Source organism: Thunnus thynnus, chromosome 1, assembly GCF_963924715.1.
Source record: "Thunnus thynnus chromosome 1, fThuThy2.1, whole genome shotgun sequence".
Taxonomy (NCBI): domain Eukaryota; kingdom Metazoa; phylum Chordata; class Actinopteri; order Scombriformes; family Scombridae; genus Thunnus; species Thunnus thynnus.
The window spans coordinates 21,727,257-21,864,406 of record NC_089517.1 but is presented as its reverse complement, the minus strand read 5'-3'; the positions used below and the strand labels follow the sequence as shown (position 1 = coordinate 21,864,406).

The window sequence follows — 137,150 nt, the reverse complement described above, 5'->3', positions numbered from 1 at the left end:
GAGAAGGCAGACCGTGCTCTGTGTGCTGCAAGCTGTTGATACAGAGCTTCACTTCCTCACTGAATCCACCAATTATACTGAATTAAGAGAGTGGTTCTTACACAAAGCCAGCATCATATAGCCAGAAATCCCCTGTCAGACAAATGAGGGAAAATTCTGAAGATTTTGGGAAAGATCAACAAAACAGCTGTCCTGGCTGCAAACATGTGTATCTGCATGCCACAACCGAAGAGAAAATCCATGAGGTTATTCCTGTGTTCCATTTTTTCTACTGTTTTCTGGTACTGATATTTTTTCACCTTGTGATAATTAATATATATATATATTTTTTTTATCATGGAAAATGTATTGCATTTGGTAATATGTAATTTAGCTTTGGCAATAATTGTAAAATTAACATTCATGCCAATACATCGTATTTAATTTTGGAAGAAAGAAGGAGGCTGACACTACTTCACCAATCCAGGAATGAGAAAGTTACAAAGAAACAGAGGGAGCGACAAACACAAATACTGAGAGACAGAGAAAGCAATGGGAAGAGAGAGAGAGAGAGCTCCACTGTTCTTCTGGGTGGTCCCAGTTAGGAGGAGTATAGAGGACAGGCAAACAGGCAGATGTAAACTGTAAACCAGCTCTACTCTACAATGGGCCAAAATGCCGCTGGCACTGGCCACAGAAACAACATTAGACTACTGCATCCACATTTAGGGAAAGACACAGTGGCAGTGACGGACAGAAAATCAAATGCCGAGCCGAGGAACATGAACAACACAAATGTGATGAGTCACTAGAGTATAGAAAGAGGGGGGAGGTAGGGGTATATTTTCATGAAAAGTAAAATAGTTGCTCTTGTAGTAAATTTACCTCAGGTACACAGGTCATATAGCCTGCAAGCTGTTGGCTGACTAAGGGGATCAGACAGCCACACACATGCACACACACATGCATACTGAGAGCTACAACAAGTAGGAAATGACACAATTTGCTTGTGATTCCAACTGTCAAACATGAGGACGTTGACCCCGGCTGAAAGGGAGCAGTGTAATCTCATAGCAATCAACTGTATGTTTAAATGGAGCCATGGCCCAGCAGTTTACCTTGTCCACAGCAGCACAGAGCGATGTGAAGGTAGGGGAGCCGGCGAGTTGAGGTCGGGCCAGTGGAGGGACTTTAAAGGACCGTGTTTAGTGACGAATCCTCTCCTGTGGATGACCTATTAGGAAACATGCGTGTCTGGCTTTCTTGCTGCCTTCTTTGGTACACTGAGAAGGAGGCCTGTTGAACTGGCTGGGAGAGACAGGAGAGCAGAGTTGGCTGGCAGGCACTCATCATCCCTCACCACAGGAAATTAAAGCAAACAATCAAGACTTTACATCCTGTCTGTGAGACCACACTATACTCTGATCAGAAAAGTTGTGTTTGCGTGTGTGTGTGAGTGTGTGTGTGCGTGTGCACCAGTGTGTTTGTCTGTATGGACAAGATTAGAGTTAACCTGTTCAAATGGGTCAATGAGCTCCTGTCTTCCAGGTCTTTAGAAGATCTGTGTACTTTCTATAGCTCAGCACAAATTGTTTTTAGTGTTCTTCAGGGGTTTCTCATCTCTTGAACTACATGCAATAATTACGGATAGAGATTGTGCATTGGTGTATTTATTCTTTATCTTAATTATATCATTTTAATGATGTTAGTATTATTGTGAAAAGTCACAACAGCATTTTATTACCTCCGTTACATATTCTACTCCCACCCCTCCACCCCTCCTTTACCCCTTTTCATTGGAAATGACCTGGTGCTGCTATCTTATTCTAAAAAATTTCTCACTTATAATATTTTGTATAGCATTGGAATGTAACAAAAAAATTCATCAGAAGAGAATACATTTTTGAAATTCACTGAGCCAAGTTACAAAGTGCTGTCATGTAGTCTCTGTGGTATGACACAGTATAAAATATTTTAAGACCCTTTTTGTATTGGCACTTAAATTTCAATGCCTCAGTTTTCTGATATTTCTGAAATCAAGATCGGTTAGTGGGTGATTTTGAATGTTGCAGTATCATTCTCCATGAAAATGGGGAGTTATTGAATTTAGGAGGAGAACCATTCTCAAAAAAGTGTAAGTGTAAGATGGTTTTAAAGGGTTGGGTCAATTTTTTTTTTTGCTTTCCTTTAGTGGTATATCCATTCAGATAGTTTTAGTTTGGGTGCTGAGAGATCCATCTCTGATACTGATAACCTTTGGTTATGATGGAGATGAATTAAATTTTGTTTGTAGTACTCACAGCAATGACAATGACATTTAAAAAATTTAACTGCAACATGCCTTTCCATATACAGCCTGCCCTTAACTCTGGGTAATCCCTGTCAACAGTTTTCACTGGAACTACTTTCTACGGAACAAACTGGTGTTTGTTTTTTTACATAATTTGTCAAAGCCATGAGCACCACAAACAAAATTTGAGGCGAAGGCAGAAGTCTTAAAGGCAGATATTGTACATACAGAGAGAATAAAATTGAAATTTACTGGTATAAACAGTTATTTGTCCGTAATGAAATACTTAAATGACTCTAAACAACTTAGATTTCACCTGTGTGTGTGTGTGACCGCTGATATTTGTCCACCCTGACTTGTTCAACTTTGTCCTCTCCTCATCTCCTCATCCTCACCTTCATGTCCTGCCCTCTTAATCCACCTACTTCCCCTGGCTCTCTCTGTCCACCCCCTTCCTCCACTCTTCCTCCCCTGCCTCCCCCTCAGGGGTTCTCAGGTTACCGCGCGTCACTGGTCCAGACAAGCTAGGGATTCTTTCAACGAGCAAATTACAGGCAATTAGGAGCCCAAAGGATAACATTTAGTGTGCAGGGGAAGGCTGAAGCAGGAGGAGAGTAGTCTTGTGCTGTGGAACACCCAGATCCTGGACAGAGTGTATGCGTTTGTTTGCGTGTTTGTGTTGTATTAGGTGTACATGTGTAGACTAAGTCCTGATAACCGCCACTCCAGTCCTGAAGACATAGTAATCCAACTACCTCGCCTGCTACTCCACTTCTGGAACACAGTCACACAAACACTACAGAAGTAAAGAGTAAATCCTAACTGAAGAGCACCAAAAGAACAGATGCAGTCACAATGGGAGTGCCACACACAAGAGTGTTTAGAGAAGCAGAATGGTTAAGTGAACCACAACCTTATAAACTGTAACATTTTTCAGGACCTCTGCAACTTCAAACCAATATGTCTCTCAGTTCTGTGTGTGTGAAAGGGAGAGAAAGAGAGAGTGAGTGTTAGTATGTGCTGCCATCATGCATTTACCATTCTGAACCAAATGTGAGAGAAGACTGAGGAGATTAGATCTGAATTGGATGAATAAGGAGGAATGGAAAAATGTATCTCAGCATCTCCATGATGGGGTTTGATTTCTCTGAGTATCTCAAATGAGTCCAATTTATGCTGGGGGGGAGCTTTGCGCTAAATTCACATTTGGTTTGTGTTCTGTGTGAGCGGAGTTCAGAAGGTCAACCTCATCTCACTGATCACTGCTAATAAGATGAGGTTTCACCAAACAATGAGGAAAATATTAGAAAGCAACTCCAGATGGTTATTTTACCATTTATCACTCAGGGAAACTGGAACATCTATTTATTAAATCCTCAACAAATCCTCAAAGAAACTTAATTCTCTCATTCAAAACAGCTCTATGACACCTATATACCCTGTACTCTCCGAGCAATCACTTGACAACACTTTTTTGGCAAGTCTGGTACATGTTCAACCTGTTCATTTTTTAAACTGCTGTGGAATTAGCAAACTATTACAGCAAATTACCCCTTGCTGTAATTAGGTGAGAAAGGAAGAGAGCGAGCAAGAGAGGATGAGTACACAAAGGATGGTGCACTCTACAGCTGTGAACAAACGGGGCCTGGAAGAGCCAACATCATAATTCCAGGCCTATCATTGTAATCACTGCTCCATCACAAAATGGATTTTGTCAGGGCACGCCAAGTCCACTAAGAGCTGCTCCAGTTAAACATTAAGCAGCTGGTCTCTCCCTCTTTTGCTCTCTCTCTCCCTCATACACACACACACAAAGACACATACATAAAACACACGCAAATATATTACATGGCTTTGTTTGTGTATTTGTGAAGGATAAGAATCTTTTGCAGAGTGTGAGTGTACCTGTGTGTATGCACGCGTGTGTGTGTCTGAGAGTGTGTGTTCCAAGTAAAGCCTGGAGCTGGTTTGGATTAGCTCTGTGTCTTGTTCAATCTGACAACAGTGACGTGTGCCCCGGTGGCCTGCACTATTGCAGCAGTGTGTGTTTGTGCAGTGTTGTGTGTGTGTGTGCGTGAACTTGTGTTTGTGCGTGTACCTGCCGCCTCACTGCTGGCTGGGAATGCAGGGAATGCTTCTGACTCTGACTGACCCCACCCCTGTCCTGCTTGCCCAGCCCACTCCAGAGGGACATTGATGGGGAGTGATGGGGGGCGCTCGTGGAGGGGCTGGGGTGAGGTGAGGGGGGGGGATGGAGGGATGGGGGGGGTAGTGACAGTTCAGTAACACTCACCAGAGCCCACCGTCCCTTGTCGCGGAGTGGCATCGCCCACCCTCAGTGCCAGAAGAGAGAGTTTATTTTTTTAGCTCCTGCTCTCCCTAGCGCAGGCTACAGAGGACCACCGAGTGCGGGGTCTCTCTCCCTCTGCCCTAAGCCTCTTCACCGCTGGCCGGAAAGAGATTTATTGGGAAGGGGGAGATTGAAAGAAAAAAAAATGCTTGTGACCTCCACTTAACTAGAAGTAAACACAGGGCTGTGATAGTTTAATCAAAAGTGCACGCTCTTCTCTCACTGTCAGAGCAGTGGGTTTATGGGAGTGCTGTAAACAGGTTGTGCTTTTTTGGAGTAATGGATGAGAATGTGGGGATGTCAGGGCTGAGGCCTTTGTGATTTCCTCAAAATGTGGTGAAAGAAGAAAAAATGAACGATTCTAAAATGCTCAAATTGTAATATGTTTTAAAATTATAAAGCAATATTGAAAAATTTTATTCAGTGAGGACTGCATGTGGCTGTGAATAAGATCCACATTTGCAGCATCTGTTTTTTGTGGCTAAATTCTGTTTCAAGATTGAATCAAATGTTAAGGATGAGATATACCATATCAGTCCTTTTTTTTATTATTCACTCGCTGTTTACAGTTGTGTATGGAAGTACAACTTGTCTTTGAGAATATCTCCATATGAAATCAGATCCAATCCTCCTCCCCAGCAATTAAAACACACACCACTAATAACCCACATCTGTTTGACATCATATTTATTTTACAAGGAGGAAGTCTCTACCACTTGTTTGGCTTGTTCAGTCTTGTGCTTTTAAAGGCAAGCTGTCGGTAAAAAAGTCTACTGACCTCTAGGGTTTTGATCAATACATTCAGCTAATGAACTTACATTGTATTTGTGGAATAGAGTTTGCCTGCCTCAGCTCATATAAATCTATATACTATATACCTAGTAAGTGCATATGCATTTAATAATAAGCTGAATCAGGGTGATGGAAATTAGATGAAAAGCTGTTCTTATTTTGCTGTATTTCCTGACAACAATTCATGGTTTTATTCAGTTTTCAGTCAGTGCTTTGTATTAAATGTATTCATGTTTGTAGGCTTCTCTTTCATAATTAGCCAGCTTATTGCAACAGTGGTTTAGTGACACTTAGTTTGTCACTAAACCACTATTTATAAGTATATTATTAATGTATCTGTCAATAACTATAACCAACCTCCTTTTAAGCATCCATAATTGGTGTATAATCTCCATAATTAATGCTTGATAATAGATGTAATTACAAAAAATGATATGTTCATGAGTTTTAAGCACATTTATACAACAGTTTTAAACATGGCTGTGACTTATTTTGTACAAGTTATGCATCAGTTATGTATGTTTTATTGACAAATACAACAGTAAACACTTAACAGTTGTGTACAATTGATCTATTCAGTTTCTTGTCACAAATGTATGCGATTGACAATCTGAACTAATATCATATAAATAAAAATATCACTAAAACCTGAGTAATAGCTCAGAGTAGATTGATGTTCCAGTAAAATGTCTAAAACACAGGTGCATAATCCTGCTGATACAGAGTGGGAGGGAGACATTAATGTTAAATGCCAGTGATTACACCACTGTTCTTTGCGCGGCCAACAGTTACACAATGTTCTTCACATATCTGTGACTATACTCCAAACTTTTCTATCCTTTTCCCTCAAAAACATAGTGACTAACCCTATCCCATCCAGCACCCTGCGGCTCACAGACGAAATGTAATCTTTTTTTCTCAGCTTCACCTATCTGGTGTGTTTTACACTACACTGGCCTTGTGTTGACCTCATCCTGTCTCCCTGTTTCTCCTCACTTCCTGACATTTTCAGTCAGTGCAGCAAGTGATGTAGACACAGAGAAATGTCCATTTTAAAGAGCAGAGTGTGGATACATCCAGCTCTGTACACTACCTATGCTAAAAAATAACAGACTCCTGCTCCTCTGGGGAGACGGTGAGCACAGATCCAGCTCTCCTCACAGGGCAGTGGTTGTGTGCAGCCTGAGTCTGGCCTTCCTGTCTAGACCAGCGGAGATAGGGTTAATGAAATGCTGAACGCTGTCTGAACGTTGGATGAGGCATCCATCTTCAACTCGTTCCTCCTGAAGGACACCATCACACCTCTGCATACACCTTCATTTCTTCTGTCCCACCCCTTTGCTCCTTCTGCCTAACAGTATATCCTCCATTGCCTGCCTCCTCTTCCTCTACTCGCCATTCTTGACCACTAACTTACACTCACTGTCACTCAGGAATTCTTCCTCCCCCCACCCACATCTCTTTTGTTCTTGCGCATGCGCTCTCTTTTTCTATGGAGAAGCACCATTTATGAGACTGTCTTAGAATAAATGGTGGTCAGCAGTTCAGCATGTTGGCTCGTCCAGCTCTGTAAATATGGATGACTGACCCAGCCAGAGGGAAAATGTGTGAGTGTCTTAAACAGCGGCTGGAGGGTTCTGCCAACAGAGCACCTGGATGGTGTTAATCACAGCTTAACATAAACACCGCTTCAAAATGACGGCACACGTGCACATGACCGCGTGCATGTGCAAAGAAACAGTCTTCTTTATGCGCAGGGACACATGCATGCTAGCACAGTGCCACACAGACACTTGCTGATGTAATACACATTGCACCCACGCAGAAGCATCCATTATTGTGCTTTCCATAAGAGAGCCAAAAGCGAATACAGGAGAGCACATCCCACCAGCTTGATATTCAGACCGAAAGGCCATTTCTTTACCACTTCATTAATCAGTCTGATTTTGCTTTCTAGTTAGCCATTTTTCTGTGAGGGGAGGATTTGATTTTGCCCTAACCAGTCACTAGTGACTGATGTATCCTGCTGCTCTGACATCATTTTCCAACAACACTGAGGCTGCCTTCGCCAGGTCAGTTAGCAGAAGTTAAGCACATTTACAGAGAGCAACAGGTGGTTGATACTGAGAATAAATATAATTCATTCACCAACAGCTTGCTATTGCAATGTGTGCTGATAACAAACTGAGCAAAACTGGAGAAAATAAGAGTTCCCTCCACCATATTCATTTTCTTTATCAGAACACCTTGAGTGCATTATCACTATTATAACATGAACACCAAGGCATCAGATAAGTCATTGTAATAAACTTTTTAAAGAGTTTTAAAAAGTTAAAAATATCTTGTTAAAATCATTACAAAAATCTAAATGTATACAATGCCCACAATTAAATGAGTTTTATACAGTAATATGTCACTGTCACATAAATGAACAAAATGAATTCAAATCAAACCATGAAACAAACATAGATAGTCAGTAGCCATGAGATCTCACTACAGATCACAATTTAACACATTTTGGAAATATCACAATGCCTAAAGAGTCACACTTTGTCAGTGAACAATTACAATTTAAAATATTGTTTTCTACTCTATAGATGAACTACTGGATAAACTTTCTGTTTAGTGTAGTGGCCACAGATCAATTTTTTTGTCTTTAGTGCGTCTATCTTTGTTGAATCAACACAAGACAGACAGAAGATGAAATACAATACTATGACATCTTTATTCTTAAAAAACACACACTTAGACACATACAATCCTATGTAGACCTGCAGCCACACACAGAGACACAGAAAAAAAGGGGACACATTTCACCATCCACATTTCACTACAAACTGATTTGTTCACCAAAGCATTTTAAATCGGTCTTATGGCACTTGGCCATCCCAGTATTTATCTCTCTGGGACTCAGACTCAGCCATAATGGATCATCCTCACTGTCACTTAAGATGCAGTCAGCTCAATAGTAAGTAAACACATGCTGTCACACATCAGCCCATCAAACAAAGCTCTCCAGGCTCTCCAGTGGAGGGGGCCCTTGGTCCAGCATCTCTATCGGGGCTATGTCAGTGTTTGTAGGGCAAACAGGAGTACAGGGCTGGCCTGGGCGCTGAGAATGAGCATGCTTTATGGCCTAGTCTCTGGGCTGAGATAAACACAGTCAGCATGCCATGACAAGATTGTGTGTGAGTTTGTGTATGTGTGTGTGTGTGTTCATCAGTCAAAAAAGAAAGACGTATTATCTGTTTAAACTGCCTCAGTGCAGCCAGGCCACACAGCAGGCCTGCTGCCTATTTCATTTCAACTTACACGATCTGGCTTTCCTCTCGTATCTGCAATACTTTTTTAAAAATCTTGAAATTCCTATATCAAGTGTCCAAATTGTAGCACTATTACAGTGTGATTGCTGTAGACAAATCAAACTTCTATTTGACAAAATTATAAACAGTTTTTCAGAGTGGGTCTGTTGTATTTACATCATACCGATACTGATGATTGATAAATGTCATTTGAGGATCATATAACATTAGCATGTAATAAAACTGTTCATATATGTTTCTTTTTCTTGCCTGTCAAGTTGATCTATACTGCATACAATATGACATCTCTGAACTGTTTGCTTACCCTCTCATACAATAAGCCCACAATCTGGAAACCGCAGTGTCCAAACTTTAACCACAACAGACCAGGTCTCGGTTTTCAGGCCAGGGTCTGGTTTTACTGGAGATGCACAGGATGATGGTGTGTGATGTAAAACCAATGTTGCAGATATACACTGCTGGATCATGTTCAACTTTCTATATCCCTGTGAGCATTTTATTGTTTTTTGTAAGTGGTAACATCTGTCCCAAATCTGGCATTATGATAGAGAAAATAATAAAAGATAATAAAAAAAAGTTATAATTATAATGTACATTAATAAACACATAAACTGTGCTTATATTTGCCCACAAAAAAAGTTTAAAGTAAAGTGCTACCACTCTAGAGGTTTTTTTTTGTTTTTTTTGCATGTCTTTTTCTTGCATTGTGCTCACTTTGTTGTATGCTCTTTAACTGAAAAACTTGAACCTTTGACCTTTACTTTATGAGAAGCACAGTAGTGGTGTCACTTCTCCTGTGGAGCCAGCTGGAGTCTCTTCACTCCCAGCCCATTAGCACTTGGTACATCCAGCTGTGTCTCTGTCAGACAACAGGCCTATCCACAGCACATTACCAGCTCCTCCTGCTTCACTTCTCACAAAAAGATCAACCACAACAGAAGAGAAGTAGTAAACTAGGATCAACAATTTAGTTTCAGTGCGTCCCTTCACTTCTTTACCTTAGCAAACACACACACACACACACACAGACGCACGAACATACACATACACACACACACTTGGCGACCTGTGTGGTTGTGAGGCCCGGCCCGACCCCGTCTACTCACACATTGATTAACCCTGAGAGTGTTTGGCCATTAGAGCCCGATCTACAGAAATCAAACCAATATGTGAACTCTGTGATTAGTGTCAAAAGTATTACAACGCCTTTCACTCAGAAACCAGAGCTCGGTGCATTCCAGTCCTGCTCCCCATATCTCTGGTATGAAATACAAATACTCTACGATGAGGGAGAGAAGCACAGGAGAGATGCAGGGTGGGGGTTATCGAGCAGCTCCATTTTTTCCACACATTTTTTTGCCATGTCAATTTGGAGAACATGTCACCCATGTGCTCCTTCTCCCCCACCTTCTCGCTCTCTCTCTCTAACACACACGCACGCACACACTCACAAACCCACAATCAGTTATAAAAATATTTCTCCAACGTCAAATGTCCAGGGGCTTCTGAGGCAACGCAATTCTCCCCAGTGGGAGGCAGATCAGAGGAGAAGTCTGCACTCTACCTGCTTTACTAACAGACCTCCCTGAAATCCACTGCCTGCCTTTCACCTGTAAAGGCAGCCGCACCGCATGAATACAAGCCAATAACCCCAGAGGGCGAAGGGCAACAATACAACAGAGGCTTTCTCCGAGTGCAGACAGAGCCCCCCGACTCTGAACACCAGCCAGAGACATAAATGCCTCCTGTATCATTTATGGCGTCCAAAAAACCCGAAAGCCAAGGACAGGAAAGAAGGAGAGACAGTAGGGTTACAGTACAATGGCAGGAGTGATGGAAGGATGGGGAGGTAACAGGAAGGACTTTTACCACACTGCGTGGGTGATGAGAACACAGAGGTGGTACAATGGCGTAGTGGGGATGTGTATTTACACTAGGGGTGATTTCTCTGCCCCATCCCCACCTCTGACTCAGTGGCACTGTGCTGACTGGAAACTGCAAGAAAGTCATTTTCCATTTCATCTTGACCAGAGATGTCTTTTTAGCTGTTCAATGCACATCAATTTGGAGCAGCTTCTGACCTCGAGTTGAATATTTGACATGGCCGTTCCCCCTAGAGACAGAACTTTCTTGTGTAGCATAATAATCTAAATTGCAGAGTCATAATTGAGATATGATATCATGTATCTCTCACAGGGCTGGCTGGCATGAAGGCAGAGTCTGAGCAGGAAGTTAGCGATAGGAACAAATTGTTAAGAGGAAGGAAATGTTTAAGTCCAGAGGGATGATAGCTGCTGATTGCCGTAACACATCTCTTAGGACATTTTAAGACACTATCAGGTTAAAGCTGTGCATATTTTGCTACCACTCTGTATTCTGGGATTTTTGAGGGAAAAAACATTAGCTGACATATGACACTTACATGACAGTTCCATCTAAACCAATCCTTATTCCTTTTTGAGGAATCATCACGTAGAATTGTGGGACATTCTGGTGTTTGCCTCAATGCTTAACTTACAGTCTCATTCAGGTAGAGGACCAGGACACTTTATTGGAGGTTTATTTAGAGGTTAGATGACTGCACCAAAACACTTCACATGTGACTGAAGTACACACCCAAATGTATTTGTTCATGGTATTCCTACAGTTAACACCTAAAGCCCTGGCAGCCTTCGCCCTCTACTCACTACACTTTATTCTTTGTTGTCAGGTTGTGATTTTCCATAACCCAAACAGGATAAGTGTTTTAGAAAATTGATTAAAATGATGAGATTTGCCATATAGAAAAATACAATGAGTACCAGAAATTGCAGTAAACAGATGCAGGTTTGACGACTTATCTGACACTCTCTTACAGCCATTTACATAATTACCACTACGTCTTAAAGATAAAAAGCCATTCATGATGATTCATGATTCATGATTGAATGATTCTGATACTATTTTCTTTGCTCCACCTTCTGATATTCCAAAAACATTTGAACATGTCGATAAATCATTAGTGTGCACTGTCTTTCTGAGCTCAACACACAGGCATACAGGCGTACAGGCATACGCAGGCAGTGTCATGCTCAGTACTATTTCTGATCCATACATAAGGGGACTCACTCCATCAAACAGAGGTGGCATTAACTGGAGTCTACCAGCCTCAGCCTGTTGATTCTCATTCTTCCTTTCATATGTGATATAACATACCAGCCTTATTGACAAGTTTTTGTTGCAAATGGAGTGTGTAACACAGTGTGGCCGCCCAGGCTGAAAGGTGCACATGTGGACCGCAGCCCTGCAGTGGAGGGCTGAGCCTACGGAGGTCTGGAGCTCCTCTCTCCACAGGTTTAGTCTACATGACTAGAGCACTACAGGCCCCACATGTGGATCTGACCACCATCAACGCCATCAGCACCAACACAGTGCTGAAGCATGCGTGCCCCTGTACCCAACATGTTTTACAGGCCACAGTGGCAACATGGAGAGAGGAAATGACTCTGTTCATTGATTTCAGAACAAAGACACACAGTGAACACACCTAGTATTCAGATAATGCACTTCTAAAAGATGTTCTGCTCTGCGTAGTTCAATACGTGCAGTACCAGTAAAAAGTTTGGACACACCTTCCCATTCCCATGAATGAGAATGGGTGTCCAAACTTTTGGCTGGTACTGTATATAGCTTCAGTTTTCACAGTTCAGATATGAGTAAAATCATGTATGTGTGCATATATGTGTGTGTTTTTTCTGTGTGTTAATGGTTGCAGCTACGATGTGAGGAGGCTCCCTGAGGTGTTAGGGGGCAGTAAACAGATATGGAGCAGAGCGGACTCTCATGGTCTACCTACCAGCAGGCCACTCACAGTTCACTACACACAGCACACTTGAATGCTCTTTCTCTGTATGTCTGTCTGTTTTTCTGTCTGTCTGTCTCTCTCTCTTATTCTTTACCTCACACTTTACCTCTTCTGTCTGTCTGCTCAACTACAGGATAGGAGGACACATATGACAGATAAGTCATAATATGTAAGTTCACAAGAATGTGTGCACAGCCTTTGAAGTCCTAGTTATCAGATGATACTATTTTTTCTGAACTCAATAAGCACCTACCCATGCAACACCCATCTGGCATCAACCTTTCTCACCCTAGTCACTTCATCCAAAAGGACAGGTTATTTTCCACTACCTTTCTTTTCTTTTTCATTCACTCTGTCCTTCTGTGACACAATGGGAGAACAGGAGCATCCAAAGTCTCATGTAGTGGCAAAATCCCAGCAGCCTCACTCGGATGTCCCCCTCTTCCTGCTATTCTATATATGTCACCAGGCCTTTTGGAGGGGGCTCTTATGGGAGCCTTGCTGGCGAGAGATTTGCCTTCGCACACTCACGCACACTTGGCATGCACATACATGCATATACACAAGTCACACAGATGCCTGACACACATACACATCCAAAGAGGGATAAATGTGAGGGATCAGTTACTGAGTCTGGGTATAAGCATGAGGAATGCCAGTCGAGGGTTGTGGTCTGACACCTCTCCCTGTCTGTGTCGCTGTCAGCCATGGGAAACACTGTAGCCCAGGAGAGCTCCGGCCAGAGGGTGACGTGATGGGGCAGGATGTGTTTCCAGTGGTGAGGTTTAACCATGCATGTGGACATGCTCAGAGACCTGTAGAGGAAATTCTCAGCACCCCTTGGCCTCTCCGTCTCGTGGGTCTAAAGAGCAGTGTGCCCCAGCTGCCCACACACACACATCTTACCCAGATATCAGATCCATGACCATAACAGAATATACCTGGTATTTCATCTTCAGTTTCACCTGTTAACAGGAGATCTTTACTTGGAATCTCACTCACTTGTCGGCATTTATTGTTTGTTTTTGACTTTCTGACAACCCAGAGGAGCAGTGAAGGACCCCTTGGCGACCATATTATAGCTTAACGACACAAGCTGAAGTGATTCATCCAGTTCTGCAGTGGAAGTTATGACTTCTCCCAGTTGCTCTCCATAAACCCACGCCTGTGATAAAAGCATCATCAGAGTCATTTACATTCAAAAGCAATCTGGAATTTTGATTGTTCCCATTGCACTGAATGTTGATTTCCTCTGACAAGAGTATGAATGGCTTCTCTGCTTAATGGAGTGTGACAATCCTTCAGAGTCTCACAACACGGCCACACGTTTTCAATCAGAAATTGTAGCCCTCCATTCATTCTCTCCTTTCTTTCTCTGCCTCTCACACAGTGTTTATTTCTCTCACTCTCTCTCTGTAACCTAGTCTCTCTCCTCTCTTCCCCACCCCTGAAACCCTCTCTCTTGCCCTCTGATAGAATTAGGGAGTCCTTGAACCATGGTGATCACACTTCCTGAAGCAATTACTATTAAGCAGCAGTGGCCAGAGAGCTAAGCATGGAGTGCGCTAAAGAGGCGGGAGGCTGTTTACATGGAACCGAGTGAGGAGCCTGGTGACACCCACACCAGAAGCAGCCAGAGGTGCTTTCAGTGGGCTGGCAGAGAGGGGTTGGGGTCAGTGGGGGTGTGCGGGCTGAGGTGGTAGGGGGCACCAATCTGTTTTTACAGGATCCAAGCTGTCAGGAATTACCCACATGGTATGAAATGTTAGGAAACGTTACATTACAGACAGATGTACCTCAGCTTCACATGGAAACTCTGAGGTCTGGTTACTCACGCTGTATACAAAAAGACAAGGAATGAAGAAGAGAGGCGGGTTGAAAAATCATGGGCTTTATAGGTGTAATGAAAATTAGGGTTGCTAACATTCACAGTGATTTGGAAGTTAAAATGGTGAATTTTCTCTTTTCATCTCATGGCATGATAAGTATGTTATAGAAATTGCAGAATCTGAAAAACATCAGAGAAGGTAACAAAGCTTGTTTCTGAATCTTGACAGCTCCTTTTGATGTGTCAAAGGCCCACATGCAAGAAATAAGGAATTTGAGGCGTAGCTTTTACAGGTCAGCGGAAATTCATTTTCTGTTGCTGTATTGATCATTCCTGCAATGCAGACATACAGGACACACATTTATAGGGGCTTCCTGTGATTTTTTTCCAACATTAAAAAAAAACTATTATTCTCCTCTCCTCTCCCCTGACAATAAAGCCTCCTGCTCCACTCAACATCATTTTATTTTTATTCATGGTCTTCGGGAGAAATTCAAGCATAAACCAGCTGTTTATTTTGGGAACGGTCTGTGTTAAATCTAATTTGTGCAGGATGGGTGCTGGGAGACCCAGGAATCCCCTGCAGCCTTGGAGGAGGAAGAAGAGGAATTTGACCCCAAGAGGTCAGCGGTCCCCTCTCCTGGGTTATAGGGGCTCCTGCACAAGGGCTGGGCCAGGGTCACAGGTCAGTAGGCTCGCTCATTCTGCTCTGCCCTGGCGCCTGCCGGCACAGCCCTCAATTTGTAAAGCGGTAGAGGGTGACCCCAGAGGGCCTCTCCTGGCTTCCCTGGCCAAACACAGGTCTTAAACACTACCAGCCTCCCCCTGATTCCCTTGTCTCCCCTTGACTCCCCCGTTCCAAAACCGGGACCTATAGTCTAACACACGTACACACACATTCAACACCAATCCATCCTTAATAAGAGGAATTACCCCAGGCAGGGGCAGAAGAGAAGGGGAGGGGGGAAACAGGTATGCCGCCATCTCCGCCTCATAACTCAGTGGATTTATGTAGGATCATATGCCCTGTGTGTAGTGGCGCACTTGGGCGCTTAACTCCTTGACCTGCACTGTAAATAAGTAAATTAATAAATACAAAGCTATAGTGTCTGGGGATAGACAGAAACTCAGAAGGTTAATACAACAGACAGAGTGCAGAGCCCGTTATTAGCACCAGATATAAGCTACAAGTACATTTCTAACCATTTTAATATTTCATTGACTACGAAAAGTGGCATACATACAAAAACACAGAATTCTTTCTCCCCCCATGTTTGTCAGAAAAGCTACCAACTTCTGCAGCTTGTGCCTTGGAAAAAGCAAAGGTAACCTTCAACGTCTGTCTGCTTCAGAGTGAGTTGCCAGCCTGTCTCTTTCCCCTGATGAGAGAGACAGAACTGTTTCTGATACTGACTGTTACAGAGAGACCAATTATCTTGGCCAATGAGGACAGGCCTCTGACAGCATAATTACAGGCAGCCTTGCCTTGCAGCAACCATATGCCTGGGTATGGCCACCAGTCACCCAGCAGTTGGGAACAGGAGACGAGAGGGAGGCAGAGTCAGGACATGGGGGTGGGTCTGAAGGTGTCCTAATCCACCAGGACCCAATGTCCTGTCTTGTCCCAGACTCTGGGGCCTCTCCATGGGCTGCTGAGAGTCGGAGCTGGGGCCTGATTTGGCCCAGCTGGAGGAAGCGGGCGATCAGAGTTCAGTTGGTGCAGACAGAAGTAAAGTAAACAGCCGTGGTCATTGGGCAGGCCGTTAGCAGGCCTCGGACAGATGAGCAGGGGGCCGGGAAGACCACACACATACACATACAGCCAGACCACACAGGGGCCGGGGCTCAGGGGCCTACGCACGCAAGCACACGCCCCATCGGCAGGGTTCCCCTGTGGGCAAAAGCATGCTGCAGGTCAGGGCGGAGCAACATGGAGCACAGAGGAACAAGAGACTGGCACAGAGCTGGCCTGGGACCCTGTGAGTGCTGGTATGGACCTTTATGTCGAGAGAGAAACCGGCAGGTCTGACCAAATGACTGTAGACATAATCCTCAGAGTGTTCATATAGAGCAGAGCAGTAAGAGAGAGTAAACACAAACAGGAAGAGATTCATAAGTATGCTGCTGTTCCACTGCCAAATCTTAAAGTGCAATTTGGAGAGTGTGTCGGTCTCCATGTTGGAGGCACGCACTCTCTTCTAGGGAAAACCATACGTGCATTAGCTGGGAAATCACATCATGTTGATAAACCAAAAGTCACAGTTGTGGCAAATAAGCAGTTGTCAGGGAGATTTATTTTTGTGTGACGTATTTGCTTTGCAAAATGTCCCAATAGGGAAAATAGCCACATTGAAGGAGAGATTTTATTCCTTTATCAGTTATTGGTATTTAGAGTAAGGACCTATTATGGAGTGTATCACTTGATAGTTTGATAAATTTTTTTGTTTACATAGCTGTGGACAAATAACTGTGCTTAGTTAAAAAAATATGGGCAAGATAAGATAAGCCTGTGTTTGGGGGAATTAAACATTGACTGGAGTGGTATTTCAAGAAAAAAATAAGTGTGAGTGAATTTAAAAGATGAAATTGTGCTTGGTTGTTTTAAAACAGTAACATTAATGACATTCATTACATAACAATTACATATACAGTATATATATTGTATTAAAAACACAAGAAAAACCTTATCACACTCCTCAAAACTCTCACACACATCTCTCTCTAACTCACACACACAAACACACACACACACACACACACACACACACACACACACACATAAGTTAGGATTTTGGCAAACACATTAACACATGAAGGCTAAACAAAAATAAATATATACCACACAAACACACTCACACGCACTCACTCTCCCTTTCTCTCTCTCTCTTTCCACATGTCCACATAACCATCAGTCTCTTGCTTTATCTGGACAGTGTCAGAATGACCCATGGGAGAGGCTGTGAATGTGTGTGTGTGTGTATCACCCTGACATAGGGTGGAGTGAGGAGTAAAGCTCTCAATCACAATTACTCCCCACTGCCACCAGTCATGCCCCCTGCCTCGCATCACCTTACCATACGTGCATACACACATGTACGCACACACACACACACACACATACACACACACACACACACACACACACACACACTCACTGAAACACAAGGTCAGCATTTCCACTGGAAAGACATGATGTACTCTGAGTCCGGCAGTGAGTCCAACCTCACCTCCACCGAGGATCTAGTGCAGCTGTCAGAGGGATCAGGCAGAGCAGGACTGGACTGCACCATCTGCCTGCTTACAACACACACCCTTGTGTGTATCAGTAATCCTCAGCACCCTGCCTCCCTCTTCTTTCATCGCTTATCTCCACATTTAATACCACATTTATGATAACGAATGACAGGTAGCTGGGGCTGTGATCCCTCCTCATCTGGTCTTTATCTCATAATGGTACAAGCTGCATTCTTTCTTCTAGCACAGGGCCCTGCACGTCTTGATAAACCCTGATCACAGGGTGGGCAAACCACTCACTAAAAGTTTTTCTGGCTGTATAAGAGGGAAGAAGTTGAGAAATAAGTACAGGATTTGCAGCCAATGAAATATGCGGGTCATATGCTTGTCAGTAATGAATATGTATCAGTGCATTGTGCATGTAAATGAGAGGAGAGCAACCAGTCACATTGTTGAATTGTGTCAGGATGCGTTTTGATACACAAGATTCAAGGGCTGTTTGGTTGAAAGGAAGGCCCTTTAACAAAGTCTAATTAAATTCTGAAATTGATGCTGATGTTAGCTATTTTGTGGTTTTAGAAGCAGTTTTGAGTTAAGCAGAAGCTGACAGTTTGTGTCGGGGGTCAAGCTCGACAAGGACATGCATACGGCTCAGTGTCTGGACAGGAGGCAGGGGTCAGAAATGTCTGTGATTTGAGGTCATGGATGCATGGTTGATGGAAGGAATTGGCCACAAAAATAGATGTGTGGCAGGCGGATGATTGTAGGTGATGGTGAGGTTAGGTCAGGGTTATTGAGAGTCTGAGGTACTGGGGAGTGGAGGCAGTGAGTTTCAGGAGGAGCTGGACACTTGTCTGCTGGGTAAGGAGCTGGTGAAGGTCACAGAGCAGTGAAATATGGTTGTCAGGTAAAACGGGAAGAATAACACAGACTCTGTCCTTCCTGCCTTGCTACAAGAGCGTCTGGGTCCCTGCCGGGTGACACGATGGGGTCATGCCCTGTACATAGGCTGAGACGAGGTTCTCACACACATGTATGAAAAGGACATTTGCTGACCATTTTAATGCAGAAAATTATAGTCAAGAGGATTTTCTGAAGTGCCTCTGCAAACAGTAAAACTAGGGGAACATGGTAAACAAAATGATTACTATTATATTTGTATAATAGCCTAATAATAAAGTGTAAATTTTACAATGATTAACATTAGTAAACAATAATTATTTATTTATAAATGTGAATTAATTAAGTAAAGTAATTTTTTAAAAAGTGAGTAAAGCCTTTATAGTTTTTTTAGAACTTAATGTTTATTTCATTAAAGGTATATATTAATTTATACATGTGAATAATATTTCACAGGTCCCCCAGTATTTTCCATCAGGAAATCTTAAACTGAAAAGTAGAGGCTTTCTTAACATTTAATAGAGCATTTGTAGTGAAATGGACGAATCGATATTGCTATATTCTTGCCAAATACCTCAATAGACAAATATACATTCAGCCTGTTTTAAGACATCTAAGGCAGTGGTGAGCTGAGTCTGAGCCTGACAGAAAGTTGAAAGACTTTGGCTCTGATTCCTCCATTGTTTGATCGGACAGGAGAAGTCCTTAGCTCTCTAAATTAGACTTTAATGAGACTCGCACGTAGGCCACTTCCCTTTAACCCTCGACATCTCCAAGCTTGTCCTTGGATCCGCTTCGGAAAAGGAGGGCCAACTGGTGAGGAAACCTTGCTGAGGGAGTAGTGCTACAGCGCAGGAAGGCTCGAGAGAGTGGTGACTCATTTAAGATTTCAAAGGTGGGCATTTAGTCCTCAAATGCAACAACACACACTTCCCGTCTTGTTTGCAGCTAAATGCTGCGTCAGTTGCATATACTCTATGTATACTCTAAGAATTAGTGACAAACATTGTGTGTACATGCACCTTGACCTCTGAAAACCCCAAATCCAAAATGACGGTTATTTCTTAATATCACGTCGACAAAACAGTCCTGTTTGTTTTTTTGTTTTTTTTATTAACAATAACACGAGCCTATACAGCATGAAAAACAGTGGTGGTTTATGCTAATAATATTAATTATTATTAATTATTACTATTAATTTATTATATTGGTTGTATATATATATATATATATATATATATATATATATATATATATATATATATATATATATATATATATTTATATTGTTGTTCCTAGTAGCAGCAACAGAGTCATTTTCTCTACCTGGATAATCTCTTCTGATGTCATATAAATATAAAATGTGTGTGTGTGTCTGTATTGTGTTGCCTATTTATAGAGCAGCCATTTGCGAAAAAGAGGCTGTCTTCTTTAAAAAAAAAAAAAAGTTATTATTCTCAGTGGTAAAATCCGTATTCAGCATTATGGTTTAGGTTTGTCAGACGAAGTTGGACGGATAGACTCAAAGTGCACTCTCTGTCTGGGTTTGAGATGTGGAACATCATCCAACTTTCACTGCTTTCCAGATGATGGCTTCTTTTTTTCTGTTATTATTTCTGTCTAACATGTCCAGTAGCGACAACGCTTCGCACGGGTTATGACCAACACATTACGCATGAAACATTAAAGTCTGCTCTTAAAATAGCACATGCACCAGAGCTGAAACACAGACGGCGGTAAAGCTTTGTTTAAGAAGTGAACAAACCACCAGACCCTTGAACGTCACACCTGGAATGTATTTATTTATTCATTATTGAATAAAAATAATACAATTGCTAATTAAAAAATCAATGGCATCACGGAGCATTGAGGACTGGCGTTTGCCTGCATTATTTACAACTCCGACGTATAACCATAATAATATGACTGATGTGTCAATCATCAGTGACTGCTTCATGTGTGGCTGCAAGCTTGTAAATTAAGGTGGCACAAAATGAGTTACAGTATTTCTAAGTTGTTCAGATCAGTCTATTTTTAGAGATTTGTTTCTCCATTTGAAATTACTGCTTATCAAAAGAGACACAATCGTAGCTGGGATTTTGAGATTACAGATCCAACAGTTAAACAGGGGTAAACAGGTCAAAGCAGGGTTGACTTACTGTTAATTTTGAAAACAGAACATGGAGATGACAATATTCAAGCCTAAAATTTAAACAATAAAAACACTATTACATATTAAGAAGATGGGAAAGATTACATTTCCATTTTCTACTTTTGGGGAAATGGTTGGTTAAAGTACTTTTAGAAAATAAATAAAAATATGTTTTTGTCCACAGCTATTATAGCTATTTCTAACTAGCTACTTGGAGGTATTCACATTTGTATCCCCAGTAACCTGAAGAAATTATCACACAGAGCTCTATTTAATTGCTTCTTTTCAACTTAGTTTTCAAGTATAAACTCACATGACAGACAATGTTGGACAAATAAGTTTTCACAATATTGAACCTTTTCTAACATTCACTGTTTGTTCACAACAGCGCACGCACACATACACACAACGACAGCGAGTGTGCAACTGAGTGAGCAAAGTGCATGAGTGTAAGGTTTACTGATAGACCCCTCTAGGTGGCGTTAACATACTTTGAGGGTCTGTGGGTTATGGTCTGAAAACAGACACTTGACTAAAAAAGAAAATCATGAAAACTGGTGTGTGATTTGATAAATAAAAAAATCATATTATCTTTATTTCATTCTTTTGTGTCAGTGATGTGCACAGTTTGGCAGAGGCAGTGGCTGATAAATTGCTTGTTGACAAAAGTTATTTTGAGCGCACAAGTTCTGCATAGCATGGACCATATGATTAATCTATTGAAAAATTAACTAAAAGAATGATACTCATCAATGACAATTAAAATAAAAATAATCTGCAAAATGAGAGATTCTAAAGCATCTACATGTGTATTTCTGTCTATCTTTCTGTCTCTCTCTCGCTCTCTCTCTCTCTCTCTCTCACACACGCACACATTGACCGGGTCATCATTCAGAGACACTTTGGTGTGCCTGTTGCCCTTTCACATATTTTCACATATCTGCTGCACTAAATGCTCATAATTGATGCATCTGTCTGTCAGCTGGAAGCACATGATTGGGCTAAAACAGTCCTGCGAAATGAGGAGGCGGGGGTAGGGTGGGGTACATGAAGCAGAGTCTCACAGACCCCTTATAGGCTATCTAATGATTTGGGGTCCCAGGGTCCCAGGCTTCATGGCTGTGTGGTCCTGAGCAAACACAGCAGGCTCAGTGAAAAGCGCCCCCCCTCTGGGACAGAAACAACATTCATTCTCTGGATCAAATAGCAGCATAACACTCTAGTCCACATCAGATCTCGCTACGGCACAAAAGAACTGTTGTGTCACTCAATATCAAACATACACAAGCGTTTAGAAATTTACAAGGTCAGTGTCACCTTAATGTAGAAACACCTTCATCTAGTGAAGGGATTTCATCCAGTATATTTAGAAAAATGTAACTGCACTCAATAATTTCAATTTTAGATTTCCAATCTTGAGAAGGAAATAATTATCGGATATTCTTTACCTTTTTTTAAATAGGAAATTAATTTGTTAATTGCTGGAGTTTCTTGTGTGTTTAAGTTTTTCCCTCATCTATATATAGAAACAGTAATGGAATACAATCCTGAGGAATCCAGAGATGGAATAAAAGCCAAGGGGATCTGAGTGATTGCTTCTATAAAACGTCTCCCAGGCCTTGTAGAGCTGTAAAGAACGAAGAGAGATAGTCCTACAGGCCTGTTCTCAGGCTGCAAACAGGCATCTGGCTGCCTTCAATGCTAGTCTGTCTCTCCCACTTTTTCCTCTGGTCCCCTGGTCTCTCTCTTTTTCTCACTTTCTCTTTCTGTCCCTTTTTGTCTCTCCTTTTTTCTTTTACTCTTTCTTTCTCTTCCTCTAATCTCTCTTTTAGTGTTTCTTTTTTGTGTCTCTTTTGGTTTAAGTCTCTCCTTGCAGAGAGCATCCAGCATTGGTCTGACAGGGCTATTTAAGGGTATGTGTGTGTTAGTGTGTGTGTGTGTGTGTGTGTGTGTGTGTGTGTGTGTGTGTGTGTATTGACGGAGGTTCAGGCAGAAGTCTGGGGGAAACAGTAACCAGAGAGTGTCCCTGAAGTGTCGGATGGGGTCACAGAGAATTGGGGTTCTTCTATGACCCATCACGGAGCAGAGCGGCCGGCAGGGAGTTCTTATCACATAGCACTGTCATTCACAAATCAATTCCTCTACACACATATACATTGACACACACACACACACACACATGCATGCAAAGCCATGATGGACTGAATTTTTCTATAAGCAGCTGCAAGCACCACATATGTTATGTGCTTGAACAAAAGCTTCACTAATCAACTCTATTTGTTATTTGTCCAGTTTCCTTGCAGAAAGACACAAACACACGTGTAAACATGCGTTGGTGCAAACATGCACCAACAGAAGTACACAGTCATACAAACAAATACAAACATTGATGTCACAATCATAAAATATGGGGTGTTAAAATATAATTAAAACAAGGTTGAAAGCAAGTAAAATGTGGTATGTCACTTCAATATCAAGGTAAACAGATCCAATATCACTTTCCAAATCTGAGCTTTTCCTCACACGCAAAGGCTCTCGAAAGTAAGATAAATTATGAATCACAGCCATTAAATTTAAATTTACCTAAATTCCTTTGCACTCATTACGTGCAGAGAGTGGATTGGCACTTATGTGGGTGAGTATTCAAGTACTTTAATTCTAGACTTCTGTTTGTGTTGTGTGTCTCAGACTCTTGTGTGTGTGTAAGTGTGCAGTCAGTTGGGGGGAGCAGAACAGTATGAGGAGAATTCATGTTAGTCATCTCTCAGAGAGGTCTCAAATGTCTGTTTTCCTGACGTGTGATCCATAAATATTTGAAGTGGAAAGGGCTGCGCTGCGTTGTAGGACAAATCTAATTAACCCAGAACTTCCTAAGGGTTCCTCCGTCTGTGGGGCTGCGTGGGTGTCTCTTACATCGCCAATTCACCTCCCTAAAAGGGTCTGACTCCTCATTTAAGCAACTCAAACCTTGATACATCAATCAGTCACTTAATTTAAAGACCTGATTTTGGCAAACTATATGCAGGAGGTGTTGAGGGAGAATTACTGAGAAAAAGAAATGCTGATTTCTTCTTTTAATGTTGTAGCTTTTAAGAATGTGTTTTCATTAATAAATATTCATAACAAATTCTGAAGTTGGCTTTAAAGTTTTGCGGCTTCACTCTCCAATTCAGGAATTTGCTTGGACTAACAGAGAGTGTTAATATAAATATAAAGTTATTAAATTGCAGGGAAAGCAACATGTTGCATTTTGACACAGCTGCCTAAAAGATGATAACCTGTATTTAGAGAGTGTTTCCAATGTGGTGAGACAGAAAAGAAAGACAGACACAACCATATGACCAGAGACAACCCTTTTTTTCTGCCATTCTGTCCTGTTTCTCATCAGACGATCCATATAAAGTTAAAATTACAACTCTTGGCATTGTCTTTTGCTGCAGCCCAGTCTGTGTGTTTAGTACACAGCTACAGTAGCCTATGATTCAGTGCATTATACATCTCTTCCCTTGCTGTTCTCAGTCTAGGAATCACAGTGCCTCTAAAATACCAAAGTGCTGCTGATTCCAAGATAGTCTTCCATCCTTTTAGCCAGATGAGACATGAGGCCTCTTCTCCTGAAAACCAGCAGTGGAACGCCCAATTGCAAAGACGGCTTGGGTGAGGATGTAGGGAATGAAAAGCCGTGCATGGATCTCATTCCTGAGGCCTGGGGTTGCTGATTTCATTAGAGTGCACCACACTATTAGAGCCGCCTCAGTTTGCTTTGCACTCACTCTGAGCCTCACATTTCCATAATGCAGCAGAGGATTCAGTTTCACACAAGAGGACCTCGCTCAAACCATTTCCGCTATAAACCACTCGCTTAAGTTATTATACTTTTTCACAATAAATACAAAGGGAAATGCGGCCAGTGTCTTGTTAAAGGAGGTTAGCTCTAAAGCCACGTCAACCCACATGGTGTTCCTGTTGGTACAGTGTCATGTGTCGACTTATTCTGTGATAGAAAAGCATTCATACTGTCTTTTTTTAGTACATGTTCCACTATTTTTATTCGCTAAACTGGCAGCTGGCTGAGGAGTGTCTGCTTTTTGGCAGCTGCATGAGTTGAAATAAGGTGAATGAAGATGTTGTGTACACTGCACTCGAAAAGGTATGTCCTGAACTCCGTAAAAGATCACCAAATGCGCTAGGAATATGGCCTCATAGACAACCAATGAGCTCTGTTTGGGTCTGCACTCTCAGAGCTGCCAGCAATTATTAAACACACAGACGGAAGGCTAACGCCTGCTCCAGATGTTCCAGCACAAGCAGCAACAGGGAATTGGATGAGACCTTGAATTAAAAAGCATCACACACTGAGCATATAGTGCACTTCCCCTGTGCCCCTTAGAAGTGCTATTCCATTTCACTGCATACCACCAACAGTGTACCACTGAGGCAGGATAATGAGAAGGGCCAATTAGGAGCTGCTGGATGGGATAAGAAGTTTTAGAACAATACTGCCTTTATTAGGATTTCTCAGTAGCATTAGCACAGCCAGTGTGTGTGTGTGTGTGTGTGTGTGTGTGTGTGTGTGTGTGTGTGTGTGTGTGTTCATGCTGGTCCTCACTGAAGATGCCTCTGGAATACAGTCATATTAGAAATCTTTTCAGTTTTGGTATTCATTACAAATCATAGTAAGGGGAAAATCTGATTTAAATCAAAGCCAGACAGTTTTTTAAAATTATATTTATCTGGAATTATGAAACTGGAGGTTGTAGCTTTGTTCATGGAGTTGTGTGTATTCACATGTTAACCAAGAAGGGTGAGCTCTCCTGCAGTGGTGGAAAGTAACTCAGAACATTTACTCAAGTACTGCACTTAAGTACAATTGTGAGGTACTTAACTTGTTACTTTATAACTCTATGGAAAATAATGTTCTATTTACCCCACTACATTGAAAGTTAAAGTTACTAGTTACTTTGCAGACTGACATTTCACACACTAAACATATTATCAGCTTATAAGATATAGAAGATACTAACCAGCACTCTATAATGTAGTTAAAATTAGCTCCAACTACACGATGGGTTGCAAGTCAGAGTCCTCAGAGGAGGACTCCAGTCAGAGTCCTTCAAGGTTGACGTTGGAGTGAAGCAAGGCTGTGTCCTGGTACCAGTCTTGTTCAGTCTCCTCCTCTTAGCCATCAACCACATCTTCCAAATTGCCCTGGGACACAGATCTGCAGTACCGCCTTGACAGAAGTCTGTACAACATCCAACAACTCCAGGCCCATACCAAGACAAAGACTTGCCAAATCTGTGAACTTCAATATGCAGATGACTGCGCTGTCTTGGCACATAGCCCAGAGTCCATGCAGCGTGCCCTAAACACAATTTCTGGCCTATACCACTCCTTTGGTCTCCAGGTCAACATTCAAAAAACTGGATATGGCACAACACAGTATTCAACCTCCTTCTTCCCCAGCTTCCAAATCAATGGTGTTTCACTCAAAGAAGTGGACCAGTTCATCTACCTTGGCTCCACACTTTCCTCGGACTGCTCCTTTGACAATGAAATAAACAGCCACATGCATAAAGCTTCGTCAGCCTTTGGGCGCCACCGCAAAAGGGTTTTTGAAAACAAAATCCTGAAGGTCAGCACCAAGGTTGCCATATACAATGTAATATGTGCCTCTATTCTGCTCTATGGGGCAGAAACGTGGACCCCATACAGATGACACATCACAAACTTGGAGGCCTTCCATTTCCCATGCCTTCAAAAGATCCTCGGCCTGTCTTGGGAGCATCAAATCCACCATACTAAGATTCTTCCCATGACCAACTCCCCCTGTGTGGAAGCAACAGTGGCTAAAAAACAATCTTTGCTGGATAGGGCATACTATCCGCATGCCTGTCCACCGCCTAACCCACCAAGCCCTCTATGGGCAACTCAGCAATGGGCTGCTGGCGGACAAAAGAGGTGCTATAAGGACTATACCAAAGACCTCCTGAAGTGCTGCAACATAAACCTCTGGCACTCGATAGATTGGCCTGGCAGGTCACTTGTGCCAGGGAGACTTCACACATACATTACACCAACTAACAGAGGAGGACTGAAAGACGTGACCAACGACACCAAAGAGCTACCAGTATTACCTCAACATCTGGGCTCCTTTGCCCCACCTGGACGAGTGTGTGGCTCACGCATTGGCCTCCACAGCCACATGAAGTGGCACCAGTGTCAACTGCTGAAGCCCCCCCCCCCAGTATTCATTACAAAACATAGTAAAGGGAAAATCTGATTTAAACCAAAGCCAGACAGTTTTTTTAAAATCATAATATTTATCTGGATGTATGAAACTGGAGGTTGTAGCTTTGTTGATGGAGTTGTGTGTGTTCACATGTGAACCAAGATGGGTGAGTTCTCCTGCAGCGGTGGAAAGTAACTCACTTAAGTACAATTTTGAGGTACTTAACTTGTTACTTTACAATTAAGCAGCTATACTACATAAAAAGAACTTTTACTTTGCATACATGGTGTACATTTTTGCGAGTGATACTTTTACTTGAGTGATATTTTAAAGACAAGGCTTTTAAATGGACTATTTTTACTATGCTACATACATGCTATGTATGTATTCTTACCTTTACTTAAGTAAATCATCCAAACAACTCTTCACTACTGCTCTCCTGACATGCTCCCTGGCACACACACATACTCAGTATTAGGAGTATATCTGCATGTTTGATGTATGATTTGATCGTCACTGGTGGAGATCTGCCTACATTTCTAAGTATTTACTGTATGTTACATCTTTTTCGACGTGTTTCATAACTGAGGTTCAAAGAAAACACCAGAGTTTGAGCACTTTATTCTATGCACAGAAGCTACCTTTTATGTTCAAAATGACCAAGACAAAAGTGCAAGGCCTTTTATGCGTTTTTTGAGCTGTGGTGCTAATGAAAGGTTACTTCACATAACAAATGAGATATTACAAAGAGTTGTTTAGTCTCAGTGGTTGTTTAGTGCAGACCACCTCAGGACCTGAATGACAGACAGAGAGAGATTTGGTTTGAGTGAGTGTCTTAGTATGCCTGTATGATCCCTTGTGTCAGTAATCAACCTTGTCATGTAACATAGTCTAATGGCTTGTCTAAGTATTTATTATTCTCTCATATGTGTTTCATAGTAAGACAAATGAATAGCATTTTTGCCCTGCTGCTTTACTCAATGTAATCTTGTAGACAAAGCAAGACAACACCATCAGTACCTATCTCAAAGTGGCAATTTGTATTTGTGATCATTTCACATCACATTTCAAATTGTGAACCAAAATAAGTCACAACGTTTTGCAAGTAAATAAACTGTACAAGTTGTGATGTCAGTGTTTGACTCTGTTGCTGTATCCGGCAAACCACAGTGACACATTGAGTTTCCCAGCTCACACAACAGGCCACAGCAAACTGATTCATCAGTTACCCCAATTAATACACCCTCAGAAGTAGAAAATAGTCCATCTTAAGTGGCGCTGTGCTTAAGGTAATTTCTCAGATAAAATAAGATGAAAAACAGCATGTATGAACCGGATGAGCTGACAAGCATCAAAGAATGTCTTTGTAGATAGTATAATTATTTAACTAGTTGTTGAAAACTATACCCTAATGGATAAATACTGATTTGTGGAGTTTTACGCTGTGAAATAATAGCTCTCCTCCTCCCCCTTCTCCCTCATTTGGTCTTATCTAGGTTGTAGTACTTGATGGTGAGACAGTGTTAGATCATGGAGGGAAATAGAGAACATACATGCCATGTCGTCAAGTCAGATAAGAGACTACTCAGTGTGTGTGTCTAAATTTAAGTGCAAGTTTGTGTGTGTGTGTGTGTGTGTGTGTGCGTGGCGTGGAAGAGTCTGGGTCTCTGATTGCCTCTGCCAGGCTTCCCACATTAAAGTGGCCTCTGCCCCAGGGTAGAGATTCCTGACTACATGGCAAAAAGGAGAGGGGTGGGGAATACAGCAAGGAAAAGATATGTGAAAAGGGAATAAAGTGGGAGGGTAAGGGCATTTAGGTGAAAAGGAGCTGCAAAAACAACTCCCAGGCTTTATCTGGCCTGCATCCAACTGGCCGACACACACTTGTTCAGTCTTTCTCTCTTTCTCTCTCACAAACACACACATCAGCCTTCTTCGCCCCCACCACATGTTCCTAAGTGCGGACCGCACAGGGGGTAGCCCCCTAACCTCCCTGCCCCCATATCCCGTTCCTCTCTTCCCCCTCTCAGCTTTAATTGAGAAGACAAATGGATCTTTCAGAGCCCACTACCGCGCCACCATACATCAGTCATGACAATGTTAGCTTTATAACGGTGGGCTTGCCATGAGCCGAACCATATGTTTGGCCCGCGCCACACGCACGAGCAAACACCTCGATAATATACTAATGGCGCCCCAGTAATTGCCTGTTGTTTTATTATTAAAGGTAATTTAGGCCCTAATGGAATTCATTCAACATTGTGCATCAGCTCCACCCAGACAGCACTGTGGAGAGCCCACTCTTCCTGTGCTGGACTTCAAGAAACCCTTTTATCTCTCCTGAAATAAAATATTATTCTACATGATGAAACATGCTCCAGAGAGCCAGATACCAGCCCCTTTTCAAGCTCACCCCTGTTCCTCTATCCTCGGTTTCTCTCATCACCCTCTCTAAAAATCTGAAACAATACTGGGACTATTGTTAACTAAATGTACATTGACTGTACTCAAGAGGAAAAAAAGAGTAGCTTGTCATTTAAAAAAAAAAAAAATTGTCAGTATCTCATAACTACAGCTCCCAAGAGGTTTTGACTTGGCACTGACAATGTAGAGCTGTAGTTATTGAATGCTGTTGAATAATAACAGTTTAAAGTAAAATGATGAGCTGCTCAAATTTTACTCTTCCGTACAGTATTAAGTATGCATTAAGCTTAGAGTATTGAAAGAAAACCTTATAATCATGTTTCAGCTTCACAGAAGCAGTGATGAAACGAAGTTTTATAGGAAAATAGACAACTGAAAGCTGGTGGAACACAAGCTAAACCAGAAATGTCTCTCACTTGAGAGATTTTTTCTAAATAGGGATTTCACAGAATTTCTATCTCATTAGTTCATTATAGTATGTACCCAGTGTTGCCAAGTTTTTCACAGCTCTACTATCCTATCCTATAATCTGAGTCAGTTGAGATGGTGAATGTTAACTGCTGGTCTGTGACAGGAGGTGAACCCCAGTCTCCAGCATGAAAGTTCAACCTGCTGCACACCCATTTGCCAACTTCCTGCATTGGCTCCAACGTTGACACTGGATGTAAAGTGTGAGATGCTGAATCTGTTATAATTCTGTGTCCTCCTAACCCGCTGCCACTCTCCCAATGGCTCTCTCCTTCTCTCCCTGTGTGTATGTGTGTGTGTGTGTGATTGTGTGAGTGGAAACAGGTGTGCTGGAGTCAGAGCAAAGCCACTCCAGCTGCACCTCATCACTGTTATCAACCTCTTTACAAATACCCAGCTCTGCCACTACCACCCTGCAAGATCGTAGCCTCTGCTTTAGTCAGTGTTGCCATGCTTCAAGCTACTTCACCTGCATATATCCATTTTTCTTGGTGTATCCTGTTTTCCTGTGCCTAACCCTGTTTCCTGCCTTCTGCAATTCTATCTGCTCTTTCTCTGGCCCCCGTCTCATCTCATCAGCCCTGCTTCTCTGCCCTTCTCTTTCCAGCTTCCAGCCAAAGCCTCAGCCCCATGCTCCCAGCTTCCAGCCAAAGCCTCAGCCCCATGCTCCCAGCTTCCAGCCAAAGCCTCAGCCACAGGTTCCCAGCTTCCAGCCCAATCCTCAGCCCCATGTTCCCAGTTTCCAGCCCAAGCCCCAGCCCCAGTTTTCCAGCTACCTGCCCAAGCCCCAGCCCCAGCCCCAGCCCCAGCCCCAGTTCTCAGTTACCAGCCCAAGCTTCCTCGGGCCTGCATTCCTTTTCCCCTGCCTTTGCGATAAATACCTTGTTTCTATCATATCCCTGTCTCCTCACTGTTGAGTGTCTGCACTTGGGTTCACCTGCTCAATCCCCCATAACAGTACGATCTGGCCAAAGACATGAACCCAGCAGACATTCATCTGCTCAGACTACCAAACACCTGGGAGGCTTTTGGTGTGCTTAGAAACATTCTACTCGATGAAGAGCCATCATTTTTTAGGCTCCTTGCTGCCATCTGGAAGACAGATCCTAAGATGGCCCTAGAGGTGGCTATCTCCAAGTGGAAAGTCTCTTGCCCTGTTCCTCCCAGGCCAATCAATCCAACCCCCTGTATTTCCCTGTAACCTCCCAGCTCCTCACTGGAACAGCCAAACAGGCAGCTAACCTGTAACATAAGGGGCACCAGCATGATAGCCACCAGCTAGCATCTGGGCCTGCACTGCAGCCTGCTAGCCTTCAGCCTGCCCTCCGGTCTGCTTGCCTTCAGCCAGCACCCTGGACTACTTGCAACCAGCCTGCACTCCAGTCAATTAGGCTCAGGTTTGTGAGCTTGCAGCCTGCCTGTCCTGAGCTGGTTGGATCGCTATCTGCCTGTCCTGATCCTGCAGTCCCTGAACCCCAGGAGCCTAATATGGAACAACTGAGGACTCACCCTGATGTCCAATGGCCACCCTTTGAAGGGACTTGCCTTGCTATTTTCATGGGACACTGAGGAGTCTCCAAAAGGAGGCGTGGTCCCCATGGCCACTGGCTCTCTCAGCAGCCCAGTGCCATTGAGTTTTCACTGCCCAGTGCCACTAATGAGGCCCAACCTGTTCCCAAGCCATTGGCTGCCATTGCCGAGGTCCAGCCTGTTCCTGTGCTGCAGCAGTCATGTCTTTCTGTGCTGCAGCAATCCTTGGTGTCTGGGCTATGATTATCACAATTTCCTGAGCTGTCGTTGTCTCCTGTTCCTGTGCTGCAGCAGTCCTCTGTTCCTGCGCTGCAGCAGTCTCCTGTTCCTGTGCTGCAGCAGTCCTCTGTTCCTGTGCTGCAGCTGTCTCTTGTTCCTGTGCGGCAGCAGTTTTCTTTTCCTGAGTTGCAGCAGTACCCTGGTCCTGTGCTGCAGGAATCACTAGTTCCCGAGCTGCAACAGCCCTGTGTTCCTGTGCTGCAGCAGTTTTCTGTGGCTGTGTTTCAGCAGCCTCCTGTTTCCCTGGCTCCACCAGCTCACTTGTTTGTCTCCCACCTGCCGGACTCCAGTCCTGCACTCCAGCCACCGGACTGCAGTCCTGCACTCATAGCCACTTGGTCTGTCTTGCGTCTGGTCGACCTCCAAAGTGGTCCTGCCTACACTGCAGGTCTCCAGAGCGAACCCGTCTATGTCACTGGCCTCCAGATCATCCACTAGAGCGACTCCACACATCTGGACGTCCTCCTGCCTGTCATCAAGAATGGCCCCACCGGTCTGGTTGTCCTCCAACTCGACCTCCATGGTAGCTCTGCTCTTCTGTCCTGCCTCCTGGTCGCCCTCTGGAGCGACACTGGCCATCTGTCTTGCCTTCCAGTCACCCTCCCGAGCAACTCTGCCCATCTATCCTGTCTTCCAGTCCCAGCCCCAGTTTCCAGTTACCTGCCTTCACAACAAATACCTTGTTTCTATCATATCCCTGTCTCCTCGCTGTTGAGTGTCTGCACTTGGGTTCAAGTGCTCCATCTCACATAACGTCCGATATGAATTCATAGGGATACTGGGATTGGAAGTGCCACACTACTAGAGTCAGAATAATAGGTTAAGTTAGCATTTCTTACATTTAAAGTTTATCTGTGTATTTCCTTCTTGTTTGTCAATAGCTCTCAAGAAATGGTACTATGTTACAGAATGGGACACTGTGGTGACCTGACATTTTATATGTTGTATCTACAACTAACATGAACTTGTTTTATTTGGCTAATATGATGTTTGTAGCTGTATCCACCTTTCAAATGCTGCACTGATGTTCACTCAGGTTTTTGGGCCTGTATTTGAATACAGAGCACTAGGTGGGTAATTCAGGGGCCCTGGGAGTATGCAGCAATTCACGCACATAACTGTTTAGAAAGTTCATAATCTCAGCATCCATTGAAGTAATAAGGGAATGGCTAGTATTAATGGTGATAATGGGCAAATTAGAGCAGTAACATGTGTTTAACCTCATCCAGTGGGTTTCAATTTTTTTTTTCATAAGCCAGAGAGATGAGCTGAAGTAAAAGGGTGAAATTAATACATGAAGCATGAAACTGTTATCATTCACTATCATTATGATACAAATTAATTAGCAGAAAACTATCATTAATGTCTAAGTTTGATATGTACTGCAAAGTACATAAATACATAAATACCCAGAAATGGCAGTGCCCAGAATCTGCTCCAGATGAATGTGAGTGGGCAAAAACAAGCCACTGAAGCCTGATTTATTAAATGTTAGATACACATCTATGTGAATTTGATAACTCTGAATTACAGTAAAGCTATAAAAGAAAATGATAGATTGTATGGCAGCAGTTCAACATAAAGAAAAGCAGATACTCCTCTCACATGTGAGAAAATGTCACATAGACATCCACAAACTGAGAAGATTTACTAATATGCCATGACATACTTGAGAGTTTTTCAACCTCTGTCAGTACAAGGTCAACTCTGTATGTCCCACAAAGAGCTTATCAGTTCATCTTCTGTCTTTTTTCTCTCTTTAATCTCTAGTGAGATTTCAGTTCTCTCAGTTTGATAACCACTGATACATTTCTCACCTCATAATACCTTTTCTGTCACTTCTACAAAATGCCTAACTTGATTTCTCTTTCTTTCTAGTCTCTTTGTTTCCCAGCATAGGAAGTCAGCATGGTACCCTGGGATCATCTGAGGCTGTGTGATCATCATGCTCTTCTTCCTGGTTCTTGCTCCCATGGTTTTTCATGCCTGGCGTACAGCATGCCTATCCTCTGACTGGACTTACTCTTATCTGGGGCCAAAAACACCAAAATAACAATCTTCCCTCCCCTCATCTGCTCACTCTTACAATTCAGTTTCTTTTCCACTGTCTTACAGCTTACCCACATGTGACAAATGTCTCTGAGAAAGTGTTTTCATGGCATGGTCACCACGACCCCACACTGTATTTTATCACATCATTTGGGGCATGTTAAGAGGTGCAGCCCCTGGTGTTGTAGATTTAAAAAAATATTTCTATGACTATTCATTCTATGACTATAACACCATCTCCTCTAACTTTCTGTTCTTCTCCCCCTCACTGTTTCTACTCTCTCCCTCTCTATCTGTCTCTCTTTCGTTCCCAGCAGCATGTGAACATTAGCCAGGGTTTTTATCAGAGGGCTTCCAGCAGAGCTCCAGCAGGCCTTCCCAGGAGAGGAGGCTACAGGAAGTCGTAGGATGATAAAACTGGGCCATTACTTGGCCAGCACAGGACCCCAGGGTTCATTACCCCCCTCCTTCTAATCTCTGCAGCATGTCTGCAGCACAACATAATCCTGAACACACCTCAAACTCATTACATTATACATTTGTGCTGACTTGTCTTTTACATGTGGGTTTTGGGCTTGAATCATGCTGCAGTTGTGCTTGTGATACTGGATAAAAATGAACCTGAATTGCCATTTTGTTGTATTTCTTTCACTATTTGAATCACAAAAAAATCTGAAATGTGGGCAGTGATTCAGAGGTCTGAAACCAGATAAAATAAACCTTAAAAGGGTACTTTTGCACATTTCTTGACTATACATGAGAGAGATGAAAAGTATCCATACATGAGATCAAACAAATAATTTTAGAGGAGGATAGTAGAAAATGTAGTCAGATATTATACTTTCTAACATGAAGAAAAACATTGAAAGTTCCTCAGCTGCATTAAGCTATATTACTCAGCACTCTGCCAAGCAGCCAAGTGGGTGCAAGGAGTACATAAGAATAAAAACAGCTGCCTCTGAGATGACGTCATAGCCTTGAACACTACTGATGTCCCAAGAATAGTACACAAAAACATGGAGCTGCAGCTCTTGAATAGTAGCATGGGGATACAGAGAATTAATTGGCAGTGATGGTCTTGTGGAAGTGATGACAGCTGATATGGAGAGCAGCTGGAAATGACAGCAACACCAGAGCTAGGCAACATGTAGCACTCAGCAGCAACACTGACAAAAAACATCACAGAAACCACCACAGGAAGGGACAGATACAAAGAGGGAGAGAGAGTACTCCTACTAGTTGTGTCATGGTATATAATAAAAGTGTAATATTCAATGATATGGACTAATTTGTATGTTTAATTCACCATCTATTTGTCTGCCATGTGAGTGTTTTTGCCTTTTTATTACTATTATTATTATTATTTTACAGAAACATTTTGTATTATTTGTTTTAAGCATTGGTGGAATGTAACTTAGTACATTTACTCCAGCATTTACAGTAAGTACAAATCTGAGGTACTTGAGTATTTCCATTTCATATTATGCTGCAATATAGCGGGAAATGTACTTTTTACTCCACTTAAATTGTATTTATTTGACAGCTTTAGGTACGATTTACCACAAAGATTAAGATTTTACACACAAAACTCGTTATCATGTTGTAAAATATGATGCACTGTTATAGACTCAGCTACCCAACAGTATAAAAAATTATTACTCATTAATGCTTAATAATAATCTAATAATATAATGTAAACTAGTATAACATTCAGGGGCCATTTTTCTGATATATTGGTACTTTCACTTTCAATACTTTATTTACACTTTCTGACTTTAATTTGGAGAATTTCTATGGTCCAGTATTACTACTTATACTTAAGTGAAAGATCTGCATACTTTCTCTGCCACTGGTTTTAAGTGTCAAAATGTTTTTATAATTCATATTCAATTGATAAGTGTGTGTGTTTTACACATAATCTTGTGTTGGTTCATTTTGAAAGCAGATCTCAGCAAGCAAGTTTCTTTTTTTATTTAATTTCTTTTTTTTTTCACATTCAGCCTTCTTTACGGTAAGTAGGTCTAAAAAATGTTGTTCCTTTTTGCCTCTGACATTCCTTAACCAATCCAGAGAGAGCAGCCAAATGACCCTGATGCTCTCGGGACCCCACCCCATCCCCTCCCCGCTCATACCAGCAGATCAACCCAGCTAGTTTCCTTATCTGTTCCTCACTCAATTACCCTGTGCTGCAGAGGGCATTTGAAGCCTCAGACGAGCAGCCTGGAGGTTACAGTGGGCTGAAGTGGGAGGAGGCACAGGCTGCTGATGGCCCTTACCCTCTGCACACAGAGATAACAAATAAAGGGATGGGACGCAGTGGCTCAAAGGTTCAGAAAGTTAAATCCACAGTTAATTACTGTATATAAATGCTTTTGTTTACTATGCATCATCTCTATGACAGCAAAGTTGGTGATTACTTAGTCTGCTGTTGCATTTCTCATTTTCAAATCAAAACACAATTCCATGCACAGCTTTGTCACGTTATATTTGATAACACTGGGTTTGTGGTTTGGTCTAATGTCTTATTTCACTGACTGTTCTCCTAGCCAATAGCATGCTGCAGTACTGCTGTTTCCAATGAAGACTGGCCAACAAAATGGTGTTTGACAAGTTTCTGAGGATGTGCATACCATGAGGTGAAATGAAATTAGTTAAAGAATCCATTTTCTACTCTACAACTCTACCCTAAGTCATAATGAACATTTAATATTGAAAAGATAATCTTCAACTGTATGATTGCATATCTGACAAGAAAAACGTTGGAAAGAAAAAACTGACAAGCAAAGACATTTGAACATTTTAGTAAAAAAAAAAAAAATGAAGGAAATATTCAAAACTATCAATAGAGCCAACAGCAACACATAAATCAATCATGTATCAATACATACAATAATGCATGTATACAATAAATGCTTCCTGAAGCTGAAATCCTAAATGTTTTTTTAAAACATTAAAAAAATATTTGAGATGGTGACCAAAGACCAATTAAAAATATGCTCCTGGTTGTCAGGTTGCACCTGTCTATTTCCAATATAATACATATATTTATTTCAATTTGCCTAATCTTGTCAGTGAAATTGCACTCTTCTGGACCGCAGGATGTCAACAGTGATAATGTATGTGTGTCGTGAGACTTCATTACTTTTCAGTACGTCTTCTCTCAAATGAGACGGATGAGAGTCAAGCATTTGTAAAGCAGGAGCTGAGTTACTATTTCTGAGTACGGCCACATGTTATACCTAGAATAATAAAAGAAAAAGCTCTTCTTACAGCACCTGAGACATGTTTTGAGCACTAATTGAGGAATTCAGAGGTTTGCCTGAGCCTGGCATCTAGAGATGAAGAGGGTCAGAGAGATATGGAGATGGAAACAGAAGTGGGATTGAGCACTAAGAGAATGTGAGACTGTACTGAATGGAGAGGGGAGGACAGCACAGAGAGCTTGTCACATCTGTGTCTCTGTGTCTCTGTGTCTGTAGGATGTTTCCCTCCTTTTAAGGCAGCAGTGATGTGTGTGCCTTGATCAGCAGTACAGCAGCAGAGAGCAGTTTTAGCAGGATGGCTGAGGAGCCACATCTCTCCTCTCCTGAGGTGTGTATAAGTCACTTTAAATGTCACTGCACAAAAAAATACGAAACTTGCTGTTTTATCTTATGTCATCTTTCTTGCTGTTAATTGTCCTGCTCCTTTAATTACAAAGTAACTTTTGATTTCTAACATTTTTCATGGTGAAACCTGATGTCCTTTTCTTACAATCTCTGTGAATCTTTCAGCTCAGCTCCAATGTTCCATCCTGATCTCTCTTTGCTTTTTCATCACACTCCCAACACCAATGACATGAGAGATCAGGTCTGATTTTGCCACCCTGTCATGCTATCTATCATCCACAGATAGAGACTTATCTCTCTGTCAGCACCCGGCTGCTTCATATGAGCTATTGCGCTCTCGGTGACAGGGTCTCCTCACCTGTCCATCCATCACAGCCAAAACCCTCAGTGGCAACGCGAGGTGTTTGCATGTTTATCAGTAATTAGAAGGGAGGAGTTGAGAGTAAAACCAGCTGTGTGTTACTCCTGCAGGACCCAGCACTCAATCAGCTGACACAAGCTTGACAGGGAGTCGACAACAGCGAGTGAGTTAAACCTCTTCAACATTTCTGCAGGTCACCATCCAGTGCGATTTCATATGAGCACTACTGAGATTATATTCTGCCTCTTCATGTAATAATCAAGCGAAGCTGAAGTGATATGCACATGGGAAGTTTTTAATATGAAGCACATGGTCAGCTGGAGCTGGTATGGGATTCAATACCTTGCTCAAGGACACTACAACAGAACAGATTATTACTGACATGAGGGTTGGCACCAGACACCCTTTGGCTGAAGGGTGGTCTCTCTACTCACTACAACACTCTGCCAGTCTGAATGCCATCGACAGAGAAAGATTCAAGAAAGACATATGTGCATGCTTGCATGTGGGTCTCATGTGCATGTGTGCAGAAATTCAACTGCAGCAATGTTCTCCCCTCTCTCATTTTCTTCATGTGTGTTCCACGTGTTCCAGCCACATTTCTGCAAATATTTATACCGGGTGTAAAACGCTCTTGATCTCTCTCCCCTGTTTACTCTCCTGTTCTTTCTCTCAGCCGACTCTTGCACTGACCTTTTTTCATCCTGACTGAGAGTGACAGGAGGGAGGGGACAAAGAGTCAGGGGGCAGAAAAAGAGCAAGTGAGCGTGCAGTGAGGTCAGGGGAAGAGAGAAGGAGCAAGGAGAAAGCCTTTGGTGAAGAGAGAGAGACATGTAGTGAGAGAGAAGCGAGCAGGGGGAGCAGTTCAGCGTGATGGATGACTTGTCATCTTATAGAAATCAAAAGCCCAATCTACGAACCCCTCTTTTAGCAAAAGCACAAAATGCAGTGGTGCAATGAGGCCCACTGGGCTAATTGTGGAGTAATTTGACATCTGTTGACGTCTGAAAACGTGTTAGCTACTACTGAGAGAGAGAGAGCAAGAGGGTGGTGTTGTACTGTTTGATTTCTAAATGAGGCACATGCCGCTGACCAAGCTGGGTGCACACGCCTCTTGAAATGAGAACAAAAACACAGATCCAGTTACAGAACAAAGTATCACATTTGTGGTCTTTGTCATCAGTTTAGCTGCATTCACAGCGGCTTGATCAGTGGGATTTGTGTAATGATATTCAGCCTGAAACATGACGTAATGTGTTACTGAAACTAATGAGCTTTGCCGCTGGGTGGCCTACCGGACACCACATACACACACACACACACACACACACACACACACACACACACACACACACACACACACACACACACAGCAAACATCTTGCTTATCTTCCAAGCATCCTTTTATGTTTATCTCTATCATGATCAATAAAATGGGTCTGTAAAGTGGTGCAGGATTTGATCGTGATCTATAATTCATGGATAAAAATCCAGGGTCAGTAATAACTATTATTTTACAGCTATCAACAGCTGTGTGTCATAAAAGGCAACACATCAGTCATGTTATTCATGTATTTTGAAGATCCCTGTCATCAGATATATGGGGCATTTTTATTAAACTAACTGTTAAATCATTAAAATCTCAGTAGCAGAGAAAACATTTCTGCTGTCAAGACAGCATTAGAAAGCTAATTTGTGGATTATTTTTCAACAATTGATATTTCAAAGCTGCTAACAGGGTGCTAACACATCTCCAGCTGTGACAAGTCCTTCAACTCTACCTCCACATTCCTTCCAGTGTAAAGGCTGCTGTGCTCTGCCTGTGGAAGGGAAACAGAGCTGGATTCCTCTCCAGCGTGTTGGCAAAAGCTGTGGAAGAGGCCTTAGGATCATTAGTGAGGCTGGCATGAGAAGTTGAAGGGGATCTGCTAAACACTCTGCCATTATTCAGCAAGAATGAAGAAATCTTTCCCCTGACTCTAATCACAGTGGCAGTTCTCTTTTAAATGGCAGCTGTCAAAATAGGTCTTTTAACACAAAATAGCCCAGCAGCAGGCACGTTCCAAGTCTCTGCCCATAAATGAATTACTGACCCTGGCATGCTGTTGACTTCTGTGCCTTCCCTCACACTTCGGTTATAACCTTGCAGCAGAGCTGCCAAACTGGCCTCACTCTCATCTGTGCTTCTCTTCTCTTGATGACCACCTGGCTGATGAAGCAACCTCAAGGTAAGCAAGAAAGAAAATGTAACAAATGGTAGCACACAGCAAAAAGGATGCTGTAAGTACACAAGGGGGGAATGGAAAATTGTTGCATATAATCGAAAGAGCCGAAGCACAGCTACAGGATGAAGGAAGGAAAAAAATAGAGAAAAGCTGTCCTCTCCATGCACCACTGCGTGACATCACAGCACTCACAGCTTCCATTAGGGCCTAATAAATGAAGGGCTAACGAGGCTGAGTGGGTGGGAAATATGGGAGGAGGCGACGGAGGGGGGATGCCCTGCCACCCCAAGCCTCTGTCAACTCCATCAGGAACACTTGAAGGAGGGGTGGGAGTGGAGCGAGGTTTGTAGCAAAGCAAGGGTGGAAGGGGGCTAAAAAAACCTCTCGGCCCATTAGAGAAATCAGGCCGGGACTCTAAAAACACCCTGAGAGCAGAGAGGCCGAGTGGCCCTGGTGTAAACATACGGTGGGTGGCAGCCCCTGAGCGCTCTGACAGCCAACGGCGGCCATGATGGATCTGTGGAGTTATCTCATTTTCCACTGTTTTAATTAGAGGCCAGGCTGTGAGCCTCGGCAGCTGGCTCTGCTGTACTGACTCCTGTGGCCTGACAGAGAAAAATGTCCACTGATACTGCTGCCAAGTTCAGCCTGACCAGAGAAAGAGAACTTCTGGGATCCATAATCCTGTTTACTGAGCAGGTTGCACATTAATCAATATTTAATATTTTCATTTGATTTCTTTTCATATCTTTGTGCCTTTCACAATGTGTTTTAAATTGCTAACTCAATTCCAATGAGAGATCATCATGTGCATAATTTAGAGGGAAAAAATCACCTATATTTACAGCTAATTAGAGCCATGCATCTTAGATGACAATGATAGGATGAGTGAAGGTATCAGGTATCTGTCCACAAAATGGGTCTGGAGTAGAACTCATAGTGTACCCTGTTATTAGGTGGCGCTCTTAAACCCTGTAATCCAGCAGAGCACCACAGTGATGGGGTAAGACAGGATGAGAGACAAAAGACTCAAACTACCTCACACAGTTAGGGGCACATGTAAAGTTTATATCTGTATGTATGAAATTAGTGGTAAGCAAGTATACTGTGCACAATGCTTGGTTTGGTCAAATTCAGACCATTTTAAAATGAGAATCTCCAAAAAAAAAAAAAAAAAAAATAGAAATATCAAAACGTATTTCCTGCATTCTCAAAATAATCAAATGCAGGAAAACCTGAAATGTTTTCTATAGTTGTTCTGTAATTTCAGCAGAGTTGGTGCACATGGTAATCTAGTTTTTTTTTTTTTTTTAAATCCCTACAGTTTTTTTTAGAGTTGTTCTGTAATTTTAACATATTTAATTTAAGGATTATAGTGTTGCAGAAAATTAAAGGTTTTGTTAAGAATGAGCTCAATCTGGTCATTTTGGGCAAAACTCCTTTTCTGTACTATTTAAAATTAATATCTAGTTGAAAAACATTTTAAAAAACGAACCAGGAACAAAATCTGATATTATATCATTTGAGAATTTCTGTGTTCATTTTCAGCAGAAAATTATACTTTTCACCCCAGTTGTTTGAATGTAATAAACCATTCTGTGTGAAAACTAAAACCAAAATCCAAAACTTCTTATGATGATGTACATAATTTTGACTGGGTTCTGAAATAAATAGTAGGTCAACACAATTTTGATCTTTCTTCTAAATATTTGGAGTATCAGTGCAAATTAATTCATTAATAACGTTTTATATATATTGGTCAGGGATTAGAGTCAAGTTTGTGAAAGAAGAAAGAAGAAATTTAGGAGAAAGGCTGTTTATATTCTTCTAAAAAAAGTTGTCAATATCTAAATTTATCTCCGTTATCTCTTATTAGGCAACAAATAATTCATACAAGGACATTTCCCAGTAAAATGTGTATAACAAGGCTTTTTATATCCCCCCTCCTCCTCTTACTTGTTGAAAAGAGGACAGATGGAAAGAAAGTGCAAGCGTGAAAGCAGTTTTACTGAGCGCTGGAAAAGAGGAAAATAAAATCATGTCATTGTTGTTTACACTGGACCCCCCAACTTAAGGCCTGTGTGTGCAAGTCTGTGTGTGTTCCACCATCTTCACTGTTTAGGCTGCGTGTTATTGTGAGTCGGCCTCAAAGGAAATTTTGAAATTCACCTCCATCAGAGACCAATTTCAATCTGAGGGAGTTACTTTGCTGTTGAGTATTTTTTGTGTCTTTTGTTTGAATGCAAATTCACACAGAAATTAGTTTAAAAAAAAATTAAAATCATTTTTTTTACTTTCTATAGAAAAAACAATGTAATATAACTCATGAATATGTGCAACAGTAGATCACCTATGCATAAAATATTACAGGAAAAATTCTGTATTTATAATTTAGGCTCGATGACAGTTTTTGTTTAATGTCATTTGCCTAATATTTTATTTCAATCTTTTTCTAAGCACAGCAATCTACGTTGTTGTCATATGATGACGTGCCAGACATGCACACACACATTAATACAATGGGCTGAACACAGACGTGGATCCATGAAGCAACAAGCAAACACACAAACATGCATACACGTGAATCCTCACACACACACGCACACAGATGCTTTATGACCTCACAGAGTCTATTGATGGTTTTCCCAATCCCTCGCATGTGGTGAACTTCCTGTTGGCACTGGTCAGGAACCTGCTGTTCGCTCACAATAGAATAATCAGCCTGGTTTTCACACACGGTCAGTATCTCACTCCTACCTTATCTCTACCTTTTCCCGTTCCCCCTCTCTTATTGTGTCTCTCACCACACTGCTGCTGCTGCTCCCTCAGCCTTTTAGTCTCCTTGTTTCTGCAGCATTTCTCTCTCTCCTGTTTAGAATGAACAGCGACCTCCATTGTAGAATGGCAGGGTGTTATGACAGCAGGCTACTGTTAACTGTGTTTGGTTTGGGAGGACAGGGGAACACACACATACAGATGCCGTGCAATGCGCACACATATACAGGGACATTGACATCTTCATCTTCACAACTGCCACACACACACACACACACACACATACACACATACACAAACACACACACATATGCTCGTATATCTGGCATCAGCCTCTCCAGATGGAGCTCATCCCCTCCCTGCCTGAAGCCATATTTTGACTGTTTACTCAGAATTTCTCTATATCTGGCCATTGTTAAGCCTGCTTGGCTCTGTGAATACATTCAGTAACATGTTTGAAGTGGGAGGATAGTATGTACCGCATGTGCCAGTGGAGAAGCACTGCAGTGTGTGTGTGTGTGTGTGTGTGTGTGCACGCTTTGGGTAAAAGAGAAAGGGTTTCCAATAAGTACTGGGTCATGAATGTGCAAGTGTTTCGGTGTGCAAACATTTCTGTGAGGCCACTAACTTGTGAACTGTTTGACCTGCACAGGTGGGTGTCATTCTCTGAAGCATGTCCTGCCTCCTCAAGACATTTGTTTGTACACACCATGAGTTAGTATTAGCTGCAGCAGGATGTTTGGGACCTGAACATGTGTGAGAGTGCACATCAATGTGTGGGTGGGTGGGTGGGTGGGTTGGATGGTTGGTGTAAGCTTGTGTGTGTGTATACGTTTGCACCCAGACGTTACCATGAGAGTTTGCAATGCCCTTAAAAGTCGTGTTATCCCTCTGAATTAAAGGCTTTCATTGAGCAGCTTGAAATCTGTCATTGTGCTAAATTACATGCTTCCTATAGTCATGTAATATACAGTATACCATAGCTGCTGCAGAGAGTGGAAAATAAATACATTTGAATCTTAGAAAATAGTGGAAAAATGAAATGGTCGACAGAGCGGAGCCTCATTGCGCTATTGTCTTCCTCTTCTCTACATTCACTTTTTCCACATTTAGCATTGGCTGCTTTGATGCATGCTGAAGGAATGCAGGGTGAGTAATCACAGGGGGGAGAGGGAGGAGGGAGCAGAGAAGAGAGAGGTGGATTACACTGATGAACTGAAGAGGTGATGGAGACAATTAAAGAGGCCACAGGGTGAGAAAAGATGGACATTTAAGAAGAAAGAAATAGAGGATAGAGAGAGAGGGAGAGAGAGAGAGAGAGAGAGAGAGAGAGAGACAGAGAGAGAGAGAGAGAGCAGCAAAGAGAAGTGGAAAGAGAGTAAGAGGGGCCTCCCTGGTCGTCGTTACGCCGTGTGCGATCATTTGGGTTGATTTGGATTAATGCTTTAATTGGGAAACAGACACAGACCGTTAACATCTGTATCCCATAGCAGTGGAGGGGCTGCCAAGACAAACCAGTGCTGCGTCACACTGACAGATTCCCCCGGTAACAAGAGCACTAGAGCAAGGGCTGTGTGTGAGAGAGACAGGGGTTTAATGGCAAAATTGTGTGGGCTTAAGACTGCGGAGCTTTAGGTCATTAAACTGGCACTACCAACCCAGAGCTAAGATCACACACACACGCACACATGCACACACACACACGCACACACACGCACACACACACACACACACACACACACACACACACACACACACACATGCATTTCTGTAGAAGAGCAGTGAGCAAGAGAATTACAGAATTGCATCTGGTTATTTCCATACTTCCTACCTTTTCCTTTGCATACGAAAGGGAAGTGACTCACTGGAATTCTCTGAAATGTTGATAGTTGATTGAACAGATTAAAGTTCAGTGTTTTCAAAGAACACTGTCCAATTTCACATATCCTGTGAAAAACTAGCTGCAACTCTTAATGGTGAGAGTGACGCTGATGAAAAATATGGCATCTCAAAGCTAAGCTAACTGTGCTATCCTGTATCCTAAGTAGAAGTGAAAGTAGACGCTTTGATAGCTTAACTGAAGTAAGACCTGAGGAGCAACATTTTTCTATCTTCATGTTGCCCACCGTGGAAGGGAATGAAGAAAAATTTCTGTTTGATGTTTGCATGTGGTTGGTCATCTACTAACAGAAGAAGAAGATACAGTATGCGTATGACAGTTCACTCACACAATTTATTTCATTCTGCAGGTCCATTATGCCTATAAAGAAGAAGCAGTAGAGCCCTAAAAGCTTCATTAGACAGTTTTAGGCCTCTCCCAAAATGCATCTGTTTGAAATGTGACTTTGCAAGTAGTCAAGACTGTATATAGCCCAAAAATCAAAACTCATTGCCTCAAAGTGCTTCCTTTAAAAGCTGTACAGCATACAACACACTCTATCCTTAGACCCTCAGAGGAAAAAACCCTCAGAAGAAGCCTGAGGCAAAGAAACAGCCAAAAGCAAAATATCAAAGTTTCAGAAACAGAATGACACTATGAAGTATATTGCAAACATACAGTATGGGAGGAAAGTACTATTATTTGTTCTTTTCTTTACTGCAAGATGATTTAATGACATTATGTGACAGATCTGTACTTGTCTTTCTGTCTGTAGTCTCATATTGATGTTAAGTTCTAAATATAGTCTACATACACAGTATATCTTTTGTTGGTCCACGTCTAGCTATGTGTTACGACAGAGCTGTAGCACTGTGGCATACATAAGCATAAAATTCATGAGCACACACAGTCTTACAGACAATTGTGAGAAAGTGTTTTCATCGTGACACACCGTCATTCATACGGCCAGGCTGCCTCAGAACAATGTAAGGCTACACACCCTGTCTGTGTGACTCAGTGACCTCTGGGACCCCTGTGCCCCTGAGTGCCTCTCCTACCCAGACTGGATCCCTACAACACCACTCCAGCCCTGACCCCCATTCATTTGGACCGACCCCTCTTATCAGGTCTGCCAGTTTTGGCTGTTGCACAGAGATGCATGTAACCAACCCCTTCTCTCCACCTCCTCCCCCTCTGCTCCGCACTCTCTCTCTCAACCATACACATGTCAAATATCTCTAGTTTTCTTCTCATGCATTCACACACATCTGAAACCGCGTGCTGTGGGAAACCATGCTGACTCGATACACACAGACAGCGCAACGAGCAGATTCGAGTGTCAAGGCCTCAGTTTCAGAGTGCAATTCCAAGAAATCAGACCTTGCGGAGGGTGATTAATACACCAGAAAGCTCCAGCTTAGTAAAAGGCCACAGCATCCAGAGAGCATTCCAGTCAGGCTCGGAGCGACGGTGCTCACACACACAACGACTGCCAAGACGGCTTTCGTGACTGCTTCCTCTGGTCCTTGTACGGTTTCACATTCAACCCACTGCGTTTGATCATGCAAGCCTGCAACATACTCACATCACCATACCTAATTAACAACGAATGGTGAGGCGAGACACATACACGCATGCACACACACACAATACCAAGTACAGTACATTCTCCCCTTCCACAAAAAACACACACACACTCCTGCGCAATCTGACTCTTACTGGTGTATGGATTAACAGTGCTGCCTGTCAGAAACAAACAGTTGCTCTTTGGCTGGGTACCACACACAGTCACCATATTGGCTCAGTAGCACACACTCTCTGCAGGAGAAGATAAGTCCCACAGCACAGTCAAAATTATCAGAGGAAGTGACACATAAACAGAAATGAAAAGAAAAATGAGGGAACTCCAACAAGTTGTGCTTTATACACTGTTTGTGCACTGGAAGAAGATGTTTACAACACATATAATAACTACTGTATACTCAGCCTCTGATTTCATTTCAGGAAACGTTTTGCACCTAATGATCAGTTTCTATCAAAACAGCAATCTGACTTTGGAAAGAAAAAAATTCCACAGGGTGCGAAAGACAGACGCAGAGCTCTGGCTTCTTCCTGACACTTTAATGACTGCCTGTCTTCACTGTAGCATGTTGTCACATTTCACCTCATCAGACTGTACCTCACTCTGTCTCTAGGCCTCAGGGTTTTTTGGGGTTTTAGCCAACTTCACCTCACTAGTGTGAAAATATAACATGCCTTCACCAAGAGAGCCTTGATCTAATCAGACATCAGAGCACCATGACAGATTTGGCATCATTAGCTCCAATATGTGGAAACTGCCACCACCTCCACCACTGTTCTGAAAGACACAGTCAGAAACTAAAATCCTTCAATTCAACATGTATTGCTCAGGGCCAAGGGCGTGGCTTCTGTTCCCTCTGCGACAACTGGTACTGTCTGATTAGCTCCGTCATCCATCCTCCATTCCTGCATCATCCATTCCCGCCTCACTGCAGGAAATGGAGAAAATATGACGTTGGAGGAGGTCGTAGGAGGATATCTAGCCTCTATGAGTGTGTCAAGCTATCATGACCCCCTCATCATTTCACAGCTGAAAAACAGAGAGACCAGGCAGGACCCAGGGAAGATAAACAAGGGGTGGGCCAAATTATGGGTGCTAAAATGCGGCAGAGAAAGGTGGTTTCTCTGTGCCTATTTACTGTCTAAAAATATGGCAGTGCCAACCAAAAGGACTGTGTGCCCACAGTGGTATCCATGCCAGCACATCTTCTCTTAACTTGTGAAGTGTAATGAGCATCCTCAAACATTCAATTACTGATTTTCTACTAACGAGGTAAACATCTTCACAAAAACAAAGCATCAAACGCAGCTCAAAACAAAGCTCTTAATGAGGAGTTTATAGTCAGGTAATAGCGAATGTCTCTGAAGTTACGGGGGTGGAAGGTGTTGACAGTGTTAGTGTTTTCCCTGAGACAGCAGTGCTAGTGTTTTCCAATATTTACGCCAGTATTTATGCATGTGTGTACAGGTCCTTTGAGAGGTTTACATATTGAGGGTAATAGGATAACTCTACTCTACGAGCAGAGAAACAGGTGCTTATCTTGTCAGAGCTGTTGTGCTAAGCCAACCTTTGACCCCTGGTTAAGAGCCAATTGAGAAATTAAAACAAAAAATTTGCACGCCTCCGCCTCTACCCCCTCTGTGCTCTTTGCTCTCCTCTCTTACATTTGCGCTCACAGGCACAAAAAACGCATGCATGTGGGAAAGGTCAACAAGAAGATGAATCATTTCACAGCTATTTCCCATTATCCCTCATTGGTGTTCGGCAATCCAGCTTGCTGGAAAGTGCAAGACATAGAGTGCAAAAAAAAGTAAAAGAGGGGTGTACGGAGGGGGTTTTGCCCAGCACTGGACATTCTGCAGTGAGTTTGGGGTTTCTGGCGTAATGTGGAGGAAGGGAAGATCGAGGGGTGTGAGGGGGAGTGGACAGGAAAAGCTCACCGCTGTGTGGGGTCTGTCTCGCGTGCGTTTACCACCGGGGTCTGGGTTATTGATTTTCAGGCATGAAACAGGAATATTGTCCAGGGTTTTACTTTGCTCTGCTTTACCTGCCAAGCTCTTTCTAGCAAGCCTCCTCCAGTTACACATCTCTCTCTGACAGATAGACTGACACTGTCTCTTCAAAAATATAACTGTAAACTGTAATATGACTGATTCCTAAGACTTGGCAACTGTGTTATTTACATCAGTGAGTCTATTTGTTTTACTTTCACAATAAAAAAGTACACTTTAAACCCTATGCAATATGTATCTTCATTAATTGATCATTTTAATTAAGCTACAATAGCTTGCAACATCTCCGTAATGGTTGACAAGTCAGCTGTTTCTCTTTAACTTGTAACTTAAGAAATACATTTTTGACTCAGTTTCAAAACTCTGAGTCACTAGTGAAATAACTTCAGTATGTCTCTACATTACTAATTCTTCCACTAATCATTTGGATGTCCATAACAAATAAATAACATATAACATATTTCAGAACAAGGAAAAGGATAAGGAAAACTGAGTTTTCATAGCATTTTGTTATAGTTTTGGTGAGATCTTAAATAATCAGATTACAGACTCTGCAATCAGATCCAGAATCAATCCATAAATATGGATGCAGTTAACAGGCTGAGAATATGCAAGTGACACAACTGCATCAAAGTTAATCTAGACTATCGCACACACAGACATGCAAACATATAAATACTCTTTGACACATGCACACATGGATGGAAAACAAGCACAGTAGCTTTAAAGAAGTGCTTACACAGTCCAAAAACACAGAAACATGACTGCACTGTAAGATGATAAAATTATATGTGCTTTACTTGGATACCATTTACTTTGGAAATGAAAGCGTTTTAAGATTCATCCTGTATACAATCCAAGAACTGTATATAAAGGAAACACATACACTAGTGCATCAAAATCAAGTGAAATCCAATTAAAATGATTTTATTTAGACAAGTGGCACAGGGTGATTGTTTGGTTGGTGAAAGACATCAATCATGTGCCACCGGTGGGACAGCGGTTCACTTTTTAAGAACCCTCTTATAACGACATGAAAGTTAAATGAAAATAGTCCAGTGTTTTGCCACTCAAAGAGCATGATGAAAAATATGTGGCCATGCGGCAGATACTGGGGGCCAGGAATAACAGCATGAGGTCAAAAAAAAAGCTCTGATATTCATTTATTAACACATCTCCTTGGCCTCAGCTACTGACTGCTTTAAGTTTCCCCTCTAAAAAGCCAGAGTGAGTGAGAGTAACAGCCTGGCTGACAACCTGACAGCTTCAGTAGCCCTGTTGGTCAGGACTCAGTCCAGATCTGTGGCCCCGAAAATGATTCAGCCTTTCACAATTAAGAGATAAATGACAGCTGTACTGATTTGAGGATCTGTTCTCTGCTCTAGTGGTACATAATTCATGATGAGAATAGATATAGGCTGTGTTTACCACATCAGGACAACATACAGATATGAAGCACAAAGAAAATATAGCAAATAAATTTACCCTGAAACCATCTGATCTCAGTGGAACTAAATATAAGTTTAACCCCAAACTACAAATAAAATACCAATCAGATGATGTAAATGTGTTTTTTTTTAATGATCTCAATAAATTATCCCTTTGCCAATTATGTGTCCATACCTCAACTATTCTTCCTTTTGCAGCTGAGTCCTTCCAAACCTCACAGAAAGAAGCTGTCAAGTGTTTGGGTTCATTAAACTGAGCCTGTGTGTTTCCCCAGTAATCTCCAGGCTGCGGAGAGCCGCGGATGGTAGAGAGCAGGCAGCCCTGCTGCGGCCCGAGGGCTCAGGGCAGATCTGGGATTGAGGTTGATAATGAGCAGGGGGATAAACTAGAGTTATGGAGGTCTTATCACCCTGAGCCCCTGGGTCACACGGCACTGCTGGTGGTCACAGACTCCTTAATCATCACAAAAACTCACTCAGCAACCAGGTACTGTATGTTAAAAGAATTTCTTCATAATGACCATTAAAACAATAGAGACGGGAGCCGAGGTATCAAAATTTAACAGAATTTATTTTCTTGTACAACAAGGAGCATTTCGCAGTGCAACACACAGGATGAGATTACAAAGAAAAAGGCTCCTCGAGGAGCGCCTACAACGAGTTTTTATACAGTATAGGTGAGCATTTCAGTTCTTTTCTTAATATATTAAATACAGACTTATAGTTGACGTCATGTCTGTTTTCAGTTCTCCTGTTCAGGAGCCATCCTGCCCAACTAACCCCCAGATGACATGTCTCACCCTGTCTCCAAAGAATTTTATTTTCTACATCTTCCTCTTTACAAATATAATGCTGAACTTCCTTTAACTTCAGCTGATGAATCTGCTGATGTTGCAGAGTTGCGGTACAAGACAGGAACAATTCATCACGATCTATGTAAAATAGTAACGCTTACACAGTGTAATCATAATTACACTGTATTTGTTGTGTCTGAAAGTGTGAGTCTGCTGAGTGCGTTATTAGACTCATTGAAAAGGGTAATAAATGTGTGAGGATTCAAAACAGACAAGCTACAAAACCTTTCACTGAACTGTAAATTATATATTTTATCCTATCTATTAATTTTACACTATTTGTTTGAAATGTGATTATCTATCTATCTACCTAATTCAGTTTGCAGAGAGTTCTGAGGACAGTCCTGGTCAGTTGCACCCAGAAACAGCCCCGGGGTGATATCTTTGCTGGGTGTTACATCCAGTCACAGTGAGTTGCGTGGAGGTCAGAGAGGGAGACAGAGATGAGTGTGGTGTGTTGTGGGTATAGCCAGACCTCAGGCTGTGATTTGTTGAAGTGCATCAGACGGGAGTCGACCAGAATCTGAATAAATCACCTCTGTGGCACCAGTGACAAAATCTTGATAATGCCCCTATTTTAAGTGCATGTTTGCACTACCAGACAGGCATCAATTATTGGGAGTCAATAAGTGGGCCAATTGTTTAACCACTTCAAGAGAGAAGAAAGTTACACGTTTTATTCTAAGCCAGCCTCTTCATCAAAAAGATACAGAGAAAATTAGAAGAGCCTTCCAGAAAACTTGCAATGTAACACAATAGAAAGCTGAATTTGTGCTGGCACAGCAGGGAATAGGAGGTCAGTTTAACTTGTAGCAGTATCATGCATGATCCCAGCCAGGATGAGACAAGCCAGTATTGTCTTACCATTACTATTCTTACTCCAGGCCGACCGCAGACACAGCAGCTGATGAAAAGATTGATTGGAGGAGGTTAAAAAGCTATTTGATACTGCTGAGTTTAATTTAATGACGTGTTTTAGAATTAAAACAGTATCAGCAGCAACAGGCCAGCAAGCTATCAGTACAGCAGTGGGTGACAAGGAACAGAGCTGCTCTCTGCTAATCACTATTATTCCACTTGTTAGGTTACTGTCTACTTTCTTAAATAAAAAAAACAGTTAATATTTTACACAACAAATGTCCGCACAGATATTTAAGACTAGCAGCAGTAGTTCATCAGCATTTCCATGGCAACAGCGGTGAAAACAGGAGCAGGCCTCCACTTCTTCCCTCATGTCAGTATGTATCCCATTATGGTTGTACTGTGTGGACAGAGGAGCTCTGCCTGCTCGCCACAGCTTTATTTATTTTACTGTCTTTCATCTGCAAACCACTACCAATCTGCATCAGAGGGAAATCCACTCTGTGTATTCCATAGGTGTCATTTAGGATTGATTCCCTGGAATTAGCAGACGTCAAAGTGGAACCATGTGGCTGTCTGTCTGTCCATCTGTCTGTCCTTCCCAACACCTGCGATAAAGCTCTTTGGACGCTAAGAATCTCACTTCTCATCTCACATTAATTATGGTCACCAGGGATGCACTGCAGTTTATCTATTCGATGTTCAGATAAATGCTTCAGGGGCTCTCAAGTTTAAGCCAGATTAACAATTTTCCCCTCGCTAAAACATTCTCTAATGAAGCTTATCCACTTACCAAAAAGACACAACATTTGAGAATACTATATTGCCTTGATTCAGTTTTAATTTTTTTTCCATCTCAGTGGTACAAAACCAATAAAATGTCCAGATGCTGCCATAAGAGACAGCAGTGTAAACACACTGATCAGCTTCACTCTGGGAAAATTCAGAAGGAGATTTTTTTAAGCATATTTGAGCCACACTGGTTCATATGACCCCTCCAAAAGAACTGATAAACCAACGTGATCCCAGGTCAAACAGAGATAATGGGGGCTCCAGCATTTAAGACCATCATAGATCACCCACTGTGATCATTGCTGATTAAGTAAAACATCATTCAGAAGTAGGGTCTACTTATTTAGATAAGTAAACTGTATGAACGATCCATAATGGTTTGATTGGTGCAGTAAACTAATAACGCTGCAGTAAACAACAGGACCACCAACCGCTTCAATATTGCAGAATTTTTTCCATGTTTACCTTATGAGTCTCAGCCCCACTACAGAAAAACAGGGAATTTATCATAACGTCCTTCAGTGTTTTTTACTTAAATTTGGCAAAGAGCAAGACTCTGAAGCTAAATTTAACTCTAACAAAGTGGTTTCACGCGTAAAAGAATTTGTATAAAGAACATTGATGAAAAAAGACTTTTAATTCAGTCCTTTTCCTCCGCATATTATTTTTAGTCTGCTTGTTTAGCGTCATCTTCATTTTTACCCAAAAAGTCTATTTGATATTGTCCTGTTTAAAGTTGTTATTTTTTCAGTGTTCATCTGTTAGAGCCTTGTGCCACATATTCATTTCTTACTTTTAGATCTGACAAAACTATTGAGGAAATGGAATCAGCATGCCAAGTGACCACCACATCAAACTGTATAAAACATGTTAGAATGAGTGCAGAAGACATGTGGGTTACATAAACAGGCGCCACCAACAGTTTCAACTTGTATTAAGTGGAATTTTATTGATGAAAATGTGAAAACAAACACTAAATTCAAGATTACCATTTGGCAAAAATAGCAGCAGAACTTAATAACTTAAAACAATGTGAAATATGTTATGAACAAGGTAAAAGTCATTCAAAAAACTAAATGTACAGTATGCAATATATAACAAGGAATGGAAGGGATACAGTATGATAGTAATATACCTTTTACAATTATTGCACTTCAACAGGTGGCTTTAATAACATACAAATATCTGGATGTGATATGAAAATCTGTACATTTTTCCATGTCACATATTTTTGTATTTATGTTTGTGGATAGAAATTAATTTATTTGAATGTAAAGAAAAACACACACATTTATGTAATTGTGTTACTCAAAGTCTTGCCTGTGTGAACACAATAAGTGCAGATTATTACAGGCACAGGTGGATTGTTTATATGTACAGAAAAGTACAGCAACATCCTCTCTGGCTGACACTCTGGAAGGACATACAGTCTGGAGGTACAAAGGACAGCCTACAGTACACAGTGCTAAAAATAAAGTATGATAATGAATTATGATTGATTTGGGATCAATTAGTTTGTTTATACAGTTCCTAAAACTGTCCATTTTTGTCAGTGTAAGGTTTTAGCACAGTGTGGCATCACTGATGTTTTTGACTGCACAGAGTTACATTTGATTGCTACAAGCAGTTTTACAAGCAACTCTTCCTTCATTTGGTTCAGAAAGAAACAGCAAGACAGAGTTGACTGATCCAACATGAAACATCTGCCACCTGATTGATTCCTGAATTAAATTGTCCATAGCAACAGCTCGAGCTCGGGCTTTTAAAAGAGCTATTTCACCCTAATACATGGCCCATTACCAAATGGCCATTCATCACATTAACCCTACCTCTAGAGAGCTGACAGTGTCTCAGTCAGTACAGTGCCACAGTGCTCTCTGTCTCCAGTCAGGACACACTCAGCAGCATGTCCACTTTGCCATGACTGTGTTTACCTCACGAATACACAAACGCAGCCTGCCGCAGGCTCTATTAACGAAGCGAGAAGAAACCTCTGCTGATACAAAGAACATAGACTGATTGGCTCTCTCATTTTATATACACAGAAACTGTATATAGGCCTACTTTAATGGTCATTTTGCAGGTTTTTGCCATAATGTAAAACATACAGTATCTACAGAATCTTCATGTAATAAGAGGAAAGATTTTTACAGTCAGCATACAGACGATGCATCTTTCTGATGAAGATACATGCCACTAAAAGTTGCTACTAAATGTTCCAGAGAGGATACAAATGCAACAATCAGCACACTCTCATAAAAACACAGACAACTATATTTTAAAAATTCACAAAAATAAACACTTTCACCAAACCTTTAATTAGCATGAAGCCGTGTGCTTTAGCTGGAATTAAGGAGCTTCAGGCCCAGCTGCGGTGAGCCTGATTACTTAATAATATGGTGATAAACACAACTATCAATCAAAGCCCCTGACAGGACTTACAATTCAGGAGAGATCAGCCAAAATAAGAGCTGCTGACTCTCTCATTGTGGCTGTGCGTGTGTGTGTACGGGGGTGTGTAACAGGATACTCGCTACAGTCAGCGATGAAGTTACTTGCACCAATGTAATGACGGAAAGAAATAAAGTGTCACTTATATTTACAGAGCATAGCTGCAGTAACTACAGCTGTCTCTTGAAAACAACAGTTGTGCAATCGTAAATCTAAAGTCACTCAGCACGGAGGACAACAATGACACTGTGTTTGAAACACTGGTCTTAGCCACAGTAAACACACCTCACTGTACTGAACATAAAGTCCTCCAGAGCACAACGCAATACGTGTCCAGCGTGGTTCATATATCAATGATAAGTTCAGCCATTCACACATATCATATCAAGCATACTGTTGCACCTTAATTTTCATATAAAAAGACTGGAAAAGACAGCATGATCCAAGTGCCATATCTACCTCTTTAAATATGGACTCAGTTCAAAATCGACCAAAATTACAGTGAATTTGAGATTTCTAAAAACTTTCACTTTTATAAAATATTTTTAATGAACACAGAGATCACTGGGGATGTTAGCTGACTTTCTCGCTTGCTTTCTTAAAATTACTTGAATTTTATATAATGTAATATACAAATATTACACATAATTCAGATAAAATATCATGGCCTTTGAGCTTTGAGGCAGACATTAAAAGGTTGTGCAATAATTTGTTAGGCATTTAAATTGAATGATGATAATTTGGCATTTTTTTTGTGGAAAGTCACTGTCAGGAAAATTAATTTTGTGATTAAATTGAAATTATTTTATCTTGTATATTACATATGTATATCTTTTCTGAGAAAAACTAATTTCTGTAACATTGACAAAACAAATCTACATCAAAATGCATAATTATTAAGCTGAGAAAAAATATGTTTTGGTACAGTTTTGGGGAGATGTGTGTGTTTTACCTGTCTGGATGTGATCAACACTGTTGATGATGTGAAAATCAAAATTTATGGTATGTTTTTTAAATTCAGTTTATACATATCCTCTCAGTTGATGAATCATACTGCTTACTTTTGGTGTTTATCTCTTCATATTATCAGTATGGAGGCAATTAAAGCAGTTCTCAGTAACTACCACTTGTTTTGGCCTCAGCTGCAATCACAGTCGCCTTTTCCTCGACAACAGTCTACTGCGCTACTAATGTTGCTGTTTTCTGTTGGTTGAAAGTCTTTGCGGCAGAGATGACGTGAAATAAATTCTGGCTTTGAGAGGTAAATCTCTGCAGCGCTGGGGGACTGCAGCTATTCTCTCTCACCTCGCCACTTTTAGCAGACCGTGGCTGATTTCCTTCCTTGCGTGACTCCGGAGTGTAAACACACAGCCAGAGTGACTCATCACTATTTCTCACTTCCATGGTCTGATATAAACACATGAATGGGTCAGGGGTCATTTTGGGGTGGTGAGTGGGTGGGTGGGGGGCCAGTATGTCTCCCCATAAGACATCTTCCATTCTCCAAAGAATTCACAGCTTCCTGTGGCCAAAGCCGCACGCCTGCCCACTCCAGCCTAGAGGAAGGAGAAAGAGAAACACAGTTAGAAATAGAGAAAGAGAAGGACAGACAATTTGGGTGATAGATGACCTTCTTTGCTAAATGGAAAGAATGCAGTCGTGATGAGCCTGTATCTCTTTTCATCCAACAGAGCACCCAGACATGACAAGAAAAATAGTGATGGCTGGAGACAAGACGGAGGGGATAATGTTGTGTTCAATTGTGTGACATAAATTCACTTCATTCAGTGGCAAATTGATTTATAAGTCATGAAAACTCTGTTTATATGTGCCTGCCAACTTGTCTTTGGGGCTGATTGGCACTATGTTAAAATGGGATGTCTAAGAAAGTCCTGATCAGCACTTTGCCCTCTTGAGCCCTCCGTTATTGCAGGGTAGTGGAGGTGGAAGGGAGGGATAGCTACTTCCTTTCAGGCCCCAATCTGAAAAAGGGCCAAATACAGTCCAACATCAATCACTGTGCACTCCACAGCTTTCCCAGTACCATTGTTATAGAGCAGACCAACGGAAAGAGGCCGGTAGCAGGTGGAAATAAAAAGCCCTTTGACAACTATAGGGTAAGATTCCTCCCAGGATCATCACAACATTTACACAAGCCAAAGAGAGCAACGTCTGGCTGCCAGCACCAGTCTGGACACACACACACACACATACACACACAAATATTTAGTCAGCAACATTTTCATGTGCACTGATACATGATAACATGCAGCCATGGAGAGTCATAACAGGCACACAATGCTAAAGATAGAGACACAATATTTTAATCTGCGCACACACATGATGCAGTCATTGACATAAATATAGAGACATGCACAGAAAAGCAAAGACAGACAGATGGACACACACTCTCACATCAATATAATATCCCTCCTTCTGATATCATCACAAACACACAAAATTAGAAGTATGGTGTTGAGATAAAAAAAAGTGCACAATAATATTTGCAGGATTACTATTATTGAAATTACAAAATGACAAATTGTGGATTATTGCAATCAAATCTGAAACATTCCTTTGCAGACTGAAACATATAATACTTTTAAATAAATATTTTTTCATCAGGGATATAAAAAAATATGAATATAAACAGATTATGCGCTCTGAATAGATACAAACAGCATCCAAATTTCCAGCATCCACCATCAACTCACAATAATAAAAAGTCATTCCTTATCACTCCTGACCTTAGCTCTTAGTGTGAACAGGAACTACTACTAGCTAAAGCAGCATGACTTTTCATTCTCAATAACTTTTTTTCATTTTTCACCACATTTTTTTGTGCAGTGCAGGAAGAGCTTGTTGCTCAGGTGTTATTTTTACCTCATGATCCATATGATTCCATATTGAAGCCTGGCACCTTGCACGACTTAAAAAAGACAAACTGAGGTTACTGACTGTCTTAAAAGTCAAGAGAGCCTTTTGTCAATAGATTTCTCATTTTTCAATCACAGAAACTTCAAACCAACTTTATTTTGTTCTGAGCCTCCTCCCATAATCACCAGTTTTAAAGAAAAATCATGCAATATGGCCCAGTGAAATTATGACTTATATTTTCCCACTGTTAAAACCTCCTGTTCTATTTCCCATATCCGGACCAGACCGTTAACAGTCAACCGACCATTAACAGTTACACAGCTTTTATCTAGACTCAGTTTAGACTTACATGAACCAAATATGAATCATGCTTTATTGTTTGATTAATTTAACTACGTGTTTAAGATATTGTTATTTTGTATATTTTGTGAGCAGCTAAACTTATTCATAAGGGGTATAAATGGCCATGTAAAAACAATTTAAAACAGAAAATGAAGCTGTGTAGATACAGATACAGATTTGTGCTTTGTGTTACATTGCAATTTTTTATTTTTCCTCTTCTTCATCCTTTGACTAGCCCTTCCTTCAAAGGTTGCATTGTAAATACTAGACGAGTACACTCAGTAGAGTGCAGATCTCTGCCAGGTGTGTACAGTCAAGATGGTGGAGAACTGGGTGATTTAACAGATACGGGAATTTATTCATGTTGTACTGCACCAAACTTTAGTGGATCATAACGCATCAGGTATGGAATTATGTGCTCCTCTGGTTAAAGGTGAGACCAAATTTTTCCATGGATGTCAGTTTTTGAGCCACGATAAAGGCCAAAATGTGGCCTGCAACAGAATATGTAAGCCTTGTTTTTAGCCTAGCCGATTGCCGGAAATACCTTTTGCTGTGTCATAACATATATCGTAAAATGGCGGGGACTGCTGAAAAGATGCAAGTCTAAGCTTTACAACAAGCTTATAAGGAATGGCTTTATAAAATAGATTTTTCAAAAATTGTGAATCACCGCAACCACGAGAGGTCCTTGAGCACACTGTCATAAATGTGCACAAAAAATATTAGCTGCAGACAGATATAAAGACACAAGGATACACACACACATTGACACGCACACACATGACCAAATGCATGATATCCTCCAGACTAACGCCTGGAGAGAGATCATAACAGCTACAGTATTTGTACCTCACTCATCTTCATCCCTGTCTTCTTCTTTCTTTCTCTGGCACTGCCCGCCGCACCCACCACATCTCCCCCTCAGCTGCACTCCTCCCCACTCTTCTCTCCACTTGGGATCGTAGGCTGAAACCTGGCAGAATAACTGTCACATGATGCCCATGCATGTGATGCTTCGCTGGGACCCCCCTCCACTCAGGAAATGCTCTCGGCCTTTTTCCCACCCTAGTGTTCCGCTGTGGAGAGCCGGGCATTACAACCGAATCCAGTTACCATCCCAAAGCATTCCTGACTGATTCCAACCACTGCTTGGCTATGGGTTCCCACAGACAACGAGAATATGCCCTAATTTCAAACCGGCTGAAGCACTGGGTATCAAGTTGTGAACTACCAAAGCTGTTTATGGCAGAACAGAGGAGTTTGAGCTCCACAATAGGCAATTACAATGCCCACTCATCCCCCTCCCCTTCATTCAATTTGTGGTTTGTCTGTAGGTGGGTTTGGTTGTGCGCAGATTAAAAATAGCCAACCCATTCCAGACAAAAACTGCGAGGGACATGGAACACACATTGCACAAATGATATCTCCCATTGTGGTGTACTGTTTGGGAATTCTTAATTGCTTTTTCCGAAGCAGCTTGCCACAGGAAAATCCCCCTTCAGAGTAAAGAAAAAAAGAGTTGGTGGGCTATGCGTAAACACCATAGATATTATGTAAACACGCATGTAAACACGTATGTATAAACCCATGTCGCCCCATCTGCACCCATCAAACTGCCATCAAGTCAGTATCAAAGGAGCTAACCTGCAGCAGAGCCAGTTGTGGCCTGCGCCTGCCCTCCCTCTCTCTTTTGTGTTCTCGACTGTGGTTTCTGCTTCAGCTCTTATTATTGATGTCTCTCCCTGCATCAGACAGACCATGATGGACTGGCCCTGGGAGGTGTTCAGGGTTGCAGGGTGGGGCACCAAACAGGCTCCCACTCACTGTGTGGGATGTCTGAAATCTCCCAAGAAAGGCAAAAGTAGAGCAGAGAGGAGTGGTGAAGCACAGTGCCAAGAAATCGTCTAAAGAAAAGTTTTTTGATATGTGTTTTCCAGTCTGTTTGTGTAAATAAAGGAGTGGATAGGAATATGCGCTGTTTTTGATTGTTATTAGTGAATGATAAAAGGTGGTCAGAGGTGTAGAAACCATGCCTGCTTTATACAATAATACAAAAACTGAATTCTCTATGAAACAGAAATGTACAGGATTCATTTAATTTAGAGTATTATCAGAGAATTTTACAATAAACTCGTGTGGAGAAATAAAAAAATATGGAAAGAGTTCAAAATGATCCAAAATTAAAACATTAGTAACACAGTAATTTAACAATTCAATAGTCTCAGCTCAGTATCACAGCTGTATGTGAAATAGTCATGAAATTTAATCTATAGATTCGTATACATGGAGACGAATTTTCCATTTTTTCGTGACACTCACGACTTTCAAAGAACCAAATTTCCATATTCAGAGGTGGCGGGTTGGGCGGTTGGTTAGATCCTAACTTGCAAAGAGCGGACGCAGTAGACTTGGAGACTGCTGTTCGCTTCCTGCTTCCAACCACTGACTGTATACAAATATGGACAACGTGTGTCCACTTCCTACTGCTGTGCAAAACTGAAGTCAAAATGTCTCGTTCTGGGAGCTGCCATCTTGTTTGTGTGACGTCATTTGGAGCCAGAATCTGCGCAGTAGATTCAGGCAGCAGGATCATGGACCAACGGGACACGCCCCCTCAGCCGTCCCGCAGCCTGATGGAGGTTTGAGAGTGGCTGTCACAGCTGTCAATCATGATGTCACACCCCCTTTTTTATACTGTCAAATAACTAATTAAAAACAAACATCAGCGTGATAAGAACGACATAAAATGACAGGAATCATCTTCATGAAAAATTTATTTGATGTGCACTTTGATTTTTTAGTTTGGCTCATGTCCCATCTGCTAACATTGAGGGGGCCAGCCAGCCACCAGGGGGCGATCAAGATGTTTTGGCTTCCTCTTTCGGGAGATGTCACGACATCCATTTTTATATACAGTCAATGCTTCCGACGCAAGTGTCACGTCTCCAACCGTGAGTCAGGACAGTTTTATTAAGAACTGTAACTACGATTGTCGTGGTGTTTACTGTTGACATGACTACGAAGGTTGTCTAACTTTAAGGAAATAGTAACCCACACCACGTTTCAAGTGATTACTTTAACCCAAACCATGACCTTTCCCAAGTGGTTTTTGTATCTAAACCTAAAAAACATGGTGCAAGCACTAAAGATACTCCCAGTTGAAATACATTAGTTTGAAAGTCGTGCTGAGTGTCAAGAACAAAATGGAAAATTCATGTCCATGTAGGGTGAATTCAGGTTTCTGGGACATCAGGTAAATTGGGACAGCATAAAAAGACAGCATTGTACTTCTGACCGGTAAGTGTAAGTCAAATCAACTGGTGCTGAGACCTTGCTGTGGAAACATATGACCAAAGTCACATGACATAATTCCTGTGACATCACGTAGGGGTGTGTGGTCAGCATCAAACAGAAAGTTGAAAAATTTGAATGACTATTACAAAGAATATTGTAGATGCAAATGATATACGAACATATATGATGTAATAGTGAACTAAAATAAATATATATTGTTTTGAAATTATGCTTACAATGTTTAAATAAGGATATTTTCTTGGCAGCATGTTTCAGATAAATTGGGACAATGTTAAAAGGCTATTGAAATAAAGTGTAGCACTAGTGTATTCATATAACCTGATAAAAATAGAGACCCACATCTATGTCAACACAGAACCACAGAGATGTAGCCTACAGCCAACTTTTAAGCAGATGGAGTAAGACTTTTAATGATTTATGAATGGACTTCAAATTGATGCTAATCCCCCAAACTGTTTGTAATAGTAGGCCTTATAATTTGGTCAAATTAGCCTTTCCCAATAATTTTCTCTGACAATGGCGAGCAATAAAGCTTAATCTAAATGTTGCTTAGTATGTTTAGTGTGCAAGTTGTGGCGTAACAAGGAATTTAGTCTAATCAAGCAGCAATGTGGGAGCCTGCAGATAAAGGTGTAGCCTACAGAGCTCTTGATCACTTTGTTTAATCCATGATGAATTTAAGGCCTATTGCAGAATAGAACAACACCCAGGAAACAGGCAGCCAGATCGAGGGAGGGAGTGCAAGGAACTGATGAACTGATGAAAAGATTATTTACTTCTACAAAATTATATTTTAAATAAATGTTTTTGAAAACGTTGGATTCTTTAATCACTTTAACACATTAGCCTAGCCTGTGGGGCCTAAGCCTATCTGTTGATTTAACAATCCATTAAGCTATCATGACGCATCATAATAGGCTAATGCATAATATCAAGTAACCTTAGACATACAGTATATTTAAGGTTAAGAAAAACAAGAAATCAGTTTAAAATATTCTTTGAAATATGTCATTAGGGTTGAAAGCAAAGGCCTACACTAATGAAACTGTGTCCCAAATGACCAAACATGTCACTGAAAAATAATTTTGTGTCAACTACAAGAAAATGGTCAGCCATGCTTTGTAAAAATATTATACACACTCCATTTCTTCACATAAAGAAAGTAATTCAGAAATGTATCATATGTTGGGTTATTTTTAAATTGCTGACAAGAGAATTACAAAACTGTCCCAATACAGCTGAATTCACCAACACAAATCTATAGATTGAATTTTGTGACTATTTCATGAACTGGGCTAATGTTCAATGTTAAGCTTAAATTAATTGAACTTTAAAAAAGAGATTTGCTCTGTGCTTTTTTCAATTATTTTGAAAACTACATACTAACACAAAATTGGGACAAACAGAAGCCTAAAAATTACTTGGTGTCAATTAACTTGATGATCAAACACCTGGGACAGCAATGAAAATAAGTCCAGGACTTTATTGTTCTGTCTCTGACAAAGTCTGATATGTTCTATTTTTACAGATATTTTAATAAACCAAATATCCTAAAAATCCATTTGCAGCCATGCCATTGTAAAACTTAAAAATATTCAAAAAGATTGTTGTAATTTCTAATCTAAGATAATGAATATTTTTGTTAAATTGAGGTTGAATACAAAGACAAACCCTCTATGACCACATTTATAACAACCTGCACTAACCTCACATTCAAGTCTGAACCTTAAAGTTCAAAGACACAATTTGCTCATATTTTTGTTGTTTTAACATTTGTCTCCTTTGGGTGTTTTGTCCTATTTTATACAGAAAACAGTTTGCCAACTTGCTGAAATACCAATTTGCTACGAACAGGTATTTAAAATTATGGAACATTTCCCTGTAAGTGCTAACCACATTTGGACAGTTTGGTATTTGTGAAACCTCTGGACCTGCCAAATCCTCCCCACTGCTGTCCTTCAAGTCAAATTATGTGGTACTGCCTATGATCACAAAATAAACCAGAAAGAATTTAACATATGCCTTTATTCTTTTTTTTTATTTCTTTATTATTTTTTCATTGTCTGAAAGGCACGTTTTCTTTTCAATAATCAACAGAACCCAATCTACTATAACATGTAACAAATAAGTGAACACTGAAATAAGAATATGGCAATCTGACGATTTGAGTGGGCTATCTTTAATTTGACAATACAACACACAGGGGACTGTTGCGGGAAGGCATGTGAAGTTTTACGGAGGAGGCCAGGGTTCTCACAATAAGGTCTACAGCAATGACTCATGTATTTTGGCAAGACGCTGGTTGTTTTTTAACAAAAATTAAATACTTTGTGTCAAATGATTCCAGATACAAACGGATGTAACTGCAGTGGATCTGGAGGATTTAAAGCAAAGATTTTCTTGAGTGGCAAGTTAGACACTGTTATCTCACCAAATATTCGATTAAAGTCACTATCAAATCAGCCAAGGCACTACCATGAATTCATTATTATTAATAGTCTGCAATATCCAAACATCACTGAAGACTCTCAGTTGTAATTTTATATTGTCCCAGTTAACGCAGGTGTGCAGGTGAGCCAAACAGGTGGGCGTACCTCCTTAATATATCACGACACGTGTAACCAACCAATGACAAACACCAACGTAACTCCAGCCAACAATTTACTTATTATACTTACATCTGTGTCAACATTATCAATATCAAAGTAAAGATACAGCAACGTATGAAAGAGTGTTCGGCTACATGTAGTAAATAAATAAAAACTTTGGTCCAATTTTGTTTCTGGAAAACCAAACCTAAAAAAACATAATTATGAGAGGTTGTTGAGGCTGTGTAACGAAGGTCCTGATTAAACTTGGATCATGTCATGTGAGGCTTTTTAAACCCACGCGTCCAACGATAACAGCACTGGAGTGAATGTCTGAGATCAGATTAATAGACGCCTTGCACAGATCAGCGGATCAGTACTTTCGATCTGTAATATGATTCGTTTCGGTGAATTAAAGTCTGTTGAGTCAGACAACATGGTCCACAGTGCTCATATAGCTGCAGCGTCAGGCTCAAGGGCACTTCGGCAGGACGTGTGCTTGCAGACGCTCGACTTGTCAGGGTATTCAATTTGAAGATGTTCTCATATTTCCACAGTGAGCATGGACATCGCTTTGAAATTGTTGTGAAAAGTAGCATTTACATATAAACATCTACTGTGAGGGATGCTGTGCAGAGGAACTACTTTCCTTTGCGCCTTTACGCACAACAAGGCACGGGGCTGATATCTCGCCAAGAAATTAAAAAGCCATAGAGCGCACTTCTCCTGCAGCTGATTACTTGAGAGGGTGGTGCCCATCAAATACACTTCAAATCCATGCAGCGACTCAATGCGCGCAATCAGCGGTCTGCTAGCAATCCCGTCCTTTCTCGTTCACATAAACACCACTTAAACGAAAATATACACGGCCACCTACAGCGCAGGGAAAGTGATGAGGGGGTGCCCACCTCGACATCACACTGTTTTCAATTAAAGCGACAATGCTAAGTGAAATATAGGCGACACTGCAGAGACAAAGAGCCAGAAAACCAATTAAGATGTTCCTGTAATATGACAAAAAACTGTCTCCAAACTTGTTTACTCTCAAAATTTGTAATCATTTTGATTTAATAGTCTGTGCGGATGAGATCAATATTTTTCATCATCAAATTTGTAATAAATAGCTTTATTAAAACCAGAGTAAAAATATATTCCTGCTTGTCTAGAATCCAATTAATATAAAGATAAACCAGCAGGTTTTCTTTTCTACTTTATTTTTTCCTGCGCAATATTGACGGTAAATCTGTGCATCAAAGAGTTGTTTAGGTTGCTTGCATGGTTGCTATCCACGCTTTCAATCCTACATAACAAAGACAATACATAAATAAAATAAAATCTTTGTATTATTATTTAAAAACTATATTTCTATCAAAATCCAAACCTTTGCATTGCAGGCCCTTTGATTAAGACCATTTGCAATTCCTTAATCCGCAATGTCTTAGAGTTTAAAATAGTTACTCCTACTCACTAATAATAATAATAATAATAATAATAATAATAATAATAATAATAATTAACAATTAAACTTTCAATCTAGACTTTCTCTCTCCATATTATCAGTTTAAGTTAAAGGTTTTGACAGATGACGTTAAATAATAAAAAGGAATTATAATTGTGAAAAAAGGGGAAGCTGATTGCTCTACTTTAAATGACTCTTTTCATATAATATAATAATCTTATCATTAAGATACAAGACTTGTATAAGATATAAGACTTGATAAAAGACTTGACGGAGAGTTTACTTCAAAACCTGATTCAAGTTCAAGTGGGATCGTCTCAGGGCCAGTTGATCGATAACTCTGTCCCACTGTCCTCTAAACAAAGTCCCTGCGGCCTTTAAGTGACCCTCTGCGGCCCTCTCTCAGCACCAGTGAGGGAAAATAGTTTATTTCACAGAGATGTTCGTTTGTAACGAAAACTTAATCCAAGTTTAATATCATTAAAATTCTCTACAACATTTTGTACGGAACATTTTGTATCTCTCTAACAGTTTAATCTGCTGTGTGGCTAAATCAGAAACTACTGACCGCTGTTGGATCTATATTACGCATGGTGTAGCTACTATTTGCCTATAATTGATCGTGACGTGACTTGTATTGTGCAAATATGTAACTTAATAACCCTAGAATAGAATTAGCTACAAGGCTGAAGGCTGAAGTTAAAACTCCAGATTCAAATAGTCTGTCTGACAATAATGTCCAGTTGGCCTAAATTTTTGGATTTCTTGGCCTTGTGATGTAATGTGTCATTGTACAAGAGTTCAAGTTCACTGAAGTGTGAATGTAACCAATAAGAAAACACATTCTGTGTACAGCTCTCCAAAACTTTGCTGCAACATGATTTGAGGGAGCAAAAATTGGTTTCAGCTCACTAAATAACGGTAAGACAGTCCGGAAAGCCTGTCAGGGCTGTTGCACTCTGCAGTGTACCTCCACCTAAGTGGCCGAGCATTCCTGAGGATGCAGCGCTGTCAAATATTTCATGATGGGACGTCATGGAAAAGTGCATGACTTCGTCTGCGATGGAGCAACTGGGAAGCTCTGACCTCGGGACTCAAGCCTCAGTAATGACGAACATAATCTGCCAACGACACTCTCATGGCAACTATTTCCTGCCTTTACGTAGGACTAAAATATTTTTAAAATCTGGAATAATCAATTTAAAGGGACTTTAGATAATGCAGGTAGTTTATGATGTTATGGGAACAGTTGTATTTCCGTATATTTCGTATAATGTTGATCATGAAAACTTCCATTTTATGTGTTGTAATAAAATATAACTGATTTTACTCCTTATTGGGGACAGAAGAATGCAGCAGGGAGTAGCGCATCACCATCCAGCACTGATGGTTTGCGTAAACATTAACCACGGGTGGACTTTGGATGGACTTGTAAGTGAAATATATATAGGCCTATATTATAACAAAGAAAGAATAACATGACATGGGGCGAATGAGTGTGTGAGAAAAAAAAAAGCGCCTTAATGGAATGAAGTCATCAGCCGTAATTAAATGCAGTGGGCAGAGAGACGACGGGAGCGCGCCTGCCCCTGGTGCGCGCTGGGTGGTCTGCTCCGCTGATAAATGTGTGGCCCTCACTCCAGGCGAGTGGCCGAGCAGGCACCGGTTAAAACAATACTTACATTCATTTATCCATGGGTTTAAATCTTCACTGCAACAGCAAAAACTAACAGTGGCACGTCTGTCACCTTTGGGTTGACAATGAAAATTTGACAATGAATTGTTTTCTCGTTTCCAGCCTGAAACAAAAAAAGTTGTTCTTGTTTTGGACTGAACAGTTATGGTAAACATCAATAATCCATTCTATATTTGAGTTATAGTTAATATAATTAATTATAATTGAATTTAAATACTCCTCCTAAAATTGAACACAAACATGCTGCCACATTGTTTTGCAGAAAATAATATCATAAGAGTTACTGACAACCTTTACGCACAGGCAAGAAAGTCGCCAGTCTCTAGTTTTACGCACAAGCATAAGCTGTGAAATTACAAAAAAATGTCCATCCACTACCTTCTCCAGTATTATATTCCATTATGTCAAAACTACGAGTGATCATAAGCATCTACTAGAAACAGTAACACCGGTAGAGATCAGAAGCACAACAGGCTTAACTAACTGAGCCCACGGAGAGGCAAAAGGTTGCAGGCTGCAGCTATCGAGATCTCCAGGGAACAATAAGAAACCTACTGTCAACAGTTTTAGGTTATGGACTGATCGTCTTTCAGTAGCCCTACACGGCTGTATAAAAGGAAGTAAATCTAACTATAATTAAGCCCTTCGACTTAGAAAACACAGACAGATAAACAAACTGATGCGCATCTTCTTTTGACTGAATTACAACTCATGAAAAACGTCCTGTAAAGCTTAAGGCATAATTCATTCTTCGTTTTTCTAATTATCCTGTAAGGTCCCATAACAGAAACTAAACATGCCAGGTTTTCCCAATATGGCACTAAATTAAAGCACCGACAATTCTGCTGATAATATTCTGACTGTAAACTGAAAATCTTACTTTCATTCTTGGATCATTCTGATGGTAAACTGCTGGCAGGAGTCGATCTCAAGTCCCCGTCCGAGTTTCTGTGCTCACAGCTCGGCAGAGCCTCCACCTCACTCCTCCAGCGTCCCTGCGTAAATATTATGACTGCATTACACAAACAATATTCTTGTGTAAAAACGTCCAACATCCACACAAGACGCCGCGAACACACGGGCATATCGCATCAGATTGAGTATTAGCTGATCTAACGGGGCTTTTGCTTGATTTTTTATTTAAAGAAGGCCAGGGAAAATGTTTACATTTTGCTGTATAAACATCCTGCCCATGTTCCTGTCTATCTTTTACAGAAATCAGGAGGGTGGTTTTGAATATGAGGGCATGTTCTTTGGCAAATGCTTTTCACACACTAAAATGTTTTATAAAATATTTCACAAGTTTAATAACAATGGACACATTGCCTAAGCTGTTTGTCGTGGTGGTGCACCCACCATATGGCTTGAAATGGAGAAATATTGCATTGCATTGAAGGTTTATGAATCTACACAGTTTATAACTCAGGCTCTAACACTTTATTCTCTGTTACATGTTCTAAAATAGAATAAAGTCATAGCCTATTTGAAAACAAAGTTATGAAAATCTAAAGGCTCAAGGCCCTGACCTGGATCAGTGGCGTGTGATCACATTTTCAGCTATTTGATTTTTACTGTGAAGCACATAATAAAGCTTTACATGTTATTACAGGCTATATGGGAGATATATTCCCTATTTCAATGTAAAGAAGAGAAAAAAACATTTCCCTGAAAAGTGAACGCACACAGATGTGCATGCTTACAGCCCACCACTGGAGTAGGAGGGAACTGGGCGGGTCCCAACATTAGGATGGCCAAGACATCCAGCTTCCAATGCGCTGATGGCAACAGATAAGTAAAAAGTGAGCTCCTCGGACGCACGACAACACACCAACTGAAGTGGAAAGCGGCTCCTGTTCTGCTCCTCATCCCATTTCGGACGCTGCGTACAAGGCGACCCGGCTTCACACTGCTGCAGGACTCAATCAGAAGGAAGAAGTCAAGAGTTAGGACTGTCTCGCCTTTGGCTTGTGCGTTAAGTTTGCCGACAGAAATAACGGGTAATTTTTTTTTGGCTCTTTTATGTCAGTGAGTTACTATCGTCCCTTGTACTAGTCTTTATAGGTGGAAAGGTGGAAAGCAACATTTTTATTTGCCATTACGAAGACTAAATTTAACTAATGACGGCAGAGGTCCAGCAGCCCCCAGCGCAGACTCCTGCCCAGAGCAGCCCGATGTCTGCTCCGGAGAAGCCGCACGGACAGACGGCGGTGATGGAAACCGCCTCATCCACTACGAAAACCAAAAAGACAAACGCAGGGATCCGTCGACCAGAGAAACCCCCTTATTCATACATAGCTCTGATAGTCATGGCTATCCAGAGCTCTCCAACGAAGCGCCTGACGCTCAGTGAAATATACCAGTTCCTGCAGAGCCGCTTCCCGTTTTTCAGGGGTTCATACCAGGGATGGAAGAACTCCGTGCGTCACAACTTGTCCCTGAACGAGTGCTTCATCAAGCTGCCCAAGGGCCTCGGCCGGCCAGGGAAGGGCCATTACTGGACTATCGACCCAGCTAGTGAGTTCATGTTTGAGGAAGGCTCCTTCAGAAGGAGACCCAGAGGTTTCAGGCGCAAGTGCCAGGCGCTGAAGCCCATGTACAGCATGATGAACGGCTTGGGATTCAACCACATCCCCGAGTCCTACAACTTCCAGGGGAGCGGCGGGGGTCTATCCTGTCCGCCCAACAGCTTGTCTCTGGACAGTGGGATTGGGATGATGAATGGACACTTGGCAGGTAACATGGAGGGGATGGGTCTGTCCGGGCACTCCATGTCACACTTGTCGGCCAACAGTGGACATTCCTACATGGGAAGTTGTACAGGATCCACTGGGGGTGATTATCCCCACCACGACAATTCCGCATCCCCTCTGCTCGCCAGCGGGGGAGTAATGGAACCTCACCCCGTCTACTCGAGTCCAGCCTCGGCGTGGGCTCCGGCCCCCTCGGCCTCGCTGAATAACGGTGCATCCTACATAAAGCAGCAGCCTCTGTCTCCTTGCAATCCGGGAGCCAACCCGCTGCAGCCGAGTTTGCCCACGCATTCACTAGACCAACCTTACCTGCACCAGAACGGCCACAGTACCACAGATTTACAAGGTAGGCTCAATACTTTACAAAACTGTAACATGTTGAGTAAAACTGCACTAGTAGAAAAAGTGAAATCAGAGGGGGGGAAATATCATACAAGAATATTTACAACATTTAATTATCAGAAGATCTAAACTATGTTTTCTACGGGCTCACGTTTAGTGGTTGACAGGTTTTATGGATTAATGCCAAGCGTGGGCCTAATGGAAATACTGAGCAGCCTCAGAGTAGCTACATAACCTTATTTGAATTATGATGCTGTCACTAAACACATGCTTATCTCTCTTTTACGAAACGGAAGAAGAATTCAAATGTTGGCTATTGGTGAAAATGATGCAACTAAAAGAAACCACGTAGCATATTTTCTCCCACGAATATTCAGCTTCGTCACAGCCCTGCTCTCAATTAAATTGAAAACAATGCGCCAAATGAAACCAAGATATCAGGGGTATTAAACTCGCACGAGTTCAGGGTCTGAAAGTGGTAAAGGGAGGCACGAGAGGACGCGTCTGCCGGGACAGTTTAGAGCCGTGCCAATCTCAGGGCAAGAAAAAAAAAACAGAAAAAAAAAAACAGAAAAACAAGAGCGGTTATGGCCAGCATGCCTGCCTTGCCCCGAGGCCCTGAGTCCTCCGGGACTGGCGTGCAAGAGGGCCACTGTCAATTAGCCCTGCAAGCCCGCCTCCCATTTTGACTATCTTAATCGTGCTTGCTAAATGGACTTCAGGTCTATGAGGAATACACGCATCCATTCGAGTTAGTAGAGCAGAGTGAAGCGCTATATCCGGCCCCTAGAATTTAATTTATCTTAAAGTTTGGTAAATTATAAAACTCAATTTTCCAGAAAATGTTTGTTGTAGGGGCCTCATGCTACAAAAATATGCTGCAGGTGTGAGGAAAACAAGAGCATCAGAACTATTTATTTAATTGTATTTTTTTAAACTATTATTATTATTATTATTTATTATTATTATGTATTATTATTATTATCGTCAATATTATGATGATGATTATTATTATTATTGTTATTATTATAATTATTATTGTTATTATTATTAGTTGTAGTAGTAGTAGTACATGTTCAGGTGTATTTTAGGACGACTGTTATTACGCATGGACCCAAAAAATCAAACCAAAGTCAAGACTATGGCTGCTTTAAGAGGAAATGGAAATATAAATCATATTAAAACATATGTAATATATATTAAATATTTAAACATATATGATATTTAAAGCATTTAAATTTGTTTATTAAATCACCACACAACAATCGTAGATTTCATAAATGAAAAAATAGGGCCATATTTATTGCTGAATTTCTTTATGTCCTCCATCCTGCCTGTATATGACACAACCGACTTTAACTCTAGCTATATTTTTTCATACCTTGTTGCAGGTACTATTCCTCGGTACCATTCCCAGTCTCCCAGCATGTGTGACCGAAAGGAGTTCGTCTTCTCGTTCAACGCCATGACGTCCTCGGCGATGCACTCACCGAGCAGCGGCTCATACTACCACCACCAACAGGTCTCCTACCAGGACATCAAGCCCTGCGTCATGTGATGCCACCGCGGAACAAGCTGCAGGCAAGAGGACGCTGTCACAGACTTGAGCCGATTGAACTGAAATGCAATGAGAACAAAATAAGTAAATAAATAACCACTGAGAGACATGAAGGCTTGCCGCGGCCCTGGAGAGCGCTCACTGCTTCAAGTAGACCGGACTACTTCTATACTGTTTTACGCACGGAGACTGACAGGCCAATCACAAAGCAACCACATAATAATAATATATAATAATACAAACTTTTTTCATGCCGTCAACATCGACCAGCGGGGTAAAGACTGGGTGTATGAAACCCTGCTGCTGTTTGGTACTTAGTCCTGCAGAGCGGATGACTACCACTTCACACTTTTGTTAATGTTTATTCTTCTTGTTAATGTAGGCCAATGTAAAAATGCACACTTCCATTTTCTCCGTCTGAAGTTTTTTCTTTTCTTTGACAAATTAGACTGAGGCTCTTTTTTTTTTTTTTTTTGGACTTACATACCAGCGTTGATTTTTGAATTGAACAATTATGGACATTACATATATATGTCCATATATACTGTATAAAAATGATGAAGGCACTTTTTGAATAGCCTATAAGCGCAACTTGTTTATTTATTCATTAGGCCTACATATTTTAATTTCAGGCGAATTGGCCAAGGAGGTATATGCTTTATTGGCAATATTTGTCAGATCGCTTATTATTTGTTTTAAAATGAAATTTTAGGATATATTATAAGCACTGTTATGTCGTTTGTGTTAGATATGTAGACCATTAATTTCAGCACTGTATACTTATATATTGTTAGGAAATTTAGGGTCCATCAGTGAGGGCTATAGGCTATCACAACAAGTCATTTGTAAGAAATAAAATATATCTGTTGGGCTGTTGAAGCCTAAATCCTCAAAAAAAAGAGAGACCTATTTCATTTTCATCACACACTCATCATTTCTGGTAAAATATTTGGGAAACTACAAACAAATAAGCCACCAAAACTTTTTTTTTTTTTTTTTAATTTTAAGTCGGTAATAATTACTACTCAGTCATGTGTACTTTTTCCTGAAACATCAGGATGTTTTCAACAACAACAGGATTTTGAACAGTTGCTTAGTTACTGCCTAATTGTACAGGCTTGCAATTACGTAATTAATTACTTAATCAAATTGATCAAACTGAAACGGTGGGTGAAGTGAGTTCACTTGGGTTTGATATACTAAATGTCTGGTGATACTGAAGCCAAACAAAAAGCTCAACGCGCACATAAGGTCCACAGTATTACTACCACAGTATTACTACCACAGTATTACTACCACAGTATCTTACAGTAATATCATAGTGGTGTCTTAGTTGAGGCCAGACTATGATCATTTACCCAACCAGTCTGTTGTTTTCGCTACAGGTCTACAGGTCATGCCTGATAAATTGGCATTAAATGGACAAATACGATTTTCTATGAAACAACGATTAATTGATATCAATTTAAAATAAATGATTTTAAAAGTCAGTCGCCGCCCACCCTCTATAAGAGTGTGCGCAGAATGAAAACAAATCAAAGGCAGAGATCTCACACGCGTTTGGCTACATTGTGAAACCTGCAGCATTATCACTGCTCTGTAAGATTAACATTTTTTTTTTGTCCTAATAAGCATTTTGTCCAAAGCGTATTTCTGCACAATATAGTAGGTGGATATAAAATAAGCGGTGCTGGACAAAATTAATATTTAACCTCTGACATGCATACACATTTGACAATCTAAAGTAGTAAAAATATTACAAAATTTAAGCTTAAATCTTGTAAAGAAGAGAGAAAAGGTTTTCGATAAATGGGTTTGAGATTAAAGTGTGTTGTAGCTTTGTTTCTCCTCTTGAAGTCTCTCTTACAAAAGACATCTTGATCTCAATGAGCCATGAGACTACTTGATTAAATGAAGACCATAATAAAAAAATACAGAATTATCAAACTCAACATGTGTAGAGGCACAGTGGAATACGTGCCACTAGTTATAGCAAAAATACTGACATAAAAGGCACATCAGCCAATTTTCCTTAATGATCTATATTGGAATCTTTATTACTAATTGATTGTGGCAGTTGCAAGATTCACAATTTTGTGTTTTTATCAGCTTCCTAAATGGCAGAATATACTATAGCCTACTGTAAAAGGCTACAGAAAATTATATTAATTTGCACAAATAAGAAAAAAGTAATTTGTCTTAGAGGATTTGAAATTCTTTCAGTTTCAGGGTATAGTTTCGAAAGTAAAACCAGGGGTTCCTACTGTAGAAAAACACGCCAGCAGTTTGTGTTGTCAGCATCAAATGATTCACTCAGAATAATCACTGTGCTTCTGATCATAAATGACAAAATATTTAGTTAAGTAACCAAACTGTAATTCAAAATGTGCTCTCCTTAATTCTATTTTGTATGTCATGCCGTTGAGGCTTGTGCGCATACATACATACATACATCTGTACATCAGTCTGTAACATGGTGTGTTTAGATATTTGTGTAGCTTTGCAATCTCGCAACATGACCACTGACTGAACTCCAGAGAAATGAGCATGCCATCGAGCACAGGGGTAGCAAGCTCAACAGCAGTGGATCCACGCATTAACAAACTGATGACATTTGCCGAGCTTCAGTGCTCTGGCAGGGCTGAGGGAGTGAGACAGGGCTCCACAGCTGTTCCCTCGCCAGGCCTGGATGACAGCTCCATAAAAAGCCTGAAGCCTGCTCTGTGCAGACAGACATGCTGTGTGCTTGTTTCTTAACACAAGCAAGACTTCAAGGAAAACAGGACACTTCTTTGGCACTGCAGCCTGACATGAGAGTAAGTTACCAGGTAATGCCTGTGTAGAAACACAGAAACATTAAGTGGGGAGGGGGGCGTACAGGTTATTAAGATACAGGTTATTGGGTGCTGAAGTGTGGATAAGTGGAGCGCATGTGTATGATGTGATGTGGTATTTCTGTATGGTTAACTCATCAGTTTGGGTTAAGTTTAAATACCACTGCAGATAGTCACTTTCATAACAAGGCAACACTACTAATGTTGCCCTCCCTGAAATATGTGTGAGGAAAATTGAGAAAACAGTAGCTGGATGCATAATCGATTCATTTTACTCAAAATCTATTGTGTAGAAGTTATGGCAAGTCAAAGTTTAAAAATCAATCTTCACTTAGTGTATATTACATCTATAAGTGTGTGAGATGCATCATCCCTCTGAGTTTTGTGAAAATCCTACCAGTGGTCTGAGATATCTTGTTGAACTTTTAACATAACTTTAACCACTGAATCTGTTTTTATTTGTAAGGACAGTTTGATGAGTAACAGCTTTTCTGTCAACTGAAGTTGAAGTGTATGAGTTGGATTTTCAAAGTTTGCAACTTCAGTTCCAAAAGCACAATCAGTGTAAATTCTTAAATGCTGCAAAACAATGTGAAGATGGATCATTCCTGAAATATCTGCCAGAAACAAAGTAACATACTGCACACATTTGTCGAAAAAGAAGAAACTGAACCAGTTCAGTCAAACGCTTTAGTAGAGAATGTTATAATGCATTACAAACAGATGCTTTAACACTAGAGCAGTTCACTCAGGCATGGTAACGTCGCTCATTTGCTGAATGGTGAGGCTGGCATCATACTTGAACCTGAACTAACGAACAACAGAATGCCATGAATAAGTCATTTTAATCAATAAGAGTACAATATTAGTGTTTAAAGATGCAATGTCTATTTCTAAAATATATTTCTAAAAGGAGCATAGCTTCAACAAGGTTTAACAAACAAAAGAATACTGTAATACATTCTGCATCTCTAGATCCAAATCTTTATCAAAATGCACTGACAGACAATCATGCTGATATTTGGAGAATGCTTAAATTGGAGGAATTGTACAAGTAGGAATTTAACAAATTTTCAACTAAGTCAGACTCACACACAGCCTCTTAATTGTGGCAATTTAAATGCATCATGCTGCTGTAGTCTGTAATCAAATTGCCATTAAATTTAGCTAATTTGTTTATATATCTTATAAATTTGGTTGAAACTGCATCTTATGAAAACTTGATAAGATATCAGTTCAATAATTATGGCAATATTGTCAAACAGGCCACTCATATTTGACAATTTGGAAAAGTTGCATAAAATCGATAAAAGGATTCTTTGCAGAAAAAAACCCAAAACAAATGAAAAACAACAACAACAAACCAAAAAAAGGAAAATGGATACGTACATGTTGGACCAAGGCATTTTGAACTTGAACACCTCGCAGTTCAGGAGTTTTATAAATGGCCACATGGCGGCGTTATCTGCACCAAAAACTAACCAGTTTTTCTTTGGCCCATGGCCTTTGTAAAATGTTTTTGAGATAAGCATCTAGCAGACAAATACAGCTGAACACATAACTTTTTTTGGAGGAGGTTAAAATGATTGCTGGCTGTGGAAATAAAATGTGATGAACATTTTTAGTTTACTTAACACTCAAAGTTTAAAAAATAGACTGTAAATACTGTGTGGTTTGAAAGAGAAACAGAAACAACACTCAACTATTTCTAAGAATCACTCAAAAGGAAGGAATGAAGACTGAGGAACACTCAGGACACAGACCAGGAGATGTGTGCATACTTTATTTGTATTTTGTTACGCTCATTAGCATCAACTATCACTTTAGATGTCTGAGGTCCTTTTGTAATAAATCCAAATATATTAAAAAGAAGAAAAAAAAGTAAGGCATTCCAGGTTGTTCCACAAGTAACACTTCTTGGGACTTTTACTGCTTATTACTATTACTGCTCAGTCTTTTCATGGGTGTCATCCTTATTATCTGATGGTGCTATTTTAGATTTTGGAGCTGTTGAGGGTCTTGGTCTCCTATTAGACATACCAGACCTCTTGCCTCCCCGCTGACTCTTGGCCAGCTCAGCCTGCAGATTGTGATCATTCAGACAGAGACCCTGCAGAGCCTCCAGGGCCTGCTCTGCCGCCTGTGGGTCACTGTAGTCCAGGAAGGCCCTATGCTGAGCTCCCTGCCAGGTGAGCCTCAGTGGCACAGCCTCCCTCTCTCGTAGGGCCATTTTCAGCTCGCTAACACGCAGCCCGGCGGGGATTCCACCCAAGTAAACTGTGGTGACACTCTGAGGGAGCTTACGCTGAGACATAACTTCACCTCTACTCTCCTCTAGGCTCCTCTCCTGCATGTGCCTTTCACTTTTTCCTCTCTCACTGATTTCTCCCTCACTGCCTCCCCTGCCATCTCCTCTGCTTTCCTTCCTTACTCTAGCTGGGCGCTGTCTAGCTCTCTGTTCTGTCTCTGCCCTTTTATCCTGTTTGGAGTCCTGTTTGGATTCTCCCTCAGCATCCCGCTGTGTGTTCTGCCTCGGCCTCCGGCTGGTTTGCCTTTTGGGTTGACCAGACTGCAAAACAGGCTCTGCTGCAGCAGGCGCCGCCCCCAGTGTAACATCCTTTCCTGCCTGCTCCTCCAGAGCACGCAGCTTCTTCAGGATGGGGATCTTCTCCAGCTTTTCTGTGTCCAGCTGAGGACACAAAACTGGGCAATCTCAGTGAGACTGAAAGGGGAGGAGTATCACACACAGCAAACAAATAGCTCTGCTTTGAGCCAATGCAAGCGTACCTACGGATGAATTATGTTAATACCAAGGTGAAAGCTGACAAATTAATTGGTGTTAGTCCATCCTGCCAGAGCCCATGCTATAGTAATAAGTATCTTTATAGCGGCACGACATTTCACTTCCCAAGCAGTTAAAAATAAAGGCTGTTCTGTTGATTTGTTGGTACTTCAAGTGTCTTGGCAGCCTTTGATGCTAACCAGTCCTGTAAAGGATATACAGGGCTATTGTTTTTACAGTGGCCTGTTTGACCCGTCGTTCCCCTGCCCCTGCAGAGCCAAGCTGGCTGGGCAGAGGAGCCTTTGATGATCAGACATGGCCTTCCTGCCTGAGAGGTCACTGGGTCCTGTTTACTTATATGCGTGTCTTAAGGAACCCAGGGGTTACACACAAACTCTCCACACGTTAAGAAAAATGTCCCTATCGTGTCTAATCATAAACAAATTATCAGGTGGGGAAAAAAAGAACACAACATCTGCTAGAAGCAGTTTAAAGTCTGTACACACACATTTAAATGTAGGCAAAAAAAGTATATGGGCACAGTTTATTAATTTTTTTCTTTTTTCTTTTTCTGAAGAACAAAATATTTTGTTCAGTTCTCAGGATAAATCATCTCTGTACAAGCCTACTCTACAAGATTATATCTGATGTAGTTAAAGGGTCATAAAGATATGTAGCCCTTCATCAGCTTGGGTGTGCAAGAAGTAGGTTACAGCAAACACTTACATCATAGAAGGAGTGCAGTCTATAAACAAAATGGTCTGGTGTTTGTAACCAATGTTGGTTTAATTGGGATGACTTTTGTTTTACTGTTCAATGCAAAATTGTGTTAATCATAAATACATTTAACATTAAAATTTGACATTATGTTAAAAAGTAACAAAATTGCACGTTGTCCTATAGAAGAGTGAAGCTCTAATATTTTTGTGTAATGTAAATCTGAGTGCTGGTCTTATTATTTACATCACTTTTTACCTCATGCGCTGGTTAAGCAACAATTTGAACCATCATATCATGTATGCCAAATGCTTATTTCCTCATTCTGACATATATACGTATCATACGTACCTTCCTGCCTCTGGACTGTTTTTCTCATCAAGATTATGCAAATTCTAAAACAGATCAATTTTAAGAATAAAACATTAAATTGCTGAATCAATAATAGGTTGCCTTTACTAACTTTATTTTACGAAAATAGTTGCAGTGATGTTGCCCCACCACTTTCTCTTGTTTCAAATACACCTGAAACTTAACTGAAGTGTTACTATTTTGTGGATTTGCAGTGACAACACAGACAGCAAAGAAGAGTTCTTTTAATTTACCTTCGTCCAGATGATTCCCTGTGGCTTCGGGGATTGGCAATTTGTTTTAATAACTCTGGTAGGAGTGAGGACGTAGTCCACAGTCAGGTCATGACTTTCAATGAGCTCCTCTGGAATGTCTATCACCTGAAAGAAAAATACCTCAATTAGCAATGAAACAACTATTATTTGATGATGATTTAAAATCATTTTTAATAATTGATTAATAATTAATTTAATAATTGCTTTTAAAAGCAAAAAAATAGGTAGTGTGGTAGTTATAGCCTCTACATAATACGAGGATATGATTGTTGCTTTTCACAAGTGTAAATCGAAAGCCTTTTGGAATTTGACATTATTTTTGACATTTTACAGACTACGTGACATATAGCAGGCCTCACTTTTTACTGTGGTGTGTCAGATTATTATTTGAACAGTAATTTCAACTATACTGGTCAAGAAAGAGAGTAAATAACCCATTTCCATTAAAAAAACGTGGCTCTGATAAATAAATAAACTAACCTGGCAGTCATGGACAACAGTAACCACCACAGTAGACTCATTCACAGCTCCCATTGAGGCCATCATGCCATACTCCATGTCAGCAAAACCCTCTCCTTTTCCAATACGCAAGCCTGCAGGAGGAGGCAGAAGCCATGAGACATGAGAATATCTTTAAATGGTGGGTTTTTCATAGGAATATAACATAACAGATCCACTGTGTATACATCAGAAATAACTAACATTTGCACTACATTCAAGATTTTAAAAAATAGTGCAAAAACAGAGGATCTCAATCTCAAAAATTGAAAAAAAAAAAAAAACCTAAATTATAAACACACTGACTTACATGTTGAGGCTGTGGTTTCATTTCATAAAAATAACTTAATTGACTGTAGTCTGATGGGAACCTGGATGAACCCTGTACAACAAACGCTTTATGAAAACCATGTGGCTGTGTACACTTAGAGTCATTTGGACTTGTATGCATTATGGTAAGCATGTCAGTTTCACCGCAGCACTGCAACAGTTATCACAGGCGTTTGGAAAATGAGAATCAAAATGCATTGTGAGTGATGGGACAATTTACATGGAGGGCAGAACGCAGCAGAACCCACAGTGAGCGAAATGGATTTGATTACACACATCTGCCCCCCTTCTCATTTCTGTTCTTCTTCAAACCTCCCTGACAGGGTGTCCTGGTACCTCAGTGGGCTACAACATGTGCAATGATCACAGCACATTATTTTGTAAGACTCAAGGCCTTTGTCACATGACATGTTGTCTCTTTCTCCTGTAATTTTCCACAGCATATTAAACCTTTAAGGGATATCATTCCTAATCTTCAAAGTAACAAGTTAGCAGTGTCAGTATTAAATAAATTGACTTAGCCTTTGGTCACTGAAAGAGTCCAGCTTTTGCAAAACAAAATTAAATTCTTCCCCGATAGACAGCAATGTTTTTACACTGCACAATACACAAGTGTTGGATCCAATAACATACTGATGGTTTTGCTGTTTTAGAGCCTTACAAGTCATTAGTACTTGAATTAGAATAAATAAAGTGGAAGTTCTCTAAACCAGCAACAGCACAGCCCACACACGTAGCTTTAACTATTTATTTTTGGAGTGCTGAGTTTTTTTTAACTGGTTATATTAGATTTCATATGATTTGATATACTTTATTGTGCTTGTGAAAGAACTGGCCTTAGGCACCTCCCACCACTGATCTACTGTAATTATAAAACACCATAAAGCTCCAGAGATTCATAGATAAGTGATTAGGCATATGTTTAAACTAATTAATCACCTGTTAGTAGGGTACATTTGCAATATCTTAAGACTCCCAGTATTTAACAAAGCTGGACTGGTGAAGTGGTGGCACCTTGTGGGAAGTGTCTCACCTTTCTCTGACACTGCCACAGAGCCAACCACAACCAGGTCCACCTTCACTTTGGCGTCCAGGCCAACAGGCACACTGAACTCCTTCACACCCTGAAAGACGAAAGAGGAGAAAACAAACAAGGAAGAGGTTAAATGTTGGCTTTAAGTACGAATGGAAGGAAATTATGGGTGAAAATGTCTATGACAATATATGAAATCAGTAAGTTCAAACCTGAGAGGAAGAGCATATGCGTAGCTGTTCTTTGGTGGCCCCCTGGGGGGGAGTGATCTTATTGAAAAGACCAGTGCGAAGACGAGGAGTTGGGACCAATAAAGTTTTTCGTGCCTGTAAAGATCCAGAAATTATCCATCTGGCATTTGTAGTTAATTTAACATGGTTGCAGGTAAATATTGTATTGTAACAAAGTCAATGAGTGATGAAGAAAATAACATATTGTATCAATTTTAATTCAGCTTGTGAATGCACTGATATGTCTGAAATGTCAATTTATTCAGAAGTGAACCAGAGGTTGTAGAAACTCACAGTCTTCAGTAAAGTCTTAAAATCTCTTAAGATCTAATTCTTAAATCCTAAAATCTTAAGTATTGTGAATTGTTGTGTCTACATTTCTGACATTTTGAATTTCAAAATCAAGCCCTAGCTCACTTTGCCATAGTTACATGACATATAAGAGATATCCATTTGTGCTTTTTCCACAGTGCAGTGCTACCTGAAGCACCCCCAGCCGGGCACCCTCCAGAGGTTTATCAGGATCCACCTTCACCTCAGCTGTCTGGGTGAACACCTGCAGCTCAGACACCTTGGCACAGGCTGTGAAAGCACCCTGGTTGGAAAACAGAGGAGGGCACAAAAGGGTGTAGAAAGGGTTTTTTTCAGTACCAACTTACTTCCAATGTGATAAAGCGGGCCTGCTGCTGGGGTCTGTCTGGGTTTACTTTGACTGTCTGGCTGGAGTTGAACTCCTGTAGGACTGCAAGCCTGTCGCACGCTTGAATTGCACCCTGACCAGTAAATACACAGTAAAAGAGATGCAAGCAAGCACAAACAGAACATCAATTAATCTTTCAAAGTTCAAGAACATCAGCTAAAAGCTGCTATGCAAATCTGATGCCATCACTTTAGCAATGATTTTTCCTATACAGGCATAAACTTAGATGATTGGTATCTACAATTACATAAACATGTTCACTAACTTTCCTAACATAAACAACACATCACAGTAACTTGTACGAATGTAAAGGTTGCCCTCAGTGTCAGAAGAGACTGCCACAGTTTTCTATTTTTAAACTGCAAATGTCATACATATATTATTCTTCAAGATTGATTTGTTCTGGGGGATCCAAATGTAAAAAAGCTTTATAATTTTGCTTACTGTTAATGAAAGTGGATCCCTTTTACTAACAAGTCTTCCACATGCTGTACTGCACCTGTATACAAGTGATTTCACACCATATAAGCCCTGTAATTTTATAACTTTTTGCTATGAATACGTATTTATAATTTGGCTTATTATTATTATCTCTGTTCTGCATGTCTGTTTTCTTATCTTGTTTGTTCTCAGATTTGTCATAGAAATATTCCTGCCATTACTGTCCTGTCCTCCATAAAAAGGGAGTAAACCACTTATGGATAAAATGAATGAATAAAAAAGTAGACAAATGATAGAGACCAGAACAGCTTATGCAACCTTGTAACGACATTAGTTAACACAGTATGTTTAGAGTAAACAGTTAAGATGCAAATGCAAACTGAGAGGATTATACAATAGCTGCTTTTATAGTTAAATTGGTTTAACCTGCCTTGAAATTGGGGATTCTGTTGTGAACAGGCCTCGGGAAGTTGGCCAGATTGTTTTCTTCGATGTAGTCCCAAACTTTTTGACGAATGTCCCATTTTGTTGCTCCTGGTGAGACAAAACAGACCCAAAGTGAAGTAAGACAATATTAGCCTCTTTACAGCTGCTCCACATGGCCATGCGTCGAGATTCATTTTAGCTACAAACCGTCATGAACATTTAACCTACCTGGGTTTATTTTTAGAACAGGCTCCATTATGTTATCGGTGATACAAACTAGTCTCTTCTACAGCACTCGGCTTTAAACAGTAAAATTTTACACGTGAGCTCTGTAATATAATACTATGTGAACAGCTGCTTGTCAATGTTTATCATTTCTACGGCGAGCGTGGAGGGTCAAACTTTACAAAACGCGAAACCGCAAGTGACACCATTTGTACCAACCACACACGTACAGAAGTACACGTTTGAAGTACTTGTACTTTAAGTGAATATTAATTAGTTTTCTTAAACACATACTTTTAGGCTGCATGCATATTTTTCAGAAGTTAGTCCTTACTTGTTGCTAAATATTTGGACCAAGCTAACAGTACAAAACAGTAGCAGTCTATATATCTGGCCAATTTACAACATAAAAATCATGCAAGTTAACGCCTGTTTACCACAGAAACTACTGGATACAGAACTTTTACTTTCCTTAAGCACAGCTTGACCTGATAAGTTCAACTATATTCTTATATCAACATTCATTCGCATAAAAATGAAAAACAATGCATTTGTTAAAACACAAGCAGTACTTATTTACTGAAGCTGAAGCCAACTTATGATGGTCTTAAGATAGATAGTCTGTAACAGTCAAATCTGATAGCTTACAAGTCAAACTGGTTTAGCCAAGTGGCCAGGTGTTGGTGGGTGCAAGATTTTCTGTTCAGCTGAGGCAGCGCCAAGCAGCTATAGTGATGGGATGACATGTGAAGGACAAAGACAGAGTTGCCAAAGTGGTGTGTCGGCCAAAATCCTTCTATATCTGGGCATCCAGCCATTGAACTTTTTATATTTATATGAAGTTGTTATTTAGGCTTCTCAGTGACGACATCTCAGTGAAAGCAACATTAGAATCTGAATATTTGGATTAATAAAAGTCCCAGTTATGTTTAATGGTTTTAGATGAAGATTTGACATCCATCTTCAGGTTTTAATGCTCAGTCCAGTTGCATTTGTAGTCATTATACACAACCTCAACTATATATTGTTGCATTTAGAAACAGCCATTTAAAATTTCTGTTCAGTGTCATAACACACTGGTGTCATCCTTTATTTGAGGAAGTAGATAGAAGGAAGGCAGTGCATGTACTAGTTTACTAGTACTGGATTATTTGACAACGTCTGCTTAGAATTAAGATAATTTTCTATTTATCAGGATCACTAAGCTATACAGACATGCACACACACACACTTCAGTCTCTTTCTTAAATTTTGCATTTAAACTGGAGCACCACCTGCAGGCCTTCAGGTATCGTGTGCTGTTCAGCCCCGTATTGAAGTGAAGAGAATTACCATAAAAATGATGTCTGCTCATTTTCTGTTATTTGTATATCAACCATCTTAGACCTCGATGGCTTCCATCTTCACCCGAGTGTTTCAGGCTGTCCACAGGTATGAATTATGAATATCTTCATCATACTGTGTGTATGATTTTGACATTGCATTCCCATAGTTTCATGAGCGAACATGCCATTTCTACACAGTGTACATTACCTCCCTGAAATAACCACATCAAAACTCTGTATATGAGCCCTCATGATGCTCGAGTTGTGTTTCCCACAGCCGTACTGGTCAGGACCTTGTGGTGAAATTCCAGTGGATGGTTGTGTTTGAGGCGGTTTTGAAGTAGTTGCAGATGGCCTGAAATATTCCAGTGAAGACAGAGGGCTTGGAGAACAAGAACTGTTTGACATTCTTCCTCTGGTGATGAGAAAAGAAGTCTTCCTCTGCTTCTATACAAGGAGCTATCAGAAGGGAAGAGATGAGGGGAAAATATACTTGTCAACTTATAAGGATCTTTGTAACACTAACACTTTAATACATAACCCTCTACCCTCACAAGCCTGCCAAGGCCTGCTGCAGAGAAGCATCCCTACAGCATGATGCTGCCACCACCATTGCTTCACACTGGGGATGCTATGTTTATGAAGATGTGCAGTGTTTGGCATCCACCCAATGTTATGTTCAGGCTGATGACCAAGAAGCTCAATTTTGGTCTCATCAGACCATAAAAACGTCCTCCAGCTGACTTCAGAGTCTTCCACACTTCACTTGTCTGCTTCTTGCACGCTCACTCAGTTCTTGAGAACAACCTGCTCTTGGCAGATTTACAGCTTTGCCATAATCCTTCTGTCGTAATGATTTATTTTACTCTACCCTGAGGGATGTTTGGTGACTTGGAAATGTTCTTGTATCCATCTTTACCATCACCTTTTTGCTGAGTTGCATGGAGTGTACCTTTTGTCTTCATGGTCTATGTTTTACCATAATACTGATTCATCAAAAGTCTGATCCTCCAGATACAGGTGTATTTATACTACAATCAAATTAAAATCCATGACTACACACAGGTGATCTACATTTAACTAACTATGTGACTTCTAAAACCAACTGGCAGCACCAGTTTTGGTTTAGGTGTTAAATGAGATGCATATTTATGTAAAAAAAAAAAAAAAAAGTGTATTGTAGTTCATATTTATAATTAAATTAGATAACTTTGTATAAATCTGCTTTCATTTAGGTGCTTTTTACTGTTGATCAGAGTCAACAACTCAGATTAAGTCCTTTTTATTTCCATTTTTTTATTTCACTAGTTTCTATCTTTCTGGCCAGCAAATCTAATCAACATCAATTGTGAGTAAGTGATTTGATTATAGTTATAATCTATTTGTGGTTATAATCAAATTTTAGTTTATTTCATTACAGGAAGCTTTTAGCTTTTAAGAGAAATTACACAATGAAACATTTGTTTTGATTCTACTGCCATTATTTCTTGCTTTTTCGAGGTAATAGTCAAGTAAATAGAACCAATTTGGAGCTCATGCAGTAGCCCATACAGTTCAATTGAATCTTTCCAGTGTCTACAATGTTTCTTTTCTTTTCTTTTGATGAAGGCTCCAGGAAGTCGAAGTCTGCATTTTAAACCATTATCCCCAACTAAATAAAGGCTTTTATTATAACTTGTCTTGCTTCATTGTTCTGCCTGAGAGTGCTTGAAGAATGTTTTCTTTATTTTTTATATTTATTTGCATTGTCTTATTTCATTATAAACTCCTCTGCTGTTTGGGTCATGGGAGAGGATAACTTGTTTTGAGTAATACTATAGGGCTGTATTTCAAAGTTAGCCGAAATGATACCAAGACTTGTATATTTTGTACATGTTCAATAAAATGTCATTATTATTACTGATGGTAGTTTACAGCATTAACCAACCATAACCTGGTGTAATGTGTAAAATATCACAACACCCTTCTGTCTTTACCATCTTTGAAACATAATCTATGTTTCAGTCCTAACCATGATGAGCACATGGGCAAAGCACCACACATGAACATGATCCAGGGCTCTGGGATCTCTCCATTTTAAAAGAAACCCATAAACCCACGATCAACCTCTAAAAACTAGTTTTAAATGTATAAACTGTGAATGAATAGGCAATTTTGGAGGAAAGAATTCAAACCATAATTAAGTTCGAAGGTCATCCCCTGTTTAGTGTTTTAGTTGTTTAAAAAGTGCGTTGAGTGAAGTCTTACTGATCCAAGACGCTTCACAGTACAATAAACTTTTTTGTGGCCACAGCTGTAAATGTTTTAAAGCTATTCAGTTATTCAGCTATTCATTTTTAAAGTTTCATCTCATACTTATTTCCTATTTTATAGCTCCCCCTTTTTTAGGTGCATCACATGTATTTGGCCTTTTAAGCCTATTTATTAACTGACTGATTGTATTTTGTTTTTTAGTTTAGTTACTTGGCTTCCTCCTGAGCGACACTAATGTCCTCTTGGAATATGTGTTAATTTGTGTTACTGTTCGGCTACTACTAAGCTACAACTTACTACCACTGGCTCATGTCATTTGTATGTTGTCTGCTGTGACCTGTCTGACCAAACTAGTTTTCCCTCTGTAGATTAATAAAGTTATCTAATTAATCTATAGCATTTATTTCAAGGGCTTTTGATAATATTTTCAAACTAGAAAATAATTTTTGTTATAGTTGTTTCTGTTTTCTTGTACAGCTATTAGTAGTGGACTCTCATTAAAGTGGACAGTGTGCTGTGAGTCCACTCAGCTGATGGAATTTAATTTTGTGTTTTTACATGATCACCTGAAGAGTCAGATCCTGCCACCAGAGGGCGAGCTCTACTAACAGATTCTCCTCAGAAGAAAGAGGCACCATTTCCTGCTTTTCTGAACGGGTGGGATTCAGAGTTTTATCAAATATCATAGGCAAGTAAGTCCATGATACGTGTATTCCTGACCTGTCATGACTTTTCAAAATAGCACACACCAATGTAAGTCCTTGAGGAGCAAAACCGTGTAAACTGACACAAATCCCTTCATCATGAACCTAGACATGAGCTGTGTATATTTGACATGAACTGACCCATCATCAAGTTCAATAACTTGCCTACAAGTATATCCACACATTGTTATGCTACACGCATGCACACACACATTACTCTCTCTCTCTCACACACACACACACACACACACACACACACACACACACACAAACGAACACACAATTTCCTCCCTCCAGTGATCCATAACCCTCCCTGATACCCCATTCTCTGTCTCTCAGTCTGGGCAGGGTGCCAGCTGCCTCCCTCCCTTTCTGTCTCTCTCTCTCCCTCTTTTGCTGTGGATCTCTCTCTGTGTGTATTCTGTACATACCAAGCCAAGTCACAATGCTGCGCTTACTAAACCAAGTGGCTTAGACATATTCAGTGATGCCGCTATTCCCAGACCTCCCTCTCTGTGGTGGACTCGCTCTGTGAGGCAGTGCAGCTCTCAGACAGCTCTGATGGCAGAGCAGGGCAGGTGGACGGTTCGAGCTGAGAAATCAACATCACTTGGTTTGGAAATCTAGAACAACGAAGGACAAAAAGAGAAGGAGGAGCAGAGTCTTTGGAGAGCTGAGGTCTCGCTCTGTCTACCCACTCCCCCTCCCTTCTTCTCTCTCTCTCTCTCTCTCTCTCTCTTTCTCTGCACACACCCCACACACACAGTCTCACACACAGACACACTCTCCCTTTGCCTCTCCCTTCTTCCCTCCCTGTTTGTCTCCTCCACTCTCCGATGCTGGTGTGGTGAACAGCAGGACACTCTCGGCTGAGCTGCATGGAGGCACAGGGAGGGGCAGGGAGCCCAGGTAAGACCCATTTATTGTTCTGTCTTTTCTCTTTGCTATGGTGTTTGTTACATTACATGGGCATGTAGAGTACCTTTGTCTTTTGCTGTGAATTTCCTGTCTTTTTTTAATATATTCATGGTGTGAATAACTGGATAGACACTTTCTATATGGCTGGGCTACAGCTTCCCTGAATACTGTTTGTCAGAGGAGCTTTTGATTCATGTCACTACCTTTTTCTAAAGGTCTAGTCAAGAGTTAGTCACTGATATATGTTTGGATTACATATAGCAGTGCACCAGTACACTATCTGTGATCATTGTCCTCATTCTGGATCCAGTTGCTGAGGTTTCATTCCCAAAGATGCAAGTTTCTTGTTTAATCTATTGCTTAGCAGTACAAGTCTTTTTATGTCCACACATAATAGGTCAGTCATGTAAAATCTGAACTGATGAAATACAAATTGCAGTACAATAGTGGACACATGGCCTTTGTGTAAAGGCCATCCAGAGAAGCCTGCAGTATGGTGGCATCACACAATGCCACCATTGCACTGCAACATCTAAACATTATTGAGATCACAGGGGTGATACACAAAGTATTGTTAGGTTTCATGCCGATATAGGAGAGATTATAAAAGCATCTGTGATTTATAAAAATAATATGCATTACGTAAAGTGAGATAAAGTAGTAAAGTGTACTTTAGTATGTATATTAACATTAGTTTCCTCTACATCTACAGTCAACCCACTATTAAAACAGTTTTTTTTACTGCATAGTACACTGGGGTAAAACAATGGCTCTGCAGCCTCTGCAAGCTGCGCTGTCAGCAAATACTCAGACTAATAGTCTTTTTTAATGGGGAAATTTTTATCTTGCCCATGACAAATTGAGATATTATTTGTTTCCCAAGATGAAATTAAATTAGACCAAACATCATTATCTATCATGGGACTGAGTCAAAAAGTGTGACTTTGAGATAGCAGTGTTGGCACTGTGGCAGAAACAGCAACCAGTCTTAATCAACAGACATCCTGAAATAAGAAACTAGCAGTAGATGGATCATTTCCAGCTGTACCTGTGGCCATTGTAATTAATACTGATAGAGAATGCAGCAAAAACACTGTAAACATATGGGAAAGTTAATTCAGGGGTCGACATGGGGTCTTGACTGAACCTTATTTTCATAATTTTTGATGCTGTTTCTGGAGAACTACATATATAAACCTCTCATAGCAGAGAAACTGTAAAATAAAACAAAAACATTGCTATTAAGGACACAAGACATAGATAAATGATCTAGCACAATGACCTGATGAAAAGGGTGTTGAGAGAGCATATTAATTCCTCCTGCCTGCACTAGATAGTCAAACGATGATTGATTTATTCAACTGAGACACTTAGTTTGAGTCCACTTTTAGTATAGTCCTTCATTTTCAGACCCCCCCCCCCCCCCCCCCCCCCCCCCCCCCCTCGCTTTATCTCTCTCCATCTGTCTTCTAGGTTTAGTTGATTCACAGAAAGTCATGGCTGACAGCTCGAGACAGGGTCAGCCATCACCTGAAATTGCCATATTTGTGATAGCTGACTGTCTTTTACCAGCAGTAACTCACATTCTAGTTGTTTACTCATGCTTCTTTACAGCTGATTTGGCAGGTGGTGGCTACATCATCCCATCTGTGTAAACTTGTCTCCCTTTACATGCAGATAATACTGTGACTTTTTTGGAAAGCTCTTCTCTTCTGTCACTGATTAACATCCTGACTGAGAGCCAGACTCATCTTCCACCAAAATACTAAACATATGAACATACATGAGTGCACAAAATAGTCAGAGCAGCAAAAATCAGTATAGCAGATGATCCTGAGAGATGCATTTTAGGTTTATGTCTGACTCAAGTCTAGTATCATGAACATGTCTTGGACGGTACATACAGTATATCTGTTTATGAGTCACTGAAACCAGTCATTTCTTTATATGACATACAGTAAAGCCCCTGCCCATAGAACAAAAATAGCTCATTAAAAAACGTGGAAAATCTGTTTGATGAATCTGAACGTAGTGCAACTCCAACAGCCAACTCTTGTGTAGAGATTAGGCTGGAAAAAAACTAATTGGGATAAGAATAGAGCTTGAATGGATGGATGCATATGCTGTTATGTTAAACTGCTTCATAGTGATGGTGGAAAGATCAGGAACAGTAATTCAGGATGATTTCCAGAATGAGGGTTTGCCGATGGAAATGGAAACCAAAGCTGCTGGCAGACAGTCTAAATATTGAACAAACATTTCATTATAACAGCAGAGGTAACGCTATAGTCTTTCCGTTTGTGCGGCTTCTCTGTGGAGCAATCAGTCAATAGTCAGCAATGAACACTTGGCTTCTCGTGGTGAAATCAGAATCCATCATGTTCTGGCCTGGCCTTTGCTGTAACACACATTTCATCTGATAGGAGAAATTCAACTGTCTAGGAGCATACTGCGAGTAGAAATGGTACCAGCCATCTGGTGAGGCCCATCAGGAAGCTGCCACTCCCACACTCCCTATCTATCAGCTCCGCATGCTGTCATTAAAAAGCCATCCTGCTGTAATTTTTGATAAATGTTGCTCAGATAACACAAGTGTGGTTTTTGCATGGATTTTCTTTTTTCTGTGATTTTTCCCTGGAAAAAAAAGTATCATTTTTTTTGGGAGGGGGGAGTTTGTACTAGTCCACAACATCCCTGATGTATAGCAACAGAATAGTTTGTAATCATATCACTTCAGCCTCATGCAATTTGGAAATTAGTGTTCGGAAAGTAATTTATATTGCAATTTATATTTTTCTATATTCTTTCAACTAAATTTTGTACTTCTTGTACTCTTGTCCTTTCCACTCAGCCTCATCACATACTCAGGCAGGCATTTAACCTTCATCAGGTTTAACCAATTTAGAGTTTGTGCAAACTGTATTTGAGGGTGTGCTATTTTAAGTATCTTCTATTTCCAGAGTTGTTAACAGTCTGTGTGAACTTGTTTTCTATTTTGAATGGATGTTTGAGATGTATTTCAGCTAGCTTGAATAAGGAGCATGACCAGGCTGTAACACATTGAATTAGATGTCTTCACATGGCCAAGTAGACTAATTTCAAGGAATCACAAATCTGTAATACTTTTCAATCCTATTTCTAACAGTCAGAAGAAGGGGGGCTGTGAAGACATGTATAGCCTTATCAGTGGTGTACAGAATGTGTAGTAGACAGTTGAGTTATTAAAACATTACAGTGGTCAGGTGATGCAGTTACCTACTGTAGGGAAAACACAGTTGTGGTTATACATGGAGTATAATCACTGCACATAACTGTAGACTTGTTATTTTGCACTGTTTTGATGCCTTTAACTGTCTTGTGTTAATCTTTCAATAAAAATACAAAAACCTATTATAAATAAATCTATCTTCTTATCCTTTTACTCCCTTTAACTCTCTGTGTCTGTATGTGTTAACAGAGCCCAATAAAGATATCCAGAAGCTGCTGAAGCCCTCCAGCTCAACCGACCTATCCAAGGAGTTGTTCCAGCACACAGCAGGGGAGGAGGAGGGCGGCCTGTCAGGGCACACAGCTAGTCTGCTGCACATCACTGAGAAGAGACGTAAGTATCGGGTGGGGGAGGAAGTAAAGAAAAGAAAGCTATTAAGAATGTGAAGTAGTGATGAATATTAATTGGTGGTGAAAAGGGGATACAGGTTAATAATAGTTGCAAAATGCCATAAGAAAGATGCCTGATCAATAGTAAGTGCCTCTAAAGGACCATTAACATCTTACTTACACACACACATTGCACACATATAATTCTGGACCAGACAGTATCTGGTACAGTTCAGGTTATCTGCAGATTCTACACTGAATGATCATCGCCTATTTTAGGTATTCTGATCCCACATTCTCAAAGATCGCTGCACCACAGCCTCGGCTGAAAGGACTCTTTGTGCATCAGTCCCATACAGAGGCTTCCCTGTACGTGCCAGACTCAGAGCCCAGGGCACATAAACACACAGAGACGGATACTGGGGCTACATGAGTGACAAGGCCGCCTTTATCTGCTTCACTAACTAAACACTTTTTCAGAGAGACAGCTCATCCAGAGGCTAATGTCTGTGTTTCTGTGCTTTAATGTGAACCGCTAACTAGTCATGCCACCTGGCTAGAGCTATAAAGGTAGATGAGCAACACACAGAAAGAGAGTTAAAGTTGTAAATATTTACAACATGCTTTTAAAATCCCATCCTGAAAAAACATGATTTCAACATAATGATCAATGGCCTTTTTTACATTAATTGTCAGCCATATCATCAAGAAATCAGGGGTCATATTCAATACTCTACCTGTTTTTTTGCATTTTATGGAGACTATTTATTTAAGGTTTTATCTCAGAGCCACGCTGCAGCTTTATCCTTAATGGCACAGCAACAAACTTCCTTCCTAGTGCTGCAGTTTTATCTCCTAAAGGTGGACCATAATGGCTCCTGAGTCATCTGCAACATTTATTTTTTAGAAGCCTGGAGCCAACAGCCTACTCTAAAAAACAAAAATCTTATCCCAGAAAAGAGCAGGTTGTCAGTTTTGTCATGGAAGATGAATCACTTAAAAAAAAGAACATGCAGTACAGATATGCGCACATATACAGTATACAAACTCATATCTACTGCAGTACAAACCCATATCTACTGCAGTGTAGAGAAATTGAATTTGTTATTCTGATAGGGTGGATCTTCAGGAATTTAAGATAAAAAATGTGGGGTAAAATGTAGTGTAGTGTGAAAAAGTGTGAAATCTGTTTGTATTGATCTTGAATTGCAGAAACCAGGAAGAAAAGAGAAATTAGGGATGCAAAAAAACTTAGGTATGGCTCATTTCCTGTCAGCTGTTTAGTGATTAGTAAAGAATGCAACAGGAAATAATTGCACCCAATTAGAATGTTTATGATTAAAACTGTGAAATGGTGTGTGGACAAGTGCCTGTGTGCTTAATCACTGTGGGGAAAAAAACACTTACAGAGAGTTAATTTTATAGTTTAGTTGAGATATTTTTTTGGCATTACGTGTTTAACATCCTACCTCAATGGCTTAGCCTTGTCTCACCCATCCTCATTCAACCACAGCTCACTCATCATTGCCAGCTGTTCAGGCCGGACTGATGACCTCAGGGTAGAGAAGAAAGGGGATTACCCAGATCCAGCATGCAAGGCACATCCCCTCTCCTCTCTTATCCCTTCTCCCAAATGTGAACTCCTCCCTTATACCCATCCTCCCTATTCTACTCTTTTTGTTCCTCCAGTTGAATCCGTCTTTCTCACATGCTGAGAGAGGAAAGGAAAGAAAAAAATAACAGGATTTTTTAAATAGAACATAAAATTTACAATATGCAAACAATTATTTTTCTCACTGTAATTTTCTGAATGAAAGGAAACATCACATTACTTTCAGTGAATTAAAGGGAGCTTTATTTCACACACATTAACTACAAAGGCATGAATATAAAGTGTGAGATTAAGGGCATGTTGACAAAAATTAGAATATGTCAAGAAGGAGTCAAATGGATCAACACACACAAATTAGACTTTACAGGCTGTCAAGCTGCATGCTTCTGCAAGAAGAGGTAGTGGTCTTTTACATCATCTTTCTGCTTTAGGCGCAAAATCCTCTGGTTTTTCTTTTCTTTTTGAGAGTCTCAGTGTGAATTCTCTATTGCCAGCCCTCCCTACCAGCGTCTCGCAGCTCCTGTGATTGGCCTTTGAGATGGAGGCAGTTGTTTCAGTCTGTCTGCCTGGGAGAGAAAACGCACTGATCAATTATTCAAGGAGAAAGGGTGTGGGAGAGAAAAAAAAAGAGATGGGGGGAAGGTGGATTAAAAAACAAGCACAGCAGAATGGGAAACCAGTTGAAAATAATGGCAGAATATAATGTAGAGAGTGTTTTGTTTTACACAATGCGCTTATGTCATTCCTCAATCTTACATTGTTTCATTTCTTCTATTTTCTTTTCTTTCATCCTCATCTCCTTCTCCATTATTTCCAACCTCGCTGTTTCACTTTCTCCAGTTTTTTTCACTCCCCCTAAGAAGGGATTTTAAAAATACTGAAAGGCTCTAAGGAAGCACCTTCCAGACGGTGGGAAATGTTAACTATATTTACAAGCAAAGAAACAATCTGAAGTGATGGGAAATATGAAATTAATTTTTTTTAAAACTATTTCTATTTTCTCTTGCCAAGCAATGTTTGCATATTGCAGTATTTACTTTTTCCAACAAATATAAACAACCACAGTCATTATCAGACAGCAGACATTGGCCAAAGCTTTGGGTGTGAAATAGTTCTCACTGCTTACTGCTGATCCTGCCCATTTCCTGTGCTGCCGTTTAATTACATGTGGTGAATTGGTCAATGATGTGAGGCTGGAACCTGGTTAGCTAGTTTAACCCTTTATTGAAGCTATGTGTAGCTCTAGAGTCTCCAATGATATAATACTATACATCCTTTGTGATTTAAACAGTGATATTATGTCATTTTCTGAGGCAGATCTTTCCATATACAGAACTTGGATATCTGCAATGTATCAGGGTGACAAAATTAACTGTGACTGATCAGTAAAATCACAAAATCATTCTATATCAAACTGGTGACTAGAGTTGAACCTGGAAGATTTGGTTTCTTTGTTTCAAAAAATGCTTCAAATCTTGTTTAACTGCTGGACTCTAAATCACATGTGACTGAAACAGTAATAGATTGGTAGAGATAGATAGATAAAGAGTCCAAATCCCCAAATTTAAACAAGAACATGTAATAACATGGATGATGACATAAAAAAACATCTTTTGGTTTCATGCCAACAGCTTTATGATGAAGAACAGACAATCAAGATTCCAGGACCTGAAGGAGAAATAGAGTAAATACGGATTTGTTTTCAAGATGTTCTCAGACATCCAACATTTGATGTCTGCAAGGCAATTCTTAAATGTACATGGTTTCGTGTTAATGTGGAATTTAGTGGATAACAACATATATACAAGTGTATATTTGTTTGCAATAACATTTCCAAGTTGGAACATCTAGGGGCACAAAAGGATGGGACCTGAAGTAGAGCCCTGAGGAATCCCACAGTTCAGTTACCTGCAATCTTTTCATTTTTGCCTCCTCAGTTTTCTTGGTCTTCTTTCACATCTTTGTTGTCATCTCTGTCACTATGTTTCTCTCTTTCCATATGAATGACAATATATGTAAATTTAATAGCCTGTCCATTATATTTGTAACTTTTATGCTGGGCCACTGTCTTTGTAAATATTCATGCTTGTCACGGGTCAGGGCGAGTGTGTGACCCAGTCCTGGTTTTAAACATGACAGTAAAAATAAACAGGACAGTAGGTTTTTAGTAGAGCAGATGGTTTTGGGGTGAAATAGAGGAGAGGTGAAATGAATCTTTTTATTTTTCCTGATCACTTTCATCTAAAGGTGGTTCATCAGGACATCAAGCTACAGCAACACTTTGGTCCAGTTTTAATGGTTCTTATCTGTATTCTCACATAGTCACTGCTTCCTTATTTCTCATTCCTTGTGTCTCCCGGCATTCCTGGTGTTGAATCTATCTATCTTAAACATAGCACCATTACCAGCCGCTGATGATTACTCTTCTTTAAATCAATGATGCAGACAATTAAATGTAACAGCAGACAAAGAGCAGTAAGGGAGTGAGCTCTACTTCAGCCTGAAGCTTTGTCTTAAACAGCCTGGAAACTGGCACGCAAATGGGGTAATAATAGCCTTCAACATGTCTTGCAACCCACTGTTTTTTTCACAAAGTCACGCCCACAAACAGCAAGTGAAGTGTTTCTTTCAGACTTGACGTTGCATGGCAGGAAGACATCCACTGATTCATAAGGAAATACAAACACACTTCTGTCTGCCTTGGTACGGTCTCTAAACATTTTTCTCACTGTAATGGTAGATTAGTTCAGCTCTATTACACAGAATCGGTTCCTAACTTGCATGATGCTGAGTCAAGCAGATATACTTGGATTCTAGTTTTTGAATAAATTTCACTTTACATATATTACATAAAACATTTCAGATTTGGAGGCAGCCTGACTAGAATGCTGAACCTGGCACGTTGATGCCCAGCGCATGTGAACGTGACCCTGTGCAGCAGTAGTGACTCCTGCTGAGGAATCAGAGGCTTGTGCAGAAATGAACAGGTGCTACATGCTCAGGAGAAAAATGGGGATCACAATGCATCAGGGAACTCGCTATATATCCTATTTTCATCCCCACACTTGAGCTCTTGTTTCATTTTTTCAGTCACTGCCCGTGTTAACACACATGTGTCACGTGAAAAAGAGACACTCAGTGACTACAGCGTCAAGCTTAGAGGGAGATTAAAGAAACCCACCGTGTCTGAAATATTTCTGAAGTAGACAGCACTTGGCTTTACAAGAGATGTACAGATAAAACTGGATAAAAGAGTAAATTGGTTCTTCGTTGAAATCGATTTTACAATAGAACTGCAAGAGCCAGCTATTGATCTGCTTGAGTACAATGGAGATTCAAGAGCAGCATTACACGATGGGCTGAGGAGCTTTGTGTTCACACCATATGCAGTTTATCCTTCACTTCTTTTAAAAGAGCAACTGCTCTTCTGCAATGTCAGCAAATATGAGTGGATCATTTTAATCTCTCAACTTCTCCCCCAGACTGAAAAGCATGCTCTCTCTCTCTCTCTCTCTCTCTCTCTCTCTCTCTGCCACCTAGAACCCCTGAGTAGTGTGTCTTCTTTGGAAGTGCACTTTGACCTCCTGGATCTGACTGAGCTGACTGACATGTCTGACCAGGAGCTCGCTGAGGTTTTTGCCGACTCTGATGAGGAGAACCACAACGAGTCCCCAGCAGGTAAGTTCTGCTAAAAATGAAATGCATATGTTTACAATAAGCAAGAATAACTGGAAAATAAAGGAAAGGGGAACATCTTTCATTGCAAAAACAACATCTAGATTCACTTAAGGTTTGTGCAAAAAATATAAAATTGAAACTTTAAGATAAAATTGTATTTTACATTCTTAGTGACTTTGGACTTGTACAGTAAGCCATCAGTCACAAAGATATAAACAATGTGTAGACCAGTAAACTTCACATTTAAAGTGTGTTGTAAAAAGAGTACACCGCTGATTTAGAATTGCACTCCTATAACATTCAATGGTCAGATTTTAAAAAAAATCTAAGTTGATCCATCAGAACCAGAGATATCTTCTTTTTTATTACATGCATCCTTCTTCCTTGTCAAAACCTGGCTCCTACATTATTCACAATGCAATTTGACTTGACTCACCCAACTGCACAGATTCGGGTGTGTTATGCTAATAACAGCTAATGGAACCTAGAACCACTAGCCTCAAGCACAGATGAGGAATGGGTTACAGAGGTCTGGTAAACCCTCACTTCTTACTAACTTCACACCCCCAGATTTTTTTCATTTTCAAACTTGTAGTCTTAAGCATTAACTGATGTTGCCTCAAGTGACATCAATTGATTCATTCATGCATTTTCATAAAATTCATTTATCAGACTTCACACATCTTCCTTTGAAGCAACAAAACATATTCAACTTTCCTCAAATATGCAGTATGATGTGTAAAATTGGAGGAGTTCCCCTTTTAAGATGTGCAGACAGATGTGCTGTTCCATGGCCCATGTGTAGATTTTCATTTATCTGACTGCAAACAGGAATAATAAGAAACAATTTCTTTTTCTTGCATGATATTTTCTTGGCAATCCTCTGCCCTTTAGCTTCATTTGAATAAGCCTGGCAGAGTCAGTATGTTACACAAACTATTTGGTTGTTGAGAGATGCATTTCTCAAATTTAATTTTGCCCCTGCCGCCCATCAACTCAACTCAGTGATTTTTTTAGAAATTAAAATGTCTTGTCTGCAAATGAAAACATGTAACAATAATTCTGAATTTGGTAACGCTCATTATCCTGGGGGGAGTAGAATATTTCTCCCAGTCTGTATCTACATACAGTATACTGTATAAACTCAAGGTTCACATGATGCTTTTCTTGTTTACTGTATTTGTTTTTAAGTGTGTGTGTACATTTAGGAGAGAGTTTCAAATCATTGTAACCCAGCAGGGTTCTTAGAGGGCCTGCTGAACCATAATGATATGATACATCATGTGACTCCTTTAGAGAGTCATCAAAGACATATCTCAGTGTCAGTGTTGAACTGCCCTTTTCATTTTCATACTGCTCAAATTTGACACTGTTAAGATTCTTATGAGAAACTATCTTATATACATAAAAGTACTAACTCTGAGAACTGGGAATTCTTTCAATCTGAAAAGTAGAAATGAAAGGAAACAATGTTGTGTTCATCTGATAGCACTGGACTAGTCGCATACAATCCAAATTAATCAAATGCAGTTCCATATATGCATATTAAAAGGTGAGACAGTTCACCCTGCATGTGTGTCACAGCAGAGGTACAGGATAAAGGCCAGTCCATCTTTCTCCCTGTTTGCTAAAGGAAGCAAGAAATCTTTCCCATGTTTTATTTATGACCTGGGTGCCTCATCCTGCATGCAGACAGCGAACTCTCTCCTGCAACAATCCTGCCTCTCAGCAGGCACACAGGGTTTCATGCCAGCTCACAGTTTAGATAATGTCTTACAAATAATAGTAAATTCTGTGCATTGGTAGTGCTGGTCAAAATATTTAAAACATCAATTTTTTTCTTGACAAAAATGTCAGACTTTCAGTTGTGATACTTTTGTTAACTGGGGGTTTAACCAATTCACATAATTGTTTAGCTGAGAATACGTAATAGGTTCAAAACTGATGTAGTGGTACCATGGTGACAGTGACTTCACAGAGATACAAATGGTGAAGGTTGACGTGTATATGCAGGCATGAAAAACAGACTCCACTGTTTAAATACATTGAAACAGACCATGCTGGACAAAGCAGATTTTGTGTAGTCAGACATACTTACAACTCCAATGAGAGACAGCCAGGACCTCAGTTTAAAACATTATAAAACAGGGTTTTTCCTCTTTCTTTCTACATGTTGCTTTCACTCTTTTTCTCCCAGATTTCATATTATATCATTACCCTGTTCTTCAACAACATCTTTCCCCTCCCTTCCTTCTTTTTACTGTCTATTACTAATGTTTCATATCATGGCACAGCCTGTTAAGTGTGAGTTATTGTCCCAGTGGGCCATCTGTGCTACAGCTGCTGTCTGCAACTCTACAGCCAATTCTTTAAATTGAAGATGTTGTGCAGCATTTACTGCAGAGGACAATCATGTGTGCAAAAAAATTAAACATTTTCTTTGTTTCTTAGTGAAAAGAGGTGCATTGTCTAGAGCACCAACTGAGCTACACCAAGGTACTAGCACAAAGACTTTTTCAAGGCAAAACCTACGCCTTCAAACAACAGATCAGAAAATGTCTCTATTGTACAACATCACCTTAGTCTGTGTCTTTTTACCTCTTCACTCTCACTCTACTCCCCCTCATAATATAAATCCATCTTCCCACAACTGTGCAGAATAGTCAACTTGTCCCCCCTCTTCCGTTCTCATCAACACCAAAACACCAAGTTTTTCCAGCCTTTATCAATCACAGGCCACAGCTGCATTTCAGTAGCCAGAAAGTACAGGTGCAGGAGATGCAACAGCCAAGAGACTTCCAGTCCAACATCTCACATCCGCTGCTCTGCTCTCTTCCAATCAAGATAAAGTCCTGCTGTCAAGGAATGGACAGCTGTATAACACTCTTATGATATTCAATGATTTAATTTACACAGCCGAATTTCTGTGAGAAAAATAAAAACCAAACAATGATTAAATGTTTGTTTATTCAGAATGACATATTCAGATGAGTGATCTGTTTTTATTGTTAATTTATGCAATTGGCAACCTCACAAAGATCAGTGTGTCATTCACTCTTGTATCCTTATCTGTATGTATATAAATCATGAATAAAAATAGATCAGCCATCTGAGAATGCGGCAAACATTTTTTCTTTGTTGAAAGTCCTTAACCGTTAGACTTAAGATGTATAACTTTGTGCAGTATCTTTCTTCATCTTGCCTCCAAATACCTCTCATTTTACCACAAAGAACCATTAAGCACCTCTCCTTCTATCTGCATCTCTCTGCTTGCCTTTATCCTTTATTGCCAATGTCTGCCTCAGATATGGTGTGTACAAAAAAAGGATAATATTCCAAGATAGATGCAGTCACAGATGGCTGAAGGTGCTTTTAAGCAGAAGCATGCAGACACTAAAACAACTGCAAAGTGTTCTGCATGTAAAGCTGCACAGGATTTTACAGAAAATAGACTGAAAGACTAGAAACTTAGCTGTCTGTACATGTTTCCTAGTGCTTATAATTATTGAGGCTGAGCAGGAAGGGCAAGCTGTTTTTGTTGTGAGACCCAGCAAAAACAGTGCAGCTAAGGTGGTGTCAACACATACTGTGAACTTGACAGATGCCAAATGTTCGTGAATGTCGCCAGGACTGCCTGCAAGACTGCCAGGGTCAGTGCTTTGAATACCGCTGGGGCTGAATGTGCAAACAATGCATGGAGTTTTAGTGCTGTAAGTCATTTCTGGATAAAAGAGTCTATCAGACATCATTTTAATAGTGTGCAGATGAGACAGTAACATCTGTTTACTTAATTTGTTTTCCACCTTACGGCCCTTTTTGGTTGCCAGATTTGTGTCTCCAGCACATCTTTCTTTTTGTCATTTGTGAATGACAGTGGTGTGTGTGTGTGTGTGTGTGTGTGTGTGTGTGTGTGTGTGTGTGTGTGCGTGTGTGCGTGTGTGTGTGTGTGTGTGTGTGTGTGTGTGTGTGTGTGTGTGAGTGTATGTGCAAAAAAGGATTTATGCAAACATCGACTTATTGCACAAATCTCAGCTGTGAAGACCAGCTGTTCTGTTGCATCTGGATTCCCTAAAACCTTCCTCATCATTCAACCCTCAGATTTCATGCAGGGCAATTATTGATAATTCTTAAACAACTCTGATAAAGCTATTAGCTATACTGACATACTACAAACTGTGTGACAAAGGCAATATAAAGACAGTAAGCTGGTAACAGAACAAAGATGGGAAGGGTTGGGTGTGTTCATAAAGTCATCAGTGAGTTCAGGGTGAGGGAGAAAGAGAAGGACAGAAATATAATTAATTTGTGCCAAAGTTAGCATAGCAAATGTGGGTCAGCTAGTATTGAGCTGTGTGAGCATAAGACTTGGTGGGAAACTGCTGAGTGTGTGCCAGTGTGTGGAGGGCATGTAAGAGTTGAGGGAGAGGTTAAAGCAAGCAAAGAGGAGAGAGGAGAGGGGAGAAGAAGGTGGGTGAGTGAGTTCATGCTAAATGTAGGTTTCTGAATAATTCAGTTTTCCCTGCTGGAAACAAGGCCTGTTCTTTCAAAAGCCATTTAAACAGTTATCATAATCTGAGTAACTACACTAACACATTATTTATAGATGCTTATGTCTCGTTTGTTTTGTTTACTCTGCTGTCTCTCTATTCCCGTTTCCATTCCTCTATTCCCATGTTCTTCTTTTTCACTTCCTGCTCTTCGGTAGCTTAAAGCCATATTTACACGGATAGTTCTACCAAAATTAGCGAACGTTGTTCAATTGTTCTTCATAGCTTTAATCCAGAGAGCCGAGAACATACAGCAATTAGTGTTTCGTCATGCGTCTCTTTCTAGAGCAGCTACAGAGATACAGAACAAAAGGCTGACTTTGTCGAATTGGTTTGCTCTTTGTTTTACTCTCAAATGAGCTTGATGAACCATAAAGTTTACCCACATCCCTGAAAAACTACCACAGGCATAGCTTTGGCCTCCTATTCTTTCATTGGAGTCAGTAACAGGATTTTAACTGATGACATTGCAGTACAACCTATCGTGTTTTTTTCTTGTTTACTTTTTTCATGTCCATGTAATGTGAGTCGTGTTTTAGAGAAGATATTTGTTAGATTTGTTGACTTGGCTAAAGATTTCTTTAGTAGACGCATGGAGGGATGAAGTGACACAGAAAATAGGAAACAGGAATAGACATTTTAAAGAAAAGCTCATTAAATTAATTGTCCATCCATAGTTTTTTCCCCATAGCATTATATTTTTCACTCTCAAATCATTTGATGATATTGTTTAATTGCCTTATATAGACCTGTGAGACATGTAGGTCCATCTCTGACAAGTTATGTTTCATAAACACAAACTGCAACAAAACTTCACAACAAACAAGTAAAAATGCAGAGGGCTACCCTCAACAGTGATGTCTAAGCAGGTGTTTCCTGTTTGCTGTCATTGATACAACACCTGCAGTGACATCACTGCTTGGGATGTGGCCATAGTTGAAACATGGTGTAAAATTTCAGCCCATAGAGAGCAGTGCTGCAAGAACTTCATGATTTACCCCTTAGGAACAGGAGAACACATTCATATATCCACTATAAAAGCTCTGTTGAATGTAAAAGGTCAGATTCCAGCTCAATTCAGTTCCTTCAGGGCAGCTCCAGACTCTGCATCACACTACAGGTTATCTTTAAAAAATACTCACCCCAGTTCACAGCAACTGATTGAGCTGTGCTAGGATTATCATGCATAGATGAACTGGGTATTGTTTCCCTTAAATGGAGTGAAAGAAAAGGGTGTCATCACATATGTGTTTGCCTTTACAGTACATGTGCACATATAAACACACATTTGGTGTTCTGCAACAGTTTTCCTTGTGCCTTCACAGGTTTTCTGTAGGAGAGTTTTGTGTTTCAGGAGCAGTAAGTTATGCAGCAACACGCTGACTGAAGAATCTAATGGCTGCTAGCCAGCAGCACAGAAGGACTACTGCACAATACCCCATAGCTCAGGGTATGCTATGTGACAGCAAGAGAGAGGGAGACAAAGGGGAGGAGAAAGAAAGAAAGGGGAAAATCTATTTATGTTGTGCAGAGGTATGTAATTACTTTATGTGACCTCTCAGGTGTGCAGACATTCCTATGAGTGTGTTTCAATTCATGTTCATCAGTCTTTTAATCAGATATCAGGGCAGAAACAGGTCAACAGACATCTGAACAATGCACACAAGGAATGGAAAAAAAGATGCCCATTCTGCACACACTCACACATTCATGTAAATGGAGTATGTACACATTGCGGGTACACATTTATATAACTACATTTAAAGCAGTTGGGTGTTTGTGGCGCTTTCTGCAGCAGACTCTTCCCAGCATATTGCCGTCCTACTCATTAAAATCCAGCAGAGACACCATCAATCTTCTGAGATCAATATGTCTTTTCTCCCACCGCCATTTCTCTCTCTCTCTCTGTCTCTAATGTGTCTGAGAAAATGGATGTAGCTTTGGGGAGATTTATAAGCCAGGTACTGAGTATGACGTTCACTTAAGAGCCCTAACATGAGAGTGATATGGGCAGTGAAAGGTCAGAGTGAGTTGTCAGCTCTCTATCAGTCATTCCTTCTGCTGCCTTGTTGTCTTCCTGATAGGTTGGACATCACCACCAAGTGGTGTGAAGCGGCAGTGGCTACAAAACTGGAAAACTCTTTCTCTGTATGGCTAAAATATAACAGAAGAAAGAGTTGATGTTGGCAAAGTTGCAGCAGTGAGAGTATTTATGAATGGATGTTTACTGGTTTATACAAAGAGGTTTGTGTGAAGAATATTCCTTCTGTGGATCATTTCAGATGCCTAAAATAAGACTTATCAAATAAGATAAGACAGTTTCTTACCCCACCCAAGCAGATCACTTTCCCTCTTCCATTCTTCAAAAAATACCCAAAAGTGTGAGTAAATGGTCTTAATGGACAGAATAAAGGCAGGCAGCAACTGCCTCTGTTTCATTTTAACAGCTGAGTGAGCTCTGGAGATTTAAATATGCTTTTAGCAAGTTTAGAATTGTGCATACCGAAGCCAATAAACATTAAGACATTTGTATTTCCAAGCCCTAGTTCTGCGTGTGACAGGGATGCAAAGTGATTCTTCTGGGTCTGTTTCCTTATGACATAAAAACACTGCATCTGTACACATATCTGCAAAGACTTTGGACTCCTGTTGATCATAAATCATTGTGTTTCTGGTGCCTAGGTTCCCATCAGCCTGTGCTGCCCAGAGGTGGGTACATGCGCTCCCCCTCCTGGACACGCTGCAGCAAGGTTGAGCCCCCACGAGAGAGAAAGCACCACAGCGATTCAGACACCGCAGAGCCCTTAATGAAGCTGGAAAGGCCGAAGCAGCCATGATATCTGATGTGAAACAGCCAGACCGCAGAGAGAGAAAACCCAGAGCCGACAGACACAGCCAGAGTGAGAACACAAAGCGGACCAAGAGGCCCCAATTTGCCACCTTGCACGCATATAATGTTTCATGGTGCTGAATAGACGAGTTCAGGTTGAACTCTGGACACTGTGCTCTAACTTAAGATGTGCAATACACACACCCTCCTTCTCTCTCCCTCTCCTCTCTTTCTCTCTCTCTCTCTCTCTCTCACACACACACACAAACACACACACAATGATTGTGTTTTTCAAGCAAGGGGTTCTTAATGCACTCTGGGCTGCCAGAAGATTTTAAGCTTTGTTTTTGAATGACAGACAGGGTATGAGGTCAGCAGAATAACAGCACCTCCATCTGTACAGCCTCTCAGGGTGGGAAATAGCCTGGAAAGTAAGATTAGCACTAAAAGTTGTGTCCACTGCGCGTGAGCAGAACTTCCACATGAAGTTCAGACACTGAGATTTACATCAAAATGCCGGGACATGACGTGAAACATAAATCAATGGAGCGGTTCAAAACAAAATATCACGCTGAGGCTATTACTTAATGTGTTGCTTGAAAATGTGACAGGGTTTTCCATTGCTTGCAAATAACTTCAGCAGTGGAAGTGGGTTTTGGTGAGGCGATGCTCCATCCATCACACATTCTCCATCCCAATGAAGAATGTGTGGTGTAATGACAATTGCCTAAATAAAAATACTGCACTTCTCTCACTGAATATTTACGGTGCCCTCCAGAATTATTGGCATTGGGTGAGATGACTGGAAAGATAAATAGACCAAGTAGCAAGCTAGATATAAGACACTTTTCTATTCTTAAATACTTTGCTTTTTCAAAATTTGTTTCAATAGATGTTTATTTTCCATTTACCTTATCATTCTGAAAATGATGACTGCCACAATTTCTGCTGCTAAGATAATTAAAGTTGATAATCCAAAGTCAGTTCAAATTCCATTCACAGAGATGCATTAACTAGATGGGTACTGACAGTAGAAAATTACACCATAGTCTGGTGTTTGCATGAATACCAAAAATACAATGAAGTGCCAACAATTTTGTAACCATCTTATAAAAGATGAATTTAACTACTGATTTTCAAGCAAAATAGCTCATTACTTGATTTATTTATCTCATGTTTAGCTTGTCTGTACCAGGAGAGCCAATGATTCTGAATGCTGTGATGATCAAAAGTGACACTGGGATGGTAGGAGAATAAATAAGTCTTGAAAAGGTGTTTTATTGTGTGGTTTGTTTACTTTTTTAGAAAAGAGGCCCTCTTTAATTTTCAGTGGTGATTTCATTCAACTTTGGTGATACCCTGACGTTTCTTCTTTTCAATAACTAAGACAGAGATTGACAGTAGAGAATTCTGACATTCACAGAAATGATATTATCCCTTAAGAGAAGCTGAGCTGACCCACCAAAATGAAAATACAGGAAATAAAATGACAGACAAGTGGGATATAAAATCTGTTTAATATGTGTGTGTGAGCCACAACAGCCTCACATTTTAGATGTTTCTTTTGTCTTCATATCACAATGTGAAATCAATAATCCTCACTGACATGTACAAAGAAATATTCATTAAGCAAAAACAGCTTTCATCCACACTGACATAGCATCAGTCTGCTCATTATTTATTTGTTTTTCTGAAATTTGGATGACTGTGTCATGCTGGTTGGTATCCTGGTGGAAAATCTGATGAAAATGTTAAAAAGGGCACACACTGCTCATAATGCAAGCCAGGAATTCAGGTATTTTTTTATAGAGTAAACCTGTAAAGCTGTTTACTCTGTGCAGAAGCAACTGGCTTTATTATTAAGACACTTAACGTCATGATAACAGTGTGCAAGGAGTTGTTCTCAAATAGACTGTATGACAATTATAACTTGTGTCTTCTAAAATAAGCCACAAATGACTGAAATAATTATTAATAACAGCAATTTGTTGTCAGCAATTTGTTGTCATGTTAATAGATGCTGGAGGAGGGTAAATGGGTATTGAGAGGGAGAAAACCCCCCCAAATCCATCCATGGAAAAACCAATTTGTCCTCACTTTAGATTACTATCTAGACTTACTATCTTATTTTAATCACACTGACTAAACATTAACAAGACATGAGAAGCATAACCTCACTGTAGTATGACTATTGTGACCAATGAATTATCCAGAGTATAATGTTATTTTTAGAGGCCGCTACAAATACGGAGACTGTGAGGTAGTGCGAGCGCTGAAGAGTTAAACATCTGTTTTAGAGAAAAAAAATTGCAGCATCTTACTCAGCTCAGCTGTTCCCGGTGCTAAAGTGACCGTCAACCAAGAGTCATCGAGGTCTACATTAGAGCTGACTCCCTGAGGACACCACTGAAGAGGAGAAAACAACCTACAGTACTTGTGATCCAATAACATTTGTAACATCTGTCTGAAGTGCAAAAAGTAAAACCTGCAAATACTGAGTCCTAACAGCTGCTTTGACTGATAAATGAATGAAAAAAATCTGCCAATATATTGAAGTGGTGGATGAGACAATACTCTACCCACCCTCGTACAGATTCATGGGAATCATTACCATTATTTATCAGTAAGAAATAAACACCCGTTATGCTGAAACGGAGTAAGGTTAGTTAAGAGTAATGAGCCTCAGAGTAAAATTTAATTCCAGCACAGATATGTCAGATATGTTAATGTACCCACCACCATGTCAACTCATTCTGACACCCAAAATCCCGTTTGAATTCTGTTTTAACTGTAGCGCAATAACTTTCCTGACCTAACTACAAATTATTTTGTGGTATGTTTGTCAGTGCCAGTGCATCCGAGTGTGGGAGGAAATGTGTAGAAGGTACCTCCAGTGGAAGGTAAGCTACAAATGGGCTTTTTCACAAATGCCTTAGCTTATTGACTTTAAACCGTCGTAACATTAAAATGATATGTATTTTTGGAATTCCTGCTGGAATATAAAAACTACAAAATAATTGCACATTGCATAATCTAGGTCATTAAAGACCTGTGCATCACATCAGCTTCCCTCCCTTTGCAGTTGTCAGTGAGATGAAACAGGTTTTTTTTCAGAGTCCTGACAGGTTGCAGTCTAGAGGAGATGTTGTTGCACTTATATTCACTAATATTCACCCGAATCCAGTGGAATATTTGCCCTGAGCCTGCATGTCCAACTACAAGTAAACAGCTGATTTGTTTTGCCCACTCTGCAGGTGTTTTTCATCCCCTTTGTTTCTGTTCCAGTGCTTCAGCCCTTCAGGGAGGGAGGTGTCCTCCTCAAGTTCCCCAAGCCCTTCTACAAACTCCTCATATGATGACTTCTCTTGAAAGGGACGAGGTCCCAACAGTTCCACCATGTCGGCTTTGTCTAGAATCTCTCTTTCTAGAAGACGTTTTGCCACCTGCAACAGATGTTCAATAATAGTAAGCAACAAACAGCTTAAACAATATCAGTTAAGGTTAATTCCACCATCAATAAAGGTGATAGAAATAGATTTTCATCTACACTACACACACAACAGGCAGTGGATCAGCAGTAGTAGCAGTATTTAATACTTATAGTAGTAATAATGATAATAATAATGATAGTATATCACAACTAGCTATTTAACTTGATATAGTTAAAGTTGGCCATCTTACTCACAATTCTTCCAAACTGTTTTTGAAAATGCTAATTTAAGCAAACCACAAAGCTATCAGTTGCTGCATTGTACTGTTCACTGAGCTGCTTTAGAAGAAGACACTTTATCTTTATCTCTCTCTATCCTTTCCAATCTTTCATATCAGTCTACACAGTGAAAAGACTTCTCACCTTTTCCACCAGTCCTTTTTTATCGGTGACAAGCTGAAGTGTCCGCTGGAAGGCAGCATCTATAAGTAAGCGGACCTCCTGGTCTATAAGCTGGGCTGTAGGTTCACTGAAGGGCTTCTCAGTTATGAAGTTACCCTGCTGAGGGAGGTCAAAAGACACCTGACCCACCGCCTCGCTCATTCCAAACTGTACAACCTAAAATATGAAGGGAAATAAGAGCTTTCAGATATATTGATTAAACTAAACCTCTTTGTATGCAGGATCACGTACCATAGTTTACATTCTTGTCAAGCTGTGGACATGCTTGTTGTAAAATGTGGAGATTACCTGTGCATAGGCAGACTGTGTGACTTTCCTGAGGTCATCCTGTGCCCCGGTGGTGACTCGACTAAAAAAAACCTGCTCAGCCACTCGACCCCCCAGCATCATGCACATTCTGTCAAACAGCTGCTCCCGGGTGAACAGGTACTGTTCCTTAGGAAGATACTGAGCATAACCTAAACCTTTTCCTCTGGGAACGATGGACACCTGGGTGAGGAGAGTTGACAATGTGATCATTTGGTCAAAGTTTGTTTGACTGTAGAGGACAAAAAGAAGTAATATCATGCAAAGGATGCACAATAATTCAGAAAAAGAAGTAGTGGTGCAACAGTCTGTTTACCTTAAGTAGGGGGTCTGCATGTTCTAGGAACCAGCCGGCCACAGCATGTCCGGCCTCATGATACGCCACAGTAGTCCTCTCTGGAAGCTGCAGTACCTGTGTTTTTTTTTCAAGACCTGAGAGCAAAGTTAATGTTTTATTAAACTGAACTGCATGTTTTTTGTGCAAGCAGTAATGTTGTGTAGCAGAACATGAGCAAGGAAATGTATAATTCGAAATTTGAGTAATGTATAAATTCACATTGAAAGCACTGCAGGATCTTTCCATGCAGTGACGTCTCACTTAGATAAATTAAGATATATGTTACTACATTAACAACCTGAAAAAATATCTCAAAATACAAGTTAAATATAAAAGATGCATAAGTGCATAAATGTGGTTGTTAACTTACCTCCAATGACTCTCTCGACTGCCTGTTCAAAGTGCTTGGTATCAACATGCTGGTTCATGTGACGTGCTGCTATTAGAGCAGCCTCGTTACACACGTTAGCAATATCAGCCCCTGAGACACAAAAGACACCGTAACCCGTTTACACTGTGATGTGACAAAAAAAATTACAGATACAAAAGACAAAAGGTTTGACTCTTAATCGAGAGACTGAGCTGTGTGCACATGTGGACACATTTCCTGTTCTTACCAGTAAAACCTGGAGTTAGTGCAGCTAGCTTCCTGGCTAAAGCCTCTACTTCTATACTGGAGTCCAACTTCAAAGGTCTCAAATGCACCTTAAAGATGGATGCCCTGCCTTTTATATCTGGTGGGCCTGGAGAAAAAGAAAACAAACACATCATGAATTTTATAAATCACATGCTTTTCAGAACACCCTCTTTTTTTGGGGGGCAAAACAATGATAAAACCCTGAACAAAATGAGATAAAAATGTCATTGCAGAGGTCACATCAGCACATGTTTATGTCACTGATGCAGAGGCAGCACAATTCTTCTCTTTGACTATTCAGCATGGGAACACAACTGTAAGAGATAATGCATCAAACTTTGTCAAAGTGTTTTGAATACATGGGTGTGTTGACTCTGCCTTAGATTTTGCATCCCATAACTATGTAACATTTACAGACATTACAGAATCCCCTTCAACTGGTCCTCACAACTAATTTGCTCTTTTCCTGTATTATAGGTGCACATGTCATACGGGTCATTCTGTGTCGAATCAGATAAGGTAAGATTTTGTTCCAACCTTGTCTATATCATGAATGGGTCCCAAAACCAAGGCCTGGAAAATATTTCTGTTCAAATCCTATGTTTTCTTATTTTTAAGCCCTTGATATTTCATTTTTATAGCCTCAAAAATGCCTTATCTAGGAAGCCATGTTTGGGCATTAATATCTTGATAAGTGTTGTTCCTAGCCTCACCAAACTTCGGAAGATGGAAGACAAACACGTGTTCTGTTTGCCAAAACCATAAAAACGCCTGTACTGCATGCCAGTTTATTTTTATAAGGCACTAGATTTGGAAGAAAGTGCAAAATTCCTAAACAAGAGTGATAGATATTATATGAGGATATTATAAACCCATTTTTTGTACCCATATGGTATCAAACATTATTTTTTCTTCAAATGGTCTTTTAATGGTTACTCAGAACGTGTCTGTCTTCCATCTTACAAAGTTTGGCGAGGCTAGGAATAATACTTTTCAAGATATTAATGCCCAAACATGGCTTCCCAGATAAGGCTTTTTGAGGGTGTAAAACTTAAAAAATATCAAGAGCCAAAAAAAAAAAAAAACAAAAAACATTGGAATTGAACAAAAATATTTTACAGGCCTTAGTTTTGAGACCCAAACATTTTATAGACAAACTCTGAACAAAATCTGAGACGGTACTCCAACCACTTTCCTGGATCCTGTCTGATTTGACACAGAATAACCCATACAGCTCATTCTCAATATATCACTGACAAATGTTTAACAACCAACACACAGCTTTAGACACCAAGCTTGTCTATGCAGTTTGGACAACTTCAAGTCAAACTATAGCAGCATAAAAGAGGTCGAAAAGGATGTCAGCTGCAAACAACCGCAAGGTGAAACTAATTCTGTTGAGCTGTGCATCAAGCTGAGCAGCTAAGTTCAACATTGAAGGACTCAGAAAATACTATGACAGCAATGTATTGCTGTGAAGCTCCCTGTACAGCTGCAGCGGCAAATAGCTCTTACTAAGGGAGAACTATTTTCCTTTATTCAAGCAAAGTCATGAGGTCAATGGCACTCATCTTGAAGACAGCCTCTCTAAAATGTGAATATACTGGAGCTTATAAGTCTATTCTTAAACTAACAGCTGAGAGTGACACAAGGATTGGAGAGAAGTTGTGAAGGAGTATTTAAAGGGCACTTACTACTAATGGTTTAAAGGACCATTAGATCTGAGTCTTGAATCAATGGCTAAACTTGGGTCCTAATAGCATTATTCAAGTAGGCTTAGCCCACACTTATTTTTGTTTTGTGTGACATAATGATGTAACAAGTTAGTCAGATGTCAATTAGTAACTTGACCTTTTTTTAAACTTCATCTGACCAACACTGTTTAAATGTAGCAACAGAAAGACTAAAGGGAAAGGGAACAGAGCAACTCAATAACACAGAGAGGAGTGGTGTGTCCCTTCCCTCACGTTGGCCTCCAATTTTCTAATCCTTCTTTTATAGAAAGCCAGCTCTCTCATTTTGACCCAGTTTTCTTTGTCAGAGAGAAAAATGCCCTGCCCACCATTGTCCAACACTGTTGGCGTAGAGTAAATTACATCTTAGCAGGCAGAAAAAGATCAACCATTTTAACCTCAAAGATAAAAGCACACAGAATGCAGCATGCACTTTCAATGACATAACAAGTGAACAGGCGCAAAAAAAGAGCTCTGGCAAATCTAATAGGCTTGACACTAATTTTTTATGGAAACCATGAATGCATACCATGAACGTCAGTAAGGTCACGCTTGGTACCTCATTTGAAGGAGACAACTAGAAGCGAAATCTTGGTTTGCATTAGTACCAATGACTTGCATTTGTTGCATAGTGCCCAGTGTGTAGCAGTAGATTACTGAGATGGTGTGGTAAAACATTCCTGCATGCACAGAAAATTATTAAATACCTTACTAGTAACAGAACAAGAGGAAAGAAGAATAAAACTACAAGTTTTTGTCTAAAAGACTTTCCAAGGACTAAAAACCACATCAGGGCACACAGCATTATTTCTTAAAAGTCATTTTATGGACAAGATGTGCAAATCAAAAACCTGCAGATTACTTTTCGACTGCAATAAATGGTCAGATATAAGCAAATGTAGGGTCAATAAGGCTAGGAGATCAGTTGGTCAAGGAAAGCAACAAAGGAAATAATCAAGCTGTTCAGCTGATTGTGAAAAGGAATGATACTTTCTCTCAAGTAATTTGGAAATGACAGATTTACAAGAACTGTTGAAAACGAACTACACAAACTGAACAGGGAGAAATCACAATGCAGAGAGAGAGTTTAGACTATGTGTAAAAAAATGAATATCATTAATTGAAACCAGTTCTCATAAGAAATTTAGGTGAGTGCATGAAATTATACAACTAGAGAGGATGCAGCTAAAATGGAACTGAGACATTAGACATGTACGATAATTTACCTATATATATGTGTCGATCAAAGCGTCCAGGCCTCATCAGAGCTGGATCCAGGATATCAACTCTATTGGTGCCAGCCAAAACAACCACATTGGTGCTACTATTGAACCCTGTAATGAAAAAAACATATATCATACAAAGATGTCATGAAATATTGCACAGACGATGGAAGAAACTTCCAAACACTGAGAAAGGTACTTTAACTGCTTACCATCCATTTCCACAAGTAACTGGTTGAGCGTGTTTTCTTGCTCGCTCTGGTCACCGAAGTTCCCTCTGCCTCTCTTCCTGCCCACTGCGTCAATCTCGTCAATGAAAAGGATGCAAGGGGCATTTTTTCGAGCCATGGCAAACATATCCCTTATCTAATATAGGACAGAGCAAAGAGACATTTGTTAAGTCCTGCAGTGATTGATAAATTGGAACTGATTTACTAATCAGAATTCATTACAACACAAGTTTCCCACAGTGCAATTATTCAATGATAAAGAGCAAAGCAAAGACTGTCATATATAATTGTATCTTTGACATAGCAATGAAAGGAAATATTGAGTTTACAGATGATGCGGCCAAGTGGAAGCAAAACCTCAGATGACTCCTTGGCAGAGTCTAGCTTTCGGCCCAGTACTGACCCTTGCTGGGCCCACGCCAACAAACATTTCCTGGAACTCTGAGCCGCTGACAGTGATGAAGGGGACGTTAGCCTCTCCTGCAGTGGCCTTAGCTAGCAAGGTCTTCCCTGTTCCTGGTGGACCGGATAGCACTGCACCCTGAGGAATAATACTTGATGATCAATGTGAATGACTTGCAGACAGTTCTCACTTTAAAATGTATCTTTTAGCCCATACTCTTATACTCTCCAATACAACTATCAGTTATGGACCAATATCATACCTTAGGGATCTTAGCTCCCAGATCCTTGTACTGCCGAGGGTTCTTCAGGAAGTTGACAAACTCCAAAATCTCCAGTTTGGCTTCCTCACAGCCTGCAACATCCGTGAATCGAACACTGATGTTGTCCTTTATGATCTTGGCTTTGGATTTACTCATACTGAAGGGGTTTCCTCGCCCCCTGTTTCCACGAGATTGTGCCATCGGTCCGTGCCGTGTGGCAAAAACTAAGAAGCCAACCAGAAGTAAGGCTGGGAGAATGCTAAATAGTAATGTCCTACAGATAAAGAGAAAGCAGCTCAATTAGGTTGGCACGAGCACATCCGAAATGCTTAAAAGTCACATAAATATTTAGGAGACCAAATTTCTCACCCATCACTTTCACTGCTGTAGTAAACAGGGACTTTGTGTGTGGAGTCAAAACCCATATCCTGCTGAGCTAACTCCAGGTTATGCTCAAATGAGTCAACACTGCCTATGTTGAACCACAAATAGCTCTGAAATACATAGACAACAGAAAACATTTAACATACAGTATACTGTATGCTTATATACTTTAATATAAATGGTATACTATGAGCTATTATGACTATGTGAGAGACAGGAAGAGACAATTCAGTTTATTGAGTCAGTTTCCATGCATTGGTATTAATCTATTTTTATGGTGATCAGTGCCCATCAACAGGTGGGCATTTCATGAACTACAGGTTTTTGGGGAAGCCATGACAACAGATAAGAATCAATTAGAATCTGGTCTCTGACATAGAAGTCAAGTTTTTTAGCCCACAATCACATTGAGAACATTTTTAAAAACGTATGGGACCCACCATTTAAGGACTGACAGAGAGACTGGCCAATTCAAGTTGCTCTTGTCTCGACAAAAGGACATAACATTTTCATGCTACTAACCACTTCGGATGTGTTCACTCCATGGACAGGAATTACTTTGACGTATTGTTTGTTGACAACTTCCAGGTGATCCACCTGCGTAGAAAGCACAACATACCTATTAGCTCACAGGTTTGCAAACACAAACATGGAGATAAGAGACATCCTCATCAGGAAGAAACCAAAACTAAAATTTTCTCCCTCTTACCAAGCCTCTGTTCAAGTAGTGATGCACAAAGTCCTTCCAGGAGATCTGGACCCCCGTCTCTCGGAAGTAGAAGTACAGAAAAGCTGAGGCCATGCCTGCTGCAGCAAATGCAAGGTAACGTATTGCTTTTTCATCCAAGGGAAAATCATCCTGTTAGTTAAGGAAATGTTGTAAGAGAGAAGAGATGGACGAATTAATTGATTATAGGAGACATTGTCAGCATGCCAGTGAAAAATAAAATAATATTCTCACCCTGTAGCTACACCATGCTGCCTCACAAAACAACTACAAGCACTCATTTAATGGGAGAGCTCGATTGGTGCCGTATTATATATCGATAATATCGATTTAAACTTTTGAAAATCTGATAAACAATATATCGGCCAATATTAATTTTTAACATAAACATTTCTGACAAGGACCCCTTGAATTAAGAATGATAAGAATTATACCCAAGATATGAAGTGAGTGGGGCATTTTACAGTGGAAAGGAGTGAACTAGATTTAATGTTTGCAGCCATAAGAATAGTTTTATAAGAATATCACACACTTAACTAGCCATTTATGTGACAAGGATGTCAAATTATGGCAAATGCAACTTAAAACTTGTATCAGTGAGTAAAATGTGTATAAAATCAGGGTTGGATTTGACTTTTTAAGATCTCAGATGCCCGCATTTTAGTATAAATCTTCCATGTTATGTTTAAACACATACTGATAAAATGAATCATCAACCTGAAGAGAAGACGGTTATCGATCAAAACCTGACAAAGATCCACACCTGAAGACGCGTCCACCAGTGTGATTCTTCCTTTTTTCCTCCTCTTTGTCCTTCATCCCCTTCTTCATTTGCGTCCCGTCCCTCTCTCTCAAGAGATTCTTCCTCTTTGGTATTTTCATCTTAAGAATAACAGAGAGCTAATCACACACTGCACAAGACACACAAATACTGCTTCACATTAGGATTCACTCCTCACTCACTTTCATTGGATTTGTTGACACCAGGATTCTCCTCACTCTTTGGGAAAAACTTTTCAAAACCTAAATCAATAACAAACACCAAAAACAAAATAATTAACTGCAAATATCTCACACTGACCTAAAAGCATTTAGGTCATTCTGTGCATTCACTTAGCTTCATTATGCAATATAACAGCATTAGGAGGTACGTTACCTCTTGGCGGTTTGTTTGAGCTAAGTAACCGAGCAAGGGGGAAACTGTGTTGATATAATCTTCCACATTTCCTTTGGATCAGTGGCGTCTTCTGAAATAAAGATAGTGTATGATGAATATGTTAGCAGTGAAGGCAGGGCCACAAAAAGGCCCGTGGAAAAGAAATGTACAGCAGAGGCATTGATTCAACATGCTATATACACAGCATGTAACAGATGTTGTAACAGATGTAAAATGGTAGACAGAAAATGAAACATGATCTTCCACACTGATATCAGCTGTTATGACCCGGCTATGCAGGCTAGCTTCGTGTTAATAGGAGAAATCTACTCTGCTATAAGGTTTTGTTTGCCAAACAACCACAAACAACATTGTTTAAAGGATTACAGAAATCTCATTGTGACCAGGCTATACTGGACTGCGTCACCTAATTTAATTAAGTTGTTACCACACTGTGACATTGAACAGTTGCTACGAAGCTCACACGATGTGTACTCAGGTATCTGTCAACTGTGCATATCACACAGAATTATTAATTGCATATGGCTAAAATAGGTGCTTCTTCCACACAACTGCAAAATGTTTCAATGATTTGCTATTAGAGCTCGACGGACGATTACTGATACTTAAGAATAATAAAAATACAACAAAACAGATATTTTTTGGCTGATATTCTTTTTTTTCACATTCACACATGACATAGACTGTTTGTTTAGACATGAAGATGTCTCAGTAAAGCCATTTTAGCTGTTTTACAGTTAAGCAATAAAGTTAATTATCAAAGATGACAGTAACAGTAAATTTAATATAAGAGTAAACTTCAAATTTCTTTTTAATAATACCTATAAATTAAAACACATAAAAGAAAACTTCATTTAACTCACACTGAGAAAACCTAATGACAAATATAAATAGAATTGCTGGCAATAAGACATTTATTGTTCAGTTTAGAGCCTCATGGAAAATATTCACTTCATCACCTCATGTAACACCAACAACACCAACAAGGCAATTTACTGTATCTCAACATCTCCATTTAGGAAACATGGAGAGGAACACAATGTTCAGTTGTGTTGACACTCTTCATCTGATAAGAATAAAAAAAATAAAAAAATAAATAAAAAAAAAACAGTCTGAGCTTTACCTTTCTTTGGTCAGGTTGTGCTACTGACTTCAATAGAGAAATGTTGTAAGATTGTAAGATCCTCATTTTGCAGGAGAGGCAATGAAAAACTTCAGTCATTAAGAAATTCAACTTCCCATTCAATCAATTTCACCACTTTTAGGTGCTGAGCTGATTTGTGCAACTGCAAAACTGGTTTGCATGTGTGAAATATTTGCTTTACCCATAAAAAAAGCTAATTCAACTGGCTGAATAACTGACTGTTTTTTGTTTTTTTTAAAGAAGATTTAGCATGGGCAAAACGCGCCCCCTCCACACGCCCCCGTCAAACAAAATATTACGTGACTGAGGAAATAGACTTATACACAAAAACATTATCACACAGCAATTTCGTGTGAGCACAAACAAAAGAGGAATGATACATAAACACTGCTACAGTGTGTTTGTTTAGAGGTTTTTGGGGGTGTGCACGGAGGAACATTATGTTCTTTCCCACCACAGCCCTCAAAAACTGACAACCTCCAACCTTTCACCGCAGTCCGAAACGCACCTCCACACTAAGTTATACAACACATATGCAAGTAGCTGTTGCAAAACACAAAGTTTGCATTCATCCATTTTGAAAAAACGTAGAAAGTTTACACAAAGACAAGAACAACAACAACATGTCAACATACCGCCGCAACCGCACCGCTGTGGCGAAAAGTAGCTGAAATTACGGATAAGTCTCGGCTCCACGTCCGGACCGTCCGCACTCGGTTCCGAAAGGGCCCGACACTCACAGAGAACAACCCCATCATGTCAGCCACTTTCTGCAGGCTCTGATCTCCAGCAGAGCCATCAACTACTGTGCGTCTTGATCCCGTGCCAACAACTCCCGTTGTCATCTCGCGAGATTTCAGTTACAAAACAACTGCGTGAGATTTTACATGTGGGACTGAGACATTTTTGCCATGACTTTAGTCCCAGTGGCTGTGTATCCTCTCACACTGTGGTTTGAATTCCGTGTGGACTGAAAGAGTCTGTTGGGACTAGAGCACGTTCATTCTGACCAAGAAAGATGATATAAATTTGTTTTTTTGCTTTCAGAGCCAATACACGTGACCATAATACATGATCATTGGGTTCAGCAGTCAGTTTATTCTTGTTTATCACAGTACGATCATTTTCCATAGGGTGTATTATGTATTTATATATAGTGTATTTGGTATTCATTGCATTGCATGGCCATTTGAATTTTCAGCCTATTTTGGGGTTTAATTACATAGGACACAATGTACATGTAATGTTGCATAAGGACTGGTGGAAATCCAAGTCCTGACCACCCCACATGAGCATTTGCTTTCCCACGTGAAGTCAAAGTGGGCGTGGTTGACCCAAATGATGCCACAACCCATTTTTTGACTACATAACCTGTGGTGGAAAGAACAGTACATCCACTACAGATCACCCAAGTACAATTTGAGGTTTTTGTACTCAAGTTCAGTATTTAAATATTCTGCTACCTTATACTTCTACTGCACTGCATTACAGAAAGAAATATCAGTTTCAGGAGTAGGCACAACTTTTTACTTCACTACATTTATGTGACAGATTACTTTGCAGATTCAGATTTTACACACAAAGCTTATGATATATGTATTGTTATAAGATAAACTACCCAGAAATTTAAAGTTTAAGTTTAGTTTAAATTAGCTCTCTCTATATACATTAACTAATGAAAATGTCTTTTTTTAATTAATTAAAAAAGTTTCCCATCAAGTCATAATTGAAATTTTATTCATGTTGTTGTCTTGTTTACAAATATTACAAATGTAAACAAACCTTTCTCTGCATCACAATGAAAAAGGTTGTTTTAGATGTTGTTTGGTGTTAGTCCCTCCTGTCAGGTAAGGGTTAGGCATCTGCCAAGCTTGCGTTGTGGAGCTACGTTTGTTTAAAGTAGAATCACAAATGACACTTTTTAACATAAAACATGCATGGATGGATTATCTGAGTGGACTATGCAGCACAGACCTAGGGGCCCAAGGGGACCAAGGGGTCAGGAGTCCAGGAGGCCCCTGAGGCAGACTCTGTGTCTTAAGGGAGGGTTATGAAAATTTGTTTTGGAAAATCACACAGCTTAGTCACAACTAGGGCTGCCAGTCAGTTTTGTTGTTCTTCTAAACTTGATTCAAGTGCTGTAATGTTGAGTATCTGCCAATACAAGGTGCAATCTGATATTTAGTTTTATTATAATTTTTCTGCTGCTAGTTAAATAGGAAGCTTTTAAAGCAACCTGGTGGCCAATCATCATCAGCAACGTCCCTGGTCCACGTCCAGCTGGAGATCTACAGTATGTTGCATGTCATCCTCATCTGGTCTGGATCATTTTCTGGACTTCTCTTCACCTCATAAAATATATATTTGAGAAAAGAAAGTTGGCCTTCTGCACAAGCTGAAAGTTGATAGTAACTTTAACAAAACACTGCAGCCTTCAAGTGTTTTATTACTTTATTCATGCACCACTACTCCACATGATTTTACAACAGAGCAGGATTTTTACCAACACCATTAACATCAGTTTGAAAAGAAAATATACAGTACATCATGCTGAAAGATAACACAGCCAACACTCATTATTTTAAAACAAATACTTTAGGTCAACATTTACACATTATCAAAGGTGTCACTTAACATCTTTGTCATCTCTTGATAAAATGTGCCATGGATACTTTAAGACTGAAACCATTAACATGATGGTAAGTGTATTAAGATGTTTGGATAACAGCTGTATGTAACCTGACGATCCTAGGCGCACAATGTTTATGAGTATTCACATCTACTGTGTTTGCTACACACTGCACTAAACTGAACTGCATTAAATACAGATCAAACTTGTCCGAAATGAATTCACAGTTTTGAATAAAAGGACACATTTAACTCCCATATTCCTTTTCTTTTGCAGTTAAAACATGTCTTGTCACTAGAGAATGTACTGGTGATGCATGCTTTGATTATGGTTTTATGTTCACTATGTCTCTCACAATTATAAGCCATGGATTTTAATTTCCTAGAATATCCAAGGTGGCATATTGACTATTAACAAATTGAAAGCAGGCCTTCACTGCATGGTAAGGTGCGAAAGGAAGGCTAAAAATAAATCGCTTTACACCAGGAAATAAGTTGATTTTTTTTTTAAAGACCTAATGAAATGTTGAACATATCGACGAAATATCCAGTGGTGGAAGTCAACAACTGATGATGGAGTGAGTCAGAGAGGGACGATAAAAAAAAAGCCATGATGAAGCATGACACCATGTATTTTGAGTTATGTCATACTATCTGATGTGACTGAATAAACTGCTGCTTGTAGAAATCAGCTCAGTGTGACGTTAATTACTTAACTACGTAACATGTTTACAGGATTTTTTTTTAAAGATAAAAACAGACAGCTGACTTAAAGGCAATTTTCTGGTTAATATAATTAGGTGTTTGTGTCTTTGGAAGCTAAAGTAATCTTTAAAATTCGAAACCAGTTTTCATTTATGGCAACTTTTAAGTTTAGGTATAGGTTAATGCAGTTGAGGCTTGTAATGGTTAATATAACAATAACTCTGGCATGCAAATCACCTACTGATGAGGAGGTTTTTCTCTATAGGGCATTTATTTTGTACATTTATACAAGCAGACACGCACACACACAGACACAGACACACACACACACACACACACACACACACACACACACAAATGCGTATCACACACACACACAAACACATACACAGTGTTCAGTACATCCAATTTCAGTATGAATTAAAAAGTTGGATAAAAATATATATTATTTTCCAGATGGGGTTTCTAAGTACCCTGCTTCATTATGTAGTGCACAGGAAGATAAAGACACTACAGTATCAACATAAGCACAAAACCAAAGACAAAGACAAACGGCTAGTTTGAACACCTCTGTCAGGCTTTCTTGATCGAGAAAAACACAACGTTAGGCAAAGTGCAACATCCAGTAACATCAGGTGGTCCTCTACAGAGTTATGCGTCTTTCACATCTGACTCCTCGTCCTGCTTGCGCTCAGTCATCCGGGCACATCGTGGACAAGTTGTGGAGTTGTCATAGTAACAATCTCTAAAGAGACACATAACAATCACCCACAAATTTTGTTTAACACGTTGATTGTAGTTCAGTGTTTGGATAATTGTACTGTATTCTTATCTACTCTGAGTGGGACAAACTTATGTATCAATGGCTTTCTTTGTTTATAGTTTGAAGGTATGTTAACTGGTGCTTTTAGCCTAGATTAGCCCAATTACTGGAAGTCTTTGGGATGCTATTTTTTCTTCACAAAAGTACAATCAAACTCCAAAAGTGACTAACCTGTGGAAGACAGCAGAGCAGTCATGGCAAACTGAGGTGTGACTGTCAAAAGGGAACAGGATGTCTCCCTCCTTACACAGCTCACACACAAATCCTTTGGCCTGACAACGCTGCACATAAAAAACACAGCACACACACAAAATGCGACAGAAAGTCAGGGTTTCAGGAAGGTACTGTTTTCTACTCTTTTTTCTACTCTTTTTGCCTAATAGTGAATACTAAGTCAAGTTATAAGTGATATAAATGCAGGCAGTAGGCTGCCGGTACAGAGAAGTCAACAGTGTCATCACTATTGTTCTTTGTGCTTTTTGTTTGAGCTCACCTCACAGTCTAGTTTGATATGCTTGGCAAATGTGGTGTGGATTTCTGTAAGGGAACAGCTGAGTCGGCCACTGGAGATGTCAATCAAATCCTGTAGTGAGTACATGTCGTCATTCTCCACAAAGTGCTGGCGATCTTGTAGCTGTGAAATACAAATACAGCAGGAGATTGTTAATGAGAATGTGTCATTGCATCACAAAAAAAAATATATGCAGGCTGTCTGCATACATTCTTGTCAGGTGGGTGTTGTTAGAGGTAAGCCTGTGACCAAACTGATACACTTAGAACTCAACAGGGGAATTAAGATTTTTTTCAAAACATTTGTGTACAAATTTTGTTTTGAAACATTTTTTTAACAATTTGACATCTAAATGCACAAGTTAACAAGTTTGGAAATACTTTGAGGACAACTTCTAAAATGTGTCTGAGCTGATAAACTTGTACAGAGAATAGTCAAGTTAATATGTATGGACTAATCACATACTGTACAATGTCTCAGTAGGTTTTACATCAGCAAGCCTTCTATGCTTTTCCACCACATGGTGGTGCTGTTGTAAAACAATACTTATTGGTTGTGTATCATGCCGGTTATGTGTGGTGAACATACTGTATATTTTTAAATAGAGTCTGACCTGTAGTAGTAGCCGAGCCTCCATGGCCTCCTTACAGGTAATGAAATAGGGTTTCATCAACAGAATATCTTGGCGTAGTTTCTGTAAATAGGAACCCACACACAAAAAACACTGTAACGGAGATACATACAGTATAATTTCCTGCAGGATATTTTCAGTCTCTGTGAGAAAAGTGAGAACAGGATTTTGTTTTATCTACACTGAGAATATTTTCATTCAAACTAAAATTTCACACAGGGTCCATGTTGTCTCCCCTACCCACCCTGATCTCGACAAGTTCCTCCACAAAGTTGAATAGCAGCGGGTTGATTTCTTTCAGCTTCAGCACAGGCCGTGGCATCATCAGGGCCAGGTAGCGCAATGAGGAGCGACAAACCTGGAAGGGAGACACACTGTCAGAAGACAGACTGGCCAAATACGCCTGCATTAACACACAAATACTCCTTTCATACAGACACAGTGATGTGGGTTACATCTGCACTTGGGGACAGCCTGACCCTTGTCAATGCACATCATCTGACCTGGCTTCACATTTCCCCTCCTGGCCTGGACTGAACTTGAAAGTTTGTCATATACTGCCTGACTTTTGCAAAGAGGTGGTTAAGATCTGGGAATGTAACTGAATGTTATTGATATTTTACCAGATTTGACTCCCTTTGACGAAAGACTTGACAAAGCTCCTGCAGAGCCATAGAAGACATGTTTTCACAGGCTGTGTAGTACCATTCATAACTAGTAAATTGACTTTTACATGTAAAATCTAAAGTTTATTTGATAATTCCGTATATAATTCTGTGTATTTCTGACATTTAGCTGTAAAATATATAAAACTACAGTTGCAGATCTGAGTTCTTTCCAACAGCGGAACAACACCAGAAAATAATGTGACAGCAGTCTCATTAAGTAACATGACAGGAAGTCTTATAGACTGATATCTAAAAGATGAATGGATATTTTCACATGTTGACTATATTTTGTGGTGGCTTTTAAAAGGTACCTTGCGCGGTTCAAACTCCCAATTGTGGATGACACGAGCCGGGATGATCGCTGTGTCATTCCAGTGGCACGTGCTGCAGTAATACTGGCCTGTGTAGTCACACTGTCTCGCCTCACTAGGCACACCCCCTACAAGATTAACAAGGCACATTGCAATCAAACTATGAAACCAAAGATAACAGGATGTACTTATCATTTAAATCATCCGATTAAATATGTAGTATTTTGATATATAGGTATATAGTTTTTCTATTTCAATCTGCCAAACATAAATCAAAACAGTAAATTCAAACTCACTCAGTGAAATAGGTGTGCGACATTCTGCACAACGGTAGTCTTGCCGGTCTAGTCCGATCTCAGGGCAGATGCTGAGCTCATACTCCGACTGATGACTGACCTTCGACCTCACACAGGGCTTAGTGATCAGGTTCATACACTTACTATGGCAACGGTAATAGCAACCTGAGATAAGAAAAGTAAAATCACTTACATTACATTACAACTACAGTCATCATTATACCCACTAGGTTTGGTATGTATGACTGGTTAACAGATTCAGTGAGCTGGTTGGTGAAGCTCCCAGTGAGTCCACTATTCAGGAAAGAAATCGTAAGAAAATTGAATAGGAAACTGAAAATATGGAATGAGTCTGAGAAATCTAAAATTGAGGCACATTATACTGTAACACTACATGCTGTGCAAATGTGAGAATGTTCAGAGTAAGTATAACACTGCATGGATGCTGCATTGTAACACATACCAAATATACAGTTACACACAGTATAAGTTACTATACTGGACTGTGTCTCACCTGTGCAGGTATACCAGGTCTGTATAAGGCCCCAGATGATAGTGCTACACTTGTCACAGGTCTGTTTCACACTCTTGCTCTTTTCCTTTGAGAAGCGGTGCTCTAGTAGCATTCTCAGATTAGGCTCATCCTCCTCGGGGTCCTTTAAATGGACAAAGTGGGGGAAAAAAATGACCAACAACACCCACATACAGTGGTAATAACAGTTAGAACATTGATTACTGGCCAAAATGAGTACAATAACAATTTGTGTACACTCATACCACCCTTAACACAAGACTTAATGTACAGGCAACATTAATGTTTTATATTGATAGTTTCACATTTTAACATGCATGATACCATGAGTATATCGCCTACAAATTGTGATTTGATACAAAATATTTGATGAAATAAATAAATAAATAAATAAATAAGTTGTATTTGAACTTTTCAAATTCCTTCTGTCCTTGCTGTATGATCCCTCCTGAAGCATAACAGACACAATTCAATATCCAGATGCAACAGGCAAATAGTCTGTTCAACTTGCATCATATGGCAATTTAACATAAGCTGCATTATGAGAAAACAGAAAGTGCTCTAGGACATTTAGCAGCTTCACATGATATGTTTCAAGAAGGCAGAATATCAATAAAAAAGAGGAGGTGGACATTAAGAAACAAGCTAACTAATGTACATTTAGTGACATCATTCAACAGGTGCGGCCTAATTAATGAAAGTGTTCTCTCTGTGTATCACTGTTACCGTAACTTCTGATGTAACATCTTTTGTTTGCTTAGTTATCAGGCTCAAATGTTGTCAGCAGGCCAACTTGACTGTTTTATCAGTGATATCAGAGGTTTTACAAAGGTGGAAAAATTAGTGGGCTATAAAAGTGTGGGAGGATGCCCTTTAATAAAAATACAGACCATCAGTCTGAGACTGGCAGCAGCTACTGGAGGCAAACCACAATACAGCAAAACTCTGTATCTGATACAGCTGATACAGAAAATCAGTAACATTCTAGTTTTTGAGAAAAAATAAACAAAACTTTAAATAATAAGTGAGCTCTGAAGTAATACTTCTATAAGAAAATCCTCATTAACAGAAACTGTGCTATTTTAAACATGAGGACTTTTTGCAGGTAGTTGCTGATCTCCACAAACTTGTTTAACACCTTATCAGTTTCCAAGAATGCCTGTAATGCCTGCTCTCATTTATCTCATATAAGGGGCCATAAGTGATGCAATGAAAGATGAAGAAAGCCTTTATTTGAAATATAACACACTAATCATGTTGTCAGCACACAGTAATCACCTCAAAACATTAATGGCCCAGCAGGATTTCTTCCGGTCTTTCCAAATACCTTTCTGACACCGCTCTCCTACCCCTCCATCGCCTTCTTAGCAATAAAATTGGGACCCATTGTTTTAGGATATTTTTATACCCTTAACTCATAATAGTAATTCTTTCAATTGCATTAAAATGCAGCAGTAATTTCAGTAAATGCCTCTCCAAAAATGGAAAGGCAAGACTTCAATAAAACACTCCTGTATACATTCTGTGTGCAGCTGTGCATTCCACAAATATGGAAAATACCCAAGTAAAATTAGTTCATTATACAATTTTGAAGTCCTACTATATTACTCTACAAGATTTCCCTCTTGGGGAACATCATGTTCTCCACTTCTCTGTTCTCTACGTAGTACCAACCTTAAGCTCTTGTAGTTTGAGGCGAAGGTGGATAAGTTTCACCACCGTGTCCTTCTGTCTCTCTGAATGTTCTGGCAGTTCCAAGATCAGCTTCTTACACTCCTCTATGGCCAGTTTCAGCTGTTCAATGTCAGATGCCACAAACGAACCCTGTGACAGGTGAAAAAGCAAAAGCATGTCCAGATATACAGTAAATAGAATATGAAGTTCTGTATGTAAGCACTCTCAGGTTTACAATGTGAAATTGTTTTAATTACTATTTGCTTTGCTTACCATCGGTCTTGAGAAGTGGTCCTCAGCTAGACCAAGGTCCATAGTCCGATCTGAACTGTGGATTCTGGTCCCAGAAAACAGCTCAGGTCTTGTTTCTAAAAAGAGAGCAATGTGCCATGAGGCGCTGTTTTTCGTGTAAGCATACACACTGTGGTTTAATAAGTGCATTCAGTCATGCATGATAATTTCTCACACATGACTGTGACCACTCAAGACAATCCCTACACTCTGACTCACAACTCAAGAAGTTTAAGAGAAGGACAACAGCACAAAATGAGCAACTGAAGGATTCTCAGGTCATAGTCTTATCAGTTCTGGTAATGTGTAACCAAACCAGTTAACAAGAACGACTCCTATTTTGTCATTAAAACTGCTGCTAACCAAGATGTATTAACTTTGACATAAAGACTGCTTTGTAACTTTCACATGTTTACAATCAATCTGTTACATACTCACTCATATGATATGGTTCTAAATCAATTGGCTACTGTGCTAACATTCCTCTTCTATATATGGACAACTATGGCTGCTACTATACATGTATATGTAAAGTATGGCTTCTTTTGTTATCTATATGTCTTACTCTAGAAAAGTCCTGATAAATGTAAAATTGTTATTATTCTTATCAGTCAAGTCTTAAACAACTGACCTGGTTTTGATCACATTACCCTAAGTGAGATAACAACATATCTGTAATATTCTAGGAGATGCATAGAGTGGTTACTGAATTCCTTACTGGGATCATCAGAAAGCACAAGTGAGCTTGTGAGCTTGATGAATTAAACCATATTAGCGGCCCTCATGTGATTTTTTTTTTTTTACTTGGGAGCAGTGTAACAAGCTACAAACACAGCATCTGACATAACCTTAAAAAGTTGTTATTGCGAGCATGGTCGCAAACAGTTGCCTGCTTGTGCTTTCTCTTTGATTTCCACCAATTCCTGCTCCTCAGCTTGCCAGATGTTCACCAGCTAGTGACTAACTTTGTCTGTCTGCAATTTGTGCCAGTCAAGTAGCAGAAAGGGTTTATGCCAAGCTAAAACAAGACATCTGCTACAGCTGGAAACAGGGTTGAAGAGAGCAGAATATGCAAGCAGGAAAACCAAAACATGGTGTAAAAGAGGCTAAAAAGTTCTGTAGAGCGGAGGGGAACTGTTGGGTTGGGTGATAGTTCTCTGTAGGTTCATCACTACAAGTGATATCTTTCACATTACACACAGTGATTTGGTCCATAGTTAATATAAAAATTTTGACTACAGAAACTTTAATATAATGTTGGACTACAGCATGGGTCTCAATCTCGCGGCCCGTGGGCCAATTGCGGCTTATATGAATGGCACGTTGTGTTGTGTGTGGAAGGTCCCTTTATTACACAAGCTGGAGCTGAATGAACCTGCCAATCACAGGGGTATATGGCTGTTTCACAACAACTATGCTATTTATACAGGAAGAATGTGCGCTGAGAATGTGCGCACCTCATGCTAGATTGTGTTGTTATTTTTGCTACACAGCTTTCAGTAAAATTCAAAGGTGAATTATTAAACCTTATTAAAGCATCATTCTGTTTATTTCAGCATCATCTCTCTGTTAACGATCACTTCATTTTGTTTTAAAGCACTTTGTAAAGTCCGTTTCAACACGAGCTCTATCAATAAATCATTTATCATTCTTCTGATGTTTAATAATGATCACTGACACTTTACAGTGGTGACCGTTTGCAGAAAAATGTGATGAATTAGGGGTAAAGTCGTTTCAAATATCCACAGCAGCCGTGCGTAATGATCATCTGTTGGAGAGCCTGTGCGTAATTCTCACTGAGGTCTGATGAGCTGAACGGACACAACTGTTGACGTGCAAACGGAGGTTTAAAGACCTTTACATCCATTTTTGGCTCACTGTGACAGCAAATGAGGCTCATACATGTGATTCCACAGTGTGTGACATTAAAAAAAACAGAACCAGGTGTATCTGCGTCTTTATAAGTCTGGCAGATAATAATGTATGTGCATATTTCTGTCACATAATGCTACGTTGTGAAGTGAATTAAAAGTTAATACGTTTTCATGAACACACGTATGTTTATCCGACAGAGATCATAAATACAGAGTGTAACAAAACACCGTACAGCTGATGCTGCTGTGCCACACGTCATATTTGATATGACAACGCCGCTAGCTTCGCAGCGCCCGCTGCATCCATGGAGTTATTATAGAAAATAAAAGCCAATAAATAACAGCAGCAAACCAAGGGATGCAGCCATGGAGGTGCAAACCATGGGATAATGGCGTCCCACTGTCCCGGCTTCATGTTTTCCACGTTTGCTCTGCAATGATGTGACATTCACGGACAAATTATTCAAAAAATCTTTTGGGTGAATGGAATGTATTGAATCATTTGCGGAAAGAGATTTATTCCTCAAAACATTTTACTCCATAGTTAATGCTTTGCACAATAAACATTATAAAGATATTTCTTTATGATGCCATTTGTTTCACTTGTTTCTATGACAACGCTTACAACAACAAAAGCACGGCAGGTAATGAACAACCCGGTAGTAGTCGCCTTTTTTGCGCCTGCTATCCTAGCCTGCGCCTGCTAAGCTTTTTTTGTGGAATACCTGATGTGGCCCGGCCTCACCCAGACTCTGCCTCCAGCGGCCCCCAGGTCATTTGAGTTTGAGACCCCTGGACTACAAGCTTGATTCAGACATGAAGTGTGTTTTGTACAAGGAGAACAACCTAATGCAATCAAATAAAATAAAGACTCAACCCTCTGATCTTAACTCCATTTGTAGTGTCAAAACTGGGATTTACTTACCTGGGTGTTAAAATCACCCCCACTATTAACAAAATTATCCAGGCAAACTATACAACCTCCTCATAAAGGCAGTTACACAGCTTATAAATAGATGGACAAAATTAACCCATATCCTAGATTGGACACATTAATGTTTTAAAAACAACAATTTTGCCTAAATCCTTTTACCTCTTCCAACCAATTCCACTTTCCCTACCATCTTCCCTTTTTCAATTGTTAAACAAAACCTTTTCAAACTTACTTTAAACGTCCAAGACTTAGGCTTTCCTTGTTTTATTTGCCATGTGACAGAGGTGCACAACAATTACCAAATCTTATGTTAATTCTGGGCTGCTCAAATTAGAGCAGGTATATTTTACTTTGTTAAGGACCATCCCCCAGCATGTGTCATAACTGAATCCCAGATAGTCCCTATAAACTTGTGTATGCACCCGGCAGATAAGAAAAAGTTAATTAAACAGACAAATCCCCTTCCTGAAAAACACAATAATGGTTTTGGCACAGTGCTCTCACATGTTTGGGTGAGACATAACAGTTATCTCAATTTTCTCCAGTTTTTGGTAATGATAACTTTCAGCCAGGCAGAGCAGACTCAGGCTTTAAACTCTGGTCTACCAAAGGTAAAGCTCAGGTGTCTGACCTTTATAATGGAAATAAATTTATGTCATATGAACAACTTAAAAACACATACATAATTCCTACAAAGCACTTCTTCACATATCTCCAGCTCTGAACTTTTATTATGTCCAGGCAGCGCAAAGGTTTGGAGCTTCCCCCTCTATCTACCTTACAGACATCACTTTAAAGCGTTTAGAAGCCAGGGGAAATGTGATTTTACAATCTGTTTGTAAACAAGTGCAAAGAATCTTCAAACAATATCCTGCAGGCATGGAAATAGATTTGAAAGAGGAGGAGTGGTCAGAGGCTTGCTCCTTAGTTCAAACCCCCACAGTAAACACACATAAATTACTACAATATAAATGTCTAAGCAGGCACGACATCACTCAGGCTAGGTTGCATCACTTAAATCCTAATGTTCCCGACACATTAAATGAAACCACCAGAAGGGGTCTCTGTTTCATTGTATATGGGAGTGCCCGCAGATAATCTGCTTTTGGAAAAAGGCGTTGGATCTGGTAGTTCAGATTATTGGTAAAGAGGTGCCTCTTAATCCTAAATTATGTATTCTGAATATTTACTCAGATGATTTTGTAACTTCAATGTAAGGTCCCTGCTCAGTGTTTGTTTTTTGGAAGCTAAATGGTGCATCACCTGCTCATGGAAGAAACAAACAACCTTTGGAATTTCCCAGTGGCTGAAAGGAATGACTTTTCACTTTGCTCTTGAAAAGATAAACTATTTCACCAAAAACAAACTTGCTAAGTTCTGGAAAATTGAATGTTTTTTGTTTTTTTTACAATTTCCTGGACTATAATGACAAAGACAATGATGGTTGGCATGATGAACTGATCTGACTGCTAATAGGAGCTGTGCTTTTTTTTCTTCTTTTACTTTTATGTGTGTGTTAATCGCAATGCTCTGCGATGTAATTGTTCCAATTATGTTTGTTTGTCGGTGTTATTCATCTCATCGTCCTTTTTTGTAAAAGACAATAAAGAGATGTTTCAAAACAAAAAAAGAAAAAAACACTGCAATAAATATTACCTCAGTCTGAAGTACAGCTTTTGTTGAGACCATGTAAAGAATGCATGATTCAACTGTACGGTCAGGCTTCAGGTTCAGGCTGTATATGGCTGTATACTGTACTTCAAGGCTTATAATATTGTAAGCAGTTTGTGTTTTGCAGTCCTCCCCTAACATTATGTTGTACAGAGGTCCATGTCGATGTGTCCACTCCTTGTGTATATGCGAGAGTTTAAAATTAAAATTAAACCTATAGGCTGGCAACACTTTCCAAAACACAAAGTCTGATCAACCTCCATTCTTTACTTAACTATTATCAATAAGTTTTAAGTTTCACTTTTTGCCAAGTACATTTTTTGAGGTTTTGATAGTCTGTGAAAATAGTAAAATGGAAAATAGAAAGGACAATGAAATGATGATTACTGGCATTTTAATTCTGAAAATTTAAAATAAAAACAAAGATCTGATAGAATCCATAAATTTAGCAAAATTGAACACAGGAATCTTAAAATGAGGGAGAAAATGAAACAAAATTTGAAAAGAGAAAGGTCTTAAATAGTCCGTGAAGATACCAAAACTGCAACGCGCAAAGCAACCAGGCTAATCACATTTTTTTTCTTACAGGAAAAATAAAAACAAATGCTCTTGTTACCTGCATACACCTCAGAATAAAGCATGTTGAGTGAATTCAGCTTCTCAGTGCCAGGCAGGGAGAGGACAATGAATCAGAAAACACAGAGGACACCAGAGGAATCAGCTCAGCTAACAGTGTGTCTGGGTTGCCCGTCAAAATAATAGTGATAAAAGAAAAACCCAACTTATTTTCCCAAATCCTCAAATACAGGAAGTGTTACCAATGCAATGCTTACACTTATGTTTTTCATTTCCTCTGGTTCAGCAACAGTATTTCCTACTTCCTTTTCCATAAGATTAGAGTTACTCACAACACTCTAGTGTGTGTGTATGTGTCCTAGACTAACGGAAAACTGCTTAATCTGCACAACCATTTAAAGAGGAATTAATCTGTCAAAATCAGTTTAATGGGGAGTCATTGCCCTATCCTGACTATACTGATCTCAGGTTGTGGTAGTTTCACTGTACTCAGCACTGTAAGGGGGAAAAGTTTACATCTACACATACTGTACTGTGCCATTTAGAAAAGTAGAAACCATGTTCTCAGTAATCACCTCCCACTACAGCACCCATCTGTTTAGTGAGGAAAATATGAAGAAAATCTGTATATTACACAGCTTACTACACCCCTTTCCACCACTAAGATCAATAAAATATTTTTATCCTGCTGTTCTTGCAGCAAACAACTCAAGGAGAGCTGAGTATTTGATCCTCCTCATGACAGACCACAGGCAGGGAACACATATTGACCATCTATCGACACACTCCATATACTTTCCAGCCAAAGTCTAAATTTGCATCATCAAGATAGTGGCTAAGAGGTGTTAATTTCTCATCTACACAGTTTTATCGGCCGTACCTGAAGTGAAACAGAGTTGTGTTGTGCTGGTGTCCCACTTCATGTATTTTGGAAGTTCCTTTTACTGAAATGTATCATATGACACATGAGGATCCAGTTCCAATCTTGACTAATGATGCTCAAAACCTTTTTCTTTTTCATGAGCTTTTTGAGACCATCAGATTAAATAAATAAAACCATAAGGTTCAGGAAAGCATAGTTTGACTTGCAGTCACAATAACAAAGTTTATTATTATTTATTATTATATTAGTCATGAAAAACTATTTAATGAACAAGTTAAGGCGCCGGTGTGAGCAACAAGTTAAGCCCCCCCCCCCCCCCCCCCCCCCCCAGTTGGGGAGGGGGCGGTCCATCAATTTCTGTAACTTCCAACACTGAAAATCCGACATTCACACCCACTTCATGCAGCAATCGTCCAGGCATGTGGAGGTGAGAAAGTAAACTAGATTTGAGCTTCAGTCTCTAGCTCTTTTTCATTTGTTATACAACTATTTCTCACACTTTTTGTGTGTACAACCGAGTACAAAACTATGAATGCCTTCCAGGAAAGACTATCTGAAAACACCTTGAATTAACTGGTTGTTTTCTAGCATAACACGGCCCTTACCTGACAGTTTATAATGGAATATGATTTTTGGCTTTGGTCTAGACCGAATAATGTCATGATTTGGCTGTAGAGAACTGTGGTAAACATTACCGTGCTGTGGGGGCGTCTTGCCTCCTTGGGGACCATCTTCTTCCTCTCCACGATCAAATGGATTGAGGCGGGTTTGGCGGAAAAGTGCAAGTCTCTCATCATACTCCATTTCATCGGCTACATCTATGGAAGACAAAATACATTACAGTCGCACTTATACCAAATTTCTCTTCTGTTGTGTTTATGGATTGAGGTGAGAAGGAGAACCTCTGCTGTCTTTTAAGGGAAGACGGTCAAATAATGTGTCTGCTTGGATTTTATTATTATGCAGTGTGTTTTCAGTTAGATCCCAAAGACAATTGTGCTGCTCTTTAGTGATTCAATGACAATAAAACCCCTCATGAAGGCCACAAATAAAAGTACACAATACATGTTGTTTGTAAAGCTGCAACTTATTTTGAGGTTGGTCCAAAGAATCTGATATGTTAAAATGTCATTGTGTAGCTGGGGCTGCTTCTGAGAAGAAATACCATTATCAGATCAGGCCTGATCAAAATCAGTATGTCTTAAAGAGGAATTCAGCAATTGGTATAACACTTAAAATTTGGGGGCTTACAATAGGCAGATTTTTAAAAAATATCATCAAAGCTGATGCAGCAGAAACTGAGAGAGATTCTGATTGTAGTCAAGAGATGAAAAGATGAGTCGATTAATCGATCGATACAAAAATAATCAGAAACTATTGTGATAATTGATTCATCGTTTCAGTCATTTTTTAAGGACAAATCCAAAAAAAAAAAAAAAAAAAAAATTACTGGTTCCAGATAGTGAATTCATGATCTTTGGGTTTTAGACTGACAAAACAAACAATTTGTAGATGCCATCTTGGGTTTCAAAGTGAAATTTGTGATCGCCATTTTTCAAATTTCAAATATTTGACACTAAATTATATAAATTAATCAATTAATCAAGAAAATAGTTAGCAGATTAATCAATAATGAGAAGTTTCTTAGTCGCAGCCCTACTTTAGTATCTATTCGAGCCACAACTAAACATTATTTTCATTATCGATTAATCTGCTGATTATTTTCTCAATTAATCTACTAGTCGTTTGGTCTATAAAACATTTGAAAATAGTGGAAAATGTCCGTCATAGTTTCCTAAAGTCAAAGGTGATGTCTTCAAATTTCCTGTTTTTTTCAACCAACAGTTCAAAATCCAAAAACATTCAGTTTCAACTAAGAAAACCAACAATTCCTCACAAATGACTGGCTGGCACTGGGGAATGTATGACATTTTTGTTTTAAAATGACTGAAACGATTAATCGATTATCAAAGTAGTTGCTGATTATTTTTTGTCAATCGACTAATCGTTGCAGCTCTAGTATCTATATGTGTCAGGAAACACTGGATCCCACATTCCCCTGAGTGTAATTCAATAGCATCTTTTCTTAGACCCTCCCTGCCTGGTAAACACCCACATCTTTCAAACTACAAACCTTCAGGTTATAACACGAACTTTCTGTTAAAACTTTGTAGCCTCCAACCCCAAGCTGAGCTAACCGATACTCATATGGGTTGTTTTCTCACACTTTACAAAGCTCAGCCAGACCCACAGAAGACATTGCCGTTTTTCTCAGTTGCTTTGGTACATTTCTCAGATCAGAATTGAAATTTCAAAACTGCTTGTTCAACCTCCACATCATCTAATCACTTGTGCACATCATAAAAGCAATTTCTCATTCTTTTGAACAAATTGCAAATGCTTTAGCACATTCATTAAAATGATTATGTACAACTGTTTACTGTTTCCTATGTTATCAACTGCTTATGTTGATCAAAATGTATCATACTGGTTCTCTGTTGAATAGTCTTACCCCCCAAAACATCTAGACATTAGTTCATTGCAAGTCATTACATGCAAAATGGTTGAACCAGTTGTCATAATCTGTCAAGGATAATTTCTATACATTTCTAAGACTTTTTTTTGTAAATGTGTCCTGAATTGATGAATTGCTCTCAGGTGAATCTTGACTTTCACTAATGAAGGGGAATATGTGAAGTGTTAGATCAATCAATGATCAATCAGTTCTCTAAAATAGCTCAGAGGTGCATCTTAGGAACCTTCAATTGGCAAGCACATATAGACAGAGCACAACACAGTGTTACAATTTCTGTCAACGGAAGAACAACAAGGAAATGAACATGGACAACAGCTGGGAAGAAGAAGAGGAGTAAGGCTGCGTGGAGAAGGGTAGGGAGGCAAAACAGAGGAAGAGGCAGAAGAGGCCGAGGACATAGGCACATTCTAGATGAAATAAGGGCCACAATTGTGGACCCTGTTCTTAATCATGGCCTTACAATGACAGAGGCTGGTCGAAGGGTGCAGCCGAATGTTACAGTACATATACTGTAACACACATATACACATACACAGTGTCATATTTTTTGAAATCTTACTCAATTTTGTGTTTTGCATTACTGTATTTATCCCACATAGGACTGCAGGACTACTTCACATAGGTGGCAGAGGGCCCCTTTTCAAACCTTAACAGGTGGAGGCTATTTGCACCATGGTCATAGCAAATAATACCATTAGAGTATGGGAGATACAGAGTGCCATTATAGAAGACAACAGTGTCTTTGAAAGCATCCAATCTGTTAGCATCTCAACTATGGACAGGGTGCTGAAAAGACACCAGATGAGCATGACACAGCTCTATCATGTACCATTTGAAAGGAATGGTGACACAGTGAAGGAGCTACTGTTCCAGTATGTACGGGTAAAACATCTATGTGCATACAGTAACTGTACTTTACAGTTAACAGTACAACATTGCATAGTGATATACAGTACAGTAAGTGTGACCTGTACACATGTACTATGGCTGTAGAAAAGAACATGCAGTATGTATACATTTGATGTAACTGTATCTTGTCCAAAATGAAAATAAATGTATAAAAACTCATTTTATAAAAATAATTTTGTATCTTCTGGGATATAGTATGTAATGGAACTGGAATCAAGTGAACCACCTCACAACTTGATATACCTGGATGAGGCTGATTTCAACTTGGACAAAGGCAGAAAGCATGGTCGAAATATCATTGGCCACAAAGCTACTGTCGATGTGCCTGGCCAGCGGGGAGGGAACATCACTTTATGTGCTGCTATTTCAGAGCACGGTGTGCTAACTATTATACTATCCCATTATAGGGCCATACAACACACAGCATCTCCCCACCTTCCTAGACATCCTCTACAGGGATCTCCTCCCTGATGATGAGAGGTGTCTGTTTCGAGATGATTTACCAAAGTATGTGGTAATTTGGGATAATGTGAATTTCCATCACTCCAACACCATCAGGCAATGGTTTGCGACCCACTACAGGAAACTGATGGAATTCCTCCCACCCTATTCCCCATTCCTTAACCACGTTCTACTCAACATGGAAGTGGAAGGTTTACGATCGCCAGCCACATACTCAGATGACCCTGCTGGTTGCCATGGTTGCAGCACGTGAGGACATCACAGCAGACGCATGAAAGGGCTGGATAAGACATTCAAAAAGATTCTTTCCATGCTGCATTGCAATGGATGCACTGACGCGTTCGTTGACGTAAATATTTACTTTTGAGAGATAAACTAAGGATTTTGAGCAAGTTAAGGGCTTTTACAGGAAATCCATTGTGTGGTGCTGTTTGTACATATTGTTTCAAGAAATGCACTTACTGTTTTGCAAATGTTAAGGATGATTCGAGAAATGTACCAAAGCGACTGAGAAAAACTGTAAACAACTAATTTCATAGGCTTGGAATATAAAAAGAGAACAATGAAAAATCGGTGGTGTGTTAATTCTTCCTGGCATCTCTTTTTTGGTACAGAGGTTCAAATTAAATGCAGTGTTGTCAAGAGGTTTTGATAGAGTAGTCCACAGTTCTTATAAAAATTAGAATAGCATGTCAAAAACGTAGACTGCAGGTAGTTTCCATAAAGCATTATCAATGAAAAGTGGTCTGCAATCTCATCAGAAATAGCTAAATGATAAAAGGGAACCTCAAGACAAGTGTATACTTCAACTTGAACTTTTTAGCTTTACTATATGAAAATGGCAAATCAAAATGGTTTTGAAATGAAAACCACGTCACTTCTGCTCTATTCAGATGGACAATTACATCACTGTCACTGAGCAGGCTGCAAAGCTGGTAACAGGAAGTCTTTTCTAATTGTTTATCAGAATTTTGAGGGGCGACATTTATCATCAAGCTCAACATATGGGGATCATACAAGGAAACATGGCAACGCCTGAGGAGCGTTATAACGCAGGCTGAAATCCCCTCAGCAATTACAACCAATCAGAGTTGTTGTTGACAGTCCTCCCCTGTAAAGCGGTAACCTTGATTATGTTTCGAGTATTGCTGCTGAACACGTAGGATACGTAATAAAATAAATTACAGCTATGTTACAACTACAACACTGCAAATCAACATCAAAACACAGATGTCAAGCTAAAGCTAGCTTAGCTAACTACTGCTAAACAAACCACTCATGTTTTGATGCTAATATCTTAGCTGATTTAACGGAAGCTTACCCCGTTGTTGACTTTACTTATCATCAATGAATCGACAGTTATAAACTGTGTTTAACTGTCGACGCTTTTGGTCAAATGTGAGCGGTTGTGCCTGTGTTGTTTTTTCGTCTCTGTCATCGGCAACATCACAAGGCTAGAAGTGTCAAGTCATCCGTTGATAAAAGCTACGTTTCCGGAACGTATTTTCAAAATAAATCCCTCCATCGCAACCATGCAGAAGTAATTATGTGATTAAAATGGGGAACCAAAGTGGAAATGAGGAATACTTTTGAGAAATTACCTTTACTAGAGAAAAAAATGAAATAAAAACATAATGCTTCTGCATCTTGTCTAAATGTATCATCTTGAGCAACACTGGCCAATACGGAAGCAATGGTTGATATTTTTACTTTGAAAGTTAATTTGTCTGATGTCCGATCTCTCATTCCCCTCAAGTGGAAGAGTAGGTACCTCTCAAAATACTGTTACTCATCATGAATATGGTCCCATTTAACGGGGGTCAGTCATGGTCTCTTCAGTATAGGCTACATGCCATGGTGGGACATTTTCTCTTAATGCAAGGCAGCTAGTTCTGCACAACATAACATAATAATCAATAATTTCATTAAAAATTATCTCATACCGTCAGGGTATTCAGAAGTTGTTATCACATTTTCATGCACAGTATATCAAGAAATTCAGTTAAAGAACAGGGGAACCTT

The 137,150-nt window shown here is 40.0% G+C and overlaps 5 protein-coding genes and 1 long non-coding RNA gene across 9 annotated transcripts; 2 read left to right on the top strand and 4 right to left on the bottom strand.

Annotated features, from left to right (window-relative positions):
* Positions 1-55,932: 55,932 nt before the first annotated feature.
* Positions 55,933-68,574, bottom strand: LOC137183702 (uncharacterized). The gene is made up of 2 exons (XR_010928522.1): positions 67,683-68,574; positions 55,933-56,078 (listed from the first exon to the last, which is right to left on the bottom strand). It is a non-coding gene; the product is annotated as an uncharacterized lncRNA (long non-coding RNA).
* A 30-nt stretch (positions 68,575-68,604) lies between these two features.
* On the top strand, positions 68,605-72,443 carry foxf1 (forkhead box F1). Its single transcript, XM_067590935.1, has 2 exons — positions 68,605-69,898; positions 71,286-72,443. The coding sequence occupies exons 1-2, from the start codon at positions 68,920-68,922 to the stop codon at positions 71,450-71,452; spliced, it is 1,146 nt and encodes a 381-aa protein (XP_067447036.1). The 5' UTR covers positions 68,605-68,919; the 3' UTR covers positions 71,453-72,443.
* Positions 72,444-76,049: 3,606 nt separating this feature from the next.
* On the bottom strand, positions 76,050-82,462 carry mthfsd (methenyltetrahydrofolate synthetase domain containing). 3 transcript variants are annotated; one of them, XM_067590901.1, is made up of 9 exons: positions 82,298-82,462; positions 82,074-82,177; positions 81,210-81,275; positions 80,984-81,097; positions 80,485-80,598; positions 80,273-80,363; positions 78,892-79,004; positions 78,391-78,516; positions 76,050-76,975 (listed from the first exon to the last, which is right to left on the bottom strand). In XM_067590901.1, exons 1-9 carry the CDS (start codon positions 82,323-82,325, stop codon positions 76,229-76,231), a joined length of 1,503 nt encoding a protein of 500 aa, XP_067447002.1. In that variant the 5' UTR covers positions 82,326-82,462; the 3' UTR covers positions 76,050-76,228. The 3 variants fall into 3 exon arrangements, with proteins under 3 accessions (XP_067447002.1, XP_067447014.1, XP_067447025.1); XM_067590913.1 differs by lacking the exon at positions 80,984-81,097 and having other exon boundaries at positions 81,162-81,275; positions 82,298-82,461; XM_067590924.1 differs by lacking the exon at positions 81,210-81,275 and having other exon boundaries at positions 82,298-82,461.
* Positions 82,463-86,985: 4,523 nt separating this feature from the next.
* dbndd1 (dysbindin domain containing 1) lies at positions 86,986-105,033 on the top strand. The gene is made up of 4 exons (XM_067590891.1): positions 86,986-87,485; positions 90,952-91,095; positions 96,244-96,381; positions 103,611-105,033. Exons 1-4 carry the CDS (start codon positions 87,455-87,457, stop codon positions 103,763-103,765), a joined length of 468 nt encoding a protein of 155 aa, XP_067446992.1. The 5' UTR covers positions 86,986-87,454; the 3' UTR covers positions 103,766-105,033.
* A 223-nt stretch (positions 105,034-105,256) lies between these two features.
* LOC137183661 (mitochondrial inner membrane m-AAA protease component AFG3L1-like) lies at positions 105,257-117,073 on the bottom strand. The gene is made up of 17 exons (XM_067590858.1): positions 116,849-117,073; positions 115,049-115,139; positions 114,856-114,915; positions 114,656-114,774; positions 113,875-114,024; positions 113,688-113,762; positions 113,151-113,275; positions 112,782-113,055; positions 112,520-112,657; positions 112,099-112,252; positions 111,890-111,997; positions 108,911-109,036; positions 108,664-108,774; positions 108,273-108,388; positions 107,939-108,139; positions 107,612-107,806; positions 105,257-107,201 (listed from the first exon to the last, which is right to left on the bottom strand). The coding sequence occupies exons 1-17, from the start codon at positions 117,056-117,058 to the stop codon at positions 106,974-106,976; spliced, it is 2,481 nt and encodes an 826-aa protein (XP_067446959.1). The 5' UTR covers positions 117,059-117,073; the 3' UTR covers positions 105,257-106,973.
* Positions 117,074-118,646: 1,573 nt separating this feature from the next.
* On the bottom strand, positions 118,647-136,610 carry def8 (differentially expressed in FDCP 8 homolog). 2 transcript variants are annotated; one of them, XM_067590869.1, is made up of 12 exons: positions 136,450-136,610; positions 131,917-132,039; positions 125,266-125,360; positions 124,993-125,142; positions 123,301-123,442; positions 122,787-122,951; positions 122,491-122,618; positions 121,756-121,869; positions 121,494-121,574; positions 120,863-121,003; positions 120,541-120,650; positions 118,647-120,291 (listed from the first exon to the last, which is right to left on the bottom strand). In XM_067590869.1, the coding sequence occupies exons 2-12, from the start codon at positions 132,023-132,025 to the stop codon at positions 120,198-120,200; spliced, it is 1,329 nt and encodes a 442-aa protein (XP_067446970.1). In that variant the 5' UTR covers positions 132,026-132,039; positions 136,450-136,610; the 3' UTR covers positions 118,647-120,197. The 2 variants fall into 2 exon arrangements, with proteins under 2 accessions (XP_067446970.1, XP_067446980.1); XM_067590879.1 differs by lacking the exons at positions 131,917-132,039; positions 136,450-136,610 and adding an exon at positions 130,379-130,514.
* Positions 136,611-137,150: the final 540 nt, after the last annotated feature.

Excerpts from the sequence above, each read along its gene's own strand:
- foxf1 (XM_067590935.1), top strand. The coding sequence starts at position 68,920 with ATGACGGCAGAGGTCCAGCAGCCCCCAGCGCAGACTCCTGCCCAGAGC. Across the intron at positions 69,899-71,285 it reads CAGTACCACAGATTTACAAG|GTACTATTCCTCGGTACCAT; the intron begins GTAGGCTCAATA and ends ACCTTGTTGCAG.
- mthfsd (XM_067590901.1), bottom strand. The coding sequence starts at position 82,325 with ATGGAGCCTGTTCTAAAAATAAACCCAG. Across the intron at positions 80,364-80,484 it reads GCATATGCTCTTCCTCTCAG|GGTGTGAAGGAGTTCAGTGT; the intron begins GTTTGAACTTAC and ends TTCGTCTTTCAG. Across the intron at positions 76,976-78,390 it reads AGGGAATCATCTGGACGAAG|CTGGACACAGAAAAGCTGGA; the intron begins GTAAATTAAAAG and ends TTGTGTCCTCAG.
- dbndd1 (XM_067590891.1), top strand. The coding sequence starts at position 87,455 with ATGGAGGCACAGGGAGGGGCAGGGAGCCCAG. Across the intron at positions 91,096-96,243 it reads GCACATCACTGAGAAGAGAC|AACCCCTGAGTAGTGTGTCT; the intron begins GTAAGTATCGGG and ends TCTGCCACCTAG. Across the intron at positions 96,382-103,610 it reads CCACAACGAGTCCCCAGCAG|GTTCCCATCAGCCTGTGCTG; the intron begins GTAAGTTCTGCT and ends TCTGGTGCCTAG.
- LOC137183661 (XM_067590858.1), bottom strand. The coding sequence starts at position 117,058 with ATGACAACGGGAGTTGTTGGCACGGGATCAAGACGCACAGTAGTTGAT. Across the intron at positions 111,998-112,098 it reads GTTACTTGTGGAAATGGATG|GGTTCAATAGTAGCACCAAT; the intron begins GTAAGCAGTTAA and ends TTTTCATTACAG. Across the intron at positions 107,202-107,611 it reads AAAAAGGACTGGTGGAAAAG|GTGGCAAAACGTCTTCTAGA; the intron begins GTGAGAAGTCTT and ends CATCTGTTGCAG.
- def8 (XM_067590869.1), bottom strand. The coding sequence starts at position 132,025 with ATGGAGTATGATGAGAGACTTGCACTTTTCCGCCAAACCCGCCTCAAT. Across the intron at positions 125,143-125,265 it reads ACCACTTCTCAAGACCGATG|GGTTCGTTTGTGGCATCTGA; the intron begins GTAAGCAAAGCA and ends CACCTGTCACAG. Across the intron at positions 122,619-122,786 it reads TCGCACACCTATTTCACTGA|GGGGTGTGCCTAGTGAGGCG; the intron begins GTGAGTTTGAAT and ends TTAATCTTGTAG.